At 38.9% G+C, this 144,179-nt stretch overlaps 1 protein-coding gene across 3 annotated transcripts; it reads left to right on the plus strand.

Moving 5' to 3' along the window:
• Positions 1-27,940: 27,940 nt before the first annotated feature.
• KCNN2 (potassium calcium-activated channel subfamily N member 2) lies at positions 27,941-99,521 on the plus strand. Of its 3 annotated transcripts, XM_051642922.1 has the most exons (8): positions 27,941-29,080; positions 29,304-29,399; positions 47,718-48,136; positions 74,993-75,134; positions 87,362-87,472; positions 90,515-90,642; positions 95,167-95,236; positions 97,008-99,521. In XM_051642922.1, exons 1-8 carry the CDS (start codon positions 27,941-27,943, stop codon positions 97,293-97,295), a joined length of 2,394 nt encoding a protein of 797 aa, XP_051498882.1. In that variant the 3' UTR covers positions 97,296-99,521. The 3 variants fall into 3 exon arrangements, with proteins under 3 accessions (XP_051498882.1, XP_051498883.1, XP_051498884.1); XM_051642923.1 differs by lacking the exon at positions 87,362-87,472; XM_051642924.1 differs by lacking the exons at positions 87,362-87,472; positions 90,515-90,642; positions 95,167-95,236; positions 97,008-99,521 and adding an exon at positions 81,737-82,012.
• The last annotated feature ends 44,658 nt before the right edge of the window (positions 99,522-144,179 follow it).

Consider the following 144,179-nt stretch of genomic DNA (forward strand, 5'->3'; position numbering starts at 1 on the left):
ACACAGAGTACGTGTGACTGCCAGCTGCACAGAGGGCATGTGGCACAGCACAGCACTCAAGCAACCTGGCTGGGGCCCAGGGTGGAACAGTCCTAAGTGGCTATGCCCTGCCTAGCTGCAGCCCCATGCTGACCCAGCACCCTGCAGCCTGTGCTAAGCCCTGACACTACTGCTGAGTCTCACAAAGATTTGAATTTACTGCAGAGCTATTAGAGAAGTGCACTAGTGTAATTGGAAAAAAAAATTAAACCCATCCAGGCAAACATAAGAAAGTGCATAATCCTGAAGAATGAACCAACATGGATGACTGAGAAATGCGTATAAATACAATTCCAAACACATAAAATGTTGAATAAACTAGAAATGGATAATGCCTTTTTGTTGCTACAATTTCTTCTCTTGCTATCATTGGAAAACACTTCCATGACAAAAACAGGTCACACTGGCAACCTTTTGTACAAAAAAGGATGAGACTGGAAAGCCTGACAGTGATCTGAAATGAAAACAGTGTCTTACAAGCCCTCTCCTCATACTTCTCCCCAGTGAATCCACTTTCATACAGTTTATGGTTAATTTGTGGGTATCTGAAGCCTTAGAATCCAAGCATAATTTGCAATCTCCAAACATTTACAAATGCTTTAGAAACTTTGTTTTACTACTTGAAATTTTTACAAATTGAAGACCAGAGAACAATAGCAGTAGCTTTTTACTGTTTTCTGCAAAATTCATGCCTGTTGCATCACCTACATCTTCTTTCAAAATCATTTTTTCATGAATATGCCAGGTATATTGCTAACCTTAACATGTAGACATACTTGAGAAGTACAGTAAGGGAAGATCTTTTGGGCTCACCATAGCAATAAAAATCTATTTTAGAGGCTTGTGTGTCAGCCACTCCTCCCAGTTTTGTGTAATCAGCATTCTGTCCCCTCATCCAGATTGCTGATGAAAATACTGAATAATACTAGTCCCAGAACTGACCCCTATAGGACTCCACAAGATACAGGTCTCCAAATAGACTCTGTCCCATTGACCACAACTCTTTGACTTCCTTCCTTCAACCAGTTCACCATCCACCTCACTACCTGACCATCCAGACCACACGTCCTCATTTTAGATGCAAGTATGCTGTGGGAGACCGTGCCAAATGCTTTACAAATGCAAATCAAGATAAACCACATCCACTGCACTACCATCATCTATCCACCTGGTTATGTCTTCATAAAAGGCTATCAGGTTGCTTAAACATGATATCTGTTTGGTAAAGCCATGTTGATTGCTGCTATGACCCTCTTATCCTTGATATGTCTAGACAGCACCAAGGATAATTGTTCCATCACCTTTCCAGGAATGGAGGTGAGGCTGACAGGTCTATTGTTACCCAGGTCCTCCTTGCCCTTTTTGTAGACTGGAGTGACGTTTGCTTTCTACTAGCCCTCAGGCACCTCTCCTTTTCCCCACAAGTCACTGAACAATGGTTGGAGTGAATTTAAAAGCATTTGAGGTAAAATAATTATGGTTACTGTGGTTTCTGACCACTTCGGAAATAAGCTCTTACACTTGCATCTGCATCTTTTTCAATAACTCACAGGATGTTACAGTCCAAGCCTCTATTTCTGAAAAGTGTTTATATTTTTAAACCAAATTTCTGGTGGCCAAAGCAACAGCTATGTTTATAATTCAGAGGCACAGCTCTACTGTGAAAGCTCTGGGAAAAGCAGCTGTGTTGGAAAACTTTCCATGAGCCCATTGCAATTTCTTTATTTTCTGAAGAAGCATGACTCAAAACTGCTGTGACTTCTCATTTTGCTTTTCTTTCTTAAAATGCACAGAAAAGTTGCTACCTTCAAACAGTTGGTCATATATAAAATTGAAATACTGTTCACTGAGAGGTAAGCTGTTAGAAATTTACCCACATAAGAATAACGTGCCTCTGTTTCTTCTGGCAGCTTTAGTGGGAGTGGGATTTGAATTGGATAAAGAATCAGTGCTGACCTTCACTAATGGAAAATAATTATTTTTTTAATAGCAATAAATGTAAGAATATGACAAGTACTATGAAGTACTTCCTTCTTTCCCGAATGTGTTAAAGGCCCATATTGGCCATACTGGCCACAAAATAACGCTCTTTAATTCCATGTCATGTACTTCAATGAAATTGCCATTGTGGTTATTGAGATCTGACACAACATTATCAAGATGATGCCAAAATCTACTGTGTAGTGTATGTATTGATGTACTCAGTTCTCTCTGAATTGTCAGCCAAATGGAAGATACTATTCAGCCCTCCAGTTTCTCACTGGAATTTTATACCATAAACATTAGAAAACGTAAGTCCTGCCAATTTGTTACTGTCACTAAAGGCAAGGCACTTGTACTGGTCTCATATTTTTAAAGCAGGATTGGTTTTGATCACTAGGAAACTGCTTTTCCCAATTATGACTCTAAGTTACAGACAGTAGAAAATAAAACTTTAAGTAAAGCTGTGATTTCCTGCTGTTTTCCTCCTGATACTCCACATTCAGGTACCACTGATCTTAAGTGATTCTGCTACTTACCTTCATCTCTCCCCTCAAGCCCGCTTCTAGGGGCATTTCTTCATTTATCTGGAAAAAACCCTCAAATGTTTATTTTCTAGGCTTTTTTAAATTAAAAACTGTAATAAAGGAAATACTTGAAATATACTATATATGCCATGGACAGAATTGCAACAGAAGAAATCAGGAGCTTGCAGAAATGCTGAGGATTTAGGACTCTTGGTCTTGGAAGCAAAATTTTATTCTCTAACCTCTGTCAAGCTGTAAATCTTCAGGCCACATGATTCTAGATGTCACATTTAATAATCACCAAGGGTCCAGTTTAAATTCTGCCCTCCTGCTTTTGCAGTGTTATCAGCAAATATTGGGTATTCAGTAAACTTTTGTGGGTTTTCTTGTTAGTTTGGTAGGTTTTACTGTAGAATTAGATACCAAGGGATTATCTGCTTATCAGTTTCCCAGTAGCTAGCAGGTGTAATATGTATATGATCTGCTGTGATTCCATTAGGTCTTTAAGAACCTTGTATTTTGTCCCTTCTGATGTAGCCTAACGAGACACAAGACTCTTTTCTGTAACAAGAATTTATCCCTTTTCAGAGTGTGCTGTTTAAACAAACACTTTTTTCTTACACATGCCTACCTCACAAGGGCCACAGTTCCATCCTTTACTAGCACCTTTTATTGTAGGATACCTCAGATTATTATTTGAGACTGGCAGGGGTAGTTTAAAAGGGTAATTTGTATTGTGGGTGTTACAGGTATTATGTTTTACAACAATTTTGAAGCAGTGAAAAGTGAATAAAATTTCCAGAGTGATTATTTTCTTCCAGGATGCCTAAAATCCGTTACGTATGGGAAGTGTAAATATAGTAAGTGCTGTTCTTGGTTTTCATACAAGGAGTCTGAAATACTGACTTAAATATATTTTTATACATATGTGTGTAATAAATTTATCCTAATCGTGAGAGTGAGGAAAAAAATGAAAATGTTTGTGCAGTGTAAAAGGATAGCTTCTGAAGAAAAAAAATAAAATAAAAAATTGAACATTGGCAATCTCTTATTGAATTAGAAAAATTTTTTTAAATGCCGCCTGAGTCCTAGCTCATTTTTTGCTTTGACTTCACAAATATTTAATACAGTTACTTATAAAAGAAAAATAAAAACAGTGTTATAACTGAACAATTTATTTGTTTCCTAAAATTCTGTGACAATTTACTCTCAAAGCTCTTCAGAGAAAAAAAAAAACTGATTTAGTACTTAGGAGTGCACTTGGGCTGGGAGGAAAGCAAAGCCATTTCTTCACACTGCTTCTACCCTAGTTGTGTGACATAGCTCAGTAGGGTAGATAATGTGAGAGGAAAGCCTGCGAGGGAAAGAGAAACTCCTAACAATTAAAGTTAAGCCTGGTTCAAGTGCAGTTTCTAGCACCTACCAGTGAGTCCTGGATCATTGTTTCCCATGTTGCAGACAAATGCCAGAACTTTTTCAGATGAATGTGTGTTCTGACATAACATTCATCCTTGACCTACAGGAAGCTTCATTGTTGTTTCCTGATGTGATTTGTCAGAAATTTAATTTAATTCAATTCATCTTACTATGGAAAGTAAATTGTGAGAGTCCTTAATCAGTAAGAAGATAAAAACTCGGTCCTTTCTGTAAGAAATAACAGCCATTGGGAATTTTCCACATGGGTGAGCTAGTTCAACACCTGTCTAGGCACTACAGTTGCTGCAACCTTACAAAGGCTGTCACAAGTTTACTTGGAAGTTTAATTATTTTGTCACTCCTTAAGGCAGCTGGAATTGCAAGTGCATTCAACTTTCATCAGAAAATACTGTAGCCTGGTTTAATTTAAAATGTTACTCTGGGGAAAAAAAAAATAAATTAAAATAAGTCCTTTCTGTAGTGGATTAATTTCTAGTAAACTGAACACTTCTTTCCATTAAATGCAGGTAGCCCTGGAACAAAATCACAGAAAAGTTTTCATGTAAGTGCAGAGTGAGATAAATACATTGAATATGTGACTAACCAAGAAATCAGTTCCTATAGTAACACCTGACATTCCTTAAACTCAGCATTCCACAGGATTTGTGAAGAATATCAACATTATCATTGTTATTATTTTAGTTTAAAACTTCCCAAAAGCCATGCAATTTCCCTCTAAGGTTTGATAATTCTCACTTATTTAGGGCTTTCAAAAGAAGCTATTAGGACAGCATAACTTGGAATTCTTGGCTTTAATAATCTAATTGATTTTGCTGCCAATTTTGCTGCAAGAGGGATCAATATCCTCTAGAAGGATGTAAAAAAGTACCTTACCTGCAGGATCCATATACAATCAGCCACTTTACCACAGCAGTGGATATACACAGTAATATCAATCCCTTTATTCTGGTTTTTTTTGGTCATCCTGTTTGGATTTTTATTCATGACCAGTTCAATTATATCTGATAATTAGCAGTAAAAATTAATTGTTAACATCAGTGTTGAATTCAGATTTGAGGTCGGTTTCCTTGAATATAATGTACTCTCCCTCAGTCTGGGGCACTCTCCATGCTACTGCTCTGTAGGAACTGGATGTTTGTACACTGTCCTGAGGTATAACCCATAAACACCATAAGTCGAGAGGATTGTTTTTATATAGAATTTCTTTCATAAGATATGAAGATGTATTAGCATTTTAATTTCTACTTTGGTTGCTGACTGGTGAAAATAATTAATTAAAATATTCTGCTGACTGAAGTGATAATTTGGTCCAAAAAAAGGCAGCTAAAATGTCATTGAGGGATGTCAAAATAAATGAAGAAAAGTTTTGGCAGAAACACTTCAATTCTTGCTTTAAACTGCTCAAGTGAGACATCAGTGTACAGAAACCCCAGTTGTGAACAAAACTGGTGCCTTGAAGCTATGCAAATTTTAAACATGCATAGAAGGATAATAATATGATAACTTAGTTACCATGTATTATAATGTTGCCAGTGAATGCTGGATCAAAGACAATATAAAAACTTGATGATGCATACATATCACATTGTGATAATTAATCTATTCGTAAGGACACACTTTTGAGTGCCAACATGTTCACAGACTATGCAGCTTGCAGAAGAGTCAGAAGAGGCCTGGAACACTGGTCTATGTTCAGAATTTGATTTTGAATTACTGAAGAAGTGGTTGCCTAGTGTTAATCTGCATTCGAAAATTTCTAAAACATCTGGCATCTAGGCAATACCTTAGCAAACTGGATTTGCAGGTCAAGAATGTCTTTTGGATTGCAAGGAGCTTTAGTATTTTCTTCTATGCTTATACAGAAGAACCTACATGAGGGAGATTGCACAGTCCATGCGTTTTTCTTTTACCCTTCCTTGGTTATGGTCAGAACTTCTACGAGGAAGGTTCTGCTATGTACAAGAGTGAACAGACCTATTCTAGAAATTCAATCCATGAGGGCCTCAGATAGAAGTAGTTTTCTCTCTGCTTTTCACTTGCTTCACTGGTGCCTTACTTCCAAAGAAATCAGCACTCTTAGATGACTCCTGGAGAGGAATGTGCCTCTGGAGTAACCAGGTCTTTGAAAACCTGCAATGAAAACCAACTAGAGCCTTATATGGACAAACCGAGATAGATTACGGCATGTCACATGATAACCAAACTATTTCTACATTTTTATTAATTCTTAGACGTGTATGCTTTTGACACAAAAGATTTACCACAGCCCTGGATGGAGAAAATACTTACTAAGATTGCTGCAACCAGGTTCTCCTCTTTGGGGAGTAGTAGTTTCAAGTAAGCTGGGGATAGAAAGGGGCAGCTGTGTCACTAGTATCAGCCCATCACCTTGATTTAGTGACCTGTTAAGTTTAATTCCATTTTCATTCCAGTTTGGTAAATTAAGACAATTTGGGTATGCACTTGTAAGGCTGTGTTCTAGTCAGTTTTCTGAGGTAATCTGTTCTCTGATATCTATTACTTCAAACTTGACTGCCATGTACATGCTGAAGGCTGATTTCAGATGTCTGAATTTAGTTTTCATTACTTTTTTAATGCTTTTCTGAAGAAGTGAAGATTCAGCAGTAACTGCAGAAATTTCCATATCGAGTATTGCTATGAAAATCAGAGAGGTTGACAAGACTGAGAGTTAAGAAAAGTTTGGCAGTAGTGGACATGGCCATTCCCTCAGCCAGTGTATGGATCATTCTTGTAAATTAGAACCAGAACTTGTCAGCAATGTTGTGCAATTTCCTATGGAGGAGAAAAAAAAAAGTGTTGTTGAAGATAATGCTGTGATGATAGGAAAGAGAGAGAGAGGAGAATTTAAGTGTTTGTTGTTTGTTTGGTTGATTTTTTATGAGACAGATTACCTACACCATATATAAAGTATTTGCATCTTAAAGCTGTTTTTCTGCAGCAATAACAAAGAGGAAAAGGTGAACACAAAGCTTTGTTTTCTGTGGGTATCAGTCCAACTCTATTACCAGAACTAACTATAGTTGAAATAAATAAAAACCATCTGTTACTCTAAATAAGAAGCAGAAATAATAATAAATAAGAATACATTTTATTATAGAATATATAACGTAATATATAATATTATATAATAATTATTATAATTAAAATTATTATTATTTTTAAAAATCTATTGTTCTGATACATTGATGTATTTGGTTCAAGGGTTTATTGCCATTAGAAGACAAAAGCTGACACATGGCAGTGTGCTGCTCCAGCAGGCATGCGAATGCAACAATGCTCACATTCACATCATATAGCATTGGCATAAATGCTGACTAAGGACAACTAGTTGTCTCTGTGTGCCAGTAAATGGAAATTCAAATTGTGTCACCACAGCAGAGCTGCTGATGAAAAAAGCCATAGCTGAAGCATTACTGGAAGTTTTTAAAAATAAATCTTAATTAAAAGCCAAACAGCTATTGGTTTGGGAAAGGAATCTGCTCTCCTGTGCTGTGTCAGGGAGACAAAAAGAAGGCAGGTGAGGAAACATAGGCTTTTGATGATGGTGCTGGAGAGGTCAGTGAGAGACTGCAGTATTGACTGTGGTTAAGAATGGCATGCATTGTGTAGATGAGGTCTGCAGCAGGAAATTAATGATCTGCACTGGTGAGTCATTTCATTAATTGGGCCAAGAATATGTCATGAGTTTTTATAGAACTACCTGAGAGCAGGAGCTGGATTTTCAGCTCATATGGATAGCACAACAAAGAATATAGCTAGAAGGGACCTTTTAAGATAATCTAATTCATTCCCAACCTCAGGAATTCTGCCTGAAATTTTCCTAATGCAGCCTTTCTAGGAGAGGCTACAATCTTACCTAGATAACCCATTCTTGCCCTTAACCATTCATACAGTCAAAGGCATTTCATTTGTATGCAACCCAGGACTATTGCTTCTCGTCCTACATCCAGGAGATACTTGTTCATTTTCTCATTGCAGCGTGGCACCATAGGAAATAAATATCCATGTAATCTTTGACTGCCCACCTGCTCTGCCACTTATGTTTATGGTTGTAGTTAGTTATGTCTGGAAACTTTCCACTAATATAATAGTTTCTAAACCGTGGTACTTAGAGCAGAGTATTCCCATTAGTAAGGCTTTTACTCATGTGGGTTCCTTAGTGAGTCTTGACTACTGATAGTTCTATTAATACCCTCAGATGATGCCAGGGTGCAAAAGCATGAGTTGATAAAGCCTCTTTGGCCTGTGAATCATTCCATCCCAGCTCCTTTCCTGCAAAGCCGCTGCATAGATTTTCTTCAAGTTGAAATTTTGTGGTTGATTATTCCCAGAGAAATGATATTTGCACAGATTTTTTCCTTGACTTGTCAAGATAATTTTAAATGCTTTCTATCTGCCAAAATGCATGCAATCTTTTCCACTTCTTACACACAAACTTCCTAAGTACATTGTCTGTTCAAGGATTTGGATCATTAATCTGAAAACCCCTTTTATATATTTTTACCATTTGATAGTAAAATATTAAGAGCTACTCTGACTATGATTTTTCTAATCAATTCTTTATTTGCTTCATGGTAGCACCCACCTGGACTGTATTCCTACAGTACAGTTATTGAAAGGTCATGAGAGACAGCCAACCCTCTCCCCAAAGTAAGAGATGTTGCATACACTGTCTTTTGTCTATCTAGAATGCTTGCTAAGTTTTTTTTTTAGCCTTTGAGGAGATTGTCTTGGAGGGCTATGTATTTTCCCTTACTTGTGGCTTTTTGGTTGGACAAACTGGTGTCAGGAATACTAGAAGGGAATGGGCTAAGGGAATTGACTGGATGACATCTTGAGGTCTATTTTATCCCAGTGTTCTGTGATAGAAAGCCCGTGCTGGCTAGATTGTTCTTTGGCACTCTGCTAGCTTTATATAAGACTGATGAATCCAGCCTACAGAGACTTACCACATAAAACTCAATTATACATGCTCCAGGAAAGAGCTGGAACAAAGAGATACACTGGGTTATCAGCGAAAAAAAATATTTTGGGAAATTGAAAGAGGTTATTCAGTAACACATCTTACACTTAATTAAGGTTTGATCCCATAGTAAAATCTTAGCTGAGTCTCTGCTTTCATTCTTTTTGGTAGTTGTGTATTTTATGCTCTGCCAATATAAAGAACTTGCCAGTTTTCACTGAACTGCCCTAGTTCTTGTCTTCTCTGCTGTCATTCTTCTACTTGCAAAGCCACCAACAAGTTTCAAGGGCTTTGACACTGAAGTTTTGAAACCAATACCATTTCAAGTGGCCTCCTTAGAGTTACAGAAGCCAATTGCACATCCTTGGCTCAGGCCCAAGTTTGTGTCCACCTGTCTCTTTGCAGAGCTGGGGTGTGATATAATTTTGTGCATCCTTTCAGAAAGAACAATGGGCTTCAGCTCAGGTGAGCTGTGAGTCATGTTTTAAAGACAAGCGCTTTAAGATGCAATGCAAAGAGATGTAATAGCTGTTTCTGTTCAAGGTTGTCAGGGTAAAGAAATGCTGGCAAAGGAGTGCAGAGGGGATAAACAGGTTTTGTTTTCCATTTTACCTGCATATGACAGTTTTCTGTTGGTATCAGAGCTGTCTTCAGCTTCAGCCATGGTTTGTACCCATCTAGCCCTATTATAGTTGCTGTCCTGGCAGTACAAGAGCTTAGTGCTACAAGAGCTGAGTACTAGGTATTACATGCAGTTTAGAAGCTGAACTTTTGTCTCTGCCCAACATTCATTTTTTTATCAAGTAAGACTTACATAACAATATGTTTGGTTTCTTTTTTCATCTGGCCCTTCCATAGTACAGGTAGTGAGGCCTAACACCTTATTTCCATGTTTCCCATTGCACAACACATTAAACAAGTTCATATAAAAACAACATGGTAGTTATTTTGATATTTCCATGAATCTTAGACAGCAAGACTGCATTGCACAGAAGGGAGGCAGTGGCAGACACAATTGTCCTGGGTACACCATTGAAGGTTGACCAACTGAAAAGTTGATCGTTCTTTTAACCATGTACTTGTCAATCCTGGTTTCTTCCTTTAGTGAAAAATGTAATTTGTATCTCTCTTTTAGGGGGAAAATGGTAAGTAAATGTGAATTGTAGAATATGTTATACTATTTTGTGTGGTAATCAGCAAACAAAACAAACAATAAACCAAAACATTTTGTTTAGATTTAATGGGTATTCTGGAATAATATTAAAAAGCTGGCTTTTTTGTCATTTCCAATGTTTCTTTTTTGCCCAAATGGCCTGTAAAGTTTGTCTAACTTCCTAAGTAACTTCAGTCTTAAGAGAAAGAACTCTGGATTAGGTATAGAATAATAAAATAGGCTGTGATTTGATTTGCAAAACAATTTGTAAGCTCTCATCCCATCTTCTATAGGTGCAAAGACATGTACTAAAAATATTTGGTCTAAAATGTGAGCATGAGAATACTTGTGGTTAAGAACACAAATACTGGCTGCTATGCTTCCAGCCCGATCTGTGGCCACAAGGCATGCAACCTGTGAGAATAGCATGAGATATTGTACTAACAAAAATATTTAGGGTTAGACCTTGGCCTGAATCTTTTCCCATCTTTTCCACTTATTTCAGACACTGTTTTAATGTTCAGCTACTTGAGAAGTTTCACAGAATATAATTAAAGGGCAGTGCATGTGCAGTGATTTCAATGTTTCTACCAGGGTGTCTCCATGCTGTTATATAATAAGGCAGTCCATTATGTTAATAATTCAATTCTATGTTAATACTCATGTCACTTATCTATCAGTGGATAATATGAAGATTTCTATAGTTTCATCTGTTCTTACACTGAATGCTTCATATGGCTGAATACAAGGTGACAGGTTGCATGACAGTAGAGTAATAAATAATGAAATCTGAGACCCATGCAGGAGTCACAGACATCTGAAAAAACAGAATACTGACTCTTAAGAATGAAAACTTTAATTGTAAAAAATGCACCCAGCAGCTCAGAAATGTTCTGGAAACTTGTTATGATGCTACCTGCTTACCTGCTTGCAGAAGGGATCTTGCTAAATGAGGATGTTTTGACTTTTTGATTCTCATCAGGTACAGCCTGATTATGTTGAATGTCGAAGGAGAAACAGTTGTTGAGTCCACTGTTTGTCTATTTCTAATTTTTTTCTATGTTATCAAATTACATTCCAAACCATTTTAGTTACCCTTTTGCTTTGAAAGGATACAAAAAATTAGCTGAGGGGCAAAAGTGTTTCATTTTTGTCACGTCACAGTGCTTTAGGAGAATGGTAGACCAAAATTACAAATCACACCTTTAAATATTTATTTTTAGGTCTACAGCTTGGGTGATGCTGAGTTAAATCTGTTTACAATTTATTTTGGTTTTAGAGGCAAATATTTAGGGTCAAATCCAGCCTTTTTCATGAAAGGTACTGAACTCAGCAGCTTAAATCAATGAGAACTATGAATACTGATTATATCGAGAGGCAATTAATTGTGCTTTCAGGTGTTTAGTCGTTGTCAAGGTTTAGCTCATAACATGATTAATCACATAGGTATGACACGCAGGATTTCAACCAGAACATTCTTGCTAATATAAGTAATTATGAGCAAATAGTGATGGAAAAAGAAATGGGATTTCTTCAGGCTGAAAAGCAGCTTCCTGACCTTCAATAACTTTGTTATTCTAGTGAGTTTACTGTGGAGGGAGAAGAGGGAGTGGACTGTCCACGTTCTGGTGTAGCCAAGCTCTGCTTTCTGATGTTCTAAGGCTGTATGTTGCACTAAGAACAAGCCACCCAAGTCTTGAGACATGAGCAGTGTAACTGTACTGCTTTAGCAGTTCACAGACTACAAACCATGATATTACTGGAAGGCAGGATAGGACTGGCCCACATACAGAAAGATGCCTCCCTACGCTAATATAGCTAAAGGAAAAATGGAATTCACAGCACTTTCACAGCATGATGCAAAAACATATCTGTTTTCATACATCCATGGGGAACATGGCTGAGAAGAAAGGAGTACTTCTGTGTCAATATCAGGTGAAGGTCCATGGTCAGGGCACACACAGCACTCATCTCTCATTCTGGCTGTGTGCCAGAGCCAGAGTTTCTCTAAGAGACTTGGTGCAGAGAGGACTGCTGAGAAATCACAGAATAAGGAAGCATAGGAAAGCAGAATTCTGAATAAATGCAATTCTTCCCTTTCAGCTTGTCTAGGGCATGCCAGAAAATGTACATGATGTAAACAGAAGGATAACAGAGTTATCTGTCAAAGATTTATACAGAAGAAGAGAAATTTCACCTCATCAGTGTCTGTCTTAATGTCTAGCAAAATTTCTTTTGCTAAATCACTTCAATGACATGCAAGTCTCTGCTGGAAGAACCACTACTCTACCATCTTCCATGCATTGTAAGTGCCTGCAATTCTAGCCTGCTAACCATCTGTATTAATATCACCAGCGTTTCTTGCAAAGGATCATACAAAAAAAAAAAAAAAAAAAAAAAAAAAGCAGATGCTCCAACTTCTTACATACTTCTGTCTGTTAATAAAACTGCCTGTGGCAGCAGCACCTCTGTGACTACACAGTAGAAGTAATCAAAACTATACAGAAAATGAAACAGAAAACATACTTTATGAGTTTGATAACAGGATTGAATTCTTTTACCAATAGGAAAAATGTGATTTCTACAGCTCATAATACATGGTATACAAATAGCCATATATGGCAATTTCAGTAGCTGCTGTTTTGTGCATTTAAGCTGGTGGTCTTTATTTACTGACAACTTTAAACACATTTTCTCTAATTGCTTATTAAAGGAAAAACAAAGAAAACTTAACTCATTCTGGTCCAGTGAATGTTGCTTTCTTTACAAACTGTGGCCTAGCCTCAGCAGGAAATCCCGAGGGTGCCATTTGTCTCCCAAACCCAACCTGGAGCAGAATGACCTTGCCTCTCCCTGAGAGTTACCTTAAGCAGAAGAGGCATTAAATCCAAGATCTGGAAAATAATGTTCCAAGCTGCTTATTCTGTAAGGTTGATTGTTCTTGTTATTTTTTCTTCTCAAAAGGAGATAGGCTTCTACCTCAGAACATCAACTTCAGATCATTAATGACAAGTCACTGTAGGAGCATGTCTGATTAAGACAGAAGCCTTGGAGAGCAGTGAGAATTAGGGCATATTTATGCCAGCAGGGCCAGGCAGACTTGGGCTTGCTTACTTCTACAACTTGCCTTGAGACTGTAAGTGGAGGAAACAAGGCTGTGGGACATACTTGAGCTGGCTGGACAAGCAATTTCTGCCTGCTAGCTCCAGGTAATGTGCTCTCAACAAATCTGGTTATTCACGTTGTATCTATTAACACTTTGTATCTTTATAACTCTTATGAGGAAAAAAAAAACCCAACAAACAAACTTTGAGAAGGATTAATATAGGCAAATATACATAAATACTTGAAATTCAACTATGGGAAGATTACACCAGGGAAGACAGAATCATTGTTGCTGTTAGCCACCTCACTTAAGTTCAATAAATAGATTTTTATAAAACCCTAAAGCTTTTGCTAACAAATCACAAAAAGAAACCTCAAATAAATGATGGATATTTTGTCTTTTCTTTCTTATTAGGGACCAGTCACATGGGAGAAGGAAGATAGACTCTGAATCACTGGAGCAATGTAGGCATGCCAAGAAATGGCAACACAAAGGAGCTCAAGGCTGCAGCTGTGCTTTGCTGCTGTGTCAATACATAGACATGCAAGATGAGAGGGCTTTATATACTATCCCTTCTCCTTCTCCACTTGAAAGAGACAAGCAAAATATGATAAGTCTTCGTATAGATGAACTTTCACCTGGGACATATTCAGGGGTCTGTTCAGTGCTAATCCACAGGACCTAATCACCTTAGCTTCTGCCGCTAAACAGGAAGGATTGTCTCAAATTTACTCAACAGCTAACACATGGTCTCACTTAGATGCAGAAAGTAGGCATTACTACACCAGTTTCTTTGAGGCACTGTTCTTTCATATAGCACACATTGTGCAAAATATAGAGGACTGCACTTTGCATGAAATATAAGCACAGATTTTGTTATCTTCAAAACATAGTGGGAAGAGGAGATGGAGGTGAGGCTAGATCTAGATTTGTATAGGACAAATATTAGTGTCTTGGGTATTAGCAACCCCTGCCTCACTGAATACTGAAACCTGTAGGTTCCTTTTCTCTTTTTTCCTCCAAGATTTTATTTGATGCTTTGGCAAGAGGGAGATGCAGCCGGTAAAATATTAATCTGGGAGTGTTTCCAACATGTGGGAGATGAGTTTCTAATCTTCAGACTACGATATAGGAGAGAAGATGCTATTCCTGTTTCTGGTTTGCTTTTGCACTGATCTGTGTTTGGGAGAGCTTTCAGGTTCTGAAGTGGAGACAGGCGCTCACCTCTGATGCTTACTAACCTGGGGAATAGGCCACATGTAAATTACATTTGTTTATACTTGTGTTTACCTGTAAGGTAGCTCTTGTGAATCCTTTCTGGAAACCCCTCCTTATTCTGCACAGGGAGACAAGGCTGGGTTCCACTACCTGAAAGCTAGGTTTTTGCAATGCTCAGCACTGTGACACAGGAGTGGTTTCACAATGTAGTGTGCTAAATGTGACAGATACAGAGCAGGTAGAGTAGCTGATATTACGGTACATAGAGGTTTGATCCAACATCTATCAAAATTAGTATCTTTCCAATTATAGGCATTTGATTCTACTGAATATTTTACTTTGAAGTGAGGAATTTGGCTTAAATACTTCAGAAAAAAAGATTACTAACAAGTACACTCAAACACAGTTCTGATAGGGATTTATAAGGAGGTTGGTATTTCTCCTTCTATCAGCTGCAGCTACATAGAGCAGGTAGTGAGACAATGACTTTCACAAGCCTCCAATGATGTTGGAACCACTGCTCTTGATGCCCAACCTCATGCATTTATAAAGGCCTGATACTTGAGACTGGATTCTCAGCATCTTCTGGGGCACAGGCATTTTTAAAGTGGCAAGTATATTCTATAATGAAGTAAGACAGCCAAGTTTCAAAGCTGTTACTGAAAAAAAACATAAACATGTTTAAAAGATACAAAAAAATTAGGTTATTTAGCAAAGCACTTAACAGGAAGCAGACCAATGAATTAAGCAAATGAACATAAGGTATTGCTATACATACTGTGTCATCCAGCTCTCAACCTCAGTAATTCTTAATTCCTCTCCCACAAAGAAAAATCAAAGATTTTGTAACTCCTCTGCAAACACAAATATTATGGGTAGCATTTTTGAAGTAGAAAACTGTCTTTTTCACAATACTGAGTGCTGCAAAGGCTGTAACTTAATCTAAAATAGATTCCTTTTCTGTCTTTGGCTTACCCATGTAAGGGAGTACAGTGAAACACAGGGAGTACTAAACAATGTCCTATGTATTTATAGATTGGATATATATAGTCCAGCTGAAAATGCTGAAGTTCAGTTTCATAATTTCTCCTTTATTTTTCTTACATTTACAAGGTTACAAGATTAGCATGTTTATTTGTGTTTAGATTGTTAATGCTACCCCCATTAGATGAAAGACTGAGAATTCAAAGGAGAAATTAATATACAAAGAGGATTTGGCTTATCTTTCAACTGAGTAATTCCACTACAGTGGTGCTTCTCTTTTGCCAAGATCAGCATTTCTGAACACTGTTCCTCTTTTCCTCTTTCTCTTCCAATGATCTATCTTCCCTCTTCATTTAATTGAAATCAATATTGTAAGCTAAAACTGATTCCCAAATCCAGTTTCCTGAAAGAGACAGACAGATTACAACAGAAAAGGAATTTAAAAAAAGGAATAAAATCCTAAAATCTGACACTTCTTTTTTCTCCTCATGACAAGCAAATGTTAGACATAAGATTCCTTTTGAGGAAGGTGAATTAAAATATTGCATGAAAAACACGGACTAGCTGTCATTTATAAAATTACTCAAGGATCCTAGTTCCCCTCCCCCATCCCTTGTTGTTTTATTTTATTAAATCAGTCTGCAATCACATCTAGTTATAAATAAAACTCAAGCTCTTGTGACTATAGGCATACAGGGTGGCAGGAAAAGGGAGAAAAAAACACACTGCGAGGAGGATAAGCATTTCTGTGTATTCTACTTGATGAAACTATCACTTTTGATACAAGCCTATTTATGCTTCACTTTAAAATCTAATTGCTCTGGTTATCCACCTAACTCAGTCATGTGAGTAGCCTTCCTCTAAAATCAGAGCAAAAAACTTTTTTCAGGATTTAGTTCCCTGAATGTTTTGCTGGAGGAGTCTCTCTCTTTGCCACTGACTAGTTACCTCGCCATCTTAGCAAGAGAATTCCTGCCACATGTCTCACACCCTCATGTCCAGCAAAATAAAGGCATGCTGTATTGAAATTATGTTTGTTCGTATTCAGATGTGATTTTTCTTTGTTTTACTTATTTACTGTAGGGCCTTGGTGTAAGAGCAGTAAGATTATCAGGGCTGTAAGGCATCCTTAGTACTTGTACAAATACAATCTGAAAGTCTATACATAGAGAGAAAAACTCAACACTGTTGGAATTAATGTGTATGAAATGCTTTAAGTGACTTGCTACTCTGCCTCAGTAAAGAAAATAGTTTAGTAAATTTTAGTGCTGTGGCCTTGCAACATAATAGTCTTTAATGCATAAGAAAAAATTTGCAGTGGAGGGAAAAAATGTAATTATTTACTGCAAAGAAAACTTGATTTTAGGTCCCACTAAATGGCCTTTAAAAATCCAAGTGTATTAAATGGTTCTCCCTTGTTGACACAAATGTGTTGACTTCTTCAAGGAAAAAATTTTCAGACAGGGCCCTTACTGAAGAAGAAGAAAAAAAATATGTAATTATTTCCCAAATTCCTACTGATCCATGTGTATTACTTCTATCTTTTATTATAATTATTACTCAATTTTGCAGTCCTGACATCACGTTGAGCTTGGTGAAAGACTGAAACAGGTTGCCCAGGAAAGTTGTGGACACCACCCCCTGTTAATAGCCAGGCTGGATGGAGATTTGAGCAACCTGGTGTAGTGGGGTGTGTCCCTGTCCATGCAGGGCAGTTGGAACTAGATCATCTTTAAGGTCCCTTCCAACCAAAACCATTCTGCTATTCCATTTTGCAGAGAGTGGCAATGAACACTCACTCTCCCTCAGGAAACAGTTTGGATGTGGAAGTCTATCCTGTGTACAGTAAGGTAGCATCTTACTTCCATGAAGTGCCATCGTCCCTCCGATCTACTGGCTAGATCAGCTTCCCATGTTGTTTCTCAATTTTGCAGTTAAATGACTAACTCTTCCACTGTATTGTGTAAAGTTTCAAGTGAAGGCTCTGGATTATATTAGTGGCTAGATACCCAAGAATCTAGCATAGAAAATAGCACTCAGAAATACAGCATTTAATACTACTGCTGACATGGTGCACAGCTTTTGAACCTCTAGTTCTTGTTGCAGAGGTGATGAGTGAGCTGTGGAGCTAAGTGGGTACTCAGTAGCGAGGAGTTTCTCTGGTTAAACACTTCAGAGTTATATTGTTTATGTTCTAGAGTAAGAGGTCGCCATTTTCCAGAATTATTGTAAAGATACACTCAGGTGACAGATGTAAATGTAAACTGTGATTAAGAAATCCATCTAATAGGAATTTTCTGGAGCCAAGAACTTGTAATGAGCAAGCTACTAAGCAGCTATTCAAAATAGGCAAATACTAAAACGAGAGAGGGTGTTCTAGAGTATTTGTGTATCTTATGTGTGAACCTTCTCAAATTAACTTCTAAAATTAAGAAAATACAGTTTCAATATTAGATTGTGAGCTGTTGTTGAGCTGCTAATCTGAACTCTCTTCTAATAGTTTCTTCTTTTGCTAATAGCCTTCTGTGGTTCACTGATGCTTTATAAGTTCTCAAATATCAGGACTGCATCACATTTTCATCCCAGTTTGGTCATGCACTTAGAGCTCAGCTGGTTGACTGGAAAAAGCTGACTGTAGATGGAAAATGTAGTGGCCAAAAATCACCCCCTAAAAAGTTTACTCTTGAGATACTCATGGAATGCAGATAGTCAGAGAAAATTATAGCAATGCAAAAGGATTTTTTAACAGATGTTATAAAAATTCTGATATTCCCCTTACCAAAATAGAATAATTTTACCTAGTTTATTGTAAAAAGTGGATGTTTACATCCATAATGGACTGGAAATTGTATTGCAATAAACATTTCCACGTGCAGGAGTTATGGGAAAAAAATGCTAGCAGCCAATTAATGTTTATTCTTATTCTTAACTATTTATTCAGAAGTTAAATGCCTAGCACTGTTAAACATCTTAAAATGCATAATTGACCTTATTCTTTCCTTTTCCTTCAGTTAGTCAAAATGAGAGGGATTCTCTTCAGTGCAATAGATGAAAAGGGATGACTGCTTAGCATGGGAACTTTCTAAAATTATATAAACTTTAATCAGATAATTATATTTTTAGAAATTCCTTACAGACTATATTGTACCAGATAACTATATAAACCTAAATTGAAGATTTTTTTCCTGTAAAAAGTGTAGATAATCTTCTGCTTTGAATCTCCTTGTCTGTTTCACTCATTCATATATAAATCAAGAACATAAACAAGAATATTTTAATGCAATACCGAGATTTCTGAAATTTCTACAGAGAAATACAGGAGTGCAACAGCAGCTGGACAAACCAAGTTATATTGGGCACAGTTCTTCAAATTTCAGATATAAATTTCTCAGGCTGCTTTTTAAAAGTTCTTCTCATCTAGCATATCTTATCCACTGTCATACTGTTACTATGAAAGTATTTTCTAGTTTTCCAGTACATCTGATTTCAATATTTAGTGCCGATTTCTATATATTTCCCTACTCCCTGAATTGGCATAATTCCAGTCATCTACTTTTGATATGATGTCTATATTTATTTAATACTCTTGCTTTAATGCTACGAAACAATGAATGCCACCACAAAAAATAGCCATCCAAAACCAAAACTAGTGATTAACCTAATACTTTCTTCTCATATGGTTCGCTAAGCACATATTCGTTATCCATTTTGTCCATAACCTATGAAAGACCCTGTTGTCTTTATACTATTTTAGAAAAAGGGTTCACATCTAGGGAAATCACCTTTGATTACTTGCACTTTTACTGTGCCACTATTTTCCTTAGTCCTGAACTACTCGTACCCTTCTGCCTAGTATTGAAAAATAAAAGCCTACTAGAATTAAGAAAAACTCCTAAATTTGTATCATACCATCATAACTGGCTTTATTTTCAGAATTACTAAGCATCTTGTAGGATAGTTATTTTGGCAAAATACATCTACTAAGAAATTCCAAAACACATGGCGCACCACCACCAAGAGTTTTACATAACTTGCTGGGTGCCTGAGGTATATTCTTACGAGGTACAGCAAAATCAAATCTGTTCTCTTAACTGCATTGCTGTTACATGTACATTCAGAAAAATCTAAACATTCATAAGTCTCCTGAGAAGTAAACTGGGTTAATCTTTGCACATGCCTTGACAGGGTAAAGGATGCTAGGGTGGGTTGGTCATTAAGGAGTTTTTTGCTTGGACTTTGCAGATAAGCTTGCTTTCAACAAATGATACGAAGTTGGGAACCTTAGGAAACTAGTGCTTTAATGTAGAAATAAATGAACTATTTAAAACCATGTTTACAAAGTCACCTGAGGTGGGAAAATTACTCACTGCCCCTCTGCTCTGGTCTGACCCCACTTGGAGTACTGTGTACAGTTCTGGTGCCCTCAGCACAGGAAAGACATGGAGCTGTTGCAGAGGGTCCAGAGAAGGGCCACAAGGATGATCCAAAGGCTGGAGCACCTCTGCTATGAAGACAGGCTGAGAGAGCTGGGGCTCTGGGGAGACCTTAGAGCACCTTCCAGTACTTGAAAGGGGCCTACAGGAAAGCTGGGGAGGGGATTTCACCAGAGAGGGCAGAGATAAGACAAGGGGTAATGGTTTTAAACTGAAAGAGGGTAGATTTAGCTTAGATATTTGGAAGAAATTCTTCACCATGAGGGTAGTAGGGTGCTGGAAAGGGTTGCCCAGGGAGGTTGTGGATGTTCCCTCCCTGGAGGTGTTCAAGGCCAGGTTGGATGAGGCTTTCTGCAGCCTGGTCTAGTGTGAGGTGTCCCTGCTCATGGCAGGAAGGTTGGAAATTATGATCTTTAAGGTCCCTTCCAACATTAACCATTCTATGATTCTATGATTCTATGATTCTATGATTCTATGAAGGTAGCTCAGTGAACAGCTTTAGGATGCAGGTACAGTGAAAGATTATTACTTACTAGTAATAATGGATGAAGGTATAACAAGAATTGCTTAATAATTTTGAAGTCAATGTTGCAGCCTTCTTCTCTGAAGTGCTGCACTAGACATTCCCTTTCAAGCAGGATGCCTCAGTGCTATAGGAGGCTGAGAAAGGGATAATTTTCAAGCATAGGAAACACCTGTGGGAAAAAACATATTACATGCCCTCCTCACTCCTTAGCTTTTTTGACTGGTCTTCTGAGTGTTTACACTCCACAACATTTTTTTCTAGTGTTTTAAATAAAAGAGCCTAAAAATAAAATATATGCTACAGAAAAACAAAACAGTTCCTCTGCCTTCTCTCTCTTACAGAAAAGTTACTAGCAAGTAAATTGAACATTAGAAATGGGAATATTCAAAATCTATAATGGGATTCTTTTCTCATAGTACTGTCTTCATAACTCCAAGCTTTAAGATCAGAGATATGAGAGGGCAGCTGGTGTATCAATTTATATCTATATATTATTTCAAATTAAGATAGATCCAACCTATTAGTTCATAGTCATCACTACCAAAGCTACTATGGGGCAGAGCTGAGACCAGATAAGCACGTCCGCCCTGATAATAGGCATAAGTGCCATGCTTCCCTCCAGTGTGGGAACTGTGCATCCCTTTCCACTGCTTTAGCACTAATTTCTAGTGTGCTTGAGGCTCTGAAGTTGGACATGCACTTGTGCAGATGCAAGCATATTGGCAAGGTTTGTGCCTACCATGGAGCAGCCACCTTTCTGCAAATGTAAGCCACTACATTTCATTAGAAAACAGTACCTACAATTGTGTGGCTTTTTATTAATGCTTCCTGTACTTCGCTTGCTGTAGATTCATCAGCCTGACCTAGATTCTGCAATTACATCCACCACTGTCTTCTAAGATGCTTTTCAAAAGCAAACATTCACACTATGTCTACAAAATATACATTTACATCTGCAAAGAGATACTTCTGCAGAGATACATGTGCAAACATTTGGTGGCACACACATTTGGTCTGGGTAAATACTTGCCTGTAGAAATGAAAGCATTACACTTGAAACAGAGTTGAACAAAGTTTGAAGGAGTAAAACTGTGAATAATTTATTTTTGAGCAACCAGACTTTGGAGTTCTTTTTAATCTGTAATGAAACCAGAAACTCTCAACATGTACGATCATGTAACTACAAAAAAAACCAACAACCAACAAAACCCAAAAAACCCAACAAAAAAGAAACAGCAAACAAACAAACAAACAAAAAAAAGGGGCAGTTTAATTGTAGCAAAAAGGGAAGTAGATTAACATAAAATTTCATAGTAGGTAGTATCATTCTCTCCCTTATTCAGTAATTCTGTTGTTAGACTAAGTCGCTCAGGACACTGCAAACTTTCAGTTCCCTACTGGCTTTGCCTGGGGATCCAGGCCTATGTCTGCACAAGGTGTTTTGAGCAGAGAAATTTTTGTGCCTAACCTTTTTGGTATTTTTCTGTATTGGACAGATAGCTATTAATTGGTGCAGGAGCAGAAATTATGGTGTTCACCTTCAAGTCTTATTGCCACACTTTAAAGCCATGACCACATTCTGTGACTTTTTTGTTTGTTTGTTTAATGTTAAATGTAACAGCCTCAGAAGAAATACAAAAACTTCTGTTTGAATCTACCCATGTATAGAATGGAGCATGAAAAGGGTGTGAACTGTATTCACTGGACAGTAGCTGATAACTGAGAAAGCAGAGATGGCCTTTATTTATTTTTACCAACAAAATTTTAGATTATTTACTTCTGTGATGTAACAGCTTGGGTAAAGGGACTGGGCTTTTTTTGTGGAAAATGTTGTAACTGTCGGGGGGAAAAAATCTCCTGGAATGCCAGTCTTGGTATTTAAGTAGCATGTGCAGGGGAAGGGCAGCAGACAAAAACTTATTCAAACTGACAACCGCATGTTTACTGAATGACAAGTTATGAGAACATTAGCTTGTAGTGAATCTTCTTTTTCCTAGATATTTAACAGAAGATGAAATACTGAATTTCACATGCAATAGTCCGGGGTATTGCAAAGTACAAGCAATTCTTGAACATCAGAATAAACATCTTCAGATTGTTAGAAATTTCTAGCAAATGCCATTTGAGCCTCAAGACTTCAGGCCAATTCTGAAGGTAGGTTTAAGACCTGGGGTTCAAATTGCTGCATGCTCCCCTGAGCATCCGAACACTGCTAGTGCACTGAAATAGCCACAGAAGCCTGAATGTAAGAATGTCTGCAGATAGCCAGCCAGCTCCTGAGGCTCCTCCAAAGGGGACAAGCAGTAGGTGTTGCAGGGGCTCGGTGGTGGGTATTTGCATAGTGCTCTTAGACAAGGGTGTGTGAAAGGGTCTCTCTTCATTTCCTAGGGGAGTATTGCTAATCCTACTCCAAATAGAGCGACTGGGTTTTGGCCAGATCCATGTCTTGTGTAATTTAATTCTGTGTGACCCAATGAATCACCTCACATTTCAACAGTAGTCAAGTGTAAGGGAAGAACTGGTTGTTCCTTCTTCCAGCTATAATACAGCTTGATTTGTGGGACCTGCTCTGAGATGGCATATGTGTGAGTCCATCCAGGCTGACAGCAAGGAAAATTACTTTTTCCCTAGTGTCTTCAAGTGGAGAAAAACCAAGACATTAACCAGTTTATATTTAAGAGAAGAACACAACAGCTGATGCTGTTTAAAAGAAAATGCTTAGGCTCCTACTCCATTAGGAGTCATCAGTTCAGTGCCAGTCTTGAGGCTGCATCCCAATCCTCAGTTCATACTCCTGACTAGCTCAAGCTCTGTGCACTAAGTTGCTTATCTCTCTAATCCACATGCTTGAGTTTTGCAGCGGGGATAAGACATCTAGAAATTACATGTGTGGGAGGTGTTGATGGATGTTGCATCTTCACCCTTCAGAGAAGATGGCTGGCTGAATACTGGAAGTCTGTCCTTAAAAAGAAATTGCATCACCAAGTAGTATGACAATTTGATGACTTGTTACTCTCAGTGCTGTCTGACATCTGCTGTTCCCTGAGACAGCACAGGAAGACCTCTTACCTAGGTCCCTTGTTAGTTCTGCAGTAATGGTTGCAAATAGGAAAATGGATTCCTACCATGCTTTCTTCCTTAGAGCATAAGCTTCTGTGAGACAGAAAAGCTAGTTTTATTCAGACCAGTTTGAACACTGATACATTTTTAATCTCAGGAAAATTAATCTGAGAAAGAACTCCTAGGACATACTATATAATAGTTACAGCACAGATTGCATAGGTAACCTAGAAGATCATTTCCATTTCAGACTTGGTTTTGGTCTTCCAAAAAGATCAAGAATCTAAAATGCTGGTCAGGAGTGAAGAAACCATACTCCTCACATATTTCCATTTCTGCATCAGACTACCCTTGTAGAATATATTTTGAATGTGTAAAGTTGTAGACAGAATTTTAAAAATTACAGTTTTTCTTTGAGAAACAATCTGGTCATCCTAACTTTTTAAAGCAATGTAGAGTGTTGTGCGTTTTTTTACATGTGACTTTGCTAACAAAACAGCTACTAATCTGACATACCGCGTGGCAGAGATGGGTTTTACCCAGCTGGAAGGAAGGAAATTTAATCTATAGAAAAGTTTTCTGAATGAGATTTTATAGGTTATGTAAAAAGTCTTAAGCCCTTTCTCCTCAAGCATAGTTTTGATGATTAAAACTGCCCAATACTTTCCTCAAAAACACACTTAATTTTTGGTTGAGTAGTATAGAAATCTAAGAGATAAAGTAGAGAATTGAGAAGAATTATACTCCAGAAATGAACATTTTATAAAACTTCCCAGCACTTTCTGGAGTATCACTTCAAATGGTTGCTGCGTCGCTGAATGCATCAAGCCAGAGCCAGACTGAAGCAGAGATCGCCTGAACAACTCCCTGCTTGGACAACAGCTGAGCGGCAGAACCCCTCCCTGACTTCCACCACCTGACCCAAAGGTTCTGTCAGGTACTGTAAGAGTAAGCATCCTGTCTCCTCTGTGGTAGGGAAGGGTGAGGAGGAGTAGTGTGAAGGGGAGGGGAGCACCCTCTCTTGTCCACTCCCCTCCCTTTCCCTTCCCTTCCCACCTCTCTCTTCGCCTCCCCCTCTCTCCTCTGCTCTCCTCCACTCTGCTCTTCTGTTCTCTTTTTCTTTTTGTGACTATTTTTCTACACTTTCTGATGTTTTTATGAGTGCAGAATTCACAGTGATTTTAACAGGAGTCTGGCATGAGAAGGGGCAATAGGATAATGACCAAAATAGTTTTCTAATACCTTTTATTGTAGCCTGTAGATGCTGCGGTTCTATTGGATGTTCTGTGAGCATTTAAAATTACTAATCATTAGCTGTCAATTCAAATATTTCAAATTGGGCTTCTTCCCTCTCTGAAGTTTAATTTTTCCTGTGTCTGGTGAGTTTCCTCATTGGAACTGTTGGTACAATTTTGGTCAACAGTATTTATCTTGTTCTTGCAAGTTAACGGATTTAGGAAAAAAATAACTTTTTCAAACATCTCCAATAATCATCATTATCAAATGAGATCTGCAGTAATTGTCTCTCCTACTTCATACAAAGGTTTGTGCACACACTGGTGTACACACACACATGTACGCATGTAAAAACAGACTCTGGCAAGTAGCAGAAGGACCTATGTGAATGTTTAAGAGCAGTTCTATCCAGTATATAATTAAAACATAGGAAAAAAGCAAAGCCCCCAGTCCCAAACAGATTTTTTTTTTCATAGAGGTCCACTTTTACTAGTTTTGTATAATTTAGCAGTTCTGAGCTGTTCATGCTGATTTGTGATAAAAAATAATATAACAATTCACTTCTCATGAAGAGTATTTTTTATTCCTGAAAGCAAATAAACTTGAAATGAACTTCAAAGCTATTTTAAAAGGCAGTAGGTTAGATTAAATAGCATCTTTCTATTCTGGTTCATTAATCATTGCTATGGAGAGGAAAGTTTACCTCTTTAGCGGGGAAAATATATACTTTTTAACCATTCTTATTTTAGACCTTGAAACTGTGATCAGGTAACACAGGTTTCACAATGGAACTGAAACAAAAAACCCCTTGCAGTTTTTTAACATGCTGTGTGATTAGTATGACCTCTTGTGTTAAACATGGGAATATTCGTTTGTTTATTCATATAATGAAACTACCAAGCAAGTAGATGAAATATCTAAAAGCAAGTAAACAGGATACCAGCAGTAGATGTATTAAAATTGGGACTTGTAAGTTTTATATATGAATTAGAAAAACAAATGCAATTGTTTCCTCATACAGAATGCAGCTATCATATATTTTAGTCTAATGAGACCTTTAGAATATACTTCTTCTTTTTTTTTTTTCACAATTCTAATACAACCTGGCATGACCAGAATAGATGAAATTTCAGGACAGAGCCTTGCTGACTTCTAAATAAAACACAAAGATCTACAAATTTCTTAAAAAGCCTTTCATGGTAAACCAGGTCCTGAAGACTTGCTCTTCTGTTACGAAGAACACCTGAAGAGTCTTTAAGCAAACGTTAAAGACATGGCATGAACAGAAGAGGAAAGATGAAAACTATGTCTATCTTAATCTTTTAACTACTTCACAAAACATGCATTTTGACAGCATGCTTGTGCAGGACTTTTATTTAACTAGTGATAAAAGCACAGGATCCCTAAGATTTTCATCTTCTAAGACCCATGAAATTCATGTGTGTTTGAAAACACAGACAAAATAGGACCAGTGAGATAGAATTACAGCACCATGTTTTTTCAAACAACCAATTGAAGATCTGAAGCTGAGTTAAACAGCCTTTTCATTCTTAAAAATAATAGGCTCTTTTTTCTAGGTCTTTGGTGCTCACATGAACTGAGTGCAAAGGAGAGCATCCAAATACACTTCAGTGTAGTTTAAAAACACAGAGTGATGTATTTGGAAAGTGTGCTAAAATTCATGCAATTATGCATGTATGGATTTTTGTCCAAAACTTGGTTGTTAAAAAAGCTGTGAATTATCACAAGGCATTATGATGCTGTATACCACATATACTCCTATTTATGGGTGCTTTTTCCACAGTGACCTATGCTATGTAAGCATACTCAGAGATTTTTATTTTTTGGTCATTTTCTAAATAATCTATCTATATTGTACAACCATGATATTTACTACATTAGTGAGGGTTGTCTGATTGTGCATGTCCAATATGTGCTTGCTTTAGAAGGTACACCAATTCCTTGGTTAGGAATTAAGTAACTGAAATTCTACAGCAGAGCGTATTTTAAAACTTTGTTAACGACAGTGCCTCGCTCATATTTCTAAAATGCAAGCCATTAAGGGTGCAGCATTTAAAGCAAACTGAATGTCATGTGAGACACTGAAATGTAAGGACGTAGGCTTTTGTAGCAGAATGACTTAGTGACTTTTGGCTTTAACATTACTGAGCAGTTAGAAGACGTAAGGAAACTTATCATGCTATCAAATTTTGCAGTTGATTTTTCAAAGCCACGAAGATTGTGCTGCCTGACTTGGGGGGGAGGGCAAAAAGAAGAAGGAAAAGAAAGCAAAAGAAAAGCCTCATAATCTCAGCTAGGTGACACGAATGGCACAGCTCTAACAAGGTAAATTACTTGTTTTCACGAGTCTTCCCTTTAAGAATCTTCCTTTAAATAAATGCAGGAAAAAGACTTTACCTAGTGCAGATATTATTCTGCCAAAGGGAGCTGTGGGAATGAGTTATTCAGTGAGAATCAGGGAGGGAGAGGAAGGGGAAGAGGCAAAATGGTAGCAGGCTACCAAGTTAAGGTCCTCACAGACACTGCACGCCAAGAAACCGGCGTCGGAGGGAGACGCAGCTGCTCGGTGATACCAAGACTTCCAAGGTAAAGCTCTTGCCGACCCGCCAGAGCAGGTGCCCGGCCTCTGACACAACCACATGGCGGCGGCCGGCTGTCCCGTCTCCAGCTGAGGGAAGGAGCGCGCCGACCCAAGTCGAGCGTCGTCGTCCCCGCTCCGTGACAGGCCCGAGATGTGCCGGGGAGGGCTGCGCAGCGCCCGGCCGCACGGCAGCGCTGGGGGCCGCGGCCTCGCCCCGCTCGCTCCGGGGCCGGCGGCGGGCAGGGCCCAAGGCCGCGGCGCGGGCGGCGGGACCGCCGGGCCGGCAGCAGCAGCGGGCGCGGACGCTGTGTTTTGCAGGGCGGCTGCAGCGAGGGACGCCGCTGGACAGCTCCGGAGCCGCCCATGTTCCGCAGACGGCGCAGATGTGAGCGGCGGCGGAAGCCGGGCAGCCCCGCGGCGCAGGCCCCTTCCCGACCGGGGCGATCCCGGGAGCGAGCGCGCTCCCCGCCCATGGCAACCCCCGGGTTTCCGCGGGGCGGGGCTCCCCGGGTTGCCAGGGCAGCCCTTACCTGCGGGGCGGGCGGGCGGGAGGCGGGATCCCCGCGCGGGGCGGGGCGGGGCGGGGGGGGGGGGGGGTGCCCTGTGCCGGCCCCACCGCCTCACGCCGCGGCCCCTTCCCCCCCCAGGTGACGTGATGCCCGTTGTTTTGGTCCGCCCGACCAATCGGACGCGGCGGCTGGATTCTACGGGAGCCGGGATGGGCCCTTCGTGGCGGCAGCAGGACTCTCCCCTGCCGACCATAACGCATTGCGCAGGGTGCACCACCGCCCGGGCGTCCTGCGGCTTTAACGGCCCCGGCATGGACGCGCCGCGGCAGTTCTCGGCGGGCTTCGGCCCCGAGCAGCAGCAGCAGCAGCAGCAGCACCCGCTGCCGCCGCCGCCGCCTCCGCCGCACTGTCAGCAGCAGCAGCAGCAGCAGGGCCAGGAGAAGCAGAGCCACCTCCAGCAGCAGCAGAGCCCGTGCCTCCAGTGCAACAACTGCGCCTACTACGGGGCTGCTGCGGCAACCGCGGGGGATAACCTGCCCCTGCTGCTCCGCGCTTCCTCGCCCCTCTCGGGCGCCTTCCGGACTCACTCCTCGCCGCTCTCCTCCGCCGCTTCCTCCCGGCAGGGCAGCCAGCTGAACGTCAGCGAGCTCACCCCCTCCAGCCATGCCGGCGCGTCCAGGCAGCCTCACCAGTACCCCCAGTACCACCAGTGCCATAGCCTGCAGCAGCAGCAGCAGGCAGCCAGTCCCAGCAGCAGTGTCAGCAGCGGCAGCACCCACCACCACCACCATCACCACCACCACCACCAGCACCATCAGCAGCAGCAGCGCCGGGAAAGCAACCCCTTCACCGAAATAGCCATGAGCAGCTGCAGGTACAACGGCGGCGTCATGCGGCCGCTCAGCAACCTGAGCTCGTCCCGCAGGAACCTACACGAGCTGGACTCCGAGTCGCAGCCGCTTCAGCCGCCGCTTGGCAGCCCCACCGCCGCCGGCACCGGCACCCCCGCCGCCCCGGAGATCGTGGTCTCCAAGCCCGAGCACAACAACTCCAACAACCTGGCGCTGTACGGCTCTGCTGGCCCCGGCCCCGGCCCGGGCAGCGCCAACAACGGCGGGGGCAAGTCCAGCAAGAAGAAGAACCAAAACATCGGCTACAAGCTGGGACACCGCCGGGCGCTCTTCGAGAAGCGCAAGCGTCTCAGCGACTACGCGCTCATCTTCGGCATGTTCGGCATCGTCGTCATGGTCATCGAGACCGAGCTCTCCTGGGGCGCCTACACCAAGGTACCCGCCGCCTCACGCCCGGTCTGGCCTGGCAGCCGGTCCCGCTGCCCCGCGGGGGGTCGGCCCCGGCCCCTCAGCCCAGCGCAGGGGGGGCTGCGCATCTCCCCTCGCGGCTCCGTCCCCGCGGCGGGGTGCGGCCCGACCCGCGGCCGGGAATGTCGGTGGGGCAGAAGCCGCCCCTGCGCGTGGGTCCCTGAGGGACGACGGTGTCTTTCTCTTGCAGGAGTCGCTGTATTCCCTTGCTCTGAAATGCCTTATTAGCCTCTCCACGATTATCCTGCTCGGGCTCATCATCGTGTACCACGCGAGGGAAATTCAGGTAACGTGTCCTTCTGTGGGTGAGTGAGCGCTGCCGGCATAGCTGGGGGGTGCCGGGCTGTTTGTCTGAGGGCGCAGTCCTGGTAAGCGTCGGGCACTTCCCGCTGGTTCAGACAGCAAAAGCGAGCTCTGTTGCGCTTGCAGAAGTTGGTGAATGGACCTGAGTCCTGCAGAGAAACACAGCGGCGAGTATGTGCCAGGCACCTCTGCCGGCTAGGGACTGTTGCCTGCGGGTATGCTATAGGATCGCTTAGCCCTGATGTTATAAACATGCTTTCTTGGTGACATTCCTGCCGTCTTCTGTAGCAGATACACAACAACAGTCTTTTATTTCCCAGTGACAAAATTCCAGTGCTGTGCGTTTTCTCTTGACAAGGTTGTATTCACTGTGCAGGGTATGTAGTCTTCACTGCACTAGCTCAGATACGGGCATACTCTAGGAGAATGTTTAAGAGGAAGGGGAGGACTTAGGTTCTACTTGGTTTACTTAATGCCACACAGCCACTGGGAATGTGACAGAGGAAAGCTGTTGGGAAAGGTAGTGCTAAAAGCAGGAGGAATGTGATTGTGAAAGCTAAAGAATAAGTCTCACAAACACTATTGAAGGTTCTGTCTGAGGAACTTAATTCTCACTTCGGTTGTAATTTTGTAGACCAAGAACTTAAAACTTGGCATTTCAGCTCAACTGAAACAAACAGCAGATTTCAAAAGTTTTGAAGGGAAAAATACCTTACTTACAGATGCATTTATGCTTCTGCATTTCCAGATTATTTAGAGAGACCTTGAGCTACAAGCTGAAATGACAGCTCTCAAGGACAAAGAAGACTTTTCCACTGGCACCAATCAGTTAGAAAAAAACAAAACAAACAGTGAATGTGTAGTACCTTGCTTCTGTGCAAATGAGTGCTGTAGTTTCAATGTGAAATGGTACCATAGGCACCTACTTAGGCTAATGTTAGAGAAGTGTTATGTTACTGAAGATTCTTTGCCAAATTGGATCCTGTTGTGCAGTTCTTGCACATGCATTTATATTCCTGGCTCAGAACTCAGTTTCTCTGAATTAATATAAAAGATACTGAAAGCTCTTTAATGGTATTTTACTCAATAAACAAGTGATCTGGTGAAAGAGCAACTCTATAAGCTACTGGGGTACTGACTGAGAGGTTTTTATATCTGTAGAAAAATAAGTAAGTGGTGCTGCTGCAATGTGGGAGCCTTCTTCTCTGGTTCATCTTACCATGAGTGGTGTGCCAGGCCTGAGGAGCAAAGCTTAAAAAAAAAATCGGTAAACATTTTCATTACTTTATATATTTTCCAGGAACTTTAAATGGAAAATTTTATGCAGGGTAACGGTATAGTAGTAGGTCTCTGTATGCATTGGTCTATACTAAGCAGTTAACTTCAAGCTCCAGTTGTTCTTGGTGGTTTTTTTCAGCTAAATAGTTATGAATTTTAATCCCTTAGTGACAGATCAGAAACAAAATTTTTAAAACCCAAAGCTGTGATTCTGTTTTGTTTTTTTTTTTTATTGATTGCTTTAAAGAAGTTCCTCATATGCAACTACATGGAAGGAGTTATGCAATCATGTGACTTTAATCAAGGTTAATGTAATTTTCAGTGCTGCCTGACAGCATGTAACACAAGTATACCTTGTCTGTAAAACAGCAGTACCCTACATTTTAGTCTGAGACACGAAAAACTGCAGTAGTCATGGCAGGACCTACAGCTTCGAGGGGCTCTGCCATTCATCTTGGAAATGAAGAGGAAGTTCTCTTTTTCAGGGAGCTTGTTAGAAAGAGAGGGCATAGTACCACCCTTAGCTATTAGATATCCGATAGCGTTTTTTAGGTGTCCATTTCTGTATACACACTTGACATTAAAAAAAAAAAAGATTAAGAACGTGCAGAACATAAATTACATCCATTTATGGTTGTAAGTTGATCTTACACTTGGCATCTGAAAACAGGAAGTGCTTTTAAAACATGCTTAGGAACATACAGAATCTTCTCCAGGCAAAAGAAAATGCTGTGTAACCCTGGTAATGTGATGGTTTCTAAATAGTATTTAAAGCAGACTGTTTTCTGAAGGCAAATGTGCCTTTAATTCAAGCAAATACCCTGCTCTGTGAGTAGAATCAATCATGTCTGCAGAATCTTGCCCACAGATGGTTGTGTCCAGGAGGCCTGTTTACACCAGCTGTTTGTCAGCCGTGTTCAAGTTTGAACATTCCTTTCTCATTCTTGTCTGAAGTGTAGAGTTTACCAGTGGGGATGGTATAAATAAGCAAGAATTTCATTGAGAGAAGAATTGCCCTATAGAACAGGAGAAGGTCAATGTATTCTGCTTGAGGTATGGTGTCTTTCATACTCTGAATGAAGCAAGCCTACCTAAAATGTAAGTAGGTTTTTCTGCAAAGCATGAGGCAAAACATGTTGCAAAATAAAAAGCTAACAGTTTAGTAACTATTACTGATTGCAGGTTTAATATTTAGACATTCCTGCTGACCGGAAATGCCAGCAAATGAAAATCAGGTTTTTTTCTTTTCAGTAGTCTGTGACCTTGGTTTGTTGGTAGGGAGTCCAAAGAGCCATCCTGCCAGCAAGTCTGTGGGGCAATGCATAGCAGAATAGCAAGTCACTCTGTTCTTCGTGTTAAAATTTACCTGGCCTGTATGTCTTGCTTTGAAAACAGACATAAACCACACTCTTTAAGAGTTTGCATGTCCCAGACCTGCTGAACATTTTTGAGTTGGAAGGGAAGTTTGTAAAGACTTTTACAGCTTTTTCCCAAGAGCCAAGAGTGATACATAGGCTTTAAACACATGAAGAGTTTTTTTTCCCATCTTTCCGCCTGGTTACACCGCGGTTGATGTGCGGTGGGAGGGCTGGAGCCCCTTCAGTTTTTCAAGGGCGGGGGAGCCTTTCTCGCTGCCGCCTGTTCAGCACCGCAGACAGCTCCGCACGCCGCGCGCTCCGGGGCGGCCCCGCACGACGCCGCAGCCGCAGAGGGGGCGGCCGCCCCCGCCAGCCCCGCCAGCCCCGCCAGCCCCCTCCTCCCGCCCCACCCCCGGGGGGTCTCCGGCGTCCTTCTGGGCATCCGAAACCAGTTAGCAAAACAGGTTTGTTTTTAGAGTCCTTGGGTGCATCTGGCAGACCACACTCTCCAGAAGGATGTAGCTGCAGTATTTAGACAGGAGTAAGTGTAGGCATGCTACGTAGTCTTGTGTAATACTGGAAATGTTGAAATACTTTAATCAACTAGGTGTTCAGTGCTCGCACTGTTACTTGTTGTTCTGTAGAACTCTTTAAAGTGTGAGCTGTTATTAAGCTTGCTAAGTGTGAGTTATTGCTGATACTATACCAAAAGACAGGTTAAACTGTAATAATTCAAAGTTTATATTATCATTTCCAGAAAAGTGGATAAAAATGAGTAGCAGGTTTCCTTCCCATCTCTCCCTCTTCTAGAAACAAAATCCTAATGAACAACAGTAACAATGTTGGAGTCAAGGATAGTGACAACCCCAAATCTGTCTGTTCTCATCTTGGTCCACTGTGTTCATACCTGTAATGCTGTTAAAAACATCACACTTGGCATATAATGAAATACACATTGCTGTCTCTCCAGGCTTTTGTGGTTGCTGATTCAGTTCTTCAGAACAAGTGTCTCATGTTTGGCAGATCAATGGGAAGAATGTAATTCATTATCCCAGCCTAGAACAGGTATTTGTCTGACTACTACTCCAGTTGAGAGCTTGAAGAGTCGGAGGAAGGAAGAGCTAAGAAGATGGCATGATCCAATTATCATACTGATTTTTGATGTATAAATTATCGGCTCCATGCATAAACAGTTTGTTACTTAATACTACTTTACATAATTAAAACAGCATGGAACATGGTTAAAATTATAGATCGTGTTCTTTTCCACATTTTCCTAGCAGGATTTGCTGTTAGATCAATACAGAAAGTGGAATTTAAGAAAGTTTTGGGTGGCAGTTCACATGGTAAAGCTGCAATTTTTCTACTTTTAGTGAAAAATAGACCTCTCTGTCTCTCTGTCTTACTGCTGGAGATATAAACTGTTTGTAAGTATGTACTGCTGAAGTTCTGCTGGCACTTTCTTGCATTTTTCAGAGCAAAGGATTAAAATAAAATTCCTCTGAGGTTTCTGGTAGGGTGTCTTTAGTGACTTTTATTGGGCATTCCACCACAGCCTAGTATTTCTTGAGATATTTCTTGGTTGCTGGAGGAAAATATCCACAGGAACACTTTTCCTTTGATGATGGACTTCTTAATGTATCCCTTCTGTAAATAAACATTGCTCTTCTGTTGCCTGTCCTGAATAATAGTAACCCAAGTAATGCTAACCTGAGCTCTCTTCGAGAAAATCTGAACCTTTTTTCCTTCTTTCTGGTAGAGATGGTCTCACTCATGCAGAAACATAAACCTTGTTGGTATTTGGTAGAAGTTAATAGAAATCTTCACATTTTTGAATGTCAGTTGAGATTTCCAACCACTTGTAAAATGTATTGGTGGTTCATATTTAGGTAGAATATCCATGGAAAGTCTTGCAAACTTTAAGGTTAAGCCATTGCTTTCACAGCGGAACCTCCTAGGGCTCAGGGAGAAAGCCCTTCAGGCCTTAGGTGGTTCTGAAATGGTGGGAAAGTAATGTGCTACTCGTGGATTTGGAGTGAAACGATTTCAGTATTCATTAACTTTATGGAAAGTTGTCACAGCTAAGAGCCCTGGTACTTTGCTGAAGAGTCAATAATATTTCTTCTATTCCTTATTCCTGAAAACTTGAAGAAGTCGAGCAGGCAGTATCAGTAAACAGCAAATAGTGGTAATAAATACACCTCTTGACCTGTTTATTGTGCAAATAGTAATGAGCACTGTTTATGGGAGTTTATCTATTGGCATCAGTGGAAAGTTCTGCATTACAAAATTTGCACTCATGAACAAACACAAAGTTAAACTCCCTTGCAGTGTCCTGTCATACAAAGTAGTAGGTATTCTGCAGGCCAAATTATTTATTTGTTTTTATCTACATTATTTGTTTTGCCTTCACTAAGGTGGCACACATGCATCTCATTAGTTGTCTTGTTGGGTTGTTGGCTGTGCTGAGTCTACCTTGCCTTTCCTTAGCCATACTGATGCATAAGGGATTGCACACACAGGCTGTAAAACTTCTGCTGCAGAAACAAATTAGTTAGATTAAGAGCACAGAGAGCAATTCTGTTGAATAACAAGTGAAAAAGCTAGGGTTATCTATTAGTACGCACTGTTGTTCTGAGCATTTTTAATGAGGTTTATCCAGCCACGGTAGTGCATAATGAAGTGTGAGAAGGTACGTTACTGCTCCTCTTGGAGGAAAGCATTTTTAACCACAGATCAGATTCTACATTTGTACAAATTAATGAGTGTAGCCGAAATCAACCGAGATACTGTTGTTATTAGTTTTAGAGGCATTCTGCATGCACATCTCAATGTGAAAGAGTTGCATATGTCACATCCTTCAACTGTGGGAATGTCAGATCAAAACATTCTTTCAGGTACTTGACTACAGCTCTGGTTTGCCTGAGTTTAAATTAAAGTATGCCATGGCTGACAAGTGTAGGTTAATGGTCTTGTGATTCTGGTTCTGGTTTGTATGTGATCTACTAAATGTAGTATTCTGGTCTTTGAATTTTATTTGAGACATATTTGTGGTCTGTTTTTGAGTAAAGATCAGAACAGGAATGTCTGCTGCTCAGGACGTGGGAGAATTAAAAAGCTATGTGGAAGCTTCTAGGCAACTTAACTCAATTGTTTTCACCCCTGATATTGATGATGAAAGTTGTTGCACTCCCTTCCAAGAGGATGAATTACTGCTCTGAGCCTATGAAGCTCCTTTTTAAGACATAAATTATCCCTAAGAGAAGAGGCTGTAATCAATGTTGTAATTTACTTTCAAGTAAGCTGGATATAATGGTCCTTGTACAAAGTTTCTTTTATTAAGTGAAAATAAACTGTTAAGTATGCAGAAAACCAAGTTATTTTGCTACGAAGTTTACACAGCTCTGTTCTGCAGAAAAGAGAAATATCATAACAACACAAAAATTTTAAAATTTTATATAATTTTTTCATGCTTTTTATTTTTAGATAACATAAACTATATGTGAATGAAAAATCTTGCATTTAAAAAATGCGATATATGAAATACCTATGTATCCCAGTGTATTTTTAATGAAATTGTGTAAATTGACCTTGTCCCATTATTTTAATGAAAGTTACATCAAGTCATTTCTTATCATGGCTGTCAGAAGATCAGAGGATATTGTCATGAAAATGTATTTCACAGCCTGGATTGAATTCTCTTGTAAAGGGGCTGGTAAATCATGAACATTTTGTGCTTTTGACTGGTGTATTTGAACTCGCGCCTTTGCAACCAAAAATGTTCAACTAATATAATACACAGTTTTTAAATAGTAGTGGGAATCACACATTTGTAACATACTGATTCATTCAGCTTTTCCCTTTTGAATTGTCCCTGTGACTATGCTCCTTCATCTGTGTGAAAACAGTCCTTAACAAACACAGTTTTATACTGACCTTTTAAAAACAGAAGGGTATGATTGTTAGGTACACCATGAAGGAGTCAAGAGAGATAAATTCTGAAGAGAGATATGTGCGTCTTCTAAGGTGCTTCCTTCTCTCATTCATTTTGGTGGAGACTGATGGGCCTTTCAGAATTAAATTTGTTTTAAGGAAATACTAAGCCTTTTCATCATGGATGGAGATACCCTTATTATTCTGTGATAAGTAAAACCAAACTGTAGACCTCAAATATTTTATATTTTACAATTGCTACTCTTAGTCTTTTTAACAATAATTTGCTCTGGGTTGTTTTTCTGTAAATAAATATATTTCTTAAAAAGAAAAACCTGCTCCTCTGAACTTTCATGCAGATTAGTACTGTAGTGCTATCCTGATGAATAGAGGAGAGCTGGGTTTAGTGTTATGTGATTGACCAACAGAATTTTTTGTTGAATCCTAGTTGAATACATGTCACAAAGTTACTGAAGACTGCAGGATCATAAGCAGAGAGTTAAAAGGCTGTGCAGGTGTAACTCTTAAGATTAATTTGTCTTGCAAAAACTCTGCTTACTGATAAAGATGCATCTGCAGGAGGGGACCTAGCTTGATATGGAGTGTAGTTATTTAGGTGATGTTAGAGGCAAAGGAGGTTTTTGCTTGTGAAAGAGCATATTTTAAATAAAAATTAATAAAGAAATAAATACATATGGGTTCACATCCATTATTGCCAGCGGTGGATAAAGAGCTTCCTGACTCTTGTTACCTGTAGTCTGCAATAAAGACTTTTGCTTGTAGTACTTTAGGGTGTAGCTATTGGTTTTCCATAAACAGTTATTCATCAGTTCTGTGGTTTAATAGGTAGGTGTAAAATACCCTGTAAAGAAGAAAACCTATGAATAACGAGCATTTATATTGTAGTTTTCATTGTCAAAGCTGGAATTAGCTTGATGAATCCTCACATTTTATCTGTCACTTTATTTAAATAGTGTTTTTACAAAAGGGGACGTGGAGACCAAGAGTTCTGTGCTGTGGAAGTAATTTGGGGGAAGGCTTTGTAAATGCATTTGAAGCTCAGGCTTGCCTGTCTTGTAGTCTTATGCTCACATCAGTCATTTGTCATGTAAATAAAACACTGTTGTTGCCATCCAGCTATGCCTGTAATTTTCAAGAATTATCCTTCTGCTTTAGTGGATGTCCCAAACTCTACAATGTCAAATGAATGCAGTGCTTCACCGTATGTCCTAATGAAGTACTGTTGGGAATCTTTATGAAGCATTTTATTCCTATTACAGTTGTGTATTCAAGCTTTCATAGCATTGCAACTTTTGTAGTATTAGTACAGTGTATGCAGAAGACATTCACACCTGCCCTACCCCTGACCTCTGGTAGTAATGTCTTTCATGAGAGTAATGCTTAATGAAGCAATCCTTCATCTTGAGTCTTGTAATAAAACAAAGATTCATCCCAGGTGGTGAATGGTATTTCTTATTTCGTGACAGTTGTTATGCTTTTAAGAATAAGACCTGCTACAGCCAGGGAATGAGTCAGGTCTTTAATTAAAAATAAAAATTGCATAGTAGCTTTGATTCAGTCTATGCCATTCCATCCATAAAATCAGTATGTGTAGACCTCTGATTTCAGTCTGAGAAACTGGAGAAAGACAATCTTCAGGTGTGGCTGGACTGCACAAAATAAACCTTTCCTACCTGAAATAAATGATAAATACAACTAGCAATAGTGATCACTGATAGCACTCAGTTTTCATGAAGTTTTTGTCAAAGGTGTTTTTGCTGCATTTCTGATACAATATTAGTTACCATTTTTACAGCAGTCACGCAAATTTGAGGTGTGTTTTGACTTCAGAGAAGCACCTGTGTTTATGAGTATCTAAATCACTAGGATCTTTAGATGCTTTCCATTTAGTCCATCCTCATTTTATGCTAAGGATTTGATCCTTCACACCTTTATCATTATTAAAATATCTTTTCAAGAAGACCTGGAAACCCTTGAACAGACATTGATTTATTAATAAGCTGAAGATGCTCCTTACCCACTTTTCCTTTGCCCACAGAGCTACTCGCTGTGGTAGCTGTAAATTTTGGTTTAGGCCATGCAGCTACTACATCCAGATTATAGTGAATTCCTTTGATTTTAGATTCACAGGATCACAGCATCTTAGGGGTTGGAAGGGACCTTGAGAGATAATCTAATCCAACCCCCCCTTTCTAGGATACTTACCAAGAGTTGTTCTTGAGCTCTGTATAAGAAATGGGCTGATAAAGGAGAAACTCTTGCCCAGCCAAATTCTGCTATAGCTGAAAACGTATCCTGTGACAGTTAATGATGAACACAATCCTCATCTGGATGGTGTGAGGGATGAAGTGGCTTCACACTAAGCCTACCTCCTCTTTTTTTTCTCATTCAGGTTGGAGCTTCATGGTAAAAGCCAATAACTTGCATTCCATTGTGATTTCTGCATTGTGATTTAGCTGAGAATAACTAAATCTTTAATGCAGCAGCATATACCAGTGTTGTGCTTGATGCATTTCCAGTTGAGTCTCGGTGTAGTTGTAAGACAATTTTATGGCAAAATGTGTAAAAAAAAAAAAAAAAAAAAGAGAGATAGAAGACTACCTGTGGTCAGTCTGCTTTCCAGATTTGATTGTCAGATAGGAAAGTATTTGGTTCTCCAATTTTATGTGCAGGCATTTATGAATAGACATTTGTATATCTCCCAGCAGCAGGATGAGATACAATTTAGCAGTATGGCTGTAAGCTAGCATGCTGTTTTTTCCCCCCTGCCGTTTGGCACTTGGAAGGAAAATAAAAAATATTGACAGATTTTTTGTATCCAGCCTGTGATGAGAGATGTCAGGTCATCCAAAATTAATAATTCTTGCGTTTCGCCTGTGACTTTTATATGTATATTGTGATTTCTACCATCCTGTGTTAACTGCTGGAATTCAGGCCTTTTGCTGCCACATACTGTCCTGTTGAGCATAATGGTTGTGAAAATAAAGCTTTCCAAAACATTTTTAATAGCAATTTATGTTTAAACCATGGAAGATAATGGGGTTGGCAGCACTCAGTGCAAACTTATTTAATGTATTTGGTTTGCAGACTTGTTAAAAAAATAGCAGCAGTAGCTTTGAGGACAGAACATCTTTTACCTAAGAGAGCTGCTGTAAACTAGACAAATCTGATGAAGCTGTAGCATTCAAATAGTTAATGGGGCAGCAACAAGAGTTGTGTTTGCCAAGAGGTGTTAGACATAATATGCTGAGATTTGAGGGGTTTTTTTTGTTAATGTTTGTTTTGTTTCTTGTTTTTTGTGTTTGTATTTTTTTTTCCTGAGGAAGCAAATGCAGTCTTAGTACTTATCAACTAAAACAGGATTTTACCTATAAGAAAATACAGGTAAACATCTGTAAAGTAACTCATGTATGTATTTATTTAGCCTGATGTTGAACCTTACCTTTGTTAAAGACATTTTAAGTTCATTTTTTGAAGCAGTTGGTAGTCTTTATCTGCTAGATGGTTTAGCCAGTAGCCCACATCAGGCTTTCAGGAATAACAAATGCTAACTGAACCGCTGCCTTCTTCCTACTTGCTTCCCATTTTACTTGCCAGGATGAATTACACATGCAGTCCTTGCAGGGATGCCTCTATACACTTAAGATTAGTGTTTGAATATGTTTATTAGGATTTTTAAATACACCATCACATCTAAGTCCATTCTGCTTCTCCTCCTGCCTAGTTCTTAGTTTCCCTTACATAAGTGGATATGCTTTAGGATCCTTAAATACTTAGACTGTGCATTTCTGTATTTGGAGTTATTTAAATGTATCCTTAAATTAAGTTTCCAGTTTAACTGTGTTTCTGAGACAATAAAAACACTACAGGGACTTTGTAATTCCTGTGGTGCTGATGTGTATTCACCCATTGTCAGTTAAATTAAAAATTAGCTAGTTTAAAAACAAACACACAATTTTTCCCAAATACCTAAAGTATTTATGTCATAAGTAAACACTAAAGTAGGAACTGAGAACAGATTCTTGTGTATGTGATGTGTTGGCACCATTTGTTCCTTAAAAATGAGTTCCTAAGTTTAGAGTCACTAGTGTACTCCTTTGGCAGAATGAATGAATCAATGAATGAGGTAATGTTATCTAGCTTCAGATTTGATGTTTCTTCCTTTAGCTTCTGTTTCCCTTATTTACTTGCAAAAATAACAAAAATTTCTTCAGAAAATCCTTTTTAAAAATTGGTTCCAGTTCTCCTAGGAGTAAGGAAGCTGATCATCCCTGAAAAGAGTGAGTTTGCTCTCTCATGGAGAATAGTGGCAGATGGTAGCCATTTTGGGAGATGACATTTCTTCATGTAGTGTTCTGTGGAACAAGTTATTTTCAGTACTAAATTAAGAAGAACAAAACCTATGTGAAGAATTGTAAAATAATAATTTAGAATCAGCAACATAAAATGTTGATAAAATATTGAAATGTAGATAGTTTTCCCCAGTGACTTTTCCTTCTGCAAGAAGGTTGTAGATTCAGAGTTAATTTATTTCTGAGGTATTGAAATGGGGAAAAATAAAACACAGACCACTAAGTTTCTAAAAAAATGCGTTCTAAAAATTAGTTCTGTAAAATAGCAATTATTTTGTGGGAAGATGTGCTGTGTTCTTCACATACAAAGTTTTGGAGCTGCTGCTTCAGTGCAAAACTAAATTAATCCCTAACTTTCAAATCAGTGTTTCCATCTCCATACTGCCAAGATCAATGTAGTAGCTGTAGCACACCTGAAAGACTAGCATACTTTTTTGAAGAGATTTTCTCTTTTTGTTTTGGGATTATTTTATTCACATGGTAATTTGTTCAGTGTGGTCATTTGTTTACCTGTGTGAAAATGCAAAGGGGACCTAAGTAATTAATCCACTAGTTCTTTTCAACTTTCGCTTTTAGGCTGAATAAAGCTGGCATAGCTCATGTCCTGCTGCACTCTTCTAAGAGTCAGCCAGAGCAGGCCTTCCAAAGCAGGTGGTAGTGTGGAGTAGTGGCTGATGGAAGTTCTGAACAAGTTGTGGTGTGATTAGGTTAGGTGCTGAAATGTTTCCTAAAGACTCTGGCTGCATCCACATAACCTTGTTCAGTCCTTAGGTTCTTGGCAAAAAAAGCTGTGATTAAAAACTGTAAATCTTTTCCATCTATATCTGTTGTATGAAGCTGCTCTGGGTATCTCAGTGTATTCTCTAGTAAATCCAGCTGTTCTGTAGCAACATACATAATCTTTTTATTTTCTTTGTTATTTCTTCCATGCTTTCTAAAAAACAGAAAAATAAATAGTATAAAACAAGATTAATGCTGTTTTGGTGAACTGGTCCCATTTTCCTGTTTTGCATGTTTATGCAGGAGACCTATCTCAGCTGTTCCTTCTAGGTTATTCTCCTTTCACTTAAGTGATACTCAGAGCTTTATTAAGTCATGCTCCTTCTGTATCTGTTTGGTGAACATTTTTGACTGTCAGCCCCACTCACAAGAGCTGCTGGAAACTGCTGGTGTTGCATGGAAGCCTTCTACATGTGATAACATAAGGAGCTGGTTCTCATTGTGCTTTAAGCAGCCGGAGAGGGTGGGGTCTGAAACTTTGGTATAATTAAATAGCTGTAAAATTAAGAATATTTTTTAAATTAAGAAATTAATGTTGTGGGCATTGACTTTGTAGAAACTCCTGATTCAATCAGTTTCATTGTCATTTACTGGGGGGTCTACTAAGTACCTCAACTCAATATAGTGGCCCTGAGTAATGGACTTTTATTTCTGGACCTCTGATTTCTTTCAAAGGTTCATAAAAATTCGTATAACTAAGCATCTCCCTGTTGATTACAGAAATGAGGAAGCTCTGATGTGATTGTTCCAGTAAGTGTCCAAACTAAATTAAATTAGGAGTTTGTCTTGTGAAATATCTTTTTTAATAAAGAAAGTTAAAAAGTATTTTGTTTTGGTATCAGTAATATTTAAAAAAAAAATAAAATCCCTTTTCTATTAATAATAATAAGGGCATTATCTAATTTTTTTTATTATATATTTATAAGCTTGTGATGATTTATTATTTCTGTACATAATTAGGGTTTTCTCAGGAGGTTCTTCTCCATACCCTTGGATAAGAAATCTTTATATCATGGAAAGTCCATTCAATTCTTAACACTGTTACCTGCATAGAAAGTCACTGAATAGAAAGAATGGCATTTTTAGGAGCATCTCACCCTCTTTGTGTCCATGGAGCATATACATACATATGGAGAAACCGATATGAAAAGAAATTACATGTGTCCTAGCAACTGCTGAGTGCTATAATGGTCTTTTGGCACTGTAGGTTCTTGCGGGGTTAAACTATTTAACAATTGTTTGATATGAATGATAGAGCTGAATGTCTGCCCAGTACCATTTAAAAATACTGAGCAATGCCTCTGAATATTTTTGGAGAGAGAAAACTAAAAGGAAAACTGTCACCATGTGATTTAAAAGAGAAGGGAAATACAGGTAGGTGGGATTTAACTTTGTGTGCTTAGGCAGAATTTAACCCTGTGTTAGCTTATGTGGTCATAAATGTCCTTTCTTTGCAAAAAATCTCTTAGAGTGTTTGGGATATGTTTTTTATAGTTGTCTGAGGGATGTAGATTAAAAAAAGACACAGACAAGCCTGGTAAGAGTGTTGTTTAATACTTACCTATTTTTTTGAAATGGTTGTGTTTATGTGTGGCCTGTCAGAGTTACTAAGATTTATTCTTCAGCGGTTTTTTTAATGTGAAGTTTTTGATGCTACACTGCTGAAAATATGGTTCACAAAAACTATAAATGGTCTGAGCCTCTTTAATGCATCCCTTCCTGAGATGGTAAGGTTTAAAAACAGACTTTGAAAGAAGTATTTTGAGCCTGCTTAGCCACCTGCATACATTAACATGAGGTTTTCTTTACCTGCATAGATTTACACAGTAATTTATGGCAACATATCAGTACCTGTGAAAAACTTACTTTGCACAGAGATGCCAAATTTAAATAAATATATTAAGCAAATAATATTTTTTGTGCTAAAAATAACAGGGTTTTACAGTACTCTTTGTAAACTGGTGTTTTTGCAATTGTATATTTGTGTGTATGTGTGTATACATGTTTAAGTGTCTAGCTCCCCCATTTTAATAAACTAAGCATGACTCAGCTGGTAGGTAGCAATATCTACAAGACCTTGTGGATCAGTTTCTAGTGACCTACTAGAAAGTGGCCCTACTAGAAAGTTTTCTTTTAACTCTGAATGTGGGAAACGATCTAGAAAATTATGGCAAAGATAACCAAGCCCTCGTGTAATTTTATGAAAAACATATTCTTTGCCTGCTATCCTTTGCATACAGGGGTGTTTCATGCCTCAAGACTTTGTGTACCACTTAAACCCACCAATAAGTCTGGTCTGTGACATTTTATTTAGGATGAGGAGTACAGCAGTCTTCAGGAACTCCTGCAGACTCTCCAAAGCCAAAGCAGGCCTTTAGAAAACTTAAAGACCATTTGATTACTTGCCTTCTGATGATGGAAAAAGTCTTTTTCATCCCCTAATTAGGAGGAACCGTGTTAAAGGCTTAAGATGTCTGTCTCCCTCAACCATATAGTTTTAAATAATTTGCCTTTGATGGGATGCTACATGGCAGCAACTTGGCTGTTTGGAGTAGTGAGACAAGATTGGTATTTTTGTCGTCTCTGAGTATAATAATAGTCTTTTTGGTTGTATAAGTGATATTCTGGGGGCTACAAACTGTAGAAAAATGTCTGGTCAAAAATTTTGCTAGATCAGTGACCCCAAGGGCTGTGTTTTGCTACTCTGAGTCATAGTGCCATCAGTTCTTTTGTAAGGTTTAAGTTAATCTGGTATTTAACCATTTTAAATCTGAATTTTTAAATAAAGCAATTACAACAATATGTTTGTGAATGCAGTTGATTCCCCTTCTACAAGGAGTGCTTTCAGTAGTACAGCTGATATTACTTTATTACTATGTATTTCTACATTTTTACTCCTGTGTTAATGTATCCTCCAAATATTACAGCAAGGTGGTGATAGAATTTTCAGGTGTATTCTTTTACCTGGATTGTTAAGGCATTTTTAGAAAATTACTAGTTTCCTTGGTCTTTGAATTCACAAACACCCCTTGATGGCCTTCTATTAATGTGTTTTGATAATATTATTGATTTAAAAAATAAACTTTTTTTTTTTTTTTTTTTTAAGTAGCTTCAGGGAGTCTGGTACAATTTGTCATTGTGTGCAATCTGTGTACTTGGAATATGTCTCTCTTTTTCTTATCTGCTTTTATATGAATTTATCAAGGTGATACATTAATTTAACAAAGTGTTATGTAAATGTACACATACCTGTATAAATATCTATTATGTGATAATTATGTTTTTACTGTGTGGCATTACAAATAACCAGGCTTATTTAAGTTAAAGATTTATTTATGTCTCAAATTTTTGTGCAGCATGCCAGAAATACATTACATAATTTCAGGAGAAAATCACTTTAAAATTTTTCGTACATATTCTGGACTTAGTAAAGGTATATGAAAGTTCTGTATTTGAAGAACTCTGCAAGACACTAATGAAGTATTTCCATTAGATTTCTACACTGAATAATTATAAGAAATTTGAAAGCTGTGAGCAGACATAACTTCTTTGGCTTTGACTTGGGTTTCTTTCTCTGTGGAGGGCAACATCCAGTTCTATAGGAAGAGTTTGTTTATGCTTTTACTATGTTCTCTTTTAATTGCTGGCATAATTCTCCTTTCAGATGAGTAGTATTGTCTTGATATTAATGCATGGTTATTATAAGGGGATTTACTAAAAGCAGCTGAGGTTGTATACATACCTTTTAAACTGTGCTGTTCTTTATCTTCATTTATTTACATTCCTCACATTCCGAATAGGAAATGTACCTATCCAAGCTCTCAGGCATACAAAAATACTTCTGTGTTTTCCAAATTAGAAGTGTAATTTGCATGTAGTAGGTTGCATAGTTGCAAGTACATAAAATGCACATGAAATTTTCTACTAATTCCTGTGTCATCTTGATACGTCCCAATTTGTTATTCACAGCCTGGTTTAGAGGCCCATGTATTTTCTTCAGTGCCTGATATCCCTCATAATTTGACTTTAGAGACACAAAATTGTAAGGAAATCTTCCTCATAAGTAGGTTTTTGAAATGTTAATATTTTAATGAAATAGAAATGTTTCTACTGGATTGTGGCTTCTGGTGTTTTCTACCTTCCGTGTTTTCACCTCCTAAATCTCACTGTATAATTACAGCTGAACATACAATAAAATGTTATTTTCCTTAAAATAAATTGACACAACTAAGGTCAAGAGAAGCTAATAGGGATCTTTGATGTTTGCAAACGTAACCTAGTCCACAGATTACTACTGAGAAACTTCTTTCTTTGTAGCATGGTAGTGTTTCTTCTGCTGACAGTTGAATATGTTATCAATAATGTATTCTATAATGACATTTTGAAGTTTTGAAAAAAACCTCAGTGATTAGTGAACATTTTATTCTATCAAAACTGTAAGAACAAATTTTAATGCCTAGGTTTAACTCAGCATTCTTATATTCTCATTTTTTTAATTGAATCAGTACTTAAGGTATCATTTTTCTTGAATTGTCTTTCTGCATGTAGAATTCTGTTTGAAATCTGTGAAAAATAATTGATAAAGATATTGAAGATACGAAGATATATGGCACCCCATAGACTTGTGCATGTCTTAATGCAGAAGCAGATCATTACCTACTTCCTCCTGGATTATTGGGGGGTTGTTTTTCCTCTCTGTCTGTATCTTCCAGCTCAGGACGCTGAACACCCTGGTGTTAGCTGATTCCTCTCTGCATCCTGTAAGGGATGGAGATTCTCCCTGGCTCATTTTTTTGTTGCTGATGTATTTATAAAAGCTTTTTCTGTTTTCCCTTACGTCAGTTACCAAGTTGAGCTCTGTCTGGGCTTTTGTCTTCCTAATTTTCTCTCTGCATGACCTAATGAGACCTCTGTACTCCTCTTGAGTTGCCTGTCTGTTCTTCCAAAGGTCCCTAACCTAGGTCCCAGGGAGACAGCAGAATTCCCTATGTAGTGGGTCAGGTCTGCATATCAAGCCCACTGCTCCCTTCACCAGCTTCCCTGATGTGCTCAGCTAGGTCCTGCAGTGGGTCCATTGCAGAGCAGCCCCATACCTCTTCTAGCAGACATCACTTCTGCAGCACCCCAATACCAAAACCTTGTCACCAACACCCAATACAGTAAGATGACAGGAAAGAACATAAAGTGATAAAAAACAGGTCCACAAATACAGACATTTGTTTTGTTTCTTACTGTGGTTAACTTATGTATTTCTTCTAGTATCCAATCAACTACAATAAAGTTAGTTTGTGGTTGTCACTTTTCTATGCAAAATGACAAATGACTAGAGCAATTTTCTGAAAGACAAACTGAATGTATTGGGAGGAGGATGTAGAGTGTGTTTTTGATCTCTGAAAACACATTCAGAGAGATTAAGCTTGTATTTTTAAGCTCTTGAAAGATGGAAAGGGGCAAAGGGCAGTGCAGGTGAGTAATTTATTTTTTTTTTAAATGTATATATGGTGTGTAGCATGCTGAAAATACTTTTCTTACATTAAGGAGCACATTCTTTGTATACTTTTCCTTCTCACCCATTATTCTTAAATAATCTAATATTAAAAACCCTGCAAAAGTATTTTTATTTCCTCTTACCTACCTACTGTAGATCTGGACTGTAGTTGAAGTGATTAGTAAGTTGCCTGTCAATGAGACTGTATCTTCTTTGTCATTATGAGTTACATTCCTTTTTGAAAAGTTACCTGTTTGCAACTTCGTGCATACTGCTGTACTCTACTAGTGACAAATACTGTTGGATTAAGTATTTAGTGAATCATAATAAACATCATTTACTAAATAACATGAAATGTTTCAGTACCTTTGATCCTGAATGGCAGACTGAAGGCCTTTACTGTGCAAGAACCAACATACACTTTTAATTTTCAGCTATTACTAAACATCACCTGGGCTACCAGGACCTTTGCTTTTCAGATTTTCACCATGAGATATCTTTTTTAGTCTTTGTGCAGTTTCTCATGTCATTTTGAATCCTATGTTGATCTGAATTGGTCCCTGAAGCTTGAAGATAGCTTGGATAGTTGTACAGAAGCTATAATGTCATCCTGGCTGAAGCATGGATATGGTCTCGGACAGGCTTAACATTGCATCTTAGAAATTATTTTCAGTTTATAATTCAGATAGCCATTCTGGAAACTCTTTCTTAAATTTTTCTCAGCTTTATAAACTTTGAGTAAGCAATTGATTTTGAAGGGGTGAGGCCTAATTGGTCCAGAGTTTTGTTTTATCATAAATTATAATTAAAGAAAGCATGAGGAATTCTTAGTAGATAATACGTGAATATTCAGTTTCATGCACAGTTTTAAAAATAGTGCATGAAAAAATTTCTTTTGTCTTAACCAATGTTATGTTTCACTTAATAGTGAAACAGTACAGTGAAAAAGTGTAGTATTGTCATTTTCTGAAATGGCATATTTATTTTCTTTTTAGTGGTCTATGGCTTAAAAACTATGGTTTTTAAAAATGGAATTCTAAGGAGGTTTGTTAATGACTTATTAAAGTTAACCTTGTATTTTATTATTTCAGTTATTCATGGTGGACAATGGCGCTGATGACTGGAGAATAGCCATGACTTATGAGCGCATTTTCTTTATCTGCTTGGAAATACTGGTGTGTGCTATACATCCAATACCTGGAAACTATACATTCACATGGACAGCTCGGCTTGCCTTTTCTTATGCTCCATCCACAACAACAGCTGATGTGGATATTATTTTATCTATACCAATGTTCTTAAGACTATATCTTATTGCCAGAGTTATGCTTTTGCATAGCAAACTTTTCACTGATGCCTCATCTAGAAGCATTGGAGCATTAAATAAGATAAACTTCAATACCCGTTTTGTTATGAAGACTCTAATGACAATATGTCCAGGAACTGTACTGTTGGTTTTTAGTATCTCATTATGGATAATTGCTGCATGGACTGTCCGAGCCTGTGAAAGGTAAGGTTGTTCTGTTTGTTTAGTTCTTTATCTCTGTGTTTCTATTTTTCTCTCTTGTTTTGCATCTTCAGTTTTGGATTCAGGGGACCTAAATATTTAATGGAATGGAGCTTCCTCGTCCTTGGTATTTTAAGTATGTTTTGGGTTATATTCCATGTCACAGATTGTCAGGAATGCTTTGTCTTTTAATCTGAAGGACTTCTGCAGAGGTTTGTGCCATGCCATTTAATGTGGCATTGTGATTTCGTTTCAGTGTATTGATAGAACTTTAGGTATGTTTGCTAAAACATAGTGGATAGATACCATAAAATGTCTTTGAGAGTAGTTGTTCATATTCAGCAGTGATATCAGCTTTCATGTATTTTTTTTGTAAGTTAAATTTATTGAGGATATGGTGAGTAAAATAGCCATGTAAAATTCCAATGGAAAATGTTTCATTTTTTTTTAATTTAAGTTTTACTTTGCTGTAAAAAAAAAAAGGGAGTGCAAAACACTGTTGGGGAGTTGGTGATATCAAAGAAAGGGGACAGAACAATTACAGTAATATAACTCTTTTTCTTCTCCTAAAAAATAGAAAAAGTTATTTGAGAGGCAGACTTCTATTCCATTTCAGTTAGTTTTCGAACCTCCCCCTCCCCCAGATTTTAATGTAGGTGCAAAATAAATGGCTATCAGTGACAGCTTGAAATTTAATTTCTCAAACATAGCTTTAACAAAAAAGAGATGAGCTTCTGATTGGATAGGATTGCTCAGGAATACAAGATAGGTAAGGAGGCAATCAGGATAATTCTCTATGAAAGATTTAATGCCTGGAAGAGCTTTTAGATCCTAATGAATTTCTCTTTAAGCTGGAAGGTCTGCAACGTATAGAAGGTATCTCTCTTTCTGGTTGTTGATTTTTTTTTTTATTTTTTTTTTTCCTCTCCATATCTGCCTATTTTAGAAGCAGTTTAGGGGAGTTATTTGTAACAGCTAACATTCAAATCAGCAGTTAGATTGCACACCAACTGTTATGTTTATGTTACTTTTGGAAGTTACTCCTTACATTATTTCTCCATTTTTTGCAAAGAAAAATAGCTGATCTTATAAATTGAGTGTAGAGATCACGTCTACATTGTCATTTCTTAAAATTGCTAGAAATGTGGAATGTAGTTTGTTAACACAGGGTTTTTTGTCCATCTTGTTTTCTCATGTTATGGCAAGACTGATAAATTAAGAATGTTGTGAAAATGCCATGTTAACAGTGACACAGAATAGTTTTAAAATATTGCCATAGCAGGAGCAAATGGAACACCCAAGGTATCAACTTAGTCTATAATAGCTGCATTTTAATAAGCATGTTCTCATTTAAATTGTAACTGCCTTCTGCAAACTCGTCTCTCTCCTCTTTGTCTCACATTCTGCGCCTCTGTTCCCACCAGTTTTCTTTCAACAGAATTACTTCTCAGGAATTCCTGAGTATCTACTCTGGCGTTTCCCAAATTGTCACTAGTGAAGTGGCTTTGAATAACTTCAGCATTCATTGCTGCCACAGTTTTACATATCACTGGTTAATTTTTTTATGTTGTATAATTATTATTATTGTTGTTGTTGTTATTATTAAGCATTAAGTAGTTGTGTTGATGATAAACATTTATAAAACATGTTTACTCGTTAGTATAAAGATGGCAGGACAAGAATGCATAGGGAACAAGCAATACTAGAAGTAAAAGAAACAAAGACTACCTCACCCATTTTCCAGTCAGGCAAGATGAAGACAAAACTATCACAGAGTTTTTATTTTGTGAGTTTGTTTACTTCTGCTTAGAAGCTGAGGCATTTCTGCATCACAGTGATCCTGGGAAGAAGGTTAGTTTTTTGGTCAGCCACACTGAGCTCAGAGTTGCAAACAAGATTTAATTTTCTTCAGCTCTCTGCTGAACTAGTCATAGATTTTCTATGTCTTAATTTGCAGTTCCTGTCCTTGAAGTGCCTGTAATGGTTTGGACAGTAAACTGGACATCCACTGAGTCCTATAAAGCTGAAACAAAACACAACTAAAAGCAAGTTAAAAATGGAAGTGAGTGTTAGATTAATATGTCTCTACTGTAATTACCTTCTTGCAGTGGAGTGCAGTCCAAGATTATGTTCCTTTACATTTAATTAAATTGTTAATTTTATGTTTCAAAAACACTTTAAAAGGGATATATATTGTCTTTTGGAATTTGATGCTTAATGTCATTCATGCTAGTTGCATAGCCAATTTTGCATATTCTTCCTCAATTTTCCCTTGTGAGAGCATGTGAATATTTTGCCAAGTGAATTATACTGGCTCCAGATTCCAGTTACTAATTACTCCATGAAAACCTTTAGATCCATAGCCCACAGAGAAGTGCATATATTTTTTAAAGCTCTCAGAAGAAAACCTCAAAACCTTACACATTGGAATGCTCTTAACATTCTGCTATCTGAAGTGAAACATCCATTTTTTTTACAGCTGGAGACCAATGCAATAGCCATTAGTTACAGGAAAGGACAAATATGGCTGCTAACTGCATTCTGTGTTGTGTTGAGTTCATAGTGCTTGGAATATGTCTCCTGAGATTTTAATGGCTTGATTTACTCAGTACTTAAAAGGTGTATTTTACACAAATAAAATAAATTCCTTCCATCTGCACTGAAGTTGATTTTTTTCCTTCAGTCTTAACTACAGAGGATGTTTTTTTGTTGGAATAGACTATTTTCTATACACAAAATTCTGAAAAAAAGTGTTATCATTAGGAGGAGTATTTGAAATTTTGCTTGACACTATACACAAAACCCTAATGCATTCTGATAAATTTAGTCAAAATTAGGAATTAAGAAGCAGTCTGGTGGCTTTCTTTTGATGAAAGAGGATTCACATGAATGAAATTTGTTGGTATTAAACAGTTCTCAGCATCACCTTAGCACCAAGCTCTTTAATTTATTTTACAGTAGTTTTACAGAAAGCTTTGCACTAGCTGTTTTAGTACCTATTCAGTGTACTAAATCTGTTAGCTGGCAATCCAAATTGGAACAAGATTATGGTGTTAAGATTTAATAGATTAAAATAATAAAATTTTGGAATAAAGATAAAACATTCTCATGCTATTCCATGTCCTCTGTAATGGGGGAAGTCACAGTAGGCAGTGTCCTTACTGTGAAGTTGTGTATGCTCAGCAAAATCTGTTGCTGCTAAATGACAGGCTGATTTTGAGACTGTTCTATTCAAAGTCAGATTTTTCTCATTGTGGGCTGTCTTGGGAATAGAAAGGGAGGGTCAGAAGTATCACATTTCATAGTGAGAAAGGTAACATGAAAGAGCATCATTATCCATCTCTCTAAGGAAAACTCTGTAGAGACAGGTTATGGGCTAAGGCAGGAGTCACCTGCTTTGATGGTCGTCTGACTGACCACTTGATGTAAACTGAACCAAGGTAGGACATGTGTCTTTCTCAGGGCCTTAATGGCTGTATTGTTACCTCCTAGAGTGCTAATTATAGCAAGGGACACTTTTGAGTTGGTGAGCAAGGTATTTTCCAGGATGACAGTGTAAGGTAATGCATGAGGGCAGAATGCGGTACAGCTAATGATGGCAGGCAGCCAGCTGAGTGTATATGGATTTCTAGGGCTGCAGAGTAATCGGATTGAGGGAGTTTGGGAGGTGAAGGTGGGGAAAGCACATGAGTGTTGCTATGTAAGTGATGCCAGAAACTCTTGCTTTTTTATTGCTCAGGTTTTTATGTCTGTTTTGAGAGGAAGATTACATTACATAGGTTTTAATATCTGCCTTTTCCTTGCCAGCATCAGGGTATTGCCGTCTGTCATACATGGGTTTCATAATGAAAATCTAAATTTTTTATTAGATCCAACTCAATAGATGTTTGTGTTTATAACATCCCTGAGGCATACAATCTAGGACACTTATGAATATATTACTTTTGTATATGAATTATGAGCCCTGCAAGCAAATTACTTTTTGCAGTCTCCCATACTGATGTTGTTACTGAAATAACACTATGCATGGTCATCAGTTGTTTCTAGCAGTTAAACAGTTAATATAGAAGAATCTGTTTGTTTGCTTGTTTCTATTGTTGTTTTTTGTTGTTGTTTTTTAAAAAAGAAAAGTTAATATGTACAGCATGATATCATTGTAAAGTCTGACAAAATTGCTTTGGTCTTCTGGAGAAGACCTGTCTCTATTGTGAGAAGTGTGCTGCTTTTTTAGGTTATGTAGGAGGTAGTTGCTCTTTTTGATTTATTTTTTTTTTTTCCTGTTCAGAGGAAGAAAGAACCTTGCCTTCTGGATGCACACATGGCTGTAACTGCCCATGTGTCAGGGCAACATGAGCCACATGTTCACATGTTACATTGTCATATGTCTGAAGAGCTCATATCACATGGCTAGAGTTTCAGTGGATTTACAGCAGCACAACTGGGTAGTGGATTTTCTGCTTCACCAGAGAGCACTTTTTTGGTACCATGGTTGTTTCTGTTTGAACCTCTCTAACTTCTGGCAGTGAAATCAATTCAGATTAAGCAGTTTGTGCAGTCAGCATTTCATCCTCCCATCAACTTCTGCAGGGTTATTTTTTACTGGCTCTAACCAAAACCAAAACAAACCCCTCCAACCCTCCCAAAACAAAAACAGCAACAACAAAATAATTTTTAAAAAACCCCACCAATAAATCTGTGTGTGATGGTGAAATCCTTTTCTCATCTCTGCTCATTCATGTTTTCTACAAATAAATAAAAATCTGTCCTATTTCCTGGAAATGTGATGCCATCACAAAGCTTTCAGTAAGCAGCTCACACATGACAGCCACTAAGGATTAATTTGATAAAAGCAGGTGGATGTACCAAGACTTTCAGCTGTAATTTGTGCAGGAAAAAAATGTTTCTTAGGTATCTAATTTCCTTGCAGTATGTGTTTGACTTCTTTGGTTGGCTTAGGACGTATCTGAGGTTGTACACTGTATGTATAATCCAAAGGCCAAACTCCATTGGAAATTGCCTTTAGCAGGCTCCACAGTGCTAGTGCGAAGATTCTTACCAGTAGTTTTTTAAAAAAAACCAAGCTCGGGTATTTAGTTTTAAACCTATTTTTAGCCTCAAAAGCTCAGAAGCAATGACATATCATTTTTGTGTTGTTTTTTTTTTTTTTTTTCTTGCACATATGCCTAATTACTGACAACAGATCAAATATTGTTTGTGTATTGACACTGCTGGCTGTTTATCACAGATTTTACTTTCTCCTGGCTCACTGAAACTAAAATATGCTGCTTGCAGTCAGGTTTCTCCAGTGGTAGCAAAAGTTAACATAAATATTCAACACAACAGTGATCAAAGATGACCTATCATCATCTTGACTTTAATATGTGCTATAAATGAATTATTCTCTGCCTAACAGTCTTAATATTTGGTTTTGCAAACTGAGTGTAGGTTAACTGTAAACGTTTGGTTACTCTTTTATAATATTTACATCTCAAAGCCACTTATAACTAAAACCAGATATAACTGGTTGCATTTTTGTTGCTAATATTACCAATAGAGATCAGATACATTTTTTTTATCAAGCAAAGAAGTTAACAAGGGAGTGTATCACAGAAGTACATCAGTGAATGTCTGATACATATAACCCAGATCCAAAGAAGAATACTTGATCCAAATAGAAAAAAAAATTATTTGCTAGGTGTACCCAGAAGGAGTGATAGCTAAATTATGTGTTCTTCAGCTGCTTGAAAGCAAAACATTTTATGTATATTTAATGGAAGAAGCAGAGGCACCTATTCTAATTAACATAGAGTCTGATCACTAAACTTAAATTAGTATTTTCCTTCCCTTTGTAACAATGCTGTTTGTGTGTTTCCAGTAAAGCAATTTTGGGAATGCAATTAAGAACATATTCTTGCATTTGTTTGGATTGACAGAATTAACCTTATAGCTATGGATAGTAACAATAACAAGTGCAGTAACTCAGTGGATACAGACATTCTTTCACAAAAATGTATCAAGTCAAGATAGATCAGTGTTTCTCTAGTCAAAAATAGTAGACCCAACCTGGGGGAAGGGAGTGCAAAGTACAGAAAGTTTAAAAACAAGTACACACACAAAGAAATCTTACTTACTTAAAAAAGATCTTCTATCTGTTTTTTAGGGTCATCTAAATAGAGCAGGAAAATTTTTTTTTAGGTTAAATTCCTTTTTATTTGCAAAGGATTTATAAGTACCACAGTTGCATTAGAACAGAACGACATGGAAAAGCTCGTGTATAATTTCAAGGTCTCATAAGAATGGTGAGCAAAGTGAGAACACAAAAGTCTGAAGAGAATAAGAATACCTACAAACAAGTACTTACCTGCTTTCAAGGACAAAATGTCTTTTTTTTTCTTTTCTTCCCCCCATTAATCTTGAATCTGTAAAACATAATTCAGGAAATGACCTTTCTTCTGTTTAGCCAGAATGGCTATACATACTGCAGATTGTTTCAGATAAGAGAGCAGTTAATGGAAATAATGTAGTAGTTCATTTTTTTCCTCCTTATTTTAAGCACTTTAAAATATTCAGAATATTTTACTTTGGCAGATGTCAAAACTATTTGCTGTAATGCCTTAAAAACAATACTTAGAAAATATGCTCATAATGAAGCAGAAATCAGTTTTTCCTTTCAAAATATAGTTTGTTGCTCCAGTACCTTAATGTATTTGAAAAATTCACCCTGACATGGGAATTCAGGGTTTGCTACTAATTTCTTGTGCCTCTTGATCTGGATATCAGGGTATAGTGAGGAGTTTGGATCATGGTTGTTACTTCAGTGTAAATAAACTTCACTGCTGACTACATTTAGGCATTAAAGAGTTCCATTTATTAGGAATTTATAATTCAGTTTAAAAATTTATGTCAATTACAGGAGGTAGTTAGTGGGGGGAACTGCAGAGTTTAAAGACATTAGTGATTATATGGAAGGAAATTGCTGACTGTAAGAAATTAATGCTGCAGAAAATAGGCACTACCGAACTGAAGGGATGTGTACAGCAGGGATTAGGGAGTCTTACCTTAACATGACACCCCCTGGGGTAGCCTATGTGATGGGTGCACTTATCACATGTGGCTGTCCCTGAAGACTCAGACCAAAGCATGCATTTGTTAACTTGCCTTCTGTTCCAAGGAATTCACCCTTAGTATTTTCTTTTTAAATGGTTTTACATGCAAACAAACAAAACAAACAAAAAAAACCTGCTCAGTGTTTTCAGATGTCCAGTGCTCGCTAACAATTAATTTGGAGTTAGGGCCATGATACCTGACTTTTTTTCTTAATCTTTTAACTGTGCAAGTATTGCTGTGTGTTATCACACTCATGCTTTGAAAAACAGTGATGTTATACTAGTTCAGAGCTTGAAGACTGATCAATCAAGAACATTAGAATCACAGAATACCAGGTTGAAAGGGAACTCAAGGATCATGTGGTCCAACCTAGGTACTACTATAGTTTAATGTGGAGGAATCTACCACTTCCCTTGGGAGACTACTCCAATGTTTGATTGTCCTCATGGTGAAAAATTTACCTCTTGTATCCAGTTGGAATCTCTCCAGGAGCAACTTGTTCCCACATTCCCAATTCCCGTTCAAAAATATCACTTCAATTTGCTTGCAGTTATTTTTCACTAAGTCAGAGTGATATCTCACATTTCTTTTAAAATGTCTTGTTCTGTGTTAAATTAAATCCATTAGAAAAATTTCTATGGGTTTCCACAAGAGCAGATCACTGAATTCAAGTATGTTAATGGAAAACTGAAGATATCTCAGTGCAATTTGAATTGAGCAAGTATCTCAGATTATTTAAGTTGCAAGCTTCTGGATGAGGGCTCATCTTTTTTTCTGTGTTTGCACACTGCTTAGCACAGTGGTACCCAAGAATAACACTTATGTATATATGATATTCCAGTACAAATAAATATAGTAATTTCTAGTGAGGAAAAAGAGAGCTAAACACTTCTGAGAACTAGTGATGTTCAGATGAAGATTAATGCCTTCATGTGTTGATATTGCAGTTTAAGATGAAATGTAGAGTTTTGATTGATGCCGACTGTGCTGACAGCTTCTGCTAACAGTGCCCAGGCAGGAGTAACACCCTGCTAGCTGGCTTGTTTTCCACACAGAAACTTACTGCCTGAAGTGAAGGCTGAGATGAGAGGCTCTGTAGTCTCACTTGCAGAGGGAAGGGTATGTTAATGTCAGTCTGGCAGTGAGACCTTAAAATCCACTGTCTGGTAGGGTCACTTAGCTGTAATCCTGTTATGTGTGTGCAAACACTGTGTACAGCACTATGCTGCAAACTTCCACCAGGTTGAGTTGGAACAGCCTTGCACTTGACTGAGGTGCCTGTGCCATGCTTTCCTTTGGGGCATCTGTGATGCAGTGCTCTGATGCCAAACTTGTCAGGAAAAGATCAGTCCCTGATCACTGGGAAGGTGCAGTGTAGGTGAAAAAATGCACTAAATGTTCTAGAGTAGCAACGACCTAAGTAGGATAAGGGCAGAAACAGTAATAGGTGGTGTCACTGTCATGGGAATACAGTCTGGTTTGGAACCTGATGCAAAATCTGTGGATGCCAGTGGACTTGCATGGACTTCAAGGTCTGTAATGGTGGACCAAAAATTATTGCATCCTGACTGTAATAATGAAAATCCTGCCAAGTCGTGGGTTGAGCCTTTGGGACAAACACAAGTATCAGTTGTAAGGAATTGTGTACAGGTCTAGAAAAGGTTTTGCACTGTTAGAGATGGCAGAAAAAAATCTGCAATCACCGTTAGTGGCATCAGCGTGCATGAGAAGCAATGTTGGAATATCTATCTCAGCACTTGTTTGTGTGTGAGAGAAACAGAAAGGGAGAAGGATGTCTGGTGAAAACTACAAATGAAACAGCTGTTTTGGTTTTGGTTGTTTTTTGTTGTTGTTGTTTTTTAAAGATTTAGTTATTCCGTTAGTTCACTAAATATTTACAAATAACTCTGACTTGCAAAAGGCTACTAAAGAAGTGAAAATCGCAGTAAAAAACACTGTATGCTGTCTTTGAAACCATAAAACATATTGTAATACAAAACAAGAAATGACAGAATGGTTAAGACAAAATATTTTTATTAATATTAATGCTAACATAGTCTTCTGATATAATAATAATAATAATAATAATAATAATAATAATAATAATAATAATAATAATAATCTAGAAGTATAAACAAATTATTCGCTTAATATTAACTGAATGGGACACACATTGTCAGTAAGATTGTGTCTCAGTCTTAGCAGTGCCATGATGTAGCGTTCACCAGTGCTTATCTTGCTATGATGACAGAATAAAGCAGACCCTGATAATGTTAACGAATATTCTTAGTAACTGCAAACTTGAGCAGATGTAAATGTAGTTCCATAGCAATTTTTTTTGTCTCATTGGAAAGGCTGCTTTAAAAATATTTTGAGTTGTACACAACTGTGGAGTACAAAGCAGAAAGGTTTTAAAAACCTAGGAATTGAGGGTTGTGTGGGTGGAACAAATGAACATACTTTCTCAAAGCTCAGGATTTTGGGTAAGAAGATTAGGATACTAAACCCTAGCTTTTCCAGAGCCATCTCTGCAAGACAGGGTTTTTCATTTACTACAGCGATGCTTTAATTTCCTTGCCTATAATGCTGTGACCCTTCTTTTGGGGCAGATTATTTGGGCATCTTCAGCAGGTGCAAAGAGATTCGGCAAGCAATAATTACTTACTAATGCACCTGAAATCTAGCTGGAATTTAGTTAACTACTTGAGTAAACATTGGTCATTCACCACTCCAGTAAGACACCAAAAGGGCCTTTGCTGGCCAGGCAGGTGTAGGCTAAGTAGTGAAGGTCTGGCCTCCACAGCTCCCAGGGTCAGACAGACATTTGTACTGCTACTTTGCCACCTCTTGCTGTGCTTCTGGCATTGCTGGGTGGATGCTGCTGCCTGGCCCCAGCAAGACCAACCAGGCTGACTGGCCGTCTGTTTTTGCCTCTTAGGACTTTATACCTTTTCATGTTGGGGCTTCACCTCTTAAGTCCTTGAGTTACTGTCAAGGAGAGGAGGTGTAAGTCCTTCTAGTGAGAGTAAAATTTAGTGATTATGACCCAAGGCACTGCTAGCTTATACATATCCATTTTGGAACATTTTCTTCATTAGTAGAAAATCATCTTGCTGCTTGAGCAGAGTAGCTGAATGTCTTTTTTATTTAATCCTTAAATCTTTGGGTTGTTTGTTTCTTAGGATCAATAGCAAACCAACAAAGATATAAAGGATGGTTTCAAAGTAACTTACCTCTGGTCATTGCACAGTACATCAGTTAACTGGACATGTGACTAAAAATATTTTTTAAATTTGAGCTCGGCTATGCAGATTCAAGTGATGACCTGGTGATCTTGTGCTCTTAGAAGATAAGTCAACTTGAGCCATGAAAATCTGTGTTCAGGAATGGGTTCTGATAGAGTAACTGGTGTTAAATTATCTAGGAGTTAACAGTTTTGTGATATGGCAGTGCCATTTTTTATAAACTTTAAAGAGTGCTTAATAATTAAAGTTTATGCTCATTTTCACAAACACAGGAGGGAATAATATTTTTTTTAAATAGCTGAAGTACTTCCTTTGCAAAAAGGACCAGGTGCCAGTAATGCCTTTCTGCCCTTAGTTTGATGCATATTAGCTGTCTCATACTATCTGGATGTCTTTGAAGTGAAATGAAAACAAGAAGTCAAAAGACATTGTTAGCCTAGCTGACTGTGTAAAAGGAAGAAAAAGGTGTAAAAGGAAGAAAAAATAATTATGTTGCAGATTGATGTTGATTGAGGGAAGAGGATGATTTTGTCTGAGCACATTTTCATATTTTGGCTTTTTTTCTGTTGCTGCCACCATTCTAGTAGGTATAGTATGGATACAAGACATGAGATCTAAAGAGAAGAAGCTGCTCCTATGGTCCAGCTCTGGAGATGAGTGTGGAAGAGCATGGAAAGTATTTTGGTTAATAATCAGTTACGTCATAATGGTCGATGGCTTTATATTGAACTCAGTATTTGGCTATGGTACATCTGAGGTGGAAACTTTAGCATGGGTTTATAAGACATACACCAACTGCTGGGTTTGCAGTGGGGTAGTGGTAGGAGAATGTGGAGTGTACTCCACAGGGGTGCAGGTGCTGTTTGTCAAGTGCGTCATCAATTCACTGTTTCAGGCTTGCTTTTCATAGTTACAAAGGGATGACATTAACCTTTGTTCCATCTCCTTTGGCCACTGCATTCTTAGTTGTTACTGAACAACCTAAATTTATGAGTTATAGGGACATTTAGTTTAATTGGCTAGACCTGAAAATTGTTTAGGATATTTTCCTTTCTGACCTTGTGTCAGTCCACAGGCTGGACTGTGTATTTCTGGGCATGCAATAACATACGTGGGAAATGACCTTCTAAATAATTTACATTAACTAGTAGTCCTCTAATAAAAATAATGTATCTCTTGTCTGAGTTTCAGAAATAAGTTATTTGATTTTATAATTACTTGAATTAAAGTTGACCTGTTATTTTATACTTTAAAGAATGCAGTAGATGTAACCTGCAAAGCTTCCCAGAATCTGAAGTCAGAGAGATTGCCTGAAATTCAACAGTGAGATTTCAGTGAGATTTCAGACCAAGCATTCATGCCCAAATGTCTTTTCCTTTTCTTAATCATTCATCATTTCATAAAATTATTGTGCACCTTCAGACTAATGAGCATCTAAAATTGTAACCTTGACTGTTTAGCTTTGGTGTTAAATTTCAGACTTTCACAGTAGATTCTTTCCAAGATATTCAAAAGCAAATTACATGTTACATTTAGGCAATTTAACACCAGAGACACTTGTCAGCTCTCAGTAATACTTGCAGAATTAATTTTCTTCCTTTTCCAAGCCTCCGAGTGTTTACAAAAGTTATGCATGATAAATCTTGATAACACTGCTTTTAGAGTGATATTCGCTCAAATTGAATCTCCTTGCAAGCAGATCACATCAGTTGCCTTCCTTGTTCTTTGTGTGCTGGGAGGCAGAAGACCTGCTGACGCAATCAGTGTACCACAGCAGGACAGTGTTGTCCTTCAGAGATTGTATTCCTGATGGCAAGGAGTATGATTTGTCTTGATTTTTTGGAAAATGAGATCTAGCACAGATAATCAGCCAAGAAGCAAATGCCATGGCCTAGTGTTCCAGTGTCTGCTGGAGATGGCAAAAATCTGCTCCAGGAACTAGACATTCTGTCAGTTAATTTTCACTTTCTTTCAAAGGAAAAGAAAAATTTTGACTAAAATAATGTTAGCATGGTTTTATTATTATCAATGCTAATGTTTTGCTGTTATTTAGGTAACCAGCAGTAGTGTTGAGGTTAGTGTCGAACATTGATGTGAAGCTTTTAGTACACCAACAAAAGTATGGTAAAATTATACAACTAATTTATAAATTCACAGAAGTATTAAAAAGTGGACATTTTTTTGTGCAAAATGCCATTATTCAATTATGTAGATGATTAGAGATGGAATAGATAATATATCCTACAGTTCTGTTGTGACCTTGAACAAAGTCAATTGAGCTCTTTGTGTCTATTCCATGCAAATAATTTTATTTACTGTTATTATTCGGTGGGGTCTTCTTATACAGACTAACAAAATAGTTCAAACTTACCCAGAAAAAAGTCCTATTAACTATGATCACCACACTAATGCTTTTTTTATGTTGTTTACAAATGTTGTACAGGTAGAGATGCAATCTGGCTATACTCATTCTGAGCAACAAGGGGAGGGGAGTGAAAGGGCAGAAAATACTGTTAATTCTGTATGCTTACATTTTGCTTTCTCACTCTTTGAGGAAGAAAACATAAATACTCAGATATTTAGAAAACGTAGGCCATCCCTTGCAGAAGGCTATGTGGCTATACTGCAGCTCCACATCTACTTCTCTTCAGTCTTAACTGCTGAACGTAAAGGAAAATTTGACAGAAGCTGAGAGGCATGGGAAAGTAAGACTGTTGATCTCATGCATTTTCTGGGGATTTTTAATCCATACAGTTGGAAGTATTTGTCCTCTTCCCAAAGGGGAACTCATGACTAAATTTCTTAAACTTGAAAGTTACAATCTAGAGAAACATGTTTGTTTTTTGTAAAACTGAAATAAAATTGTCATTTCCTCTTTTTTTGAGTTCTACAAAAGATTACACTCAGATGTAGTTGAATCGATACAGGAAAATTGTTTAGTTTTTTGTTAAATATGCCTCGTTTATAAATGTTTATAATTAATGTTTTGTATCTGCAGAATTACAACTTAGGTATAAAATTATTCCAACTCTAATGGGATGAGACACACATCTTCAGTTCAGTATCAAGTCCTGTTCTTCCTCTCCCACACCAATCATCTGCTGAGTGTCTCTGACTTGTTTATTCTTTAAAGGCATGGACTTTTGCTAATGGAATAGGTGTCTTTAACCTGTAAGCTGGTGGTCATTACTCATTTAAAATAAGGGGAAAACAAACAAACAAACAAACACAAGTAGTATATTTTTGTTATAATTTCAGATAATTTTTATGAAGCAGGATTGCTGAAATAGTTAACATACTAGAAAAGTTGTACCTCTACAGTCCCATTTGGAGCTCTATAAATACCTGTAATTTTATTTTTTTTTTAAGTTGGATTAAATTTCTGTTGTATATGTCAAGTCTTCTAGGGGCCAGCTCTGCCAAGCAAGTGAAGGGAAAAGGATTAATAGCTCCCTAAGGGCTGCATTTTTCTCTGTAGAGCTAGACTTGCTTTTGTATATGCACTTCCCTGTGTTGGTCAGTGAACTTGTTTCTTGGGCCAAGAGTGCTCTGCACATTAGATTTCAAGTTTGTTTAACATTTCATCCTCCTGCTTGTACTCTATTGGAATTTCATATTATTTATGGTGACAGCCTCTATGAACCATTCCACAGTGTGACAAAGGAATAGTTAGTAACAGATGAAATGAAATCTAGTTTTCACATCAAGCCAGTATAGTTACAGAGGCAGCACTCTCCCGAATTCACGTTGATGTCTTGTAGGTCCTTACTTAAGCAGGACCTCTGATTATGTTCCTGCCTGCCTGAATCATGACTAAAAGAGTTAAAGTATGAAAGTCACATAGATACCTCACACATCTAATGTATGATTTGCATGGAAACTATCAATAGAGCCATCAACAGGCATTAGATAATTTCTGTTTTATTAAAGGATTTTTCCAACATGTTCAACATGTAGAATGCCGGACAGATGCTACAAGTGTAAGTAGTGCAAAAGTTTAAGTTCGGTTGCCGTTCCATTGAGACTTCTTCTCTTCTGTACAACACAGAGTGACAATATGTAACTGCTTTTTCTCGCTGATGATCTCACCTGCTCAAATTCCTTCAGAACACAGAATTTCATTCCTTTCTTCTGTGCTTCACTGAAATAAATAGAAGGGAAAAGTCAGAAAGTCTTGTACAAGTGCCAAGATATCAGGCAACAAAATGGTCTTGGTAAAAAGAACTTGGCAGTAGAAAGAGCTCTGTAATTTTTATGGTCTTGAGAAAATACTGCAAGATCTTTTCTTTTCTCTTCTTTTCTTTTCTTTTCTTTTCTTTTCTTTTCTTTTCTTTTCTTTTCTTTTCTTTTCTTTTCTTTTCTTTTCTTTTCTTTTCTTTTCTTTTCTTTTCTTTTCTTTTCTTTTCTTTTCTTTTCTTTTCTTTTCTTTTCTTTTCTTTTCCTTTCTTTTCCTTTCTTTTCTTTTCTTGTGAGTGTTTCTCATTAAAATGAGGATGATCCCTACAAAAGTTACTCTGTTGTGAAAGCAAATAACAAATTAATGACAATGCAAAATCAGCAAAACCAGAAAGTCTGGTTTTAAACATTTTTTTTAATGACAAAATAGGGAAGAAGGTAGGAGATTTAGACTTCATGTAATCTCACACTCCCAATATTACAGAATTTGATGGCAACAAGCCAAGGCCTAAAACAGAGCAAAGAAAACCATACCAGCATCTGGCATTTCTAACATACTATGGTGAAGGTGTAATAGGCAATAAACAGCCAGAAAAAAAAAAAAAAATAGAATTAATTAATTTATTTGAGGTAAGTGAGCAAACAGCGCTGGGCGGCCGAGATCCAGCGCTGGGCACTCTGGGAGTCACCGCTCCACCAAGAGGTGCACTCCGTTCCTCGCGGGGTCCTTTCTTACAGAGTTCTTTTTTCCCGCCATTGCAAAGCTCCGCCCCTTCTTGGAAAATTCCATCCTCTGCGTTGTGGTTGCTGCTCTTCAGGACATGCGCAGTCACTCAAAATGTTATATAACTTATGGTTTGATACATCTGATTATATAACAGGGTATAGCTTCCAACATTAACCCTCACATAACCATTACATAACATTCAACACTTTACAAACATGAACATAACTCCTAACACTTAACAAACATAACTTCCAGCGTTTAACATAACTTCCAACATATAGCAAACATAACCTCCAGCATTTAACAAACATTGCAGTTTAACATTCAACCATATACATTCACATTTGATCAGCAAATTAACTTAATGATTCACCTATAACAAAGGTGTCATAAGCATTTTTATTTTGGGTGCATTTGGGTGGACAATATTTTGGTCTTCAAATCTGGTTCTGTGGAGGTCTATGTAAGCAAATGAGGTTGATATTATTTTATTATCATCACCAGAGTTAAACACATACAGCTGTATTACATTTCTGAGAAGTCTGAAACTCCTGGTATTCTCTCAACTTGCATTTGCCTGGTGAGACATGTGGCAGAAATCTGTCCCATAGTTGATCAATGTACACACTCGCTCCACTTACTACATATACATTCAGACGACTCTGAAAAGTACACAGTCTTTGAGTTTGGAGTTGTCTTTATAAATATTCAGTAAAATCTGTCTAGTTTTAAGCATTGTGATTTATATAAGTTAAACTCAATGCAACCCTTCCTTTTCATAAAGGCAATTAAAATATATTCAAGGAAGAAGTACAGTTTAGCTTGAGTTAAGTTAAGCATATGGCTCCATCAGTGTCCTTGCACAGGGTAGGAGTCTAGTCCCAAATTTAAGGCAGTCAGTGATTTTTTTTTTTTCACTGACCACAGAATTCCACTCTGACCCAGAGTTAGTTTAAAAAAAATTCTGCCTAGATTTGGTAAAATAGCTAGTGGCAAGGTGCTATGCTGTACAAGTTGGTTTTATTATCCAGTATATCCAGAAGATGCATTTTGATGAATCTCTGGGTTAATTTGTTTTTTATTTTTAAGGAAACTGAAGTATTTTTTAATAATTTTTTTTTTCAGTCATCTATTTCCAATATTCATTACATTATAGAATGTGCATATGTTGGTAAAATTGTTGATATTGTCAAGATGTTTGGACAAAAAAAAAGCAGGCTTTGTGGCTGTGAGCTTTTACTTCATTCCTTTTAATGGAAAGCACTATATTAGCTTCTGCTGTGGAAAACCATGATACTAAAAAATAGTAATTTGCATGATGATAGATGAAATTAGTTCCATGAGAGAAAAATACCTTCAGAGTGCTCAGTTTGTCAGAAAGTCTTCTCTGGGAATTCAGCATCAGCCTTGCTGTATAATTTCCCCTTCTCCTCTTTTCTTGCTCATTTCCTCACATGCAGGAGAAAAGAAAGGCTAACTTTTACCTAGTATTGCCGTTTTATGTCAGAAAAAAGGGTAGGCTTAATTTTAAGTGTGCTGTGATTAATTCTAATTTCTAAAACTTCTATTTATGAAAATTTTCATCAGCAAATTACTTCAGATTATTTAGACATCAGTGGATTCTGATGATCTCAACTTAGAGAGAAGATTAAAATGCAAACTTTTCCTCCTTCTGAGACAAGCTTGTGTATAAAATAGTAACAAGGTCTCTCCAGAGAAAACGCAAAATGCAAGATAGAGGAAAATTTTAGCAGGGAATTAGTTGCTAGTGAGTATAATGAACAACTCACAGTATAGTTCATTTAAAAAATTATTTTGAATTATTCATGTTTCTATCATAACACAGCTTTAACCAATGCTGTTACAGATTTTGAAAAATTAAAGCAAACCTTACAAATGTTTCATTCTTACTGTATTGACAAATATCAAAGATAATACTGTGCAAAGAATATGGCTGGAGAAAGTAAATTTATATATATTTTAAAACAAGATTACAAAGTTCAGTATGAAAAATAAAAGTTTTCCCTCAAGCTTGCTTATGTCACTTGTGTCACTTCAGTTTACTTCTTTTATGTTAATGCATTATAATACTCTTTTAACTGTGTATTTATAGTAGCTTCTTTTACTGAACCTCATTTGATAAAGATGATATATAGAACTACAGAAAGAGCAGCTCTGGGATGTTTGGGGTTTCATTTTTATTAGTCAATGTGTTTGTGGTCTCATAACTTTCTGGATTACTTGTTAAATTTTGTTTTGAAAGCAGCATTGTTGTTTACTCAAAATAATGCTTTGTCAGGAATTGAAATGGACATAATCCCTTCTCCAGCTCCTTTCCTAAACCTCTTGGGCAATATCTCTCTCCATTATAGTAAAGTTAAGCTATCTTCATTTGCAATTCAATTTGAAGTTGAAATATCTTCAAAAATATATTCTGAGATACCTTCACAATTTGTATCCAAACAGGTAGGGCAGTGAGATGAAGATGATGGTGTGATTCAGCTTTGTGTTTGAGAAGAGCCTTAAAGCAAGTTTGCTCCCCATGGTGAAGCTGCTAGAGTGAAAGAAGGACATCAACAGCTCTTTTTTCCTGTGCCTTGTGGGAATCCTGACAGGTTCCCTATGCATTTTCCATCTATATGGCTTCACATATGAATACTATGGCATTTGAAGTGCTATTTTACTGCTTCAGGACATGCCACTGTTTTTGGCAAAGGGAAGCATTTTGGTGTTATGCAATTTTTGGATATGTAATTTAAGAGGCTTATTATTAAACTTATATGTCATTATAGAGGTTCATTGGTTCATTGGTTTTAAGTTGGGGCTTTGAGCATCCAGGCTACTCAAACTGTGATTTACAGAGCTTGAAGCTCTGAAGGTGAAGACAACCAATAAAATGATAAGCTGTAACTTCAGGCAAGGAGTCTGTCAGAGAGCTATGAAAAATTAAAATATGTTTTTTCATTACCAGAAAGTGAGGCAGAAATATATATGACAATGAAGTATTCTTTGCTGTGGTTGTCAGTCCCTGGACCAGAGCTGCACTGTGCATTGAAAAGTACTAGTGTGTTTCTGTGAAGACTAAAAAGTAGCATATGATCATGGGATTATGGAGTGCGTTGTAATATACGCACCAGAGTTAATGAGTAAAGATTATTCCAGACCTTAATGTTTCAGTGCCAATTGCTACTCTTGAGCCAGCAGCTGTTAGAGCCTGAGTTTGCATCTTAGCACTTTAGCAATATGAAGCATGCTTAGTTTTTCTGCACAGTCCGGACATACATTATACAAGTTGGTAAAGGCTACAGAGCTGATTTTTTTAAATATGAGGGCAGCCCTGTGAAACATGAAAACTGATTTTTTTGAAGTAAGAATAATATCAAATGTAAAGAAATTTCAGTTGGAAAAAATTGAATCTCTGAGACTGCTCCATAGTGTGAGAAAGCTAGATCTGTCTGAAAGAAGATTATCTGAATCTAATGAAATGTTTTAATCCAGATACTTAACATTGGGCAAAATTTTGCACAAGGGATAATGAATATGAGTTTTCAGAATTGAGAATAACCAGGCATGTAACGTTCATGACAGCTGATACTCTTAGTTCCAACTTTCATCTCTTTGAGACAGAAAGGTATCCCTACTGGCCTTACTTTCTTTTCTCTTTCTCCTTTGCATATTCTACTAAACTGAGCTGTATTTAGACACGATGAGCCTGGTTGTTTTTCATCAGTCACCCTGCTGCAGGCAGAACTCATTCAGGTCCACAGAAGTTGAGGGTTGATAGAAGGCTTTGTACAGCTTTTCAAATCTTTAGTGTGATTCATTATTCTACTGAGTCACACCAAGCATATTGGAAGTAAATATATGTTATAGCTCAGTTTAAATCCCCAAACAAGCATCTCATTTCATTATTATGCTTCTAAAATGTCGAAGAGAAGCATATATCTTTACATTTCTTTTAGTTCAATTAGCTTAGCAATTTTATTAGGATGTTTCTTTATATACTTAATGATACTTATAATAGCAAAGCTTTATTAGCATCCAAAATATGAGATGAAGGCAAAATAAGGCAAAATTAGAACTATAAAATGTTAAGCATGGAAACACTAAATGAAAACATTTTAAGGGATGATCAGCAGAAACTCTGGCAAAAAAAAAGGTGGAATAGAAATCCTGGTCCCACTGAAGCCAGTGAGAATTTTGCTCCTGACTTAGTGAACATAGGATTTTACTTGAGTAATGCCTCTGCAGGATAAAAAATCCTTAAAATTACTGAGAAGAACACAGTGGGAGTAATTATATTCCCCAATTATATTGGGGAATTAACTCCAGAGGTGAGGTTTGGATCATGGTGGATGTGTTTCTTAATCAAGGCAGGAAAAAATTCTCCTTGAAAAAGCTCTCTTAAAAACTTTAATAAGACACATTATTGTTTTCATATAGTCTAAGATCTTCTGAAGCAGTAGTTATTGCTTTATTCACAGCAGTACTCTTTTGTACACTGATACTGAGCACTCCTGTCTTTGCATCTCTTCCTCTTAGTGGATTGCTGTGTGTGAAAAACTTAAAAGATTCCTCAGTATCCCAACACTCTTACACATTTATTTGGTACCTTTGATACCTTTAGATTATGCTTGTAGCTGAACAGCTTCTCTTGGAAAGATGGAATCTGTCTCCTACAGCTGCTGACAGGTATACCAATTTTGCAGAAAATCAGCTATTTACAGCATCAGGAAAACAAGGCAAGACCTTCACCTGTGGAGGTCAAATAAGCTTGGTACCCTTTGAAAAAATGGCAATTAGTCCTTAATTCTCCAGTGGCAAGTTACCTGTATCCCAGGCATTGAGAGGTAGCTATCTGAGAGTACCTAGGGTTTGAAATAATTTTATGTCATCACACGTTTAAGCTGCAGTTTACATTCAAGAATAATGATAAAATTTGTTAAAACATGCCATCTCAAACTTCTAGTTTAATTTCTCTCTCCCTCTGTCCTCTTGTTTTCTTTTTGATTATTTTTTCCATACATCTTAGGTAACATAGTGACATATGCTACTTATGTAATGATATTTAACATCTCTCTGTTGGATTTATTAGTTTTCCATAAATAGTCCACAAATACTCTTAATAGAAAAATCATCAGCATTTTGACCCCTGCAGGAACAATCCTGTCAGCTTACTTGCACCTGTTACTTTGCTTTGGGTACAGAATTGCTACTGGTGTGAATCTCTGTTTGAAATCCAAGTATTTGTCATGGTGTTTTGCACTTCACAAATCAGTTTTTGTGAAAATAACATTTTTGCTGTGGTTCACAAATATTTGGGAGATGTCAACAGACGTTAAAAAAAAGACAAGGAGTGACATGCACTTTTCAAGCTGCCTTTCTGATCCTAAACCATCAAGGCAAGCAAAATTAGCAGACTGGGAATCAGCCCCGCTGTTGCTTCCAAGTACTGTTGTGGTTTTCTTTTTTCTTTCTTTCTCTTAGGGAGGGGAAAGAAGGAATAAAAAGACCTGCCTAGTATCATCACTGTATTAGCAGATAAAAAGTGGCCAGTAACTACCATCTAATTAAGACTAAAAAGCACTTAGTGACAGAATGGCCTGATACTTAGAGAGAGCTGTAATAGCTCTCAGTGTCTCAGCAGTCTTGACAAGTTTCTGATTTAATGGACTGAACCTATTTCCAGATGTTACTAGTCCAGAAGGTTTTAATGTTTGACAAGATAAAACTCAGCCTGTATTGCCATTGTAGCACCAGCCAGGAATTTCTTCATGATTATGGTAAAAAAGCAGACCATTTTCTTCCTGACAAAAAGGGTCATCTTTTCAGTCATCTTTTCAGTTCTTACCTTAACTCATTCAAGAACAAAGATGTCAGAGTTATAAGAGGCAGTTAATAAAGGCAAGATAAAGAGAAATTAATCTGCTAAGTGTGAACTAATGAACCTTTGGTCAAGATTAATGTTATACTTGATTTATTCTTATTCATCACTTTTTAAGACGAACGTGTCTTAGAAGACAAGATGTCAACATGTGCTAAATGTGTGCAGATGTTTTAGCACTTACATGAAACATAATCAAATATTAACATCGTTCTGTAGGAAAGCAGTACTGGAAATCACATATCAACAGGGAAACCAGACGAAAAAGACTTATGTTTTGATAAAGAGTCTGGAATATTGCTTTGGCAACCCTAACCACTGCAGTATTGAGGAATATATTCATGTCTTCCTGAGATTAATGGTAAAACTCCTCCTCAGTTTGGCTTGGGAAGGAATTGATCCTTGCTGTTTTTACACAAATCTAATAATTCAGCTGTCTTTGGTTTAAATTAGTCTCAGGACTTACGTATGCTGGTTGACAAGAACTGTATAGTGGTGTTTCACAGGATGAAGATTGCCTGGTGAGGAGTGCATTTCAGTAGCAGCACTGCCTGCCTGCTAGCAACTTCCTTACTAGAGAAGAAGAGAGAAAGTGATAAATAATACTGAAGACTGTGTTTTACTTCAGCCAAGGATTTTCCTACCTTGAGGGAATACACAGTTTTTCTAAATGACACTTCATTCTACTGCCGTGTTACGCTGAATGGGATCCAGAAAATCGACCTGTTTATAAGTGCAGTTTTAACGCAATTAAATGTTAGCTCTTATTGTCAAGTAGCTCACTGTTTCTAGTGCAAGTTTCTATTGACTAAGAATAGTGTGCTTTAAATATTTAAGCAAATATTTTGCAGATATTCAAATTTTAAAATGAAAATCTTTATAAAACATAAAAATCTTTATGAAAGAGAGTATTAATGACAAAAAGCTTAAGTTTTGGAATTTGGTTGGTAATGAATGAATGTTACTTTGTGTGGAACTTCTCACTGAAAGTAAGTATTTGTTTCTTTTTCTTTACTTCCTGAGCTTTTGGGTTTCCAAGCTGCTAATGGAACAGTATTTTCCTGTCAGATTTCAGATCTCTCAGATACAGAGTGAATGCACTTGAATTCTGGAGTGTGTTAGATCCAAGCTGCCCTTCACAATCCAGCTGGAAGGAGGACATGTTTTGTAGTGGTTGATGATGACTGACAGTGAGCGAGACAGCCCTGTGTGGAGCTCTGTTCATGTGGATGGCTTTTCTCTTCTTGTAGTGTCCATTGCAAATGGCTTTGCTGGGGTTAATCTCAGTAGCAAAGTGAAAAATACCGTGATGGACATTACTTTTCTCAGGTCTTCTGGTGATTTGAGTGCAACACATTAGAGGTGCACTGATGGAAAGATACAGGAAAGTTTAACTTCTGCTGCATGCACATTACTGTTTGCTGCATAAATTCAGAAGTTCAGTCTGTATGGTTGTGGTAACTTTGAAAGGAAGTCAAAAAGGCAATAGGTAGATTTCTTTCCACCTCCTCCAAAAAAGAAAAAAGAAAAAAAACAGTTTAAATGCCTCCATTGCTCATTTTCAGCAATTCCCATGGCTGTACAAATAAGATGCTGCAATTTCTACTTTCTTAAAAAATTGCTTTCCCTGTTTTAATATAGATGTAGTAATTTCCTATATGATGCAGAGTAGCCAAAGACTCCCCTTGCTTTGTTCATTCAGACTTGAATCACTAGTGATGGTGGAGCCTGATGACCTAGCGTAGCACTTGGAAGTGTGCTGGCACAGTTATAATCTTAGGAAAATTAGAACAATGTAGTCATGTACCAGAACTACTAGCCACAGAGATTCAAAAACCATGAGTGAGGCTGCAAAAAGCCAAGACAAAACCAACCCACCTTCCGATAAATCTGGCATAGAAATAATGAGATTATCAGGACAGTGACAGTCTCATTTAGGACTGTCTCTATCTTACTTGCAGATTTTTAACCTGAGAAGTCACTCCTTCAACTTTCCCTTTACAGCTGTGAGAGAAAAAGGAATTTTTTTGTTTTGTTGAAAGATCCAATTAGGTTGTAATTTGTATGCATTGCCATGCTTGAGCAGTTGAGCCCATAGCGAGGATACAAAGTATCCTTTGTTTCTTGGTCACAATAAAGTCGTAAGTATTGATGATTTTTAAATTACGTGTGCATCATTTGATTGCTGAACTGTAACCTTAAAATCACGACCAGGTGAAATATTCAGAGGAGGAAATCCAAGAGTGATAAATTAACAAGATAAAAACAATTGAACAGGTCCTTGAAGTGTGCTGCTAAATATGGATGCAGATAGCTGTAACGAGTATTTAATCTAGGGTACTGTACTATATAAAATCCATGTCTCCAGTGAAACTTGAAAAACTACTGTTGTGGTTTTAAAAATTTAACCCTATGTCACCTTTGTTAAATGATCTTTGTGTAGATTGGCTTCTGTGTTTTCTGGCATGGGTGAAGGAGGATGAATAGATAAAAACTCCATTATCTTTTTTCCTGTATTGTTCAAGGTTTAAGAGAGGTTTGGGCATTCTTCTTGTAAAACTGTTTTTTTTTATTATTTTAGGAACTTACTGAATTGTATTTGAATGTTCTGTTTCTAGACTTACTGAGATTTCTATAATTATCCCCATGTAGACCTTAAGTTTTGTGAGTGATTAGCTACGTGGAAAAAATGTAGAAAAAATCAAAAGCATTGCATCACATTTTCATCTTCATAGGAGAATTGTCTTCTCTCTGAAGTATAGACATTGCCAGGTTCTAAAACCAAAGAAGAGCATTAAAGAAATTTATTACAAATATTTATGTAAGCATTTATTGGTATTTAACTGAATTACTAGCCTGAGAATACGTGTTTTGGTTTTAGCTCCCTTCTGTGAAGGTCATACAAAGCCTATGGATCATCTCACTCACATGATACTCAGCAGGGACTTGCATGATAGTCTATCTTCTTGCCTCCTGGGTGGGTTGAATGTGTCTCTCCCCCTGTATCCGTACATTTCACAACTATTATTTGCCAAATTTTTTAAGTGGACACTAAAATCCATAACATTGAGTGCAGACTGGGAAAAAAAGCAATGTCAGATCTCTTTTTTCTTGTGCAGAGCTCTTGTCATGAGGTAAATAAAGTTTGCTATTGGGTTTTTTTTACTGATCTTGTTGCTGTTGTGGTTATTATTTGTGTCACTGTCATCCCTAGGAACTCCAAATGTGGGCTGCTACTGCACTGCTCTGTGTGCAGAACAAAAAACCTTCAAAGCTTGTGTAGGAGAAAGCTTGTATATGAGAGAAAGACAGCACTGACACCAGAAGGGAGCAGCATACAGGTGAAATTTGGAACAGACTTGTCTTGGAGTGATTGCTGTAGTTCATGGCAGTCAGGGTTTTTAGGTTGTTGTAACCACCAGGGCATAGGTGGGACTTTGAAAAAGGCATTTTGCAGATACTTGTACTGAATGTCTTGCAAGTGAGAGAACAGGGAATTTTCTGAGTGCCTTTGTGCTCACTCTGCATTCCTGCTCTGTCAGGGGGACTGTGGTCCAGAAAGGAAGGAAACTGAAGCAATTGTTTCAGTTGTAGAAAGCAGGTTGCTTACAGATTTGTGAACTACTTCCCTAATGGCTCTCTGTGACTTCTGTGCTCCACTGTGAGGCATGGATTTAGACATTGGCTAAAATAGTACCCTTGAGGATCCAACGGCATAGGTAGCTCACCTGAAGCTTCACAGCAACTGCAGGGGTTATTGCAACCTTGAGACTGCAGTGGCTGCCACAGATAGTCTCTGTTGCAGAGATACTCTGTCCAGGGAGCAAAATTCCACTTAGGGTGTTTGACATTTTTTACCCCCATGAACTCAGTGGTAGCTATAGGTTTTAGCCCTAAAATGTGTCCTTATGGCTTCCCAGTTGAACAGATACCTATGCCATGTGAAGACTAGATTATTCATGTGAATTCAGGGGTTTTTAAAGGAGAAAATGAACATATTCCACTAGAATATTAAAACTAAGACAACAAATGGCATATCAGGAAATCACACTTAATAGCTGACTTAACACAAAAGGGAGGTTTTGCTGTATGTAAGGTAAAGATCTTTCGAAGACAAGAAATACAACGGAATACTTTTCTGATTATCTTGAACACGTTGAAGGAGAGAGAAGATCATAGAATCATAGAATCATAGAATCCTAGGGGTTGGAAGGGACCTCAAAAGATCATCTAGTCCAACCCCCCTGCCAGAGCAGGGTCATCTAGAGCACATCACACAGGAAAGCATCCAGGTGGGTTTTGAATGTCTCCAGAGAAGGAGACTCCGCAACCTCCCTGGGCAGCCTGTTCCAGTGCTCTGTCACTCTCACAGTAAAAAATTTTTTTCGAATATTCACCTTGAACCTCCTATGCTCCAATTTGATCCCATTACCCCTTGTCCTATCACTGGTCATCACTGAGAAAAGCCTAACTCCATCTCCCTGACACTCACCCCTTACATATTTGTAAACATTGATGAGGTCACCCCTCAGTCTCCTTTTCTCCAAGCTAAAGAGACCCAGCTCCCTCAGCCTTTCCTCATAAGGGAGATGATCCACTCCCTTAATCATCTTTGTAGCTCTGTGCTGGACTCTTTCAAGCAATTCCCTGTCCTTCTTGAACTGAGGGGTCCAGAACTGGACACAGTACTCCAGATGCGGCCTCACCAATGCAGAATAGAGGGGGAGGAGAACCTCTCTTGACCTACTAACCACACCCTTTCTAATGCACCCCAGGATGCCATTGGCCTTCTTAGCCACAAGGGCACATTGATGGCTCATGGTCATCCTCCTGTCTACCAGGACCCCCAGGTCCCTTTCACCCACACTGCTCTCCAGCAGGTCAGCCCCCAACCCGTACTGGTACATGGGGTTTCTCTTCCCCAAATGCAAAACTCTACACTTGCCCTTGTTGAACTTCATCAGATTTCTCCCCGCCCAACTCTCCAGCCTGTCCAAGTCCCTCTGAATGGCAGCACAGCCCTCCAGTGTGTCAGCCACTCCTCCCAGCTTGGTGTCATCAGCAAACTTGCTGAGAGTACATTCTGTACCCTCATCCAGGTCGTTGATGAAGATGTTGAACAACACTGGTCCCAGTACTGACCCCTGAGGGACTCCACTAGTCACACACCTCCAACCAGATTCCGCCCCATTGACTACAACTCTCTGCCTCCTTCCTTTCAACCAGTTCTTAGATCTTAGATCTTAGGTTGCTTAAGTCAGCATTTGCATGATCGTTCATTACTAGATTTCTGATCACAGAATTACACTTAGGCCAGGGAGACGGAGATGTATTCTGCTGTCTGCTTGCCCACACATCCTTTTCTGACTTTCGTATTTGCCTCAGTCTGCAGCAGTTACAGTAGACTGGTCTCATTCCACTGTAGAAGACTAGCAGGACTCGTACCCCTGATGAGAAGTTTCTCTTAAAACCCACAAAGTTTCTGCTGAATACTGAATTATAAACCATACCTCTACTACTGGTGCTATTTTTGTACCTGCTGTTTCTTTATTGCTGATGCAATTGTATTCAAGTTTTATTTAATTCCTTATAGCTGCTTTTAAAAAGGAAACAACTGTAGAATACAAGAATGGTTGCATGAACAGTTAATGCGATTTCTTTCTCTTAACACAAAGGTTAAACAAAAGTTTTAATGATAAAGAAATTATTTTCTTTTTCAGGTACCATGATCAACAGGATGTTACTAGCAACTTCCTTGGAGCAATGTGGTTGATTTCAATAACTTTTCTATCCATTGGATATGGTGACATGGTACCTAATACATACTGTGGGAAAGGAGTCTGTTTACTCACTGGAATTATGGTGAGTGTTTCTGAATATATGAGATTAAGTTTGCTACAATTAATCCCGAAACTTTTGGTGGTCACAAAGAAATATTTATTTTCTGGTTTGTAAAGTATATTTACTCACACTGTTCCCATAGTCTTTCATTCCTGGTAATGAAATGGGAGTGTTTTCTTCTTTAGGTAAAAGAACAGCTGTGTCATGATACACAGAAAAAGTAATTCTGCAGTTACATAATTCATAGCTTCAAAATTTTAGTAGAGTCTCTCATTAAATGTTAAGGTATCATATAAATTCAATTATGTTTGTACATGTGTAGTTGGACCACTATTAATAATGGGTCTACAGTTCTGACTTTCATTTCTTAAAATTAAACTACTCACAAAGAAACAAATGTGATGGTGGTTAATCTCCTACAGCTTTTTGCTTGAGAATAGTTTTCTACATTATTCCTTGTAAGTCTAATAACATACTCTCCGTAGCAGTCCATTGCTTTAAGTAGATTTATGTAGTGCAATTTTCACTTAGAGTTTTTGTTACCATCGATACAATGCAGTAATTTTTAGTCCATGCATATTCAGTAAATGTTTATTAACTTAATTTCTGGTTTTAATTTTTCTGTATTGCACCATTTGGTCAAAGTTAGGCAGGGATTAAAGTTATGTATTATTATGCCTGGAAAATGTACACATGTACAGTAAATTAGAAGTTAAAAAGCTCTGGACTCTACCACTTTTATTTGTATCAGCTCCTGCATAAATGACCCTGTGAATGGGAAGAGCAGAATAAGGATTATATGTACTGTATATAAAAGTAAGATACATACTTGCTTCTGAATTTTTGCCATTGATTACAAGTAATGCAGCTCTAATATCTACATTCTGTTAAAGTAGGTGTATTTGGATTATGGCTGAAACCAAACAGTATCAAAGAGTTTTCCCTTTTGAGCAGTTTTTGGCAAAAATTGTGTTTATAAGAATGTATTTTACATCCAAAGAGTGAAATAAATCAGTAAATTTTTATAATGTTTAATAATTTTTTCCCAAATGTTGTTGTTATTGTTAAACATCTGATAGGTTTCAGGTCTTTGACCATTATTGGGAAAGACTTAACAGTGATTTTTTTTTTCTGGTGGTAGGAAATGCCTATCTCTTTAAATATTCAGTTTGCAGTTTATTTAGAAGGTACAGGCTGAAAGCAAAGGAATGACTCAGAAGGCTTTTCTAAAGGCTGTTGGCTAGGCTCAAATCTGTCATCTTCTGGGATACTTGCCTTTGGTCCTCTGAGCTGGATTTTGATTGCAGAAAGAATAAAACGTGGTCATCAGTGCATTAGGAAAAAAGGAAAACAAACACTATATAATGCCACAAGGGTGGGTAGAATGGGGACAGAACCCTGTTACAAAGCTTTTCTTCTTCAGAGGCAGTGCCTAGAAATAATAAGCAAATATTTGAAGGTGCGAGTATCAGATAATTGTGTTCACTCAAATTGTTCAGCACTTTTTTGCATTTCATTATGAAAAAAACGTACAGAAATCTAACACCTTCAAAGCGCTGCAGAGGTGCAATGAGAATATTAGTATTAATACTTAAAATCTTTAGGTTTCACACTGCTATTGTGTTTATGCTACTGCAAGTGATAGCAGCATCTGTACTGTTATTTTGAACAGCTGTGAGTAGTTTTATGATTTTTTATGATGAAAACAAGGTAAAAATAGAAACAGAAAAACACTCCATAGTATTACGTATGTTGTTCTATACACCTGTGAATGAACCACACAGAAAAGCTGAAACTGTAAGATATGTTTGTCACTTTGCTTATGACAGCACCATTTGGATTCCGATGTAAAATTATTTATGGCAGTTGTTTCCATTGCTTTAGTTAAAAACTAAAGTACTGATTAACAGTACCATTTGCACACATGGCATTTCTTCTTCACAGCTGAAACAAGATTCTGTTTAAAATTAGAATCGCAAAATGTATGGATGATACCTTCATGTCTTTGATTGGTTTTTTTATTATTAAGCATTATGCAGCTGCTTTGGAAGCATGAAGGCTCTAGCCGAATCTTTCGGTAATGAGTTTGGGACAAGTACCTCCAGAAATAGAAAACATCCTTAACCAAAAAAGCCAGGTAGCTAGTGTGTGATGACAGTTCAAACAACACTTAAAGACTGACCCCTAATTACATTTTTAAGGACATCCACAATGTGGCTTTGGCAAACGCCATCTCTGAGAAGAAAATTATGGAGCAATGGGAGAAAGTCAGATATTGAAATTATGCTTCTGTTTTTTTCTATTTTTTTAAAAGGATCTGAAATATGAAAAAGTTAACATAATAATGAACATCATAATTCCAGCCTAACCTGCAATATCAAAATACTTACCTCTTGAGTACGCTTCTTTGGATCAACTACATTTCTGAAACTTGTACAGTAATGAAATAATGTTTGTTGTGAAAAAGATAAGATCCTAAAAGGACAGACTTACTGATTTGTATTTCAGTAGGAGTGGTTGATGGTCTAATTAAAAGATACACCAGGATAATTGTGTATGTGATTTTAGAGAGAAAGTATAATTCCCTAGCATCTAAAGTAGCAAATACGTTGTTTGATTAGTGTGATCAATAACAAATACTGAATTTTTGCTTTTGAATAAGGTCCCTGTTAAAAAGGGTGGAAGGGAGAATAAATAGAAATATTTGTGAACACTAAAGTAGTGACACAGACCATTGGAAAGTTAATACTGGCTTTGCAAAACTGGTGGCCCATGGAGAACGCCTTCGGTATCTCTGCCCCAATGAATGGAGAGCTCAGGTGCCCTGGCTTGCCTCCTACTTCTGCCTCAGAAATTGCCTTCTGTGCAATGAAAGTTGGACTGCTCAAGCTGAACCCTGCCTTGTGCTGCAGCCTGGGAAGACTTTATGCAGTCTGCTGATGGCACCAACTTGTGTTGGCTGTTGAAACTGCAGCTTCTGCTATCTTGGGCATTGGCTCAAGTGACATCTTTTAAATTCTGCAAATGCATGCTGCTGGAAAATAGGAAAAGCTTTGCATAGTTTCAGATTATACCAAAAGCCTTGAGAATCAGTAAGACAGCAAAGAAGTTTAATTAATGTATTGGAAAAAAAAAGTATTACAACAAAAAAGAAACCTGTGAACGAAGAAGGCAAATACTGAAAAAATATATACTGTCATATTGAACAACTTACTTTTAATATTGCAAACAGTTAAATATGTGACATTTTAATTAAAATATTGACACGGTGCAATACAGAGTTGGTGACATGGGTTAATTTAGAGACACTTTACAGAAAGGCAAGTCAAACTGAAGCAGGTACCTCCATTCAATTACCTTTCAATGCATTTCTAAAGAGATTTCACTAGGCAGCAGTAGCAAACTACAGGCCAGGTGGACGATAAATTGGATAGTGGATGTGTCCTCTACCCTTTGTATTTATTAGTTGGGTCTCCAAGTGCATTAGGGGTGGTAGAAGTAGGAGTGCTGTCACAGTTACTAGAACAGGATAGAGAGGAGATGGGGAGACCTACGGCATCTTCACCATGTTACCATACAGCTTGTCAGAGTTTTGTCTGACCTCTGAAGATGCCATCCATAGTTGTCAATGCACACCCAGGCGGATCTCTGATCCTGGTCAGCAGGCTGAGCTCAGCTACAGGTGACTCATTTTGTGCTGGTGCTAAGTCAACACTTACACCTTCTTAATGGCTTTCTGGAGCCATTTTACAGTGGTTTGTCAAACTTCCCTTGCTTTATGTGGAGTATAATGAAGTTAGCAAAAAATTAAAGAAGAGAAATAGAAACTGGTAGAAATAAAGGGAAGGAGTAAGTGTGATGAAATACAGGAAGATGCATTTATTGACTATGTGGTGGATCATCTTTGCAAGCTTTTTTACCTATCCAAGATGAAAAAAAAATGGCAAACAGTTCTTCTGGCTCCAAATATGAAGATCTGTTGCAAGGTTTGAGAAGTACTCTTTTCCTTTTACATCTAGCATTATAAGATGTGGTAGTTCATTTATTGTATGATGCAAAGCTAAAGGATGCAGATTTTCCTGCATAGCCAACTGCCAACAGTTAGAAGCAGACATACAGAACTAGTAGGTCAAACCTTGCTTTAGTAAAACAGATGAGTTGCAATTCTCCTGTCATAGGATGCACAGGGTGGTTTGCTATAGCTTGGATGAAGATTGCTTTAAATGAAATAGATGTTATTTCAGTGTCTGCCTTGCAGAAAAAAACAAATAAACTAGGAAACTTTTCTGAAATTTACATCACAGAGGTGGATAAGATTAGATGTTTCTTTTGGAAAATTTTAAAGTAACATCTTCTAACTGCAGGATTTAAACACCACAAGTGTAGATGAAGAGTTCTTACTAAAGTAGTTGCAATGCACTTGATATACACAATCAGACCTTAGGGATACTAGTTTTTATTTGTCCTAAATCATCAATCAAAAGCAAATCTGATCTGATCTTAAAGTTTCTCATACTGCCGCTTTTGATACCCTTGTGAAAGTCTGCATTTAGTTCAAAAGAATCACAATTTCTTCCCTGTACATCATGAAAAAAGTGACAGTAGAGGTGTTTCTGAGAATAGAGCATGTTTCATCAAGGGTTAAACTGTGGTATTTGTGCATACATTTTTGTCTCAGACTCAGCATGGTCTTACCAACAAATTATGAAAAGCTTTTCATACAAGTTGCTGGCATCTTGGTTCCTTGTCTCAGATATATGGTAGAATTTAATTCATTTGGTTCTGAGAGCTTGCTAATAAATGTAAGTGACATCAGGATTCAAAACAGGTTGTGTTTATTCCTTCTAACACAATACAGCCTGTCTGGGAAGCAAAAATGTAATACAGAGAAGACATTCAGTAATGCTTGAATAGTTGAAACTATTAAAAACTCAGGTGGCTCAGAAATTCTTCAGCTCCTCTACTGTTGTTCCAGCACAACAGATTGACAAAATAGAAACTTTTGTAAGGAATAAACATAGTTTGTGTTTATTTTATGTCTATGGCTTGTTGGGATGAAATTTCTAACTGAAGTAAAGAAAAAGTTATTATCAAATTGAGTTGAGAAGCACAAGAGAATGATCCCTGAAGCAGTGGTGGTCAGGCCAGTAATCTGAAATGTGAGAGGCTGGCAGAGGTTCTACCTCTTTCTGAGTAAACAAAATCCCCTCTCCACTACAATTAGTAAGATTAAGGAAAAAACCTCTCTCAGAAGGTTTTCAGTTCATACCAGTAGACCAGAGAAGTTTTTTAAGTGTTAGAGGAATGGGGAACTGTTTCCCACTTATGTCTAGCTGGGAGTTATAGATGCATTTCAGGAAGTTCAAAGGCAGTCAGCTGCTAGCTGGAATAAACAGCAATTGTCCCATGATGTCTTTGTTTACATAAATATGACTGTAGCTGACAACTGCTACAGCAAAACTTCTGCTTTGTTTTGAAAAAATGTGGCTTGGTTTGGTTTCATCAGCAATAACTTCAGTTTTAATATAGCAAATATAATGTATTTTTACACTTTTTCTCATGCAGCTTTTGTATTTACAACACAGATGTTGGACAAGAACGTCAACAGTAGCTGTCACCCTGAATTATTTTAGTTGTATTTCCTGTTGGTATGGTAGGCTGTTATGCCTGCTCTTTTAGTGAAATCAGATTTCACTTCCTTGCTCAGCAAAATGCTTTTTGCACATAAGCACAAATTGTCTTGATCTTCAGTGTTTTTTTAGCTGTTATGACCACTGAAGGTCTTCTAGGAGCCCACCCACCAGGGTGTGTTCAATTCTTGGGCTTCTCTGAGTTGCTCTCAATTATAGGTTCCCCTATAAAAAGAGGTTGCATTCATTTTAGAAGTCATCATTTTCTCTCTTGTCTCAGAAGCTTTTACCAGTATCCAGCTTGCATTACTCGGAAAAAGGAGTTTACTTCATCCCTGCTACCACTACCTGTTACTGTGTCTGAGAGTATTTAACCAATTTTATATTTGTATATGACATTTATTGCTTTTCATATTTTTTATTTTTGCAACATTGCTAAAAAGCTTACAAACTAATTAGGAGTAAAGGATTCTGCTAATCTGCTGTTGTGTAGATCAGAAGTTTAAATGTAACAATAACATTCTAGCTGTGGCACAGACAAACTCCACTGAAGACAACAGTAGGTGGGTGTCACAGTTTGACTCAGGATGGGCAATTAAACCAGCTCAAACCAGGACAGCAGGCAAATACTGAATATATGAAAGTATAAATAATGCAAAACTATTTTAGCTCACCTTTTTTGGCTGAGATGGCACAGCTGTTGTTCTGTTTCTCATCCTATTTTGTTTCAGTGTTGCAAGGTTACATATCTCTCCCAGTAAACAATGACAACTACAAAATCACATTTATTCAACACTTTCCCTAGTCTTGGTCTTGTGGATTGATTCCACCCTGAAATTTTGCACTGCTTGTTTTGCAGACAGCTTGACTTCAAGCAAGATTTTTTCTTTTTTTTTTTTTTTCCCTGTGGTCCTATAAGTCCAAGTTGTAGAGAGCCAAATGAACAGAGTACTTGTTTAAATTCTTACAGGATTTTCATTTTATACAGAGCAGCAGGAGGAATGTTGTGCCTTTTCTGGTGCAGAGCTAAATTTCCCACCAGAACCGTATGTCTGCAAAGCGGACCTTCTCTCTCCCTCAGTGGATCCCAAGGGAAATGAGCAAGAAATGTGGCAACTGCCTTCTTTCAGCTGCAGGCAAGTATAGCAGGACATTTTTGTGACAACAGCACTAAAGGCTGCACTTCGCTTCCAGTCCAGTAAATGAAAGCTGCCAGGAGACTTTCAGCTGAGACATTGATACATTGTTTTGTTCCGTTTCTCACCAATAGCACCCTCCAGGCATATATGTGACCTCCAAACAGTTGTGGAAGTGGCTCTATACATTGTTGTAAAGGTATTTTGGAACTTCACCAAAGAAAGAACCAAGTGGAAGTGCTGGAGGCGTTTACTTAGAAGAGTACAGGGTTTCTCTGCTGAGCAAATGCTGTTTTCAGTGCAGCTTGTCAGCAGATGCTAACCATTCTTTGCCTTAGGTAACCTTTTACTTGAAGAGCTGAAGGCGCCTCTCTTTTATTATCACTAAAACTGGCCCCTTACCAGAATGTTAGATATAAATGCTAGATTTTATTGAAGTTTGAACCCTGCAGTTATACAATCAGTGTGTATTGCACCGGTATGAACCCTCAGTCTTAGCACTTGTGAATGGTAGGAAAAGCATAGTCTTGATCCAAACTCCATTGCCTCAACCTCATCAGATACTTTGGACAACATCAGCTTTTTCCCTCCAGCTACCCTAACTATATTTGCTGTGGTTTACCATAATGTAAAATGATCTGTGGTAACTTAAAGTCATTCGGCTTTGATCTGGCCGTTCTGATGATAACAGCAGAAAGCTCAGGATGGGCTGCATCAGTGAAGAGGAGAAAAGAGGACTGGGATTAGACTGTTAAAGCTATCTCAGCTGGTATAACATTGGTAAACCGCAGCAGGTTCTGAAGAGAGAAAAAAGGCAAAGCCAGGTCTAATATTATGATGTGTACAGTATAATTGGTTAATACAGACCCACCAATTTTATTTTTTGTTTTTTATGTACCTGTAGCCTTTCAGGGCTCTGCCCTCTGATCCTATTGATACCAGCACAGTATAAAGACAGTAGAAATAAACTGTCCAAATTCTTAAAGTTTGCCATCTCCCTACAGCAAAGACAGTGGGGAACAACACAGCATTATGTAGGAACAAAACAAGTGATCTTGGCACACTAGAATCTCAAGTACTTTCATGGTTTTACCAGGCTTTGTAGTAAGTAATATCCTAAAAATAAGGGGAGGAATTTGAAAGAAAACTGTATGTTAAATTTGTACCTGTTTCCAGGGAGCTTTTCCTAAATCAAGAGATGATGCAAAGGATTTTATGTGAAAGGGTTTATTAAGAGCTTAAATCCATTGCTTCCATACTGCCAAGATGAAAGAGCCTGGAGTAAAAAATATTGCAATTGAAGGAAAATGTTTTATATGGGACGTCATAGAGAAGGGAATAGGTGAACACAGTGCAGAGCAATATAGGGAAAATTACAGGCAAAGAAAATAACCATTGCAATAATCTCTGATCTGATACGGCTAAAAAAGGTCTAATCTTCTTTGTTAAAACAGATGAAAGTAAGCTTGCAGTAATTCAAAGCTAAGTGCCAAGAGCATAATCTGTGTGGACAGACAGGGAAAGTTGCAGTTTATGATGCCTAAGGGCACAGTGAAAAATAACACCAAGTAGTAATTATTTTGTTCTGAAGGGCTTGCTTTAGGATTTTGTTCAGTTGCTAAATTTAAAGTATAACTTAAAACACGATGAAGTTAACCTTTCTTCTCTTGCTGTTTTCAAACAGTCTGGGCTTAATGTCAAAAAGCCAGTGCCTGTTGACTCTTCATTTTTTTCCCTTAACTTAGTCCATCCTTCCATTCACTTTTCTAAGGAAAATCAGTCATCATTTAGGCTTGTATAACTGAGAAAAGAATTAGCTGACTAGTGTTTAACAAGTGCCTAAGTATATATGTGGGTCAAATACCCACATATGTGTCTTTCTACTGGGCAACTTATTTGTATTCTAGGCATCAAATTGGGTACCAAAAGAGGGCTTTGCAATGGCTTACCTGCAGGAGCATTTTAACCTAAGATGTGATTCTTTGTCATAAATAGAAGCAGCACATTTACAATTAAGGAGATGAAGAATGTCTTCATAGTACAGGAGCTAAACAAATTGACAGTCAGGTCGAGTTCTATTCATTGTAAATTACTGTAAACCTTATGCTTCAAGATTGTATTGCTTAGAAATAAAAGTTTTGCATCACCATCAGAGATCTGATGCTACTGTCTGGTGTTTCTTGCTTTGCCCAACTGAAAGACTGAGGATGCGTCATATGTTGGTTTTCAGACTTCTTGCATTTACTGAAAGCTGATACACACCATTTCATATCAAGCAAGAAATACTGTGCATTCAGGATGACATTCATGTGCTTCGCTTCAGATCCCTGCAAATTGAAAATAGGCATTGCTTAGCTCATTGGTGGATTACTGGTCTTGATGTTTTAGAAAAGCCCATTTTTAAATCTGTGATCTTTAAAGGGCTTCTTCTGGTTTAACAGCTAAGTTTTTTCAGCCTGTCTCTGGACAACAGAAAAATTTGGGTACATCAGCTTTTAAAACTGGTGGTTGCTGGCAAACCCTTGATCATAGAGTACTTGAGAGAAATTAAAATAATGGATGGTTCTGTTACTACCTGTTTCCATTAAATGGCACAAATGAGCAATATAGTAAAACTTTGGCTTTCCCAAGTTGCTTATAGTGTATTTGTTGTAATAATTTGTGTCCAGGTTTTTGAACAGCTGAGTAGTATTGGTATAAGAAAAAACCTGAACATATGTCCATGAATTGAATTCATAGAATTCGTGTTACTGATTTTCCTGTGAGTCAGGACATTCAAAAACATGGCAGGTAGGATGTTAATGATGCTTCGATTTTAAAGTAACTCTGTTGCCTCTAATTTCTGCAATTTGGAGTAACTCTCACTTTATTAGTATTTTTAAAGATCCTGAGATCTCTTGGGAAGCCATATAATAGGGCAGAGCACTGTAACATAAAATACTAATTAGCATCACGTACTTTTAGTGGAATTTTGATCTTTTATTTGAAAGCTGTTGTCTAAAGCATGAGCTTTTTTTTTTCCTTCAAGGTACAGTGAAACATAAATATGCAGATAATATTTCCATCTTCTGCAGAAATGCTAAAAGAGCTCATTTTTGTATCCTGAGATCCCATCGTAGCCCACAAAGCCAAGAGGGGAAATTTGGGTCTAGAATACCTTGCCATTGCAGTAAGCTCTTCTGGAGATAAGGAAGGTAGCTGTGCATATACACCACAGAGGCAGTTGTCACAGCTTGCCATAGGTGACAGTGTTCTGCTGCTTCAGGCAGTGTCTTTCATGGGAGATGTGCAGTTACTGTTTTTACAGTGCTTGGCCCATGTAACTGCTGTGCTGCTCTGAAAAAGCATGGGAATTAATCACAAAGGCTAGAATAATTTCAGCTCCAACCAAATTCCTTTTTTATGTCAGCATTCCTCTAGCCTTTTTTGGCAGAGTTGCAAAGTGGGATCTAATATTTCACTCCCCTGGTAACTTGGCGTAAACAGCTGTCTTGTCCCACATTGCTAGAGGTGTCTGTATTAATTATCTCATCCTGTTTTAGCATTCTTGCTGTAAGCAGGGAGAACTCAAGTTATGTCATCAACATCTGGCACTAGTTATCCTGACACACTGGGCCAGAAGATACCTGCTTTTCTTTTCATGCTTTTGCTGTTGTATGGAGTAGTTTATTTATTTGCCCACAGAAAATTCTTCTGCATATTAGCAGAACCATATTTGCAAGAAGGAGACCAAAAGAGAGCTATTTTCTAGACAGGGCAGATGGGAGAGCATCTCCTGCCCACTCATTTCTCAGAAGACTCAATGCCTTTCAGAAGTGCCCAGCTTTAAGCTGCATTGTCTGTCTTCCTTTTTAACTCTTAGTGGGATCTGGAGAACCAAAGGGTCTAAAGCCCCATTTTGACTCAGCTTACGGAGAAGTGAGATTTCACAAGGTTGGAGAAAAGTGGGAACAGCAAAACTAGAAAGCTTAGTATTGAGAACAGAAGAGAAGCAGGAAATGCAACAAAAATACAACAGACTAATTCAAGGGACTGTTGAGAGCTGTTGAGGAAAGAAGCTTTAATAGGTGAGAACTAATTGCAGAGAATTAGGTGTTTGTGAGGGAACAGATGGATTTCTCAAAATAATCTACCAGGGGAATGGAGAATTAATTAAATGGACGCTTTCAGAAAATGTGTTGGGTGTTTGAGTAGGTAAGCAGAGAGAGCAGATTAAATGTTTTTGAGAACACTATGTGAATAAGGGTTTTGAAGGAGTAAATTTATTTTGTAGTTTCTTAAGTGTTTATTACTGGAGTTTGTATTTTGGAAGCTAGATTCAGAGATTTCTGGATTTTCTGGAAAGAGGGAGGCAGTTAGTCACTGAGGAATGAGTGGGGAATGGAGAGAGAGTAAATTAATGGGATAAATGCAGAAAGAGTGGAAGAAACCTTTGCAAATGATAATGTCATAAACCAGTATGTAACAAGAGTTTGCCTTATACTGGAGGGCAACTGGCACACGGGCAGTAACAACTAAATAGGGGTGAACCTGCAAGTTAAACACCGTCTTATTGTGATTTTTGTACTTTTTAAGAAAGAACCTGTAATGATTTGGCTTTTAAAAGAAAAAAGACTAAGGTAGCAAAATTTATTAATAATGTAAAGTGAATGAAACCTCTAGTTGTGCATAGTAGATGCTGCTTCTCATTGGCTCATTTTAGCTTCCTTTCTTCTTGTCCCCCCCCAAAAAAAAAAAATTTGTAATGCTGATACAGGCATGAGCATTTCAAAAAGATGGGCACCTACTGGATTTGGCCGGTTGCAGACATGCATGTCCGTGTATGTACATGCGTATGCATACATATACACAGCACACATTAGAAAATTGGTATTTTATCCATCCAAATTTTGAAGAAACGCTCTTTTGGATGTGTGCTATTTTAAAGGGTAGTAACAGAAGCAGAAATACTACAGGAAGAGATCACTGAAGGACTCAGAGAACAACAGGGAAGTTATACAAAAGTGATTAAATACTAAATATGTTATTATTTTAAGCCCTACAGAAAATCTTAATAAAGTTCTATTTTTTGTATGCTGAATACTCATCTAGTCTTATTTCCTCTTTAGCAAGTGCTGTAACCTTGAGACAATTGTTAAGATCAACGGATTCTGCATTAACTTACTAATATTCTGGGTTTTTTAAGTGTTTTTATCACCCCATTTGTTTATACACTAGAAATGGAATGTGTTCAAATTTTCAACCTCTGCAGGAAAAAAAGCAGAACTTTTAAATTATGCTGCTCACTAATTATTTTGATGCCTTGACAGTTTACCAGCCTGTAATTAATGACTTTTCATATTACTCTGAACTGAAATAGCTGTAGTGCGTTCACTGTGTTTATCGGCAATGCCCGCCATACTTCTACAGCAAAGGAGACACTTTTGCTAAAAACTGCAAAATGCAGTAGTAACATCATGGGGGTTTGTTTTATTGTTTTCAGGGTGCTGGGTGCACTGCACTGGTGGTAGCTGTGGTGGCAAGGAAGTTAGAACTTACCAAAGCTGAAAAACATGTGCATAATTTCATGATGGACACACAGCTAACTAAAAGAGTAAGTCACATTTTATGTTCACAACTGCAAAAGAGAATGTGTGTTAAATTATTTCTGCATTTGTTTTAAGTAGTCTCCTGCTCCATTCTCCTACTGAACATTTATTTCATGGGTGGAATTTTGTGATGAAGAGGCATCAAATACTCTGAACTTTTCTCTGAATTAGAATGATAGAATCATAGAATGGTAAAGGTTGGAAGGGACCTTGAAGGTCATCAGGTTCCAACCTCCCTACCATGAGCAGGGACATCTCACACTAGACCAGGCTGCACAAAGCCTCATCCAGCCGGGATTTGAGTACCTCCAGAGAAGGGCCATCCACAACCTCTCTGGGCAAACTATTCCAGTGCCTTACTGCCCTCATGGTGAAGAATTTCTTCCTGATGTCTAACCTAAATCTCCCCTCTCTCAGTTTAAAACCATTACCCCTTGCCCTATCACTGCCCTCTCTAGTATAAAGCCCTTCCCCAGCTTTCCTGTAGCCCCTTTCAAGTACTGGAAGGAGCCTTCTCTTCTCCAGGCTCAGTAGCCCCAACTCTCTCAGCCTGTCCTCATAGCAGAGGTCTTCCAGCCCTTGGATCATCCTCGTGGCCCTTCTCTGGACCCTCTGCAACAGCTCCATGTCTTTCCGGTGCTGAGGGCACCAGAACTGTACAGAGCACTCCAGGTGGGATCTGACCGGAGCAGAGTAGAGGGGCAGAATCCCCTCCCTGGCCCTGCTGGCCTCACTTCTTTTGGTGCAGCCCAGGACACAATTGGCTCTCTAGGCTCCAGCACACACTGGCAGCTCATGTCAAGATTCTCATCTACTTCCACCCTCAAGTCCTTCTCCTCAGGACTGCTCTCTAGCCATTCTCCCCCCAGCCTGTATTTGTGCCTGGGGTTGTGCTGACCCAGGTGCAGGAATTGAGAGCAACTGAGACTTCTCAGCAGATTTTTGAGGATTTGAATATTCTTCTATAGAGGGTCCTTGCAGCTGGAAGATAACTGGTATAACTATGGAAGGTAACTGGTATAACCCAGTGTTAAATGCTGTGAAATTAAAGATGATTGTATGACACTAAAAAACTTTCTCATTCAGTGAATGAGAAAAATATATAAATTTTCATAGGTAAAATAGATTAAATTACTGATATAGACAAGAATTTCAAGCTATGAGAGATGTTCTTAATAAAAAGACATATTCATAGTTTGTGAATGAGACAGTATTTGCAATTGCTTTGTCTACTTAACACAGGTTTCAGTTAGTGATACTCAGTACTGGAGTGCCTTGAAAGATGTTTGCAGCTAACAGTGATCTTAGAAGATACTATTTTTTAAAGAACCTGTAGAGATCATTAGAACTCATAAGAAATATTTTTAATTTTTCTTATTAAAGATAATTTAAATGACATCTTGAAAAATGAAAGAATGCAGCAAAAAAGGCAATATAAATGCTTTCTTAAAATAAAACAGGTCAGTGTTGATTGAACATGGACATGAGTAGGAACTACACAACCCTCTCAACTTGTTTAATCTTTATTATAGCTATAATACAAAAAAATGTTATTGTTATATAGCAGCTTGACACCATTAATAACCTGTATGCCCCTATGCTGGTTACCACTAAAAGCCTGTATCTCCTCTGAGTAGTCATGGTGGAGAAAGATTAAGGAAGAGTGAGAAGGCAGTTCTTACACAAGTGTAAAGTGTGTCTGACTTGAAGTGTCTATCTGAGCTTATTGATACTATACCACAGAAAACAATTTGTCCTTTCTTAACACACAGGCACTTACCTAGTGTAATCTGACAGCTGGGCTTATACTGTCTTTCAGGAGGGAAAAAGGTTTTGTGAAGATTGGACAGATTTTATGTCTGGTATTCATTTGTGCCTTTTAAAGTTTATTTTATTCAGCTATCCTTCATATGAATCTAAATATCAGTGTAATACTGTATCCAAGTGGTGCTTTGGTAGCATCAAACTCATTAAACAAAGCACATGAAAAGCAAACCAAGCAAATAAATCTGAGATGCACATCACAAATTGGTTAGGCAATACTAGAGAGGTTTCCTCACAGCCTGAAGATAGCCATACCTCGTGGAAGTGCAAAGACTAGACAGTGATTGTGAAGGGGTCTCTAAAATGTTGTTGTTCTTCCACTGAAGTAAAGGCCAAGGTTCTCCAACACTTTTTCAGGTACAAGGTAGGGATCTCTTGCTGGCAAGAGCTACTGTATGGCATTCCTGCAATGTCTGTACCTAGAGATCAACTGAGCTCTGATGCTGCAGTGACTGGCATGATAAAAAGTTGGAGGGAGAGAAAATAAAGATTATTAATAAGGACAGTTTTTGTTTGCAAGTAACCTGGTCGTTCTGTCATTAATCAGCACTGCACTGAAATTCTTTGTCTGATGTTTTCAAGCATTCTTGAAAATTTTGGAGGTCCCAAGAAGGAACTGTAGGTACTCTTACCTTTAACACTTTATGGAAATAATAATTTAAAAAAAAAAATTTAAAGCACTTATGAAGTATAACACTGGCCAAATTAATTTACAAGGTATTTTTTCATCTCCTTGGGGAAGGCTACAAAAGAAACAAGAATGAAAATGTGAACAAAAAAATGAAAAAAGTATGTTCAAACAGCTCTGGAAATTTAAAAGACTTGTTAAATTGCTAAGAGAATTCAGAGGTACTAAGCAAGAAAGAGATTAATTTTAGGATCCTATTAAATACATTTATTTAATTACCATATATATAATGCATTAGTATTTCCTCACTGTAATTTATATTGCCATAAGCACCACATGTTGCTAACTCTTTAAAGAAGGACAAATTATTCCTTGATGCAAAGAGAGCTTGTCCTGATATCACATTTATAAGTAAAAAGGAAATGGCTCAGCAATCCTGTTGGTCCAGTTGCTGCTTTCTGCCCTCAGCTTCTTGATGTACCCACTTCCCAGCTAGGCTAGGTCTTAAAAGATTTAGAAAGAGTTTATACCAGAAAAGATAAAAAATTACATAATGCTACTTTTGTCAGCCTGGTGTTTTTCTTTTATTAAACAGGTGAAAAATGCAGCGGCCAATGTACTCAGGGAAACATGGTTAATTTATAAAAACACAAAGCTGGTTAAAAAGATAGACCATGCAAAAGTAAGGAAACATCAACGCAAATTCTTGCAAGCTATTCATCAGTAAGTACTATTTTGCTTTCATTTTCTTTTCCAGGTGTTTTCTCTCTTAGTTTCCCTCTCTCTCTTAGTCACTTTCAGTCCCTATGTCCTATCCTGCCCCCTCCCTTCTCTCTGCCCCTATCTTCTCTGCCCCTACAGAGAAAATTTCTCTTGGGGTTGCCTTTATAGAGTAAGTCAAATATAAGGTTTTACTGTATCACCTGAATGCAAAAAGAAAAGAAAAGAAAAAGTTTCCCATGCTTCTTGAATCATCTATGACTTTGTCTTTTGCCACAGAGACCATCCTTTTTTGTTACATATTTGCTTACAGGTAGTAAGATAGAATCTAGAAGTTTAATTTGGAGATTTTAAAATCAGAATTATGTGATTTCAGAGAGCCAATGAGAATGTATGTAGTGGTTAATGGAAAGAATACTCATCAAGGGTCATTGTGCAGCCCAACAGTAGTTAGTTGCCTCTCTATTATATATTCTCAGTGCATAAAATCAGATGTTGGTATGTCAGTGGTGACCCCTGACAGCTGTTCTGAAAAATAGGGGTATATGCCAACAATTGTTGTGTGACCTTTAAGCACCTCTGGCATGATTCAGATGAGTTCTACCCCTTTACTGAATTCTTAATGAGTTGAAAACAAGCCTGAAAACTGTAACTAGTAATAGGGTTAAGCTGAATTATGGTATTGCCAGACTATAAATGTTTGTCTAAAATAAAGCACATAAAAATCAGCAGAATTGCACAGTGATTCAATTAGTCTTCCTTGGACTAAATGGGAGGGAAAAAAAAAAAAGACACTTTTGTCCCCAGAAACCACAGATTACTCCAGAGAAATGGTCAGGACCCATGCCATGATCTGTCTGCTTTATTTATCCCCATCCAGCGTGAGGCAGCCTTTTGTACAGCTTATGAAATTAGTTTCCATTACATACTGGGAAGACGTAGATAAATTAAGTAAGCTTCATTTCAAACTGATGTTTTGATAACTTTTGAGTGTGAGTCTGTGTCTGAGCCAGCCTGTGAGATGTGAGAAAAGCATCCATAGTGAAAAGAACATGTATACCTTGCACAAAAGACAGGAGGGAAAGGCTGGGTTATCATATTTCCTATTAGTAAATTTAGGCTCACTGTTAATTTTTTTCTGTTTCATAAAGTAATGGATAGCTAAGCTTAAGCTATGCAATTTTCTATAAATCTGATTACTTATTAGAATTAGTGAACTTGCAGGATTGAATGTTACTATAGAAATATTGTAGAAATACCTGAGGCTATAAAAAGATTAAAAACTTTTAATATTAATATAAGGAGTTTATTTTCCCAGTTTGATCATCCTGATTAGCTTAAAGGTTTGGGAGGTGGAGAGGAGTGGCAGGGGTTCTAGAGTAGAGGATGTCATGTCCTGTGCATCCTTTGCTAGACTTGAATGCTAGATTGCAAAAGTTAATCCTTAGCATTTTAACTTCGTTATTTATTTTGTGTATGTGTTTTGGGGTGTGTGTGTCTATGTGTGTGCACACACATACTTAGAGAAGAATCTAAAGAGCACAGCTCAGTCTGCAGCTTTGTATATCATTCAAGCCCAGAAGAGCATCATGGAATAAAAAATCTTGTTCTGCAACCTGCCTTAAAAGTTCATTGATCAGGTGGTGTGAAGAAGGTGGCAGCAGTAATTTTTTTCTCTTTTCCAGCTACACTGTGAACAGCTATCTTAATAATGTATTTCGCTCTATCCTTTATAATTTTGCATGCCATTCCCAAAACTTTTGCATTTAAGGGGAAAAGAAAAAAAAAAAAAAGAAGAAGAAAAAAAGAAGGAAAAAAAAAGGCTAATTTTCTCAATAACCTGAAGAATGTCCCATGGATTAAAATATTGCATTAGAAGTTTGCTTTCTTCTAGCTGCAGCAGACTTCATGGGTGCAAATTATTTTTTCTCTCTTTGTATCTTTAAACTTTTCTCAAGTAACTCCTGGTAGTATATGTCTCTTCTCCATTGTTCTGGATTCATAGGTCTTTATTGATTCCTCTCCTTCACCTGTGCAACCATTTCACTGGAGACAGAAACAGATGATTGAAGTGTCAGGGCCAGTTTTATACAAGAAACGAGGGCAGATCATGGTAACAGTCTCAAACTCACAGTCACAGCTCTAAAACTGCTTTCAGCTTGTCTGGGACTGTTTCAGTTCTCATGCATATTAAATAAGATGGTGAAATCATCACCCTAAATTATACTATTATAATTAAAGGTATCACAAAAGGCATTTTATGTATTGTACAAATAAGAAGATCTACATGTGATAATCAAAGAAGGGTTTAAAGCTATTGTAGGTTACTTCATCATGAATGCAAGTGAGTTAGACTCCACCTCAGGCAATTAGATTCAAAGAAGTAGCAACTCTGTAGTACTTCCCACTTACTGAATTGAGCCCACTGTGCTCATTTGGTTGTTTTAGTGTATTTTACAGTTTGTTTTCTTTTGTTTTGTCTTTTTATTTCAACAAAATGAAAATAGAGCTCGGAAGTAAGTTGTATGAGCTATTCCTTTCTAACTTTGCAGAATTTACCACTGTCTGCATGCAAAAATAGAGTCTTTATTTGTCAACTTCAGTGGTCTGATTGCTGCCATGGAAACGTGATCCAGAATCATGATCTTTTGCTGTGATAAGTGAAGTTCATAAAATCAAGATATTTCATATTTTCTCTGAATAAATTTAAGAATGAAAGCCTGACAGTTATCTTTAAATCTGACTGCTGCAGCTAAAAACTTGCCATTACCTAGAGATACATTTTTACAGTCTGTGATAGTTACTGGGTTTGTTACCATGAGGATTTATGTTGCTGTCAGCTGGTACTTCTGTTGGTACAATAACAATAGATTTCTTGGAATTTTAAAATTAAAATACTGTCTAACAGATGAGTCAATGAATCTTAAGAAAAACAGAAAACACATATTTGGCAAGTTTTTTGAGAGGTGCTCACCAAAACACTAGCATTATCATTCTCCACTCAAATCATTAAATACTTACCTCTGAGTAATTATTCTGTTCTGAGACTGTAATGATACAACTCCATACTTTGGCAACTTCTCCATATTTTTTGCTTTAGAATAGCTCCAGCTCATAGCCTCTGAAAGCACCATTCCTACAGTCTTCTGTGGAAATTTATATTATGCTCTGAAGGAAGCCTCCAGGGGAAGAAGAACATATGACATTCCAGTTACAAGCCACTGAAATATCAATTTTATGTGAGCAATGGATTTCTGTCTTAACAGAAGTTTTTCTATGCATTTTAGAAGATATTTCACTTTCCTTCTCTCATGGCTGTTAGCCTAGATATGAAAGGAAATGCTAAATAACTAAAGATACAAACAGAAATTTCTTGATTTTGCAGTGTCTCCAAGAAGGCTTTCTTTAAACAAGCATTCTAGGTAACACCACCACTGAGAAAGAGAGCATGCATTAGCAAACCACCTAGCACAAAATGGTGCCAAACTGAACAGCGAAGTGAATGGTTAGCTGGATTGACCCTTGACATACCAGTAGGCTGCATGGTATCTTACCACAAATTGATATGTCGGTTTTGAAAAATGCTATTTTCTTCTTATAACAGCAACCAGAAAAGTTACTGAAAGTCCAAGTAAATCTCTGTTGGGAAGTGCTGAACAACTGTCTCATACTTAAGGGAGAAATTGCATATTTGTGAAAAAAGCATCTACAAACCACTCCTCTAGTAGTTATTGTGAAAAACATGGAGTTTGTTTCAGGGAACACATCAGAAAGGTCATCTTTCAAAGAGTGTACATAGCTAATAATAGTGTAGATAGGTAGGCATCAAAGAAAAAAGTATACCCTTGCTGCTTCTTTCCTAGTTTTTCAATGCTGTACTTTACATTGTCTATTGAAAAATGGATGTCTAATGTAAAGTTTAAGATGTAATCATATTTAGAGTGACAAATTATGTAAGAAAATCAAATATATTGGCAAGTATGTTGGTTATTTAGCTGCTGGTCAGATGGAAGTTCTGTTTAAAGTAATGAGAAACTCACTTATCACTGTATTTCCATCAGGTTCAAACACCTGCTAACCCAATCCATTTCCGACAGAACAGGGCTAATACCTGTATCTAGTCATGTAGGCATGGGAAGATTCTTGATTGCTACAACATTAATTACGAAAAAGCAGTTGTTCTATGTTTCTTCCTATATCTACTTGTCACGATACTGAGGCTTTGAAAAATGTTTTGGCTTTCTGTCATACAGTCTGGATAAACTGTTCTTTCCCTTTTTAAATTCAACTTTGCCCATGGCAAATGGTGTTCTCAAGGACATCACATTTCCTTGCTCTTTCCTTTTTTGCGGTGTTGAAGAAGCATGCTTCTCATTGTAGCAGGCACATGACCGATTCTGATTTTACACAAAGAACTCAAGGCATTGTCCGTGTAGTTATTTGCTCTTGCAAGTTTTGTGCATGCATTTCAGAAATACTAATATGACCACAGAAACAAAAAATCTGACTAAAAACTCCACTTCCTAGATTAAGAAGTGTAAAAATGGAACAAAGGAAACTGAATGATCAAGCAAACACTTTGGTGGACCTGGCAAAGGTTAGTAGGCAATTATTAATGTTTTATCATTAATCCTTTCAAAATGAAGATTCTGGAAGTGAAAATGTTATGCACTATACATTAAAATATTGTTAACAAGTTATTTGTAGAAAATGAAAATACATGTCTGTTATGTTGTAACACCTACTGAATGAAACATCTTGTTTATAGCCCTTACAAGGGTTTGAGTGCACCGTATCTTTTTTAGTTTTGTACATTTGAAAAATATTTCATAATTGAGATGCTGAGCCTCAGAGCTCCAGAAGTGACTGTTCGTAGTAAATGCTGAACCGTGAGTGGACCATAGTAGGGTAGTGTTGTGTAGTAAGGAGATTTCCCATTTGGTGATAGTGGCTGTGCCATGAGAGAGGGTACTACATACTCTCACAGAGACTGGAATTAGAGATTCTGGTTTTCTCCTCCTGTTGTGTTATGCAGCAGTGACTTCGGACAAGTAAATTCAGGTCTGCATTTAACTTTTTATAATGAGTAGCTGCCTACTTTGCTGATATGTCAAAAGGCTCTATTAATCTTTTTTGAACTATTAATAACTAGGGAGTTAGGAAGGCTGAGCTGATAGCATTCCACGTTTCACATTAGACCTCAGTGTTTAACAATTACTTTTATCTTAATTTGAGGCTACCTTAGAGGCATTAATGAGCTTTACCTAAGGATTTCTTGTACACCTTTTTGTATGTCTCAAAACCCTTCTCAATTTGAAGTGCATTGAAGATTAAACTCTTCAGTGTTCATTGCCTTTTTGCTTTTGAGAATCACCTGACAAATTCAGTTGCTGAAAATACACTTCAGTCTAATGCTTCTGGCAACTGATAAGGACTTTTCAGATGCTATTTAATGTAGACTTTGCTGCTTTCAAGGGTTACACTAACATCTTGAAACAGGGTGCAGTGAAATGGATTATCAGCACCCATCTGATACTGAAGTGCTTTACACTCCAGGCAGTCATTCAATTAATTTCCATTCTCTTTGGATGATTTATAAACTTCAACAAGTTTGTCTACTGAATTACATCCAGTTTTGACCCTACTTAAGTCTAATTTAAGTCTCACTCTATCAGAGGGAGAAATTAAAGCAGTATTTTTAACAAGTTCCAAGTCTATGAAATAACACATTATAGATTGCATTATTACTGACCACTGGCATTTTAAAGTATACCTCAGATACTTACTGTCACTGAACACTGCTTTGTAGAGGACAGGTAGATGGGGGAGCACAGAAGTAGGGAAGCATACATTTGAGTTTTTACTCCTTGCACTGCAATTCAGAAAACAATCCACCCAGCTACTCTCACTGTAGCCAGTTCAAGAAAACCTGGTCAGTTTAAGGAGAAACAAATGAACAACATTTGTGATCTGCTTAGAAGAATGAGGGTGTTTAAAAGATGGATCACAGTTTGGGAGTCTTTGGCTTCCTGGTACCTTACACAACACAACTTACTGTCAAAAAGCTTAGCACAGGGTTTTTCTAAGCATCTGAACTTCCAAAAAAGGTCTGGTATTTTGCTAATTTTATTTAGACCTTGAGATCTCAAATGCTACTCAAAATATATTACCTTTCTGCTAAACAAATCTGGTAGAAATTTTATTCTGATTATACAAGAATTGTTTTGGAAGACTTTGTATTTTTATTATATTCATACCCTTTTTTTTTGTGACATGCAAAAGCATTTACAAATCTAGTAGAGTTCTGCTGCTTATTACAATGTTTGTAAGAGCTCTCTAAACCTTTGTTTACATTCTTCTACTTGCAGACTCAAAACATAATGTATGACATGATTTCTGACCTAAATGAAAGGAGCGAAGATTTTGAGAAGAGAATTGTCACTCTGGAGACTAAACTGGAAACTTTAATTGGTAGCATTCAAGCTCTCCCTGGACTGATTAGCCAGACAATCAGCCAACAACAGAGGGATTTCCTTGAGGCTCAAATACAAAATTATGATAAGCATGTTGCCTACAGTGCTGAACGATCACGATCTTTGTCAAGAAGAAGGAGATCATCCTCCACAGCACCACCAACATCATCAGAGAGTAGCTAGAAGATAAGAAGTTAACCACAAAATAAAGACTTTTTGCCATCATATGGTCAATATTTTAGCTTTTATTGTAAAGCCCTATGGTTCTAATCAGTGTTATCTGGGTTCTGATGTCAGAGTCCTGGAAACCTGAATACATTTTAGGCCAAAATGAGTGAAAACTCTTTTTTCCCCCCTCCTCCTCTCAGATGCACAGTGAATGCACCTCTTAATTGCTATATTAGATTGTATCTCCCGTAATTTCACTAACTTTTTACTCATGCACTTCAAACAAACTTTACTACTACAGTATATAATATAATAAAAAGGTTAATTTCTGCACATAGTTGCTTGGTTACTTGGACTTAACAACTAAAAAAAACCCACTCAAAATCAAAAGGCTTAATTATAAAGTTTCAAGAAACAAAATTGAAGCTAAATAACTATCTCTCAGAATGAAAACTAATTCTATAAACTTTGCTTGCAGTGGAGGTGGAAAAAAATCAATATTCATCTAACAGAGTGCTGTATATGTATAGTCATTTTAAAAGGTCACTGACAGCTTCGATTTCTGAAGTGATTAATTAAAATATAGTTCATTGTAGGAAATAAGTTCCGAAGTATGCCATGGGTTTTTTAAATCTTCTTAGGGCTTTTGTTTAACATGCATTTGTACTCACACACGAATAGATAATATATATACTTATGTATATAAAATTATTTATGCAATGCCCATGGCAAAGATCTTTTAAACTGACTATTTGTAAAGCTACTGGAATTCAAAAAAGCACAGGTAAAAAAAGACCTGTTCATTTATTCAGAGTCTCATAATTATGCCAAGTAAGTATGTCCAGACAGAAGCATCACTTTCAAGCTGGAATTCTCCCAGTAAATGCTATTTGGGTTTTCAAAGTCTTGCGTTGCTACTTTGTCCACTCCCTTTTTTGTGTTTAAAATTTCTGGAGTGAATGATGGACACACAGTGTTCTAATACACACAATTGCGTGATGGCATTACAATGTTCTGTATACATTACGCTTGGGTAATCCCAGTGGTTTCTGCTATGCAGTCAAACTTAGCAAGAAACATTTAGCAATATTTCCAAAAACTTGTTACAAAGCCCTGCTGTAGACTGGAGTTATGGCAGTGGGGTATCTGTGCTACCTTACTTGAGAGCACAAATAATGTCTCCTGCTTTCTTTGAAAATAAACAAACACAAAGCATAATATATAGGTTTGTGAAAAAGTTCTGTCTGACTTTTATCCTGGTTTGTATTGCAGAGTAGCAAAACTAGGTAAGCTTTAGCGCTCAGCACAAGCAACTTGCATTCACAATTCCTATTGATAATCAGGAAATTATTTTACTTTAAAAGTATTTTATAGTACTTGCTATTTATGAAATATACTAGTCCCCCCCTCCCCCTAATTTACAGACAAGGGTGACACTACAGCTGAGTATAACAAGTAAGCAGGCTGACTGTTTCCGTGGAATACTACATCTGCCTAAAAGTAACTGACATGCGTGTTGAAGGAAGTGGTAATTTCTCCACAGGACGTTGTGAATTCTGTTCAGCAGCAACAGGCAAAGACAATAGTAGTGCGGAAAGACAGGGCAGAGCCATGCTGGACAAGACTGAAGAGCTGCTTTCCCCGGCACCCGAAATTCACCAAACCAAATACATACTCTGAAAAACAGCGGACATTTCAGGCCTACTTAAAATAAAGGGTCTGTCTTTTTTGGGGATACAAAATATGTAACTGATGAATATTAGTTACATCCAGAGGCATTGCTTGTTTATGAAAAGGTAGTGACTCCGACACTTTTTATGTCCTTGAGAAAGTAGATGGCTTTGCAGTATTTTTCCCCCGTAGATGAGCAGGACAGTTGCATGCCTTTGGAGTGCCTTCTTTACAGACTGTGGTATTTTGTGACTGGAAATAATAAGCAGTATGCACAGTATTTGCAGTTGTGCTTTTGTTTTTATGAAGTTCATTTCCAGTGGAAAAGGGGGATATTATATAGTGCTAATACTGTGCTAGCGCAGTCTTATAATAGATAAGATTTTGAGTGGTCATGAGGCCACCCGCTTTACACTGTTGGCAGGAGTAGAAGTAGTGATTAAGAATTCAATAGTCATGTTTCGGAATTCTTTCCTAGAGATTTTTGTTTGTCCTTCCACCCATATTTTGTGTTCAAATTAGAATATTTTTCCTGTCATTGAATGTGAAATAAACTTGCTGCAGCTTGAATACACTGTTTTTTGTCCTGTCAGCTTGAATTAGCTCTTTCTGTATTTACAAGATTTTTTTGATATTAGTAAGACACATTTTTTCTCCTCTGGATTGTACAACTGGGTTTTGAAGAACTGTTGCTCCATCTGTCAGAGTTAAGTTTTAATTAAGATCTGGCTATAAGTACAGAGCTGGTTTATTGAGATGTGAAAGAGCAACTGTCATGTTTGACCTCTCAGTTTATTATATACAGTGGGACTTGAAAGCCTGAACCTACTAACTTCTTGCAACAGCTTTTTGCAAGCAAGGCTGTGAGGTATAGCAGGACTATCCTATCAGGAGCATCTGTAACAATCTGCTAAATTATTTTGATTCCTTTATTTGGTTTTAAAGCAAACAATGAATTATGACACCATGAAATACTCCAATTTAATTTCTTATTTATTCCAAAGCTCACTACAAATATTTTATCTGCATTTTTCGTACAGATCATTCTTTTTGTCTAATTTATAAAGTACTAAAGTGCTACATGTGAGTCCAGTCCAAGAGAAGACAGATATGAACTTATATTCAGGAGAGCACAAAGCAGGACAAGTTTGATTTTCTTATTCCTGATAAAAAACTCCTTTTAATATCTCCTTATTTGAGTTTTGTAGTACCACAAATTCCAGTACCGATGTTTTATTTCCAAAAAATCTAAGCTTCTTCAGCATGTTCAGCATATGAACTCACAAAAAGGAATAACTAGCATTATGACAGATCTTTGAAACTGCTTGTGGAGGTGAATGTAGATACTTCTTTGAAAGATGGATTGGAACAACCATCTTTGGAAAGATGGAAAGAACAAGGAATCTTTCTCAAAGCATATGGCATCTTTACCATGTTAGAACTGAAAAGCTTCATGCACCTCTCACTTTATCATAGCATCAAAGGATGGTTAAGGTTGGAAGGGACCTTAAAGGTCATAAGGTTCCAACCTCCCTGCTATGAGCAGGAACACCTCACACTAGACCAGGCTGCACAAGGCCTCATCCAACCTGGCCTTAAACACCTCCAGGGAGGGGGCTTCCCTATAAACAACTAATAGGAAAATTCACCTTTCAGTTGCTGTTGAACTTCTCCTTTTTATTGCATTCCAGGCACCAATTTCTTTATCAGTTATTTGGAGTCTTTTTGCTAATCCCTGCATTTTTATGACACTTAGTAAAGATAGCTTGCCTGTGAGGACTAAAATATAAAATCATAAATGCCTTATTCACCATACTTAAAACTAAGTACATTAATTTAAATAGTATTTTTAAGTTACATTTAATCTTTCCAGGATCAGATAATTATATTAACAGATAATATACTTTAAAATGCTCTGCAGTTCTTAATTCTGCACATCATTGTTGTAAGCCTGCAGATCTTTACAGACAGACTTGTGGGATTCAGTCTGACTTTACCTCCTGCTGCTCCTTATTGGGAGTGCTGATATGGAAAGAGAACTATCCTAAACATCAAGCTTAGGAACTTTGAATGCCTTCTGGAAGTCCGTATCTTCTCCTGTGACCTATTTAAGAGCTGTGGCTCCACAGACTGGGTCTGAATCAGTGTCATTAGAGGTTGAAGACAGGTGATAGACAAACTGGTTTACTGCAACTCAGTTTGTAAGACTCCGTCCGTGTCAGATCACACATGGATATTCAAATGGATACAATGCCCACAAAAGGTATATATAAACATAAAAGAATAAAAGGTCTAAATATGAATATCTCATATTCAGAATAAAACTTACTACCCGTAACGGTACTACAAATTGAAGTTGTCTGAAAGCTTTTTTCATCTAACTAGGAAGTACAAAAAAAGTCTTAGTAAGTTTTATCTACAGAAGGAAGATTTTCTGATTAATAAGTCTGTTCTCTCCTTCTGCCCTTTTTGTTGTTGTTGTTGTTGCTTGTATAACCCCTCTCAAAATAATTATTAATTGGTAAGAAGCAGTCAGATAAAAAAGGAAGGGAGGAAAGAGCTAAAACTGTTGTGTCTCACTTTCATAAACCTACCCTGACATCAGCATATCTATGTACTCAAGTAGAAATGGTCACAAATTTTCTTCATCAGCACTCCTGGCTACCTAGATAAAACCCAGCTGTATCCCACAAAGAGCTCTGCCCCATCATTACAGCCCCAAGGTGGAGCTTACACACTTTCAGAGCTGGCCATTTATTTATGATATGTGGAACTTTATGTATGCATAATAATAATAAAATTAACCTACATCCTTCAATCAGGGCTTATGAATCTGATCCTATACCTGTTAGCATTAAGCACAGAGAAGACTGAGCTGTAATGTCTGTTAGCCTTTTTCCTCCAAGCCTTATAAGGAGTATCTGTAAGGGTCTTTGCCCCCTCCGTGGCTGAGAAAAGAAAGAAAATAAGATGCTTAGGAGACATTTTGCTTTCAGATGTGCACAAGTATGTCTCTGACCTACCTGTGTGCCTTACCATCTGCGTATCAACTCTGCTACAGAAACTACAGAGTTTCACTTGCTCCAGAAGCCACAGGTCGCATTCACTATAGGGTGAGTTACCACAGCTCCGGGCAAATGATCTCTGTCTTTGAAGAACAGCCTGATGTGCAAGGTGATCACAGTAAACAGGAGAGAAGACTTGTGTTAATTTATGCGGCTCTGCACACCCAGCCTAATGCAGATGCTTGACTTCCTGCCACGAATTGCTTGCATCTGGACAGTACAGTACATGGATGGAGCAGGCACAGGATAGTCTGGTCTGGGAAAGCTAAAATCGAGGCAGTTTCCAAAATTAGCATGACCATACTGCGTGCTACATACTGGACTTCATTACAGTGACAAGGTTGAGGCTCCATTATGTCAATAGTTTTCAGGCTTTTATATGAAGAAGAGTCTACTGCAGAGGATTGCAAACGTTTCTGCACAATGGAAGATATGCAACACACCCGCAATGCAAGAAAAAAAAAAAAGCTGTAAACATGAAACTATTGCAATCTAACATGGCAAGTAGCCAAATCAGATGGAGCAGTGAAGCTTAAATGCTTTATGCTGACTTTCCTTGCATTCAGATTCACTTAAACCCATTAGTATCTTTAAATATTGAGGAAAATCTAGTCTGTTTACACACATTAAGCAAGCAGCAAGCTTTTAGTTAGACTACGAGGTTCTAGTTTAAAATTAAGTCTATTCTGTAGCCTTCCAAACCTGAATTTCCAGATATCTTGAGTTTGAAGAGGAGCCGCATGTTCTGCTATGTGGTTACTACAAAGCAGGTCTCTGAGCCGAAGAGCATCTCATTTCCAGACAAATGAGCAAACGTGGCATCAGGAATAGTAATTAAGTTAAAAGAAAATATTTGTGTAGGTGAACTGGCCAGCTTCAGAGCTTGGAAGAAGTCTAAAAGAAGCCTCACTCCAGGTATGAAAGTCATGGATATCAATGAAAAGTTAAGAGAATGTGCAATTAGATTTCTTGACAATGAACAAAAGGGACATGCTGTGTTTAATACTATCCACCACCTTGTATGGAGAAGTTGTCAGTCTGTTATGGAAGTATGAGGGTTGATCATCACACAGAAGTAAAAGTATTTATTTATTTTTAACAAAGAATGACAAACTTTGTGATATAAATTAGGATAAAACCTGAAAGAGCTTGTGCTAGATTATTTTCTCAAAAGACCAGCACCTTACCTTCAGAAAAATTGCAGAAGACAATGTTTCAAGTAGTCTTAAGCAGAAAAAAACAAAACAAAAAACCACATCCAAAACACCATATACAAAAAAAACAGAACAAAACAAACAAAAACAAATCGCTTAGGAGCCGTTTTGTGCACTCAGAATTGCTCTTCAAAAACGCAAAACAGACAAAAAAAAAACCTGTAAAATTTGCTGAGTAGCACGAATCTGTGAAAATCTATGTCAGTGTTCTTCTCCAAAGTGACTGAATCCAGATTCCTGCTGCTGAAGTTAGGAACGTCCAATGGTCAGCACATGAACCTGACATGCATTTCAACTACTTGTGGCACACTGGGTAACATCGCAGTAACTATCAGAGCTCCATGATTTTATTTTTGCGAACACCACTTACCACAGACACACACATTTGCGTGCTTGTGTGTGCTTTGTTTAAAAGGCCTCTCAATAGTGCATGCCACCCACACTCTGCTCACGGCTCCTGCCCAACCTCATCCCTTTGTAATTTGTGTTTTGCTCCAGCAACTGCTGAGGGCTGGGACCTCTGGCTGCCTCTGTCAGTTTCCCAGGTGTAGAGGCACCAGTACTGATGTGAAAGCCAAAGTGTCCCTGGGGTACTTGGAAGGACGCTGACCCAGTGCATGTAATTGGAGGGAGCAGACAGCAAGACCCAAACTGAAGGCAGCCATGGCCCCCTTATCAGGGCAGCAGCACATAAGCTGGGGGTTACAGTGAGACTTAGTTCTTTCTCCTGCATCATTCCATTGCTAAATTCTTGTATTTCTTAAATGGTCTTATGGACTGAAAAATGCTTTTCCTCTCACATCTCAAGCGTGGTAAGACCTGATTTGTTTTGTCAGGCTGTGCCACTGATGAAAGAAAACATGGTGTCTGCTTCCCCACTGCAAGCACAAGGCAACACTGTGCCACTGAGCAGGAACCTTTCAGACAGATGCCTACTTTGGAGATCAAAACCAACAGCATGCCACCAGCACCAGGAATAAACCTCGGCAAAGTGTTTAGTTCGGGTAATGACCAGGTTTATGAGCTTAACTTCTACATGGTTAAACATTAAATTCTACTTCCAAAAAACTGAGAGAGGGATGGAAAAAGGTGCAAGGAAGTATGTCAATTACCACTTCTTGAGATATGTGTTGAGTTCAGAATCTTACTTGTGCTGCAAGATGGTAAGACAGAAGACCCACTGTAGCAATGTAGGAGAAGAACAGGTTTATGACCACCTGAAGAACCTGAAGGTGCACAAGTCTATGGGACCTGAAGGGGTCCATCCACAGGTCCTGAGGGAGCTGGTGGATGTGGTTACTAAGCCTCTGTCCATCATATTTGAGAGGTCATGGCAGTGTGGTGAAGTTCCCCCTGATTGGAAAAAAAGGAACATAGTCCCTATTTTTAAAAGGGGGAAAAGGAAGACCTGAGGAACGACAAGCCAGGCAGTCTCACCTCTGTGCCTGGCAAGATCATGGAACAGATCCTCCTGGAAAATCTGCTAAGACCCATGGAAAATAAGGAGATGATTGGGACAGCCAACATGGCTTCACTAAGGGCAAATAATGCCTAACCAACTTGGCGGTCTTCTATGACAAGGCTACAGAGGTGGTGGATAATAGTAGGGCAACTGATGTCATCTACCTGGATTTGTGCAAAGCATTTGACACTGTCCCACATGACATCCTGGTCTCCAAACTGACGAGACATGGATTTAACAGATGGGCCACTTGGTGAATAAGTAGTTGGCTGGATGGCTGCACCCAGAGAGTTGTGGTCAACGGTTCAGTGTCAAAGTAGAGGCAAGTGACAAGTGATGTTCCTCAGGGGTCAGTACTGGGACCAGTGCTGTTCAACATCTTTGTTGGAGACATGGACAGTGGGATTGAGTGTGTCCTCAGTATGTTTGCTAACAATACCATGTGGAGTAGTTGACACCATAGAGGGAACAGGTGTCAGAAACACCCTGACAGGCTGGAGAGTTGTGCCCATGCCAACCTGATGAAGTACAACAAGGCCATATGCAAGGTCCTGCACCTGGATTGGAGCAACCCCAGGCACACCTCCTAGGGGAAAGGGGGGAGAATGGCTAGAGAGCAGTCCTGAGGAAAAGGACTAGAGGGTGGAAGTAGATGAGAATCTTGACATGAGCTGCCAGTGTGTGCTCGAGCCCAGAGAGCCAGTTGTGTCCTGGGCTGCACCAAAAGAAGTGTGGCCAGCAGGGCCAGGGAGGGGATTCTGCCCCTCTGCTCTGCTCTGGTCAGACCCCACCTGGAGTGCTGTGAACAGTTCTGGTGCCGTCAGTACAGCAAAGACACGGAGCTGTTGGAGAAGATCCAGAGAAGGGCCACAAGGATGATCCAAAGGCTGGAGCACCTCTGCTATGAAGACAGGCTCAGAGAGTTGGGACTACTGAGCCTGGAGAAGAGAAGGTTCCAAGCAGACCTTATAGTGGTCTTCCAGTACTTGAAAGGGGCCTACAGGAAAGCTGGGAAGGGGCTTTTCACTAGAGAGGGCAGTGACAGAACAATCAATAATGGTTTTAAGCTGAAAGAGGGGAGATTTAGCTTAGATGTTAGAAGAAATTCTTCACCATGAGGGTAGTAATGCACTGGAATAGTTTGCCCAGGGACGTTGTGGAAGCCCCCTCCCTGAAGATGTTTATGGCGAGGTTGGAGGAGGTTTTGTGCAACCTGGTTTAGTGGGAGGTGTCCCAGCTCATACCATTGCAATCTGATGATCTTTAAGGTCAGGAAGAGGGAGCTTCTCAGCTTCTTACAGGAGCCATTCCTGGGGCCCTCCCCCCACTACCAAAAAACCCACCAAACCAGGACAGACAGAAAAAAATACAGACAATGCTACCGTGGAAAATATTTGCTTTTAACTGCTTAACATTTGCCTTCTTTTTCTTCTGATTAAAAAGATTAAGGAGGAAGAAACATGAAGACCAGTGTTAGTTTTATTCAGTAGGAACAGCTTTTTTTCTGTGACATTTATACCTTAAGCTTTTTCTAAATGACAAGCAGATTGACAAAGGGTCTCTTTTTTTTTGAAGCTGTCTTCACCTCCCCCTCCTTTGATCTTTGCTTAGTGGGTGTGAAAAATACATGGTTAGAGGCAGAGGCCTTTTGTAAACTTCTAAGTTGGTGGAGAAAACACCTCTTATGTGTGTGTTAAATGGCCAAATACTAGCTGATAGCATCTGAATGCTCAGTTCAGGACATGAAGTTCCAGCTGTCTTGACTCACACTATTTACCCTGCAAGTAGCTACAGAACAGCACACCTCACATGGCTTCACAAGTTGTTTCACAGTTTTTTTTAACAGTTCTGGCTCAGTTCAGCAGTGCGCATGATAAATAGGCTGAGCACCAAGGGTTGGTAACAGGCAACTGTACAGAGGAGCCCAGCAAAGGGGTTTTGGTAATTTCGGTCTCGTGCATGGAACAGCAATAACCCACTGCTCTATTGTGCTGCTTTGGTTCTGGCAAGGTTGCAATACCAGGGGAGGGGCTCCTGGGGTGGCTCCTGTAAGAAGCTACTAAAAGCTCCCTGGCTCAGGTGGCCAAGGGCGAGCCATTAGAGAGACAACAGAGGCATCTCTGCAATTAACAAATGAAGGAACTGATAGAAGACCTCAGCAGAGAGAACAAAGGAAGAAGAGCTGAGCTGAAGAGTTGAGAGCAGTGCTGGAGTGGAGATCCCAGGCTTGGTGGGGAAGAAGGGGGAATGAGATTGCCCAAGCTGAAGTTCCCCTGCAGCCCATGGCAAGAAGGCAGACTGTCCCCCTGCACTTTTGGAGAAGCCCAGCAGAGCATTCTCTGAAGGCACCAGGAGGGGCAAATATGGATCTGCAGCCTGTGGATCTGGATCTGCAGCCATGGAGGACCCCATGCCAGGGCAGTTTGCTCCCAAAGCAGCCCATGGCTCTGTGGGAAGCCCAGACTGGAGCAGTTTGTTCCTACAGGACTCTACCTCATGGGAAAAACTCATGTCAGATAGGCTCATGAAGAACTTTACCCTACAGAAAGGGCTCTGTGGGGAAGCAGGGGAGGACAGTGCCACTGGAGGGAAGAAGGGAGGGCAACTGGGAACAAAGTGATTTGGGCCCAGAAGGAAGGGAGTAGGTAAGCACTGCTCTGTGTGCTGTGTCCTGTGTGTGTCTGATTAATGTGGAATTAAATTATTTTTCCCCAAGTTTAGTCTGTTTTGCCTGGGACCTTAATCGGTGAAGAACCCTCCTTGCCCTTTGTCTTGATCCACGAGCTTCTAATTGGCCTTTGTTCTCCCCATCCCACAGTGTATGTGTGTATGAGGGGGGCTGAGTGAGCGGCCACATGGCTGGTTCTTTGCTGTCAGGTTGGTCCCAAACTGTGTTGTCTGTTTTACTCATTTAAACAAAGCCAGAAGCTTCCCTGAGCTGCATGTGTATTATTGCTCCAAGTAATTGGCAAGGTGAATGTCTGAACATCTTGGCAAATAAATTAGTTTCTGTTGCAAGCCCTGGCTTTTGTGCTTGATAAGTCTCCCATGGAAGGAACATCACTGAGAACAATAAAGTTATATAATAAAGTATCCAAAGTAATCTGTAGGAAACCACTCTTTTTCTTGAGATTTGGTTTCTAACCTGTCAGGGAAGGATGGACATGACTCACACCTGTAAATATACATGGAGTTCAGTGCTTCTGCCAAAAAAAATGACTTTTTTTTTTTTTGACTTTTTTTTTTTAATTATCAAAAAAATGTGTAGCAATGACACTTGTAGGAAAAAAAGATTTTTCATTTCTGCAAGATGGTTTGGTCCAGCTGTCTAACTTTCTGTTTGCGCCCAGATGACTCAAATGTAAAGACACTTAATAGAACAAGAACTGGCACACAGATTTCATCTACTCCCTTCCAGGTGCATGCCCTAACAGCTTCCCACCCCTCACCTTCATTGTCCCTGAGACAAGTTGCTCTCCCCTAGAAAGCAAGAAGGCTGGGCTCGGATCCCCACAGAAAGTACTATATACATATTTCCCTACAACTTCTTTCTTGTCTTACTGGCTGGGAGGAAGCCCTGGCAACTTGATCCTTCCTTTTTGGAGTCGGAGACCAACTGAACTTTTGCATCAGGTAACACTGTGTAAACATAATTTATTTTTTTTTAAATGAAGCTGTTTCTGGTAAACCAGAGAATGAGCAGAATGATGCAAGTAATAGAAATGCTTTAAGGACTAAAGCCAGTGTTAAATGCCTGTTGTGAAGTCCTGGGATTTTTCTTTCCCTCCCTTTCTTTTGCAAGAAGGAAAGGCGAGAAAAAAATGGTCTATAGCATTTATATATTTTTTTTTTCCAGTAGTAATGGAATGATTCTGCACTTTGGAAGGTAATCCAATAGGCAGCCAGCAGTGAAGATGGACAGTTTCACAGGTTGCCCTACCAATTTCAGTGCTTTTGCTTTCTGATAGCTGCTTTTCCCTACTGGCATTCAGAAACACACCATCTCCAGCACTATGGGCTACCAATACTTTTGGTTTTATAAGGAAAATAAACACTGATCTGGGCCAACACCCAGTTAGATTGCTCTTTCCCTGTCCAAGCACTATATTTGAGCACAGTAATGTCCTACACATGAACAGTACCAAAATGTATCCCATCACCAGATCATTGGCACAGAAACTTCCACCTGGCAGGTGTTTGTATGGTGTCTGGACGTGCAGTGCTGTTCCCCAATTGTAGTTGGCAGTACTTGTGCTTCTTGTGGAATTGTGGCAGCCCTGAGAGGCACCAGACATGGCCTGTCTTAGAATCAGGCCCACCAGCTTTTTTTGGCCACTTTTCCATTACAGTTTTAGATACTGAGTGAAGATTACGTTATGACAAGCTAATGCCTAAGCTCCAGATTTCAGTACTGTAATTAGAAACTTTTATATTAAATACTCCTATAGTAAAGAAATACAAGTGTTTACATCTCAGCAAAGAGAATGTCATACTGTACATTTTGTATAGAAAACAGATTGCCTTAAAAGGCCACAGAGATGACTGCATAAATTCTACTAAGGAGTGGTGACTTTAATAATAAAGGATGCGTTTACATTTTTATTTAATGTTATGTTCAAAATATTGCAGCAAACAAGCAGGAAGACAAAGTTAAGGGGGTTTTTTACTATACTATTGATACCACATGAGCCAAACATAGTAGGGTGGTAGACCATATGCTGAGTGACAGTTATAGGTAAACTTAGACTGATCAATTAAAATTGCTTAGACATGAAAATGTACAAAGCAGTCACAACAACTGAGTTGTTAAACTTTGAGATTAAGGGCATTAACTACCATTTTACTGCTGATTTCTCATAGAAGGATTTGATTACCCATTGTCCTCTTAGTGATGAATTGGGAGACAAAAAGCCTCCTCTTCAGCTGTGGTTTAAGAGGCAGTCAAATGGAATAAGAAAAAGCTTAGCTCCAAAAGGAGTGGAGTGATGCACTGAATTAGAGAGATGTATTTCTTGTTAAATGCCTAAGTCCTTTTGCCTTACCCCAGTCTACCTACTAGTCTTTACATATATGGGATAGGCATTTTTCTTATAACCATCCTTCCTAGCTGGCGCCCAAAGCAACCCTGGTCATTACACCATCTTTGTATGTTGAGGGACTCCTCCCAGTTGTTTTCCAAGATGCTTGAGATGCCAAATCCAACCCTTAGTATTCCACTAAATGGCTTGAGTATCCTGGGAGGAGGTGTATACAATCCAAGTTGAGAGCCCTGCTTCTAAAATATCATGTAAATTATTTTTTAAAACTCATTTCCCCTCAGTTAAATGGAGTCTCTCTAAACTCTCAGAGCATAACATAGGGGCATAATACAGCAATTTTTGTAGCAGACATACAAACAAAAATGGTAGAAGAGTACCTGGCTGTACATGAATAACAGAATCATAGAGTGGTTTGGGTTGGAAGGCACCTTGAAGATCATCTAGTTCCAAGTGCCCTGCATTGGCAGGCCCACCTCCCACTAGATCAGATTGCTCAGGGCCTCATCCAACCTGTCCTTGAACACTTCAAGGGATGGGGCATCCACAACTTCCCTGTGCAACCTGTACCAGTGTCTCATCACTCTCATGGTGAAGAATATCCTCCAGTTTTGATTCATTATCACTTGTCCTCTCACTACAAGCCCTTGTAAAAAGTCTCTTCCCAGCTTTACTGTAACCTCTTCAGGCACTGGAAGCCCTCTGTGAGGTCTCCCCAGAGCCTTCTCAACGCCAGTCTAAACAGCCCCGACTCCCTCAGGAGAGTTCCTTATAGGAGAGGTGCTCCAGCCCTCTGATCATCTTCATGGCTCTCCTCCGTACTTGCTCCAACAGCTCCATGTCCTTCTTTCATTGAGGGCTCCAACACTGGACACAATACTCCAGGTGGTGTCTCATGAGAGCAGAGTAGAGGAGGAGAATCACCTCCCTTGAACTGCTAGCCATGAGGGGAATAAGCTAAACCAGCGGTGTTATTGCCATTTACTTTTCACTTAAAACATTGCAGGAATTTAGTGTGTAAAATATTGTAAGTGATTTCTTTTACATGAGGTTCAACAATTTTTTGAGGTAATATGTAATATGGAACCATTTGGGTGTTGTCACTTAAAAAGAATCACATGGGGATTTGCTGCTGAAGTATTTAAGCAAAATCTGTTTTCAACTACACTAGATGCTGAAAGAAGCACATGGGATACATTTACATGTTATGCTTCTCCCTTCTTTCAGATTTGCATTATTTCGATATTCCTTGAATTACTGACAAGTGATGAGCTCTTTGGTATAAGAAAAAAGTCCATGTGGAGTTTCAAAATGGTCCTTTCAAACCTTATGCAGAAAATGGCTCGTGCTTCACTGTTGATGACTGCATTCTTTCAGACTTCCACACACCTGTAATTTGTATTTTCCTTCAGTAGTGACAAACACGTGGAAGTCTAGCATGAACACCAGTGGCACTTAAAATGACCCAGTCATGTTTTTGTTACTCAACACCTCAGTCTTCATCCCAGTCAAGAAAGTTCAAAATTCACTGGACTACAAAAAAATTAATATTCATCTAACCTCAGGCAGTTCCTACCGCTTCTGTCACAAAGGCTACCAGAAGAAAAATATTCAGTATGCCAATAACAGGGAATGGATATAGGGGATACAACTACAGAAAAATTTAAAAGGTTACTAATTAAATCCAAACCCACAAAAACTTCACAGAATTATTTTAGAAGCAAAGTCAGCCTAGGTTAATGGTAGCCTTGTAGAATCACTGAACAGTCATGGTTGGAAAGAACTTATGAGATCTCTGAGTCCAACCATAAAAAAACCCAACAAACCAAAACAAAAATAAACAAACAAACAAAAAACACCCCAAAACAACAACAACAACAACAAAACACCACAAAATACCACAAAACCACACACCCCAAAACGCCACAACACACAACCTACAAGCTCGGCCAATAGAGCATGCCCTGAAGTTCCTCATCTACACGTTTCCTGAATACATCCTAAGATAGTGACTCCACTACCTCCCTGGGCAGGCTGTTCCAGTGCCTGACAACTCCTTCGGTGAAGAAATTCTTCCTAATGTCCAGTATAAACCTCCCCTGCTGCAACTTCAGGCCATTTCTTCTTGTCATTATTCATTTGGGAGAAGAGGCCAACTCCCAGCTCCCTAGAACCTCCTTTCAGGTAGGTGTAGAGAGCAATGAGGTCTCCCCTCAGCTTCCTCTTCTCCAAACTAAACATCCCTAGTTCCCTCAGCTGCTTCTGGTATTGTTCTCTAGGCCCTTCACCAGCTTCATTGCCCTTTTCTCGACAAACTTCAGCACCTCAGTATCCTGTCTGTAATGAAGGGTCCAGAACCAAACACAGTGCTCAAGATGAGGCCTCACCAGGGCTGAGTACAGAGGCACAACCACCTCCCTGCTCCTGCTGGCCATGCTATTCCTGATGCAGGCCAGCTGTAGACAATCCAGGAAACAAGTTCTTAGGACAAGGAAGGCAAGAGACCAGCATGGCTGAGTCAAGAGCTGCTGGTCAAACTAAAAGGCCAGACAGGCAGTGGAAGTGGGGACAGGTATCCTGGGAAGGGTACAGGGATATTGCCCAGTTGATGAGGTCAGGAAGGCCAAGGTGCAGCTGGAGCTGAATTTGGCAAGAGATGTAAAGAAAAACAAGAAGGGCTTCTACAGGTATGTAAAACAAAATGGTAGGTTAAATAAAGTGAACCATCCCTGATGGGCAACAGTGGTGAACTAGTAACAACAGATGAGGACTGAGACTCTCAACAACATTTTTGCCTCAGTCTTCATTGGCAGCCCCTCTCCTCACAACTCTCATGTTGATGGCCCACAAGATGGAGACCAGAAAGACAAAGTCCCCCCCACTGTAAGTGGAGACAAGGTTTGTGACCATCTAAGGAAGCTGAACATACACAGGTCCATAGGTCCTGATGAGATGCGTCCAGAGTCCTGAGAGAATTGAAAGATCTAGTTGCCAAGTCATTCTCCATGATATTTGAAAAGTCATGGCAGTCAGGGGAATTCCCTGGTGACTGGAAGAAAGGAAACATCACACCTATTTTTAAAAAGGGTAGGAAGGAGGACCCTGGGAACTATCAACCTGTCAACCTCACCTCTGTGCCTGGGAAGATAATGGAACAGATCCTACTAGAAGACATGCTAAGGCACATGGAAGACAGGGAGGTGATTCAGGACAGCCAGCATGGCTTTACCAGGGGCAAATCCTGCCTGACCAACCTAGTGGCTTTCTACAACAGTGTGACTACATCAGTGGACAAGGGAAAAGCAGTGGATGTCACCTATCTGGATTTCTGCAAGGCCTTTGACAAGGTCCCCCACAACATCCTTCTCTCTAAATTGGAGAGATAAGGATTTCATGGGTGGACTGTTCAGTGGATAAGGAATTGGCTGGATGGTCACATCAGGAGGGTAATGGTCAATGGCTCTGAGTCCAGATGGAAAACAGTGACAAGTGGTGTCCCTCAGGGGTCTGGATTGGAACCAGTGTTGTTTAATATCTTCATTAATTATACTGACAATGGCATTGAGAGCATCCTCAGCAATTTTGCTGATGATGCCAAGCCACTTGGTGTGGTTGATATGTCAGAGGCATGGGATGCCATCCAGAGGGACCTGGACAAGCAGGAGAAGTGGGCCCAGGTGAACCTCATGAAGTTCAACAAGGCCAAATGCAGGGTCCTGCACCTGGGCCAGGGCAACCAGAGATATGAATACAGGCTGGGGGAAAACATGCTAGTGAGAAGCCCTGTGGAAGAAGAGCTGGGGGTACTAGTGGACCAAAAGCTGGACACGAGCCACCAATGTGCAATTGCAGCCCAGAAGAACAATCACATCCTGGGCTGTATCAAAAGAAGTGTGGCCAGCAGATCAAAAGAGGTGATTCTGCCTCTCTATTCTGCTCTGATGAGACCTCACCTAGAATACTGTGTCCAGCTCTGGTGCCTCCAGCACAAGAAAGATCTGAACCTGTTGAAACATGTCCAGAGGAGGGCCACAAAAATGTCCAGAGCAGTGGAGCACCACTATGACAAGGACAGGCTGAGTGAGTTGGCGTTGTTCAGCCTGAAGAAGAGAAGGCTGTGGGGGGACCTCGTAGCGACATTCCAGCATCTGAAGGAGGCCTACAGGAAAGCTGGGGAGGGACTTGTTACAAGGGCTTGTAGTTAGAGGACAAGGGATAACGGTTTTAAATTGAAAGAAGAGAGATTTAGGTTAGAGATAAGGAGGAAATTTTTTTAGTGGGAGGGTAGTGAGACATTGCAATAGGCTGCCCAGAGAAGTTGTGGAAGCTCCATCCCTGGAAGTGTTCCAGGCCAGCTTGGATGGGGCTCTGAGCAGCCTGTTATAGTGTGAGGTGTCTGCCCACACAGGGCAGTTGGAACACGATGATCTTTAAAGTCTCTTCCAACTCTAACCGTTCTATCATTCTATGATTCTGTGTTCTTCCAAATCAAATTATAGTAGTTAGCACTTGCATTGAACAGATTTCAGCCACATACTCATTTGCAATTCAGCAGAAGTCTCCCTTGGTTTTTCTGAGACATGAAAGAGAACAACATGTCTTCATTAAATTATCTGTACTCTATGAAAAAACTAATTTCCCTGAAAACATTTTTGGCCAGCTTCCCCCTACAGAGCATGTGCCCCTTCCCTTGCCACGTCCTGCTTGACAGACCCAATAAGGAGCAGTATCTATTTTTATGTAGACTAAGTTACAAAAGAAGGGCCTTATGGACTCCTAGAATACATAAAGTCAGACCCATAATACAAACTCGCCATTGTAATTCATTTGCTCTTAGCTGTAGATTAATTGTGACACCTCTTAAGTTTCTTTTCTGAGAAGAGAAACAAATGGCATTGCTACTCACACCAGCAGATTTTGTAAGTGAGGAGATGACAACGTAGCTCACAGGGCACTAAAATTCTCAGTATTATTTTATTTACCCCCTAGAACAGTTACCAGCTTACTCTGTCACCTATGTTATTTAAAAGCCCAGAGCCCTTCAATTGTATAATACATCTTTTTACAGTTAAGTACACCTTTGACTGTTTTTTCCCTTAAGGTACAATTTTTCTCACTTAATGGAGATTATTGCATTATGCATTATGCATTTGTTTTCCTTTACTTCAGTAACAGCAGAGTCTTTCCCTGGCTTTTATTTGAGGTGTAAAAGAAATCCCCTCTGTTTACACAAATCCCTTCATCTTTGCAGTTGCCTTATTGGCTCTGCCTCAAGCTATTTGACATGTACCAGAGCACTAAGCAGGAAGCAGCATACCAAAGCAACAGGCTTCTGAAAAAAACCAGTATGATTATCAAGTCCAATCCATTCTCACATCATTGAAAGTGTGTGCTACCTTCTCTGTTTTGTTTTCTTTATTACTAGCATTTTGGATTACCCAAACTGACAATAGAGCAAAATAAATTTATTCAGGTTAATGAAGATGTGGGTTGTTCTTGTGTTCTGATTGTCATAGCACACAGTGGGAGTATCCCTACCCTCTTGCAAAGGCATCTAAGTCTATGCAAGTTTTAAAAGCATAGGGGAATCTCATCCACTAAATTCACCACACAAAACCCTGGAAGAATTCAGAGGTCGCAAGGCCAGACCCCTAAACTAGCAGGCCACCTGCTGCTCAGGAGGACATTTCTACCAGCAGTCTTTCAGCAGATCTCTGCTAAGTACATGGAATTTGCATACCATATTTCAAAAAGACATAACCCTTCACATACATGGCCTGCAAATCCTTGACACCTAACTTTGGCAGCCAGGGTCGCACAGGATAAACAGGAAATGTGCGACTTTGACTTGGCTGAAGCTTTCATTGTGCCATATCCTGTTTTTTTTGTTGAGGTTGTTGGTTTGTTTGTTTTGTTTTGTTTTTCTTTTCCTCTTTTTTTTGTTTTGTTTTGCTGATGGTTTTGGTTTTTTTTATTTTAAAGGTCCAATATGTCAGTGTATCCATTTTATTAATACCACCTTTATCTTATCTAGTGATAGCTATCATTTGTCCAAGGGAACCTCTTTGACCCTAGCAAGCAATAGTAAAAAAAAATCTAAATGCTTCTCCTAAGGCTTGGGATATTTTGCTGCTGTTTATGGGGTTTCCCTTTCACTTCTTAATTTATCTTGGATTCAGGGTGTGAGGTCTGTCTGTATATCAGCTGAAACCTCCTTGGCCATGGCTACTAAATTTGAGGGGAAAAAAAGCTACCAAATACCGAAAGCATTTGAATACTGCTGTTTACCTAAAATTAAGAAAGCTAAATAAAAAGCTAAGATTGTAGACTATCCATTTGCAAGAATTAAGATGAAAAAAAATTGATTTCTAAAATAAATTTACCTGTATATTTAATCTTTGGTGTTTTCTTTCTGTTCCTTAATTCCTGTCAGTTTGTGCAATTTCTCAGATTGCTTTGAAACTCTTGTCCCAGAACTTCAGTGCTTTACAGTCTTGCACAATTGCTTCCCCCTAAGAGATCAGAGACAAAACAAGCTGCAGATTTCCATGGGGAATTCTACAGAGTCCAAACCAAAAACACTTCTAGCGACAGAGAAGAGAGGAAGAAGGGATCCCATGCTAATTAAAAGCAGTGTTGTTGCTTAAACAAGAATAATACTGGGAAACTCCTTCATGATCTCTGGGCCACAAAGATGATTAGAGGAATGGGGTATCTGCCCTATGAGGAAGGGCTGAGAGAGTTGGGTCTCTTCAGCCTCGAGAAGAAGAGACTGAGGGGGGATTTAATAAATGCATATAGATATCTAAAGGGCGTGTGTCAGGAGAATGGGTCCAGTCTCTTCTCGGCAGTGTCCGATGACAGGACAAGGGGCAAAAGGCACAAGCTGGAGCACAGGAGATTCAAGTTAAACATAAGGAAAAACATCTTTACTGTGAGAGTAACAGAGCAGCTCCTCACTGGAGCAGGTTGCCCAGAGAGGTTGTGGATTCTTCTTCTCTGGAGGCTTTCAAAACTCATCCCGAGACTTTCCTGTGTGATCTGTTGTAGGTGACCCTGCTCCAGCAGGGAGGTTGGATTAGATGATCTTCAGATGACCCTTCCAACCCCAACCTCTGTGGGATTCTGTGATTCTGTAATACATCTTTTAGAGCAGAAAGAGGGGGATGGGATCCCTGAGTCTAGTTGAGTCTTTCAGAGGAACAGTCACAATCGTATGACAGGAGACAGCAGACTGCTATATGTCAACTTAATCAAACCAGAGGTGTCATGGATGCTTGTGAACTTCAGCACCCTTTCTACTAATGTGTAGCTGGATCTCCACAGCTGTTAACTTTGTTACCAAGCTTCAGAGAGGTGGTTTCAGCTTGGTTGTTCCAAACTGGTCTAGAAGAGATGACTGAAATGCATCTGCTGTTGCAAGAAAGACAGTGCAGGAATTCAGACTAGTCAGTCTCATCTCTTCATTCATTTTAAAAGAACCCAAACCAACAACAAAAAACCTCTTCAGCTTTCTCCAAACACATCACTCAACAGCCCCTGTATGGGTCACAAAGACTCACAGACAAGCAGTCCCAAGAGTGGAGGGACCACAAAACTAGTAGACTAACAGACCATGGCTGAGGATCCAGCTCTTTTGTGGTTGCTGCCCTGCCACAGCCCTTCAACCAGCAGTACAGCAATAGGTCACGCACATGCTGAAGTCCTATTCTTCTACTGCATTGTTAATTTTTTCTGAAATTATCCAACTCTTTCAAGAGGAAAGAAGGGACTGATTGATTGCATAACCGTGCATGACTCGCTGCTTCAGGAAGCCTGGTCAAAGTGTTCTCCCACAAAGGTAGGTACTAGTCTCTACCAAAATTAGCTAGCTAGCTAACTATTGCACTGTTATTGGTAAAACAGAACCAACCAGGAATCAGTGCTCGAGCCACAATATATGGGGTTCACCTACACCTGCAGAGAATCCTAAAATGGATGTCTACACATGGTCCTTTTCATACACAGGTATTTGTTAATTCTCCTGTCTGACCTGCAGCAGTGATGTGCATGCCAACTCTCAGAGGCAACTAGGTGGCATAGAAGAAAAGAAGGAATTTTTGCCTACAGACCCCAAACATACTTTTCGTACTTGAACTACAGGACTATTCAGAAAGCATTGACAGTTCCTTAGGAGTTGGAGTCCATTACATCTGGAATACCTCCTGTTCTCACTAGCTTATAACTCAGCTTTTCAGACCAGAGCAATCTAGCCATGTACACACAAAGAATTCTACCTTTCTTCTCTCAGAAGCATAAGCTTTATTTCTCCCCAACATCATGTGACATTAGATATCAAATCTATTTTTCAATGTTTGTATATTCACTGTTACAGTAGGATGCCTCAACCTAAACCCCCTCAAAATCTCAAGATGTAAAGGACAGCCAGTGAAAGGGAAATAAATTGCACGGTTGTCTTTAGCCTGACAACGGAGCTGAAGTTTTCATTTCCTCCTCCCTTATCTCCCTTCTACCAGATATGCCAAACTTGTACTGTCTTGGGAGAAGAAAGCCCCCAAACACAGTAGCACACTCCTAAACACTTACGTAAAATAAACGTCTTCATCTTTGGGATACATTCCACTGCACACACAAAACTGGCAACAACTTTTCGGTAGTCCTACTAATTCTCAACTTCCTGTGCACATCTTGGCAGTCTCATCCAAGACTGACTCCTTTGCAGTGTAAATCTGTAGTTCTGAAAACACTAATCATGTATTACTCCAGTGCGTGGGATGTACATTGCATCTATAAATGAAAGAACTAAAACAAACTAAAACAAAAATAAATTAACATTATTTCTTTACTGGGAATAAAAATCTTGCAGTTATTACTTTTGGCACATCAATTATTAAGTTTCCTTTTTAGGAGACTTTATCCTCAAGAGTTTTTACTAAATGGCCCAGTTCGTTAAATCTGAACATCTGTCCAGGTTCTATTTGCCACATACAGAAAAAAAATTGTCAGGATGATGCTACATGAAAATATGATTGTAGAGAAAACAGATGTCACTAAGTAAATCAAATGCTCGGAGCAGTATAAGGTACACCTTGATTTTCCTAAACACAGTAAATAAAGTTCAAAATGTTAATGCTACTGGTAGGACTTAATATTAGTCTTCATACACAGTTACATGATCACGTATTTCTGGTTGAGCAAGTTTGCAAAGAAATACTGATTTATTCAGGTTGGCCTTAAACATTTTATTTTCTATCCAATTTCCTGATGCTTCATATATTGTAATACCTGGATAGTAGTTTGCATCCCTAAAAAACCACCACACCCTCCAAAATTTTGAAAATCCTGTCTGTTTAAACTAGTTATTTTGTATTCTCTGAATAAGTGAAACTGCTGCCTGTAATGCAAACATAAAAAGCATTGCCTTGATCAACCATCTACAACCTCTTTTTTCAGTACCCTCCAAACAAGTGAATTGAACTATGTTTGAATCATCTGCAGCTGACATTGCAGATAGTAAGTCCTCATTCTCTTAAATAGGTTGAATTTTAGTTGTATCTATCCCAAGGGGTTTTTCTGACTCTTTAGTCAGTAGAGATTTAGTAAAGAAAACAGGAACAGATAGGGAGGATAGTGACTTTTTTCTTCTCCAAAGCAAACCCAGTGCAACCAGCAATGCAAAAGGAAGGGTTTCTTAGCACTAGAGCACGTGAATACAAACTTCTCCTGTGAGATTTCTTAAAATGAATTCAGAAGATACATGAATCATCAACTTAACACAGGTTGTCCTTTTTCTTTCTGCTTCCTATGTGAGATAAGGAAGGAGAAGGTAAGCAAATGCTTTTGAGTGTGTGACTTCTGTGAGGGGAGGCGGGAAGAGGAAGGGGGCAAAAGCAATGCAGGTTCATCTTAGCACTGCACTTCTGAAGTAGAACCTGAAAAAGCATAGGTCAGAGAAACTACATTTCTTAAGAAGGTGCTAAAATAATGGTATTAAAAGATGTAATTATTATTGATCCTGTTCTAGGTTTTTATACCACAAACTATGTAAGTCTAAATTTGTCCAGTCAATGATATTTCTGGCCATATTTACACTGGAATAATGATCCCTTTCTGATTATGCTAGCTGTAAGCTCCTTTATGGATTTTTTTCTAACATAAACTAATTTCTTGTACTTTTTTTTCTCCAGGGCCACTAAATAGGGGAGGGTGTCCATGAAGAGGTAAGCCTTACATACCTTTGGAGGGCACAACTAAAGCAAGAAACACACACTGAGTCTGTGTGTCCTTAGCACAAAGCAGTAATAGAGTTCTATGCAATCTTACCTTGCTTCTTTACTGTCCTCATCAGAGGCTGATGCAACTAGGGGCTTTTGTCTAGGCTTATTGTAGCCAGAAAAAAAGGCAAGGTTCAGGATTGTGCAGGAATACTGTGTGTGCCACATATAGCTGTGTTTGCCCAACAGCATTGCAAGTGTGGTAGGGACTATTGAAATATATAACTGGATTTGCTTCATCTGGATGATAGCAGTGTTTCTGGCCTGAACTGCACTTCCACAGGAAGAAATGCCAGTTCTTCTCAGACACAGGACTTCAGTGGCTGCCCCTGCCGAGCACTGCTGCTGCTGGCCCAAGTGCTACCTATCAAACATGGCTTCTACATAAGTAAGCCACCTTGCACTAGTGTAAGCTATATACCCCTTATGGTCAAGGAAAGCATCTAAAGAGCAGAGTTCATGAGTGTGTAATAAATCTTGATCTTTTTCCTCTGGTGAAGTTACAAATCCTAGCCAAAACCCAGAAGTTTTGTTTCGGCTCCAGCACTCAGCATCATTTCTCTAAAAAGTCACAGCACCAGAATTAAGGAAAACATGCTTGATAATTTCTAAAAAGCAAAATTTCTAAAGAACATCAAAAGTTTTGGGATTATCTTTAAATCATTGGCAATTTTTGTCATTTCACTCTTCTTTTGAATGTAGAACACTCAAGAAAATAGAATAAAACAGCATGACTGCCTGCTTTCGGACAGATCACACTGAAGAGTTGCACAGATTTTTTTTATTTTTAAATCTGTTTCTTTGCACCTGAAACACTGAAGAATATGGAATTATTTTATTTTCCTACCTCAAAGGTTCTTTTAGAAGTTTGTGAAGGGTCTATGAAAATCTCCTAGTTTATGGTTTAGGTTATCAAATATAAACAGGAGTTATTTTCTGAAACAACAGTCACAGCTGGAAGGTAACTGACTGTGGAAAGGCAAGGTACGACATAAGGGAGATGAAAAAACTTAAAACAAAATGCAGTTGATGATACTGTGACCATCTTCTGAGCTGTCTTAAATCTGTGGCTAGGAATCTTTAGCTTTTCTTTGATCTACTGGCAAGTGTACCTAAGTACAATGAAAAACAGGAGAACACAAACATGGTATCTCATATCAGTCCCTGTATTAAAGAAGCTTAACTGATTTTTAAGAGGTTTGAGGAGGGGTAAGGTAGAGATAGGTACTAAGGGGATAATCTTGAGGCTTATAATCATGAGGTGCAAAAACTTTCCCTGCTACTCACAGCACTCCAAAGAGAAGAAACCTGTGATTTAAATATTATGGCACCTAAAAATTATTTTCTAATTTCACAGATCCATAGCCCTATAGCACAGATTAATTTCTGCCAATAGACTGGAATTCCAGAGCAGTTCAACATGAGCAGATTGATTAAGAAAGGAAAAAAGCAAACAATATTGCCAGCTCACAGACTGAACTGTTGGTAGCACAAGGCTGTCTTCCAGCAGCTGGCTCAATACCACCTACAATAGCCTGCTAGATCAGAAAACTGAGCCTCCTGGGAGATATAAGTACTTCTTTAAACCTAGTATTAACAGCATATCCATCTGGGGAAGTAAAAACTTAAATTAGGTTGCTATAAATACTGTCAATCCCAGTGACATAAAAGTGAAGTTCAGTTAGCTCAGACTGGTTCCAAAAATCATATTCTGAAAATAAGATAATGATGAACACCACATGCTGGTTTTGGGTTTGGTGTTTTGCTTTTTTTTGTTTGTTTGTTTCATTTTTGGTTTTGTTTTAAATTAGCCTTATTTCAGTAGGCCCAAGGGAAAACTCAGCAGTGTCAGAAACCAGGAGTCTTTTCTGTTAGAATGCAGCAGCTGTTTGTGAGGGCTTGTTGAAATCATAATGAAACTTGACCCAAACTGGAGGGGCGACTGTGAAACAAAATAGCCTGTAAAGAGCAGCTGTGTCTGAGATTTCAGCTTCAGTGCTTTTAAGCTGCCAGCTCCTTGCAGAGAGGTTTTTTCCAGCCTCAGAAAAGAATTCTCTACACCAGCATCAGAGGAATTTTTAAAAACTCACTGGGTCAGAAAGTTGATTTGTTTTGATTTCTTTCTAAGACTAACCCACCAGACTTTCAAGAACTGACAGTGGTCCTCTCACTGGGTACTGATTGAAGCAGACAACCCACTACCAGGAAGACAACACTTGACCTTGCATATTTAAAAATAATAATAATTTAAAAATCTAGGTTTACTTACTGTGCAAGATAAACCACCTTCTATTCCATCTCCTGTGCTACAGAGGACAGAATGTAGGAGTCTCCCAAATCTTGCTTTTTCTTAGTCAAGTAAAAAATAGACAAATGTAAACAAAGTGAGAGGATAGCCAAATTCTGAGCCATTTTTCTTGGTGTTGCCACTACATGTTTATGAAGAATCACAGCACACATTACTTGACAGGATTTTCCAGGTATGCAATTAATACAAATAAGAGGCTTTGTTATGCATGAAACATAATACTAGCTTTGTAGTACTGGCTAGCAATTAAGTTCTTGCAACTGGCTTGCAATTAACTTTGCAAAATCTAAGCCAGGGGTAATGAGGAAAAGGTGAGAACTCCTTGTTGAGGTATCTGCAGAGACACAACTCACCCAGATCCCAGAGAGAGCCGCCCAAGAGCAGCAGTTGCACCCTGCATGGTACCCAGCTCAGCTGTCACAGCTGGTCCCTTCTGTAGCTGCTGGTACATATAGAGCTAGGAGAGATGCAGACCCAGTTACAAAAAACCAAAACAAACAAACACACAAAAAACCCCCAAACAAACAAACAAACAAACAAAACAAACCACCACAACCAAAACCAAAAACCAAACCAACAAACAAACAAAACAAACCACCACAACCAAAACCAAAAACCAAAGCAAACAAACAAACAAACAAAAACAAAACAAAACACAAAAAAACACACACACAAAAGAAAACAAAAAAAAAACAACCAACCAACCAAACAAACAAAAACAAAAAACACCCAGAGAGTATAAAGCCATTAAGAGCTGCAGTAACAATTATTTGCATAGATATCAAAAACCATGTGGGTATACAGGGGCTGCACAAATTTTGCCATAATTGCAATAATTCAAGTTAGCTACGCAGGACTAGAGTAAGTTGACAGTCTGGGGCACAACCTGGATTTGGGGTGTTCAAGAAGCACAGCACTTAGAAGGGATTTGGACAAACTGCAGCAGTTCTGCACAGTGACAGCCTCTGGGACTCCAGCATTAGTTCTCCCTCTATCCTTTTCCAGCTCTGAACTCAAAACAGCAGCTTGCAGTTGAAGTGAGGAGCAAGGAAATACAGTGAGAGTGCTTAGCTCTCTCCCTGCAGTAGTCCCAAGCTCCTCAACCCTCTGGTGCCATCGTCAATCAACTGGACCTGCAGCATTCCTCAGAGAAGAGGCTGGCTTGCTGTCTACAGCCCTGTTTGCGGGCTCACACCTGTCATTTGCCACAAGATGAGACAGGACAAGGGTTGGATCATCAACAGGAGGGATGCATCTGCTCCTGGGTGGATTTATAGGAAGATGGTATTTAGAAAGGTCTGTCAGAACCCAGACTTGGTTCATCGCAGGACCTGAAGCTAAAAAAATTAATCAGCATCAAATAAGAATAGGTAGCACATTTAGAAAGGAAAAGAAGAGGGGTATTTTTTTCTGATGAGTTAAAAAAAAATCTTATTCCATGTCACAGATATGGAATTGTCAATGTAGTATGCTCCCAAAATCTGACCTTTCTACATTCTTCATCATTTTTGTACTACATCAGGTCATAAAGGGAGAGGAGTAGAGAGGAAATAGAAAGATGGGAATTCATTCTTGGGAGCTGTCAAGTTTATTTGAGTATAAGTATTCCTTGTCGCCCATAACTTAAGTGGTATTTTCCTGTACACAGCATGTTCCATCTGAACACTTCACAACTTTTCACACTCAGATCTCACAACACTGCACATATCTGCCAGTGTGGGCACCTCAAGCTTACATGGTAAGAAGCAGAATTAATACCATAACACAGCATCAGGGTCAAGATTGAGCAAAGCCCCTTGCACGTGCCTGCACAAAGCCTCCATCCCCATTACCTTAGCTGCTCTGTTGCATCCCTTTCTGCCACTTGGTTTGCTAGAAGTAGTGTCAGAAGGAGGTTCAAAAGGGAAGGCTTCAGAGGAGGACTGTGTGGCTGCCCCTTTCGTTTTTGGAACAGAGAAGCAGACTTATGGTGAATGTGAACAGGAAGTCACAAATCTCCATTGGTAGCACATTGTACTGGAAGCAAGGCAGTCAGTCAAAACAAGGCTAAGAGTTTTGCAATTCTAACACTTTCTGTGGTTGCAAGGTCCTGTTGAGAGATGCAACTCAGAAGATCATAATTTCATAATTCATATCTATTCTGTTTACTGGCAACTGAACATTTGAATGAAATCAACTTTATTAGCATGCTTGATATGTTACTATTTGCAGTATGTTTTCCAGGTCTATAATCTGTCGTGCAATGGGTTGAAATGCATAAAATTCCTGTGAAGACAGCTATGCTGTGAGAAAGTGCTGTGAGATGCCCCATGGACCACCTCTTCCTCCTTGTCTCAGGAGATGCATTTAAGCTCAGGCTCTTGCTCCTTGGTCCTTGCCTGACCCATCTTGCAAATGGGCACTTCCTGGCCTTTTGCCTTGCTGACCCTGATCTGCTAACTTGGCTCACTTCTCTGCCCTCATACTAGCCTCATTTGTGGGTCTGGTGTGGTGGTCACAGGACCCCTGGCTCCCCCTCCTCACTGTCCCAGCCATGTACAGCTCTCCTTGTTGGAGTTCTGTGATCCTATGTCCTGGCTGGCAAGGGCATGGCTCTGCCTTCCTCTCTGTCATCCTAGGCTCTCAGCACTTGTGGAGCAGCTGGTCCATGACAAAGGGTGTCTTAAAAACAAAACTTTTGAAGCAGAGAGTGACATACCATGTATCAGCATCACAAACTTATCTGGAGGGTGCACCAGGCTACTACTTCAGCAGTTGTTTTACACATTGCTTCAAGGATGCCCTCTCTGAAATGTTCTGAGCAGCTGCGGTCCTGCCCTCTCCTGCTGCTCTCTTTCACAAGGCTAACCAGCAGCCAGCCTGCCAGGGGTAGGAAGCAGGGCAGCCTGGTGGATTCCTTCAGAATTTGTTCATGTTTAAGTGGGGGTGCCAGGTGGGGAAATACGTGAAGAGCAGATCTTTCTTCTCACCCTCTCTGTAAAACTGCAAACCAATCAGCCCACACAGCCTGTGTGGGAATCCGACAGTCCTAAAAAACAGAAATCAGGACCAATTATCAAATTATATCTGCTTCAGGGAAGGGGTATTTCCTCTCACATATTTGTTCAGCTTTGCTGAACTGAAGGCCCTAGGCATCAAATCAACTATTAATTTTGATTCTGTTTTCAGAATATGTCAGAAATCTCCAAAGACACTCACTGAGAAGCAGTTGCAATAATTCCAGTAAATTAAGGGCCCATTAGGGACTTGTGAGGATTGTCTATACAGGAAAGTTAGTCTAATCTTGAGCATTTTCAAAGTGCTGTTTATTTTTATCAACTGCAATGTGTCAGGTACTTGCTACTTTGCTATTCACTTTGATGCAGCACAACAGAAAAATCAAATGCTATTTGGTTCACCGAATCTTTGCATTTTTCATGATTCTAAGATATAATTTTTTGCTGAAGAGGAAGAATAGAAAACACTTCCATTCCTCTTCTCTCACCCAGCAGCTGTTTTTAGCTGCTGGGAATTGTTACTTTAAACAGTCTCCACAAAATCATTACAAATACATAATGTCACGTTGCCAAGGCACATGTAGGAGTTTCTTGAGCAATTTGCTGTGTATTTTTCTAGCATGTGAACTATGTAGCAAAAAGGTTGTAATGGTAAGCATGCAGGGTTTTTTTCTTTTTTTAAAAAAAATGCAGCACCATGTTCCATAATCACCCAAACTTCTGCAAGTTACTGGCATGTAAATGCTGTTACTCCTACCTATCTCATCTCACAAATTGATATTTTTTTTTTTTTTAATTCTAACTTCCTTCAGGATCAAAATTTTTTGTATTTCAAAACTACATTTTCAAACAGTAGAGCTGTTTACATCTAAGCATTGAGCTGCCCACACACCACTCACACTTGCTTTCCAAAAGAAAACAGTTTAGGATATTTTAGCCATGCAATTGCTAGAATTATACTAGTTTAATAGCATACATATTACAGTCTTATTCTGTGATATATAAACATTTTCACAGGTTTTTCGCAAGTTTCTGATTTCAACAACAACTGCTGTATATTGACAGGAGTCCAGCTAGCAGCAGCACTGGACCCTAAGGCCTGTCACTACTACTCCTTATCTGGAAGTCACTCTGTTATTAAAAGGAGTTCTTAGTTTGATAGTCTCTCTATTCCTTCCCACCCCATCATAGCCATTTTCATTTAACAAAATCATATAATCTACTCCCCTGCTCTACTCTGTCCCAGCTGACCTTCATTCTCAGAAAATTACTTTAGAAAGCACCCACCACCATTGCAGAAGGGAGGGGAATATATTTCCAGAGATTTTCAGCTTCTCTGAAATACTATTTTCTGCACTTGAGAACTGCTGTGTTTCCATAAAAGCCTCTGCCTTTTTGTAGTTACTCCATTTCTTCTCTTCACTTCCTCTGCATACTTACGGCATCAAATACATTGCAAGGCCAGTGCACTGTACTTATTGGTAAACATACAAAATACTGTAGCATACAACTGGTAGAGAAATTCTTACTATGTCTGGAAAGGATCACAGTAAACCATGAGAACAGAGAAGCATGTCTGCTTTCTGTTTTAAGAAAGACTTCCCACCTTTTCTTTATTTTCTTCCAGTCAAACACACATTTTCTATCAGGACTTGTTTATGCTCATTTAACAGAAGTCCATTACATTTGACACTATATAAGCTCTAGACATTACTGTGAGACACCAAGGACTTCAGAAAGTAACACAGCACTCATATGAAGTACACTGAAGTGCCTTATGCTTTGTATATGTTGACATACATGAACAGACATCGCACCTCATTCACTGGTTTACTACCAGTGACAAGTGTTGCTCTTCAAGGGTCAGTACTGGGTCTGGTGCTCTTTAACATCTTTGTTGGTGAAATGGACAGTGGGATCTAGTGCACCCTCAGCAAGTTTGCTGATGACACCAAGCTGTTTGGTGTGGTTGACATGCTGGAAGGAAGGGATGCCATCCAGAGGGAACTTGGTAGGCTGGAGAGGTGGGCTTGTGCAAACTTAACAAACTTCAACAAGGTTGAGTGCAAGGTCTTGCACCTGGGTTGGGGCAATCCCAAGCACAAATACAGATTAAACAAAGGATAGATTGAGAGCAGCCCTAAGGAGAAGGACTTAGGGGAGTTGGTTTACAAGAAGCTCAATACGACCCAGCAATGTACACTTGCAGCCCAGAAAACCAGCTCTGTCCTTGGCTGCATCAAAAAAAGCATGGCCAACAGGTCAAGGGAGATGATTGTCCCCCTCTATTCTGCTCTTGTGAGACCCCGCCTGGATGACTGTGTCTAATTCTGGAGCCTTCAGCAAAGGAAGAACATGGATCTACCTGTTGGAGCAAGGTCAGAGGAGGGCCATGAAGATGATTAGAGGGGTGGAGTATCTCTCCTGTGAAGACAGGGTGAGAGAGTTGGGATTGTTGAGCCTGCAGAAGAGAAGGCTCCAGAGAGACCTTACTGCAACCTTTCAGTACCTGAAAGGACCTACAGGAAAGCTGGGGGGGGGTACTTTAACGTCTTTTAACTGGAAGAAGGTTGATTTAGGTTAGACATTAGAGAGAAATTCTTTCCTGTGAGGGTAGAAGATACTGGCACAGGTTGCCCAGGGATGCTGTGAATGTCCCCTCCCTGGAAGTGCTCAAGGCCAGGTTGGATAGGGCTTGGAGCAACCTGGTCTAGTGGGAGATGTCGCTGCCCATGCAGGGGGGTTGGGACTAGATGGTCTTTAAGGTTTCTTCCAACCCAACCGTTCTGTGATTCTATGATATGATGCTGCTTTTAGAAGAGCATGCAGAGGACAACCCTTCTCAAGTTCATTTATGTACTTCATATTAATTCCTTAGCTGGTTTGTTTTTGTGAACCCTTTCACATCAAGAAAGTCTCTGATGTTTGCACTTTGCTGACTTGGAGAGTTCAAATCTATCTTTCTCTTGGAAAAAAAGATGCAACCTGTGAATATATATGACCAGTTACAGCCTTGAGCATGCCTGAGATAAAGTAAACCTTGGAAAAGCTGCAAAAAATACCTGAAAGTGCCTTTCCTCGCCACTGCCATCAACTCTTCCGCATGCTGTACTGACCACAAACCAAATACTAGTTACAATTCTTCTTTGTCATGTTACCTAGCAGGATAAGCAACAGTTAATCTCCATGTGTTGTAAAATGATCATAGTGATTACAGAGCAAGTGGATTTCAGCTATGCTCCTGTCCCAAACCTTCAGGGTTAAAAGGTTATCTTCCTCAATGTGTCTCCATTCATCATGAGGATTTTGCAAGTCTGAACATTCAGCCTCATGCCAATTCTGAGACAGAAGGCTGGATCTTGGGGAAAAGGAAAAGGTAGCATTTGCTACCAATGCCAGCAAATACTCTTGTTTGTTAATATTGCTCAGCACAGTTATTGCATAATCTTCTCAAATTCATTCTGAAACCCCTTGGTGCAGTCTAGGGTCAAATGAGTGGCTGCAGAACTAAACTAAATATTATCCATTTATTGCATTGAACTGTTGCCTTTTCTCACCTTAATTAGCATAAAAGCTTTCATAGCATGGCAAGATAAATAACATAAATAGAATTCAAACTGCTGACAAACTTTATTCAACATGCAAAGAAAGCAGGGTTGAATATAGCATGAAAGGTCTGAAGGAAACAAACTTAAGAAAGGCTTTTCTCTCCCAGTCATCAGCCTATGTTTTTGTTTGTTCTTTGTTTTGGTTTTTGTTTGTTGTGGGTTGGTTTGGTTTGTTTGTTTGTTTTTTGTTTGTTTGTTTGTTTTGGTTTGTTTTTTTTGTTGTTATGTGGGTTTTTTTAAGAAAAAAAAATAAAAAGAGAGACAAATCAGAGCCAAAAGTTTTATTTGCTCATGTGGTCCACGCAGAATGCAGCTGCAGACAACAAACTACTCTTTGGGGCAACAGTGGGGCTTTTTTTTTTCAGAAGCTTCTGCAGTTTCCTTGGATTATGCAGAGGCTCAGAACCACTGAGAGTCTGCTTCCTGGTCAAACTGTCTATGGGACACATGCAAAAAAAAAAAAAAAAAAAAAAAAGGCAGGCACCTGGAAGCTTTAAGTCAGGAATGGATTTCCACTTGTAAATTAGGTAATTTATTATTTAGAAAAACTCTTGCTTGATACACAGTTAGCTTTGAGATCTGCTACCATCCAAATTCTTCCCCAGCAGAAAAAAAAAGAAAAAAAAAATCAGAAACACTTTTCTGCACAACTGTAGAGTTTCTGCTAATTGTTTGAGATGGTCGTTACACTTCTCTATAATTTCACTGTGCTGCCAGAAATTTCTATTAGAAGCTACTGTTGCCTTCTGAGAACAGAATTCCCAATTTTCTGAGAAAAGGGAAGAGCAATTAACTGATATGGTCACAAACCTTAGTACTAAGAACAGAACTTTAATTTTTCAGGAGATGAAAACACATGAAACAACTTACTCAGGCATTACTTGCCTCACTATCTCTCTAATTCCAACAGATAATATCTTTTTCATACCCTTAACATTTATTGTCAGAAAAGGGAACATTTGATTATAAAAGCTGTGGGTCAGAATAAAAATGATAATAATTCTGAAAGTGACAGAAATCTGAGATACATCAGTAGGACTGCATATTCATTTTGTGATTTGGTTATGCTAATAGGATGTTTCATATCCTTTCAGCACTACCAAAATGAAGGGAGAGATAGATTTAAGAAGGAAGACTAGGAGAAGCTCAGCCAATAAGGGAGGCAAAATAACAAATAGCTGATGATTTCCAACTGACATTTTTTGTGATCCACACCTGGACTCCTTCACAAAACTTAGAAGCAAGGCACCCAATAGAGTGGGAAGGTGTAATTTACCCCTTTTATCATATTAGACAAGATAAGTATGCAGCGTTTGGCTATCATTTGAGCAACTTCCTTTCTCCACCCATGAGAAACTTCAGCAAAGTCAATTTCCTTCATAGCTTTGATAGTGAGGACCTACTTACTTTATTCCCACTCACTAATATGTAAGGCTGGTTTAATTTCTGTTTGCATTTACTTCTAATTATGTTGCTGCACAACAGCAAATCTGCCTCTGTGCTTCAATGTCTCACACTAGTGTAAGATATGAGTAGCATATGTACACTGAATTGGATACAATAGCAAAGCAGTGATGGAGAAAGCCTGTGCAGAACCACAAAGACCTAAGTCTGTGCATGCACGTGGAGTTCCTTGGAGTTTTCTGCTTTTTGTAGGGATGCACTGGCTTGTGACTCAAGGAAGGAATTCTTCCTTGACTCTTGGTAATAACACCCATGCTGAGTTCCATTAACTCAGCAGGAAACAACCCCAGGTATGGGGTCCTAGCCATAGACCCCTATGCAAATAAAAAATCATAAAGGTTGGAAAAGACTTTCAGGATCATAAAGTCCAACTGTCTGTGCTGCCACCCCTAACCACTTAACCACCTCCTGAAACACCATGTCTACTTGTTTTTTGAACACCTCCAGGGATGTTGCCTCCACCATCTGTTCCAATGCCTGACCACTCTTTCTGTGAAGAAATTTTTCTTAATATCCAATGTGAATAGCTTCTTGGTATGCACTGCCTAGTTCAGATTCACCTCTTGCAGGGATTAGCACTGATCTTTTCACAGTTAAGTTTCTAGTCTGTGCTGGAAAATTGTTTAGAGTTTATTATAGCCCTGTTAAAGCTGTAGTGCCTTGATCTTGAAACCTTTATCTTTTGTCACAGTAGCCTGCATATGTCCAGAATCAGGGTTTGAAAAAAATGCCAATATTGAAGAACTTTGCATTTCAGGATATTTCCTGCTCTGTACCTTCAGTGATATGATCATGAATGGATCTTTTCAGGACCTGGGCTTCTGCTGTGCTTGAAGACTACCTCGTGCATGAGCATAGCTTTCCACTGTACTCAGAATGGTATCTTTGGTTCTGCATACTACATGGCTTGCAGCCTACACAAAGTATAAGAATAGCTCAAATAGAACATAATTTTTACATTGGAGTACAGTCATGATTGTGGAGACCACAGAGTGTATGTTAGGTTCAGAGTTTCCACCATTAAATAATCCTGCATTTAAAAAAAAAAATAATAATAAAAAAATCACACTAATGAACTAAAAGCAGTTCACTTTGTAATCTCACAAAAGAACAAAATTTCACTACTGGTCACCATGTTCATCTAAAAGTAACTGCTTTATCTCTTTCAAAGCAGGGTTAAGTACCTGTGATTCTAGTGGCATCAAATCCATGATTAACAAAGAGATTAATGTTGCACTGCTAGAAACATAATGCAGTCAGTTCCTGGACTCCCAGTGCTGGACCAGAAGATGCTGCAGCCAAGTAGTGCATAGGCCTGCTGTGATAAAAAGTAAGTTGGGTAGATCACATTCTCACAGAAAGATCAATTTTGCATAAGCTTGCTTCAGGCTAGTTTTATGCTGGCTAATGAAAGAAATACAAGATTTTGCCTTATCTGTTTTCTTTACCACATCCTTTGACACATTCTACAGAAGTGCCACCACATGCTTTGCCTGATAGAGATCAGATTTTTATCATGGAGTGATTTGGTACTGTACTGATCCATTTTTGTGATTGCAGAAGCAGCAGCCAAAAAAAGCAGAGTCCCATAGACCAGAGCACTCATTTGATAGGTATATGGGTATGTTCTCAATACCTACTCTTGTAAGCTTCAGGGTCTTCAAGTCTGAATTGACTGAATTGAATGCAGTCACCTTAAAAAACCCCCCGAGTTTCTCCACAGAAGCCATGCAGAATTCTCATACCAAAGTTTCTGAGAGCAATATGAGAATCTCAGGAAACCTCCATTATGAAACATTATCTTAATGGAGTATTTTCTTCAGGGAGGCATTAAGCTTCTCCTGTCCTTACAACACATAATATTTTAATTATCCTAAAAAGAATGGCTATTAGCTGGACAAAGCAAAAAGTCTATTCTGTTCTCCATTAGTTCAGAGAAATATGTTTTTCAAAAACCTTCACTTATATTACATTGATGGAGTAACCCATAGCTTCACATTCAACCAACATGAGTAAATTTAGTATTTACTATCTCCTGATTTCAGAGTCACAGGAAAATAAAAGGCACCTGTTTCTCTACTATTTTGTTTTCAGGAATTATGAATGTAAATCAATTTTCTATCCAACAGAATTTTTCTGGTTAGGATACAAACAATAATTCAATATATCAAGAAAACAGTATTATAAAGATATGTTAGAATCAGAATAAATTTCTTTTACTCACCTAAGAAAAAGAGCAAAACCATCCTGAATGCTTCGACAGTATCTAACTCAAGACACTGACAACCTGAAAACTATGGGGGTTAATCATATTTATCTAGGAGGCTGCAGTACTGATGGCTTCCACTAACCACAGCTGCTAGAAGTCAAGAATTCTCTTAAATACCTGTGACAGATAAGCTTCTGAAGCTCAAATTTTTATCCTTTTAATGAAAAAGGGCAAATATTTCCTTTTTGAACAACATTGTAATAAGGGACCAGAAGTAAAATAACAGATGCATATGAGGCCAGTTCTTCCTCTAGCAGACTTTAACGTGATACAGCTGTACTGAACCATTTTATATCTCTAGCTGTGAAGTATACTTTACACTTAAAGTGGTAAAATAAAGAGCATTAATTATAATTTTAGCCATTCGCTCAAACAGAAATGTGTTTGTACTCTGCTAGGATTCTAGATACTCATGCATTTCTGAAAATTGCTGACAGACAAATCCTTGTATTTGCCCCTATTTTTGCCTTATACCTATGGAAAAGAGGATGGGATGAAGTATATGATGTATAAAGCAAAATCTAGTTTCTATGATTAATTAGAGCACTCTCAGCATTATTCTCCCTCAGCCTCTGCGGTTCACAAAAGGTTACTAGAACACATAACTTGACCATCATTCCTTTTACAAAAGAATATACTTAACATTGAAACAAAGGCTGTGAGAGGGATGTTTACATACATACATATATATTTATTTACTTATTTATTTATTTACATAAACTAGAAGAATTTTCTGTCATCTTCTACATCAGAGCAGACTACAGAAGGTAGTACGTGCATTTCTGGTGATATATGTATAAAAAGTGTACAAGTGTCCATATAGAAGGTGATGAGAAGCTTACTGATACTGAAATAAATTCCAAGATAGCACTGTACATGCAGAAACTGAAATCAAACTGCAGGTTTTGTACTCTGAATTTATTTCTAAAATAACTTTTTGAACACTTTAACCAACAATACATTGTCATTTAAAAGTCTTGAGATTAATCCTAATACTGCATGTTCAGCAAATATAAAAAGCAAGATTGTGGATAGTAGTCATGAAGTTATACTGTGTTTCAAAGAAAATTAATTATCCCAAAATTCTATCTTCATAATAAAAGCTTTCTTAAAAATACAGCTTAATGTTAAAAAAAATCCAATGCAGAAAAAGCACTACCACCCTTCATTTATCTTTGAAAAGGCAGAAGAAATAAAGGATGAGCCACATATTCTCTAAGTTTTCATTTTCAAAGGCTTTCTTTTTATATTATTAAAAAATATAATTTCACCTTAGCTATGCACTTGATGAGAGGAAGTGTTTTAATGTATGCCTGTACCCTGCCAAGTCATAGCTGGTAGCAGAGAGATATGGTGCTCCACACTGCTGCTGCCTTGCCGGTGAGATGCTGCAGTGTGAGCACATAGCATTATCCTTGTCTGAATGAGGAGGGAGAAAAAGGCTGCAGGCTGTGCAGTTCTGTCCTAATGATGTTACTGAATAGCTTTTAATAGACAGCCAGCATTTGCAGGACATTTTGCTCTGGTTTTGCTCCAATTTTTCCCAGAGGAGAAAAACTTCAAGGCATTTAATGAGCAAATCACATTTGAAAGGTTATACTTCTGACATGGGACATATCCCACTGTTGTTCATAGAACTGCAGGTGACTTGCTTTCAGAAACTGTCAGCTGAGTGGGTTAAAAAGGAAAGGCTTCCAAACATGGACAATTTATTTGAGGGAGATAAGGTTCATAGTGTTTCACTTCTTCATGTTTTAGTTAGATTTTGGGTACCATTAAGTCTCACATCATTGATTTTCACCTCAAGAACAGTGAATTATTCTACATGTAGTGACTATAGAATCCTAGAATAGTTTAGGTTAGAAGATACCTTTAAGATCATCAAGTCCAACCATAAACCTAACACCACCAAGTCCACCACTGAACCATGTCCCTAAGAACCACATCTACACATATTTTGAATACCTCCAGGGATGGTAACTCAAGCACTTGCCAGGGCAGCCTGTTCCAGTGTTTGATAACTCTTTTGGTGAAGAAATTTTTTCCTAATATTTAATCTAAACTACCCATGGCACAACTTGAGGCCATTTCCTCTCATCCTATCCCTTTTTACGTGGGAAAAGAGACCAACAGCCACCTAACTATAACCATAACCTTTTGGGTAGCTGTAGAGAGGGATAAGGTCTCCCATCTCCCATCTCCCATCAGTCTCCTTTTCTCCATCATATAAGACAACCATATGACTTCATGCTTTCTCTCTTGCGCATGTTCTCTCTCTCTCTCTCTCTCACACACACACACACACACACACAATCTCTCTCCCTCTCTCAGATTAAAGAGCCTAAGAAATTCTTTAGTATGAGGGTGGTGAGACACTGGAACAGGTTGCCCAGTGAAGATGTGGTTGCCCCACCCCTGGAAGCATTGGTGGCAGGTTGGGTGGGGCTGTGAGCAACCTGGTCCAGTGGGAGGTGCCTCTGCCCACACAGAGGGGTTGGAACTAGATTATCTCTACGGTCCTTTCCAACCCAAGTCATTCTATGATTCTATGATTTGTTACAAAATGAGCTCACCTTCCTGCCCTCAGGCACTTCAGGCATTATCCCCAAAAATAAGCCTTCCTTCATAGAGTCTCAAATCCACTGCTGCATCAGTGGGATTTCCAGGGTGCTGGTAGAGGCTGAACTGTCAAGATGGGACAGTAGCCAGACCTGGGCTGAGCACAACTGCAATGCTAGTCAATCAAATGCAAAACTTGACTAAGTTACAAATCACTTAGATTCTCCTAAAAGGAAGGGATTCCCTTTGCCTGTAACTGCTACACTCATAGCAAAACCTGTTATTTGTATATCTAATAGGCTAGGTCATCAAGTGGTACAAATCAAGACTAGGCTTTTGCTATCTGTAAAGTAATGCTGGTTTGCACTATTGGAGATTTGACCTTTCTGCTACTTTCACCAGTTAGTCTTTTTCTTAGGAGAGTATTCTGGAAGGGGCTTCTGGTGCCTGACTCCTTCTGGCCTCAGACACACCATGACTGGAAGGCATGGATTTGATAGTGAATAGAACTTCTGTATATGATTAGGAAATCAAGCCTGGACTCACTTTATGTCCACCTTATTCTGGATTGCTGTGGTGCACTTCCATTATGATACTGTACATTTCTGTAACCACTCAGATATAATTTTAATAGTGTAAGCTCGTAAGAAGGTACATAGAGGGATAACTTATCATATGTTTTATCTTATAATTCACTGTTTGATTCTGTCCAATCCTGGTTGCAGTTCAAGTGCTGTATAAATTTTGCAGTGAATCCAGCTTTGCAATATGGATAGTTAGATGCTACCATAACTACATGGTTTTCTGTGCATAAATAGTGAAGAAAAAAAAAATAGAAAAATAATAATACTCTATACTTTTCTCAAATATCAAACACAAATGATATTTCAACTTATCCAGAATATATTTATCCACAGGATATACTTATATCTTTTTAAACATAAGGACATCATAAAGAATAGCACATTAAACGTGCTTAGTATGTAAGTAATCTTTTGAGTCACTGATGAGGCAAAGCATAACTATTAATGGTAACGATTCAAAAATGTTCAAAGAGGTCATACCTAGGACAACCACTTATGGATTACAGCCGTTACAGCTTTATAAAAGACAGAAAATGAAAATAGTGAATTTATACTTACGAGTAAATTATAGGCATTATCAAAGTAAGAGTTTTGATCTGACATAAAGTTCTCAAGGTTCTGGAATTCAGAGGCTAGAGCTTTGGTAATTCTCCATGTCCATTTTTTTGCTTCAGCAATCAAACATCACTAAGTAGGTTTATGTGCACTACAGTTGAATGTTCAAGATAATAACATTATGACATACAAAACCTTTGCTGTAATCCTGCTATTATATATTGTAGGTTGAGTACCACTCACTAACATAAAACTTTCTCAGAAAAATGTGAAAAATATGTTGGTGGAAAATTCCTACCTTAGATAACATGCCTATCCACCTTGAAAGTCTTGCTTACCCACTGCTACTTTACTAGCATTTTATAGGAACTCAGCTGTGGACTACATCCCACCATGCTAGCCATTATAAACCACAGCTGCAAAAAAAATCATCTCTGCCCCAGAGAATTCAAAATGTAAGATTTTTTCACAATTCTGATGGGCCAAGCTGACAGTTATTCCCCAGATCTACTCATCTGAGAATTGCTTAGGCTGCTAAAATGGACATGAAATTAGAACAGCATAAAGGAAAGTAACTACAATGTATTAGCTCACTTGAAACTGGGAAAAGAGTATGAGACACACAAGGAATACTAAACATAATACTGGATAATTTCTGTGCAGTGTCAGGTACAGCACAGATTGAGAGGCAAAAGGGATATTCAAATTTCATGGGTCACTTCCATCTCTGGAGTACCTTATTTTTTTTCTTGTAATCCATTTAAATTCACCAGCAAAAACAGTGCAGATTACCAGGTAAATTATGTATACATTATAATTATGATTACATGTATACGGTGAGGCTTTTGTGGACGATCTGCAAAAGAAATATATCAATGTTGTAGTGAAATTGTAAGTGCTTAAATATGAGTCACTCTACTACTAAACAATGACATACAGAAGAAGAGATTCTAAGCTATGCATAGTGATAAATTGTACAACTAACATGTTGCTTAAAGAAAGCTAATGATCTCAGAGACTTAGCTTGAGGCTCTGAGACTGTAGCTAAATGACAGGCATGATAATTTCTTAGGTCTTTCAGATAGTAGTTCTCAGGGAAAAAAAGATTAAAGAGAACAATAACTCTCAAGTCAAAATCTTTCACGAGATACTTCTGTTTCATTAGGAACCTCAGATGATAAACATCTTTAAAAGTTATGTAGAAATTAAAGACTGTCCTTGTTTATTACTGAAAAAAATAGTAATATTACTAATTCATTAGTATTATGCATATTATCTTTGTCACGACTCTTAGAAGATCATAGAATCATAGAATCTCTTTGGTTTGAAAGACCTTTAAGATAATCTAGTCCAACCATTAACCCTACTCTACAAAGTCCAGCACTAAGGCATTGTTGTGGTTTTGAGCCCAACACGACAACAAAGGAACAGCCCCATGGCTGCTCACTCAACTTGCCCTACACACACACTCTGAGATGAGGAGGACAAAGCTCATGGGTCGAGACAAAGGACAAGGAGGGTTCTTCAACGATTAAGGTCCTGGGCAAAACAGACTCAATTTGGGGAAAAATAATAATTTAATTTCACACTAATCAAACACACACAGGGGACAGACAACACAAAGAGCAGAGCTTGCATATGTTACCCCACCCCTCCCTTCTTCCCGGGCCAAAATCACTTTGTTCCCAGTTTCTCTCCCTCCTTCCCCCCAGCGGCACAGGGGGACAAGGGATGGGGTTTAGAGTCAGTTCACAGGCTGGTGGTTCCCGCTGCTCCTTCCTCCCCAGGAAGAAGGACTCCTTACAGTCCTTCCCTGCTTCCCCACGGGGTCCCTCCCATGGGAGAGAGTCCTCCACCAACCTCTCCTTCATGAGTCCTTCCCACGAGGTCCGGAGCTGCTCCAGCCTGGGCTTCCCACAGAGTCTCGGGCTGCTTCGGGAACAAACTCCCCTGGCACCCGGGTCTTCCAAAGCTGCGTAATCAGAGTCCACTGGCAGCAAATCCTCTGGCCACAAAATCCAAGTCCACTGGCCAAGTTCACCCCTCCTGGTGCCTTCAGGGAATGTTCCACCACTTTCCTCCATGAGTGCAGCGGGACAGCTGCCATCTCGCCATGGGCTGCGGGGAAACTTCTGCTCGGGCACCTTCTTTCCCTTCTTCCTCACCAAACACCAGCACCACTCTGCCTCTCCAGCTCAGCTCTTCTCCCTTCAGTCCTTCTCTGCTCAGGTGTTCTATCAGTTCTTTCATATGTTAATGGCTGAGGTGCGTTTATTGTCCCTCTAATGGCTCCTTAGCTGGGTTTGGTGCAGGGGGAGCTTCTCAGCTTCTTACAGGAGCCCTCCTGGAGCCCTTCCCCTGCTACCAAAAAACCCACCAAACCAAACCAGAACAGGCATGTTCCCAAGCACCTCATCTAGTTGACTTTAAAATGCATCCACGGATAGTCACTCAGCCACCTCCCTGGGCAACATGTTACAATGTCTGACAACTCTTTCAGTGAAAAAGTTCTTCCTAATGTCTATTCTAAACCTCCCCTGGTGCAGCTTGAAGCCATTTTGTCTTGTTCTTCACCAGTTACTTGTGAGAAGAGATCAGTGCTTACCTCTTCATGACATCCTTTCAGGTAGCTGTAAAGAGAAATGAGGTCTCCTCTCAGCCTCCATTCCTTCAGACTAAATAGCCCCACTTCCCTGAGCTGCTCCCTATAAGGCTTGTTCTCAAGGCCTCTCACTAGCCCTTCTTTGGACATGCTCTAGCACCTCAATATCCTTCCTGTATTGAGGTGCACAAAACTGGGCACAGTATTTGAGGTGGGGCCTCACCAATGCCAAGCACAGAGGGACGATCACCTCCTTGGTCCTGCTGGCCACACTATCTCTAATACAAGCCAGGATGCCATTGGCCTTCTTGGCCACCTGGGCACACTGCTGGCTCATATTCAGCTGCCTATCAACCAGAACTCCCAGGTTCCCTTCTGCTGGACAGTTTTCTAGCCACTCTGCCCCAAGCCTGTAGAGTTGCTAGAGGTTGTTGTGGCCCAAGTGTAGGACCCAGCACTTGGCCTTGTTGACCCTTATACAATTGACCTCAGCCCTTTGATCTGTCTCTCCAGGTCTTTCTGTAGAGCCTTCCTGCCCTCAGGCAGATCAACACTCCCTCCCAACTTGGTGTCACCTGCAGACTTACTGAGGGTGCATTCTGTCTCCTCATCCAGATCACTGATAAAGATGTTAAAAAGATGTGGTTCCAGCACTGAGTCCTGAGGAACCCCACTTGTGACCAGCTGCCAGCTGGATTTAACTCCATTCACCACCACTCTCTGGGCCCAGCTGTCCAGCCAGTGTTTTACCCAGCAGAGTGTATGCCCGTCCAAGCCATGAGCAGCCAGATTTTTCATCAGACCGTTGTGAAAAACAGTGTCAAAGGCCTTATGAAAGTCAGGTAGACAACATCCACAGCCTTTCCTTCACTGACCAGGCAGGTCATCTTTTCGTAGAAAGAGATCAGGTTCATCAAGCAGGACCTTTCTTTTATAAACCTGTGCTGACTGGACCTGGTCACCTGGTTGTCATGGTGCGTTATGGCACTCGAGATGATCTGCTCCATGACCTTCCCTGGCACCAAGGTCAGACTGACAGTTCTGTTGTACCCTGGATCCTCCTTTTGGCCTTCCTTGTGGATGGGTACTACATCCACTATCCAGTCAACTGGGACCTCCCTAGTTAGCCAGGACTGCTGGTAAATGATGGAAAGAGTGTTGGCAAGTGCATCCACCAACTCTTTCAGTACTCTTGGGTGCATCCCCTCTCTCCCCATAGACTTATGCATGTTTAGGTGGTGTAGCAGGTCACTGACCATTTCCTCTTGGATTACGAAGGTCTCATTCTGCGCCACCTCCCCGTTTTCCATCTCAGGGGACTGGGTGACTAGGGAAAAACCAGTTTGACTGCTGAAGACTGAGTCAAAGAAGGCATTTAGCACCTCAGCCTTTTCCTCATCCTTTGTCACTGTTTCCCCCTGCATCCAATAGAGGAAGAATATTCTCCCTAGTCCTTCTTTTGTTATTAATGTATTTACAGAAAGATTTTTTCTTGTCTTTGACAGCAGTAGCCAAGTTGAGTTCAGTTTTGGCTTTGGTCCTCCTAATTTTCTCCCTGCGTTACTTTACTACATCTCTGTATTCTTCATGAGAGGCCTCTCCTCTCTTCTAGAGGCCATAAACTCTCCTTTTCTTCTTGAGCTCCAGCCAAATTTTTCTATTCAGCCAGGCTGGTCTTCTTCCCTAACAGCTCATCTTTTGGCACATGGAGACAGCCTGCTCCTGGGCCTGTAAGACTTCCTTCTTAAAGTATGTCCAGCCTTCCTGGACTCTACTCTTCATGACAGTCTCCCAAGGGACTTTGTCGTTCAGTCTCCTGAGCAGATCAAAGTCTACCCTCTGAAAGTCCAAGGTGGTAGTTTTACTCACCTCCCTCCTTACTTCTTGAAGAATTGAAAACTGTAAGTTCATGGTCACTGTGCCCTAGACTTCTTCCAGCTGTTAATTCCCCCACAATTCCTTCTCTGTTCACGAGTGGCAAGTCCAGAAGGGCACTCTCCCTTGATGGGTCCCTCACCAGCTGTGTTAGGAAGTTATCTTCCATGCAGTTCAGGAACCTCCAGGACTGTTCTCTCTGTGCTGTATTGTATTTCTACCAGACATCTGGGAAGTTACAGTCCCCCATTAGAACAAGGAGTAGCAATAGCGAAACCTCTCCCAATTGCTTATAGAATATTTCATCCACCTCCTCATCCTGGTTCTGTGGTCTATAACAGACTCCAAACACGATATCACCCTGGTTGGCCTTCCTCTTCATTCATATCCATAGGAACTCAACCCTATAATCACATTCATTAATTTTTAGGCATTCATATGTCTCTCTAATGTAGAGGGCCACTCCACCATGTTTTCTTCCTCGCCTATCCCTTTGGACAGTTGGTAGCCATTCATTGCAGCACTTCAGATTTCCCTGTGCATTTCATACAGGTATCTTTCTGAACTTTTATTTTCGTGCAACTGAAGGAACCTAGAAATTCAGTAAAATTCCCAGACCTGTCTGTGAGCAGCAAGAACTTCTGTAAATTACAATTGGAGATACAGAAGCAAAAGATTATTAAAAGGAGATGTCTAGACCCATAGGAACACCTAACTTTCACAGATCACAGTTTCTACCAGTTAGAGTGCAGTTCTCTGGTGACAGATTTTGAAGGCAAAAGACTGAGAAATTTTTTAAAATCCCAATAGCACAATGTTGTGCAGGACAAAATTTCATTTAAAAGTAAATTAAATATAACTCCATAAGAAACCTCATTCCTTAATGCCTACATATATACTTTACAGTATACACTATGCATACATATTTTACCTCTATACAGAAGAGTGTTTTGTGCATTTCACAATTGATAAAATTTGTGTTTATCAACTAGAGGTAGATTAATTTCATACCATTTATAATGCAAAAACATGATGAACAAAGAAGAACAACAGAAGAGAATTTTATGTGATGACTGTGTAGCAAAGAAACCAAGAAGCTCATAAAACTTTGTATTTTTGCAAATGCCTTAATTAATTTAGTTAGCTCTTCAAGCTGCAGTTTTAAATGGAATTACATACATGTATGATGGAGCAGTATACCACTACAGGCTGCCAGTTTTGCCAAGGCTTCCATTGACATTGGTTGCCATCTGGCAATATCATTTAACATTGATAAGAATCATCAATTTGGAAATACCCCAGCAGATGGCAAGTTAACCCACTTGGATACATTTATTGTTGTAACTAAATGCAATATTTATTAGTATTAGCAGATGTAATATTTTTTATACAAGAAATGGAACTACAGTGAGTGTTAAGTCATTAGATTGCATTAAAAATAGAAATGAGCTTAAATTGAAAAATCTGGCATTTAACAACTTAAAGACTGGTAATGCTTAACTGCCAGACTTTTGTTTGGTTCTTTATAAAGGGTTCTTTAGCAAGACTTTATGATGGTTTTTGATTCAAAGCATTGGCCAGATTTTACAGTTTAGAGATGAACTAAGAAAGAGCTAGAAATAAGGACAACAATGTTTATGTTATGATTTTAAAGCTTTAGTCCAGGCTAGAGCTACTCTCATGGATGTCACTGGGAGACAGGCCCCACCTCATGTGATACCAGAAAGGCTACTCTGTAATGTGAAACGCTTGCTCTTATGTTTCAGCCTCCACAAGATTTGCAATGGTCAGCCTAAGGCTTCAAGTGGTGGAACAACTTTGTTGGGACTAACATTGTACTTACAATTTCCTGTGAAAGTTTTGTTTCAGGTCTCACATTTGTAAATCACTCTGTTACAACTGTTGGCTTAAATTACTTCTACGTTCTTTACTGGATTCTCAAGAACATATAAAACGGAGTATGATACAACATGCACCAGTACAACGGATTAGGAGCTGACCTGCCAGAAAGCAGCTAGCAAGCAGCTCTGTGGGGAAGGACCTTGGAGTCCTGGTGAATAGCAAGTTATCCATGGACCAGCAATGTGCCCTTGTGGCCAAGAAGACCAATGGTGTCCTGGGGTGCATTAAGAAGTGTTTGTCCAGCAGGTCAAGGGAGGTTCTCCTCTCCCTCTTCTCTGCCCTGTTGGGACCTCACCTGGAGTGTTGTGTCTATTTCTGGGGTCCCCAGTTCAAGAGGGACAGAGTTTTACTTGAGAGAGTCCAGCAGTGGGCTACAAGGATGATTAAGGGACAGGGACATCTGTCTTATGAGGGAAGGTTGAGAGACCTGGGGCTGTTTAGTCTTGAGAAAAGAAGACTGAGAGGGGATCATATTAATGTATATAAATATCTGAAGGGTGGATCAAGAAGGAGGGGCCAACCCCTATTTACTTATACCCTGTGATAGAACAAGAAGCAATGGGTGCAAACTAGAACACAGGAAGTTCCACCTCAACATGAGGAAAAACTTCTTTATTGTGAGGGTGACAGGTGACGGAACAGGCTGCCCATAAAGCTTGTGGAGTCTCCTTCGTGTTTACAAATATGTTAAAGGTGAGTGTCTGGAGGACAGAGCCAGGCTTTTTTCAGTGATGTCTAGTGGTAGGACAAGGGGCAATGGGTGAAACTGGAACATAGGAGGTTCCATGTAAACATCAGAAAAAACTTCTTTCCTGTGAGAGTGACAGGGCACTGAAACAGGCTGTCCAAAGAGGTTGTGGAGTCTCCTTTGCTGGAGACATTCAAGACCCACCTGCACATGTTCCTGTGTGATGTGGTCTAGGTGATTCTGCTTTGGCAGGGGGGTTGGACTGGATGATCTTTTGAGGTCCTTTCCAACCCCTAAGATTCTGTGATTCTGTGATTCTCTGGAGAGTTTCAATACCTGTCTGGATGCATTTCTGTATTACTTGCTCTAGATTCTGTTGTGGTCTTGCTCTGGTAGGGGTGTTGAACCAGTTTGGTGGCCTTCTATGAGAAGGCTACGGAGATGGTGGATAAATGCAGAGCAACTGACATTATCTGCTTGGATTTGTGCAAGGTATTTGACACTGTGCACTGGAGCCCAGAGGGCCAACCACATCCTGGACTGCATCAAAAGAAGTGTGGCCAGCAGGGAAAGGGAGGTGATTCTACCTCTCTGCTCTGGTGAGACTGCACCTTGAATACTGTGTGCAGTTCTGGAGCCCTCAGCACAGAAAGGACATGGAGCTGTTGGAGGCACTCCAGAGAAGGGCCACGAGGATGATCCAAGGGCTGGAGCACCTCTACTAGGAAGACAGGGTGAAGGAATTGAGGCTGCTCAGCCTGGAGAAA

This window comes from Apus apus, chromosome Z, assembly GCF_020740795.1.
Source record: "Apus apus isolate bApuApu2 chromosome Z, bApuApu2.pri.cur, whole genome shotgun sequence".
Taxonomy (NCBI): domain Eukaryota; kingdom Metazoa; phylum Chordata; class Aves; order Apodiformes; family Apodidae; genus Apus; species Apus apus.

Excerpts from the sequence above, each read along its gene's own strand:
- KCNN2 (XM_051642922.1), top strand. The coding sequence starts at position 27,941 with ATGCCCGTTGTTTTGGTCCGCCCGACCAATCGGACGCGGCGGCTGGAT. Across the intron at positions 87,473-90,514 it reads ACACACAGCTAACTAAAAGA|GTGAAAAATGCAGCGGCCAA; the intron begins GTAAGTCACATT and ends TTTATTAAACAG. Across the intron at positions 95,237-97,007 it reads CTTTGGTGGACCTGGCAAAG|ACTCAAAACATAATGTATGA; the intron begins GTTAGTAGGCAA and ends TTCTACTTGCAG.